Genomic DNA, 144,179 nt, shown 5'->3' with positions numbered 1-144,179 from the left:
ATATTCCCCAAATGAATGAGACTATATATTCTTTCTCCTTCTCTGATTGATTTACTTCACTCAGCATAATACCCTCCAGTTCAAGACAGAACAACAAATGTTGGAGAGTATGTGGAGAAAGGGGAACCCTCTTGCACTGTTGGTGGGAATATGAACTGGTACAGTCACTCTTGAAAACTGTGTGGAGGTTCCACAAAGAGTTAAAAATAGAACTGCCCTACGACCCAGCAATTGCACTGCTGGAGATTTACCCCAAAGTTGCAGACACAGTGAAATGGCAGGACACCTGCATCCCAATGTTTATAGCAGCAATGTCCACAATAGCAAAACTGTGGAAGAAGCCTCAGTGTCCATTGAAAGATGACTGGATAAAGAAGATGTGGTTTATGTATATAATGGAATATTACTCAGCCATTAGAAATGACAAATACCAATCATTTGCTTCACCGTGGATGGAACTATTTAGTCTTTTTTTATTAGGCAGTTCACCTAGTTAGGTGTAGTTCAAAGTCTTCGTAAGTATGTATGTTCAGCTTCCTATTGTCTCATCCCCACCACCACCACCACCAGCACCACCACCACATACACAAACCTTTCCAGCAATCTGGAGTGCTGAAACACTTTTTTTGTTGCGTTTGAGGGTAAAAGTGCAGCTTCCCCCTTAAGCCCATTGACACTTTCTTTGTAAAAGTAAGACATCAACTCACACCACTTTGTTGCCTCCAAGTGAGGATATGAGGTTAGTTCCCTATTGGACCTTGCTGAAAACTGAGGTAGAACTAGCCGAATCACACCCTTATTGTTTATTATCATTGATATACAGTGAGAGTGGATGTACAGCTGGGCACCTTGATACCAGGGGGTGTTTTACATGGGGATAGAGTGTAGAGAAATGGTGACTATACTTGCCTCATGCTGTCTTATTAAGCCTTATTGCTGAATGATGGGTGTAGAGGTTCAGCTTGCTGTTTAATTCCACTGACACTTCCTGGGGATGTATAGGATCACTGTGCTACCTGCTTCCCTCTGGCAAGTGTAATGTTCAGTTCCCCTTCAGTCCTCCTGACACTACCCTGGCAAAGGAATTGATATGTTCTGCATACATCCACCAGATGGATAATAGAAGATCAACATGGCAATACCAACCTTCCAGAGAATCAAAGTATCACACCTGTTCCATGGTGCAGGGAGCCCCGATGAAACTGAAAAGAAACAGAGGGGGTTCATAGTAGTTGTTTGGCTGGAAAAGGGTAGAGTTGACAAAGATATTCTGTTATTAGGTCCTTTGTTATTGAGGACAGAATTTGGGGAAGCTTTTTAAAAACATGTGTGCCTATTTGCAATTTGGGTTGGAGCTTGAAGCAACACTCTGTATAGGATATATGAGAAGCATTGAGGAAACTCAGAAGCCTCACTGCAACATAATTTCTCAAGTCTAAAGTTTCCTAAGTGGTCTACCTTCTTCATTCTACATTTGAAAACTGTTGGAGTTCTCCTGTGTTTACTTGCTATGTCCAGGGAATTTTAATTAAAGGGAGGAGTATCTGAGAGTAATGAGGATGTTCCTGATTCAGAAGCCACTCTTTTTTTTTTTTTTTTTTTTTTACTTTGCTGGCTTGAATTTTCTTTCCTTTCAAATATACCAATTCCTTGAACTCAAGAAGTCATGATCACATTCTACTGAAATGATTTATTATGATTTTAACTTTTTGGTTTTGAAATTTTATGTAAAAGCCAACTAGATATCAGTTTGGCCTTTTTTGTTTCTGCTGATCTCTCCGTTTTTCAAAATTTTATTTAAATTCTAGTTAGTTAACATATAGTGTAATACTGATTTTAGTAGTAGAATTTAGTGATTCATGACATATAATATCCAGTGCTCATTGTAACAAGTGCCTTCCTTAACATCCATCACCCATTTAGCCCATCTCCTAGACACCTCCCTTCATCAACCCTTTTTGTTTTCTATCATTAACAGTCTCTTATGTTTTGCTTCCCTTTATTTTTTCCCTTCCCCTATGTTCATCTGTTTGTTTCTTAAATTCCGCATGAGTGAAATCATATGGTATTTGTCTTTCTCTAACTTATTTCACTTAGCACAATACACTCCAGCTCCATCCATGTTGTTGCAAATGGCAATATTCAATTCTTTTTTGATATATGAGTAATATTCCATTGTATTTATATGCCACATTTTCTTTATCCATTCATCAGTTGATGGACACTTGGGCTCTTTTTATATTTTGGCTATTTTTGATAATTCTTCAATAAACATTGGGGTGGATGTACCCCTTCAAATCTGTATTTTTGTGTCCTTTAGGTAAATACTTAGTAGTGTAAATGCTGGATCATTGAGATAGTTCTATTTTTAATTTTTTGAAGAACCTCTATCCTGTTTTCTGCAGTGGCTGCACCAGTTTGCATTGCCACCAATAGTATAAGAGATTTCCCCTATCTCTGCATCCTTGTTAACATTTCTTGTTTCCTGTGTTGTTAACTTTAGTCATCCTGACAGGTGTCAGGTGGTATTTCATCATGTTTTTATTTTGTGTCTGTTTTTGTATTTTACTGATGATGAATGATGCTGAACATCTTCTTATGTGTCTGTTAGCTATCTGCATATATTCTTTGGAAAAATGTCTATTCATGTCTTCTCCTTTCTTAACTGGGTTATTTGTTTTATGGGTGTTGAATTTGGTAAGTTCTTTATAAGTTTTGGACACTAACCCTTTATCAGATATGTCATTTGTAATGTAAATATCTTCTCCCATTCCATAGGTTTCCTTCTAGTTTTGTTATTTCCTTTCCCGTGCATAAAATTTTTATCTTGATGATATCCCAGTAGTTCATTCTATTTTGTTTCCCTTGCCTCCTGAAGTGTGTCTAGTAAGAAAATGTGATGGCCAATGTCAAAGAGGTTTCTGCCTATGTTCTCCTCTAGAATTTTTATGGTTTCATGTCCCACATTCAGGTCTTTCATCAGTTTTGAATTTATTTTTTTGTATGGAGTAAGAGAGTAATCCAGTTTCATTCTTCTGCATGTGGCTGTCCAGGTTTCCCAACACCATTTGTTAAAGAGGCTTTTTTCCATTTTATATTCTTTCCTGCTTTGCTGAAGATTAGTTGAACATAGAGTTCAGGATCTATTTTTGAATTTTCTATTCTATTCCATTTATTTATGTGTATGTTTTTGTGCTAGTAACTACAGCTTTGTAATATATCTTCAAGTCCAGAATTGTGATGTCTCCAGCTTTAATTTTCTTTTTTAACATTACTTTGGACATTCAGGGTCTTTTGTGGTTCCATACAAATTTTACGTTTATTTATTCTAGCTGTGTGAAAAATGGTGGTGGTGTTTTGATAGGGATGGCACTAAATGTGTAGATTGCTTTGGGTAGTATGGACATTTTAACAATATTTGTTCTTCCAATCCATGAGTATGGAATGTTTTTTCACTTCTTTGTCTCCTCTTCAATCACTTTCATAAGTGTTCTATAGTTTTCAGAGTATAGATCTTTTAACTATTTCATTAGGTTTATTCCAAGGTGTGTTATGATTTTTGGTGCAATTCTAAATGGGATTGATTCACTGATTTCTCTTTCTGCTGCCTTATTATTGGTGTATAGTAATGCAACTTATTTCTGTTCATTGATTTTACATTCTACAAGTTTATTGAGTTTGTATATCAGTTCCCAGTAATTTTTGGTGGAGTCTTTTAGGTTTTCTAGAGTATCATGTTGTCAGCAAATAGTGAAAGTTTGACTTCTTCCTTGCGGATTTAGATGCCTTTTATTTCTTTTGTTGTCTGATTTCTGAGGCTAGGACTTTCAATTATATGTTAAGTTATAGTAGTGAGAGTGGACATCCCTGTTTTATTCCTAACTGTAGAGGAAAAGCTCTCAATTTTTCTCCATTGAGGATGATATTAGTTGTGGGTCTTTCATATATGACCTTTATAATGCTGCATGTTGTATGTTCCATCTACCCCTAGTTTGTTGAGGGTTTTTATAAAGAATGGGTATTCTATTTTGTCAAATGCTTTTTCTGCATCTACTGACAGGATCATATGGTTCTTTTTTTTAAGGGCTGTATAACTTGCTTTTATTTTTATTTTTTTAATAATAAATTTATTTTTTATTGGTGTTCAATTTGCCAACATACAGAATAACACCCAGTGCTCATCCCATCAAGTGCCCACCTCAGTGCCCGCCACCCAGTGACCCCCACCCCCCGCGATCATATGGTTCTTATCTTTTCTTTTATTTATTTATTTTTATTTTTTATAAAAAATTATGTATTTATTTATCCATGAGAGACACAGAGAAAGAGGCAGAGACACAGGTAGAGGGAGAAGCAGGCTCCATGCAGGGAACCCAATGTGGGACTCAATACCAGGGCTCCAGGATCACACCCTGGACCGAAGGCAAGTGCCCAACTGCTGAGCCACCCAGGGATCCCTTATACTTTCTTTTATTAATGTGCTGTATCACATTGATTGATTTTTGAATATTGAACAACTCTGAAGCCTATGCATCAATCCCACTTGATACTAGTGAATAATGTTTTATGTACTGTTGGATTTGATTTGCTAGTATCTTGTTGAGAATTTTTGCAGCCCATGTTCATCAGGGATGTTGGCCTATAATTCTCCTTTTTAGTGCGGTCTTTGTCTGGTTTTGGAATCAAGGTGATTCTGGCCTCATAGAAAGAGTTTGGAAGTTCTCTTTCCAGTTCAATTTTTTTTTTTTGAATAGTTGGAGAAGAATAGGTATTAACTCTTCTTTAAATGTGTGGTAGTATTCCCCTAGGAAGCCATCCAGTCCTGACTGTTATTAGTTGGGAGATTTTTGATTACTGATTTTATTACTTTGCTGGTTATCAATCTGATGAAATTTTCTATTTATTCCGTTTCAGTTTTGATAGTTTTTAGGTTTCTAGGAATTTGTCCATTTCTTCCAGATTGCTTAATTTGTTGGCATATAATTTTTCATAATAGTCTCTTATAATTGTATTTCTGTGGTGTTTGTTATGATCTCTCCTTTTTCATTCATGATTTTGTTAATTTGGGTCCTTTATCTTTCTTTTTGAGAAGTCTGGCTGGGAGATCATCTTTTTAAAAAAATTCTCTCAAAGAACGAGCTCTTAAGTTTTGTTGATCTGTTCAAATTTTGTTTATTTCTACAGCATCGATTTCTGCTCTAACCTTTATTATTTTCCTTCTACTTGCTTTAGACTTTATTTTATATTCCTTTTCTAGGTTCTTATGTGTAAATTCAGAGCATGTATTTGAGACTTTTCCTGCTTCTTGAAGTAGGCCTGTATTTCTATAGACTTCCCTCTTAGGACCACCATTGTTGCATCTCAAAGGGTTAGGACAGTCGTGTTTTCATTCATTTTCATTTGATTCCATGTATTTTTTTAAATTTCTTCTTTAATTTCTTGGTTAACCCTATTTATTCTGTAGTAGGATGTCCTTTAACCTCCATGTATTAAGGTCTTTTCAAATTTTCTCTTATGATTCAGTTTAAGTTGCAAAGTATTGTAGTCAGAAAAAAAATCTCGCTATAATCTCAATCTTTTTGTATTTGTTGAGGCTGATTTATGACCCAGTATGTGACCTATTCTGGAGAATTTACAGTGTGCCCTTGAAAACAAAGTGCATTCTGCTGCTTTAGGATGAAATGTTCTGAATATATCTGTGAAGTCCATCTGGTCCAGTGTGTTACTTAGAGACGTTATTTCCTTGCTGATTTTCACCTTAAATGATATTTCCATTGTTGGGTGTTGGGTGTTAAAGTTCCCTCCTATTGTATTATTATCAATGTATTTCTTTAAATTTGTTATTAATTGATTTATATATTTGGGTGCTCCCAAATTAGGGGCATAAATACTTACAATTTTTAGATCTTGTTGGACAGACCTCTTTATTATGATATAGTAACCTTCTTCACCTGTTGCTACAATATTTGGTTTAAAATCTAGTTTGGTATGACTCTTCTGCCTTTATTATTTTCATTAGAATGATAGATGCTACTCCATCCCCTCACTTTCAAACTGCAGGTGATGTTAGGTATAAAATGAGTCTCTTGTAAGCAGCATATAGATGGGTCTTGTTTTTATCCATAGAGTTTTGATACTCTATGTCTTTTGGTTGGAGCATTTGGTCTATTTACATTCAGTGTTAACTGATAGATATGAATTTAGTGTCATTGTATTACCTTTAAAATCAATGTTTCTGGAGACTTTCACTGTTCCTTTCTAGTTATTGTTTTTTTGGGTCTTTCTCTCCCATTCAAATGGTACCCTCTAATATTTCTTGCAGAGCTGGTTTAGTGGTCATGAAATCCTTTAGGTTTGTTTGCTTGTTTTTGTTTTTTAATTGAAGTTCTATTTGCCAACATATAGTATGACAACCAGTGCTCATTCTGTCAAGTGCACTCCCCAGTGCCCATCACCCAGTCATTCCATCCCCCCACCCGCCTCCTCTTCCACTACTCCTTGTTTGTTTCCAAGAGTTAGGAGTCTCTCATATTTTGTCACTCCTCTAATTTTTCCCACTCATTTTCCCTCCTTTCCCCTATAATCTCTTTCACTATTTCTTATATTCCCCGTATGAGTTAAACCATATAGTGATTGTCCTTCCCCAAATAACTTAATTCACTCGGCATGGTACCCTCCAGTTCCATCCATGTCAAAGCAAATGGTGGGTATTCGTCATTTCTGATGGCTATATTCCATTGTAGATATATACACATCTTCTTTATCCACTCATCTTTCAATGGACACGAAGGCTCCTTCCACAGTTTGGCTATTGTGGACATTGCTGATATACACATTGGAGTGCAAGACTCTCAACTTTTCACTGCATCTGTATCTTTGGGGTAAATCCCCAGTAGTGCAATTTCTGAGTTGTAGGGTAGCTCTATTTTTAACTCTTTGAGGAATCTTCACACAGTTTTCCAGAGTGTCTGCCCCAGTTCACATTTCCACCAATAGTGCAAGAGGGTTGTCCCTTTGTCTCCACCGTCTCTAACATTTGTTGTTTCCTATCTTGTGAATTTTCATCATTGTCACTGGTGTGAGGTGGTATCTCATTGTGGTTTTGATTCGTATTTCCCTGATGGCAAGTGATGCAGAGCATTTTCTCATGCGCTTGTTGGCCATGTCTATGTCTTCTTCTGTGAGATTTCTGTTCATGTCTCTTGACCATTTCATGACTGGATTGTTTGTTTCTTTGCTGTTGAGTTTAATAAGTTCTTTATAGATCTGGACACTAGCCATTTATTTGATATGCGATTTGCAAATATCTTCATCCATTCCCAGTAGGGAAGTATCTTCTCCCAGTTGGTTGTCTTTTAGTTTTGTTGACAGTTTCTTTTGCTTTTTCATCTTAAGTCCCAATAGTTCATTTTTGCTTTTGTTTCCCTTGCCTTCATGGATGTATTTTGCAAGATGTTGCTGTGGCCAAGTTCAACAAGGGGAAGTTCAACAAGTGTTACCTGTGTTTTTCTCTAGGATTTTGATGGATTCTCGTCTCACATGTAGATCTTTCATACATTTTGAGTTTATCTTTGTGTATGGTATAAGAGAATGGCATAGATTCATTCTTCTGCATGTGGCTGTCCAATTTTCCCAGCACCATTTATTGAAGAGACTATCCTTTTTCCAGTGGATAGTATTTCCTGCTTTGTCAAATATTAGCTAGCCATAGAGTCGAGGGACCATTTCTGGGTTCTCTATTCTGTTTCATTGATCTATGTGTCTGTTTTTGTGTCAGTACCACACTGTCTTGATAATCACAGCTTTGTAGTACAACTTGAAATCTGGCATTGTGATGCCCCCGGCGCTGGTTTCTTTTTCAATATTCCCCTGGATATTTGGGGTCTTTTCTGATTCCACACAAATCTTAAGATGATTTGTTCCAATTCTCTGAAGAAAGTCCATGGTATTTTGATAGGGATTGCATTGAACGTGTAAATTGCCCTGGGTAGCATTGACATTTTCACAATGTTAATTCTTCCAAACCATGAGCATGGAATATTTTTCCATCTCTTTGTGTCTTGCTCAATTTCTTCAGAAGTGCTCTGTAGTTTTTATGGCATAGATCCTTTACCTCTTTGGTTAGGTTTATTCCTAGGTATCTTATGCTTTCGGGTGCAGTTGTAAATGGGATTGATGCCTTAATTCTTCAGTCTCATTGTTAGTGTATAGAAATGCAACTGATTTCTGGGCACTGATTTTGTATCCTGCCATACTGCCAATTGCTGTATGAGTTCTAGCAATCTTGGGGTGGAATCTTTTGGGTTTTATATGAACAGTATCATGTCATCTTTTAAAGAGGGAGAATTTTACTTTTTCTTTGCCCATTTGAATACATTTTTTTTTCTTTTTTTTGTCTTGTTGTTGAGGCTAGGACCTCAAGTACTATGTTGAATAGCAGTGGCAAGAGTGGACATCCCTGTCGTGTTGCTGATCTTAGGGGAAAGGCTCTCAGTTTTTCCCCATTGAGAGTGACATTTGCTGTGGACTTTTCATAGATGGCTTTTTCCTCATACATACTGAGGAATGTTCCCTCTATCCCTACACTCTGAAGAGTTTTGATCAGGAATGGATGCTGTATTTTGTCAAATGCTTTCTTTGCATCTATTGAGAGGATCATATTGTTCTTGTTTTTTCTCTTGTTGATGTGATCAATCATGTTGATTGTTTCACGAGTGTTGAACCACTCTTACATCCTGGGGATAAATCTTGCTTGGTCATGGTGAATAATCTTCTTAATGTACTGTTGGATCCTATTGGCTAGTATCTTATTGAGAATTTTTGCATCTCTTTTCATCAGGGATATTAGTCTATAATTATCTTTTTTAGTGGGGTCTTTGTCTGGATTTGGAATCAAGGTGATGCTGGCCTCATAAAATGAGTTTGGAAGTATTCTATCCCTTTCTATCCTTCAGAACAGCTTTAGTAGAATAGGTATTATTTCTTCTTAAATGTTTGATAGAATTCCCCTGGGAAGCCATCTGGCCCTGAATTTATTTGTCTTGGAAGGTTTTTGATGATTGCTTTAACCACACTGGTTACTGGCCTGTTCAGGCTTTCTATTTCTCCCAGTTCCAGTTTTTGGTAATTTGTAGTTTTTCCAGAAATGCATTCATTTCTTCTAGATTCCCTAGTTTATTGCAATATATCTGTTCATAGTACACTTTTAAAATCATTTGTATTTCTTTGGTATTGGTTGTGATCTCCCTCTTTCATTCATGATTTTATTAAGTTGAGTCTTTTATCTTTTTAATAAAGCTGGCTAATGATTTATCTATCTTATTAATTCTTTCAAAGAGCCAACACCTGGTGGTGTTGATCTGTTCTATAGATCTTCTGGTCTCTATTTCATTGAGTTCTGCTGAATCTTATCATCTCTTTTCTTCTGCTTGGTGTAGGTTTTACTTACTGTTCTTTCTCCAGTTCTTTTAGGCACAAGGTTAGCTTGTGTATTTGAGTTTTTTCCAATTTTTTTTGAAGGATACTTGTAATGCGATGTATTTTCCTCTTAGGACTGCTTTTGCTGTATCCCAAAGATTTTGAATGGTTGTATCCTCATTATCATTAGTTCCCATGAATCTTTTTAATTCTTCTCTAATTTTCTGGTTGACCCATTCATCTTTTAGCAGGATAGTCTTTAACCTCCATGTGTTTGAGTTTCTTCCAAATTTCTTCTTGTGATTCAATTCAAGTTTCAAAGCACTGTGGTCTGAAAATATGCAGGGAACAATCCCAATCTTTTGGTATCAGTTGAGATCTGATTTGTGACCCAGTATGTGGTCTACTCTGGAGAAAGTTCCATGTGCACTTGAGAAGAATGTGTATTCAGTTGCATTTGGTTGGAAAGTTCTTATATATCTGTGAAACCCATCTGGTCTAGTGTATCATTCAAGGCCATTGTTTCTTTGGTGATGTTGTGCTTAGAATATCTGTCATTTGCAGAAAGCACCATGTTGAAGTCTCCCAGGATTAGTGTACTATTATCTAAGTATGTCTTTACTTTGGTTATTAATTTATTGATATACTTGGCAGCTCCCACATTAGGGGCATAAATATTCATGATTGTTAGGTCTTCTTGTTGTACAGACCAGTTAAGTATGATATAGTGGCCCTCTTCATCTCTTACTACAGTATTTGGGATTGAGGGTTCAATCCTCTGATATGAGGATTGCTACCCCTGCTTTCTTTTGAGGACCATTTGAATGGCAAATGGTTCTCCAACCTTTCACTTTCAGGCAGTTGGTGTCCTTAGGTCTAAAATGAGTCTCTTGTATATGGCAAATAGATGGGTCTTGCTTTTTTTTCCAGTCCAATACATTGCATCTTTTGATGGGACCATTTAGCCCATTCACGTTCAGAGTTACTATTGAAAGATATGAATTTAATGTCATTGTAATACCTATTCAGTCCCTGTTTTGTGGATTATTTCTTTGGGCTTCCTGTTTCCTTTACAGAGTCCCCCTTAATATTTCTTGCAGAGCTGGTTTGGTGGTCACATATTCTATCAGTTTCTGCCTATCTTGGAAGCTCTTTATCTCTCCTTTTATTTTGAATGACAGCCTTGCTGGATAAAATATTCTTGGATGCATATTCTTCTCATTTAGTACCCTGAACATATCATGGCCTTTTCTGGCTTGACAGGTTTCTGTGGATAGGTCTGCTCTTGATCTGATATTTCTCCCCGTATAAGTTAAGAATCTCTTGTCTCTTGCTGCTTTAAGGATTTTCTCTTTTTCTTTGGTGTTTGCAAGTTTCACTATTAAATATCAAGTTATTGAATGGTTTTCATTGATTTGGGGGGGAAGTTGTCTATCACCTGGATCTGAATGCCTGTTTCCCTCCCCAAATTCGGGAAGTTCTCAGGTATGATTTGTTCCAATATACTTTATGGCTCTCTCTCTCTTGCGCTCACTCTCTCTCTCTCCATCTTCTGGAACCCCAATTATATGTAGATTCTTCCTTCTCAAGCTATCATTTCTTTCCCTTAGCTTTCCTCATGGCCTCTTGTTTTTTTTTTTCTTTTTTCCTCAGCTTTCTTCCTTACCATCAATTTGTCTTCTATGTCACTTTCATCCACCCCATTACCCCCAGCCATTAGGACATCCAGTTTGGATTACATCTCAATTTATTTTTAATTTTGGCCTGATTAGACCTAATTCTGCAGTAACAATGTCTCTAGATTCCTTTATGCTCTTTTCCAGAGCCACCAGTAGCTTAATAATTGTGCATCTGAGTTGGGTTTCTGCCATCAAACTGTAATCCATATTCTGTAACTCTGTGTCAGAGAGTACTGTTTCTGATTCTTTCTTTTGTGGTGAATTCTTCCTTCTAATCATTTTGTTCAATGCAAAGTGGCTGTATGAGCAGGGTGAGTCAAGAATATCAGCCATGACCTAAGTAAATTTCACCCTAGACAATTCTGACAAGGTCAGAGTCCAGAAAATGAAAATGTAGATCAAAACAAAATACAACAAAAAGTCCATTAAAGTGAACAACAAATTTTAAAACAAAGTAATAAAAAAATAAAAGCCAAAAATCCCAAGGAAGAAGAAAAAAAAAGAAAAAGAAAAATAGAAGATTAAAAAAAAAGAGGAAAAAGAAAAAAAGGGGGGGGTTCTGGGAGATGGTGGTGGTGAGGAAGTTGTAGTGGACTGAGAATGTAATCAAATGAGGGGTCCCAGAAGGTGATACTCTTGGTTCTGAGTTTATTAAGTTCTGTATGTTAGAAGATGCTCAGTCTCAAATTTATATAAACCAGCCATTCTTGTAGAAAGCCCCAACATTGACCTCCAAAACATAAATGAGATAAAAGATTGGGGCAGAATGGGAATGAAGAGAGAATATAATCTCACAGAATGAACCAGCACGGTATTCCACTTGGTTCTAGGTGCATGATGGTCATGTTTTGGAAGGTATTAACTTCTGCCATTATACAACAAAACAAGGCAGAGAAAACAAAAAACACAAAACAAAAACCCATATCTTGTATATCTCCCAAAATTAAATTGACTATGTTGAAGGGAATCCAGAAGTGAAAAATATATCTAAGACATGTAATTATAGAAATATGAGTCAAAAAGGAAGAAACTTAAAAATGAAGAGGTGGTAAAATATTGTAGTAAAGGCGGGAAAATTGAAAAAAAACATTGGAAGATTTTAGTCTGATATAAAAATGAGTTGTAATGGAAAAAGGAAAAAATTTAAATATATAAATAAAGAAAATAAAGCAAAGTAAAGAAAAGAAAAGAGGGATATTCTCTAGTTCTATATACTATAAATCCCTCGACTTCCCCGGAAGCTTCCCAGTGCTGCTCAGCCAAGAAGTTGTTCTTCCCCTGTCCTTCCAGCTGGTCACTGGGAGAGAGGCCTGCTGTGCTGATTCCCAGGTGTGTGCACCTGGGGGAGCTGCCCTGCCCCCTGCCAGGTGCACGGCTCAGTGGGAGCTGTTTATCCTGAGGCACCTATTCCCTGGTGGCCCCACTCCATCCCAGGCACAAGGTGACACAGGGAGGAACAATCACACTGGTGGTGGCCAGCTCTCCAGCCCTGGAGTCAGCTCCCGCAGTAACTACCGCAGTCTCCCAGTCTGCACTGGCCTAGATGCTCCCAGGGCGGGGTGCTGACCTGCACAGCTTGGGCCACCCGGCAGCAGGAGAGTCTTTGCTGTCCTGTGCCCTCCCCGCCTCCACCTGTCCTGAGGGAGCACAGGACCATGGACTGTGTCCCCCTGAGCCCTGGGATCCAGGATCCCAGGGTGGATCACTCCTGGCCACAGCTCCTGGGATCCAGGATCCCTGGTGGATCACTCCTGGCCACAGCTCCTGAAGGCGGCAGGGTGCAGACCCCTCCATTCGGAGCCCCCGCCTGACCTCTGGGCTTCTCCCAGGGGCCCCACTGGATACGCCCCCAGCCCTTTACCGAGATCAGCCATAGTGTGCGGAGTGCTCTCTCCCAGGTGCATTTCCTTTATTAGTGACCTGGGGAGACCGGAGGAGTCCCCGCCCCTCCAGAAGTTCTGCCTGATTTCCCTGCTAAGCGCCTTTCCGTCCTGGAAGAATCTGGTGTGGATTTTTAAGGTTCCTGCTTCTCCAGGGCTAGGCTTTCCTGTCCTAGAGGCTCTCCCCACTAGCCCAGGTCCTCGCAGGACCCCTCCCCCACTTGATTCTTTTTTATTTTATTTTTCCCGCCTTCCTACCTTGTTAGAAGTGAAAACCCTTCTCTCTGTAGCATTCCAGCTGTTCTCTCTTTAATTAATCTCAGGTCAAATTTGTAGGTGTTCAGGATGGTTTGAAAGTTATCTAGGTAAGTTGGGGGGACCAGAGGAGGTGAGGACCCTACTTTTCCACCATCTTCCCTGATCCTTTAGTTTTTGTTTGTGTGGGAAGTTATCTTTCCCTTTATTCTGAATGACAGCTTTGCTGAATAAAGTATTCTTGGCTGTATATTTTTCACCTTTAGCATGTTGAATGTATCATGACATTTTCTTCTGGCCTAACAGATTTCTGTGGAGAGATGTTGTAAAGCTGCTTTGTCTTTCCTGTAGGTTAGGGGTTTCTTTGCCCTTGTGCTTATCTCTATATTTTAAAGTTTTTATTGTGACATGTGTTGGTGTTGACTGGCTTTTGTTGAATTTGATGGGGGCTCTCTAGGGCTCCTGGATTTCAATGCCTGTTTTCATCCCCAGATGAGGGGAAGCTTTTAGCTGTAATTTGCTCAAATAAACTTCTGCCCCTTTACCCCTCTCTTTTTCTTCTTGGACTCCTATGATATGAATGTTATTGTAATTTATGGAGTCACTGAGTTCCCTATGTCTATATTTGTGATCCAATACTTTTCTTTCCCTCTTCTTTCAGCTTCATTATTTTCCATAACCTTATCTTCTGTATCACTGATTTTTCTTCTGCTTCATACATTCTTGTGGTTATTACATTCTGTTCATCCTGTATCTCAATTGTAGCTTTTTAAATTTCAGCCTAATTTTTAATTCTTTTTTTTTTACCTTTTTAATTTTAATTCAATTTGCCATATAGTTTAACACCCAATACTCATCCCATCAGTGCCTGCCACCCAGTTACCCCATCCCCCCACCTACCTCCCCTTCTGCAATCCTTTGTTTGTTTCCCAGAGTTAGGAGACTCTTGTGGTTTGTCTCCCTCTCTAGTTTTTAGTTCTTGACAGGAGTACTGTTAAGTCTGCCAGAGACAACTCCAGCAATGGCACAAACTTCTTCAACTTCAGACTTTAAACTCCTCTGCTTGTAAAAACTTGTGATAATCAGCTCCTCTCCTTTTCCCAGTCTATGGTTTTGGGGAAGAGCTTTGCTTGTGCAATCCCCTCTGTTCTGCTTTCTCTATCTTTCTCTTGTTTCTCTGTGATCAGGGCTCCCTCCCCTCCACAGAAACTGTGACTCTTTTCTCTCCCAAATCCACTCTTCACAGCTGTTACCTTCCAAAGTGTGGCTATTTTTTCCCCTCTAGATGTGTAGTGTGTTCTCTCAGTCCTCAGATCTATTTCTTTGGTGTTCATAGTGATGTGATAATTATCTGTGTCAAGTCAAGACAAGCATAGGGTCCTCCTATTACTCTGCCATCTTAACTCTTCTGTAATTCTATATATTTTTATTCAAGAAATGCCAAACTGTTTTCCACAGTGGCTGCATCACTTTATATTTTCACCCATAATGGATAAAAGTTACAATTTCTCCACAACTTCACCAAAAACATTTATTTTCCATTTTTCAATTATAGCCATCTCATGGGTGTGTGATCTTGTGGTTTTGATTTTTTATTTATCCCTAATGAATAATGATGGTGAGCATCTATTCATGTGGTTGTTGGCCACTTGTATATCTTACTTGGGGGAGTCTATTTAAGTACTCTGCCCATTATCCAATTAAGTTGTCTTTATTATAGAATTGTTAAGAGTTATTTAGATATTCTGGATAGGCATTTTTATGTTTGTACATGTATTTACCCTTACCAGAATTTTTAAATCTTCATACAGCTGTGAATTACTGTACTGTGTCTTTTTAGTCCAACCTGACAGACTCCTTTTAGAAATTCTTGTAGGGCAAGTTTAGTGATAATGAAATACCTCAGCTTTTGTTTATTTGGGAATGTCTTAATTTCTCCTTTATTTCTGCTGGTTATAGAATTGTTAGTTGACAAATGTCTTTTCTTTTAGCCTTTTGTCATATCATCCCAGTGCCATCTAGCTACCAAGATGTTTGTTGAAAGAATTCTGCTTATAATCTTGTTGAAGAACACTTGTATATGATGTGTTGCTTCTCTCTTGCTTTCAAAATTCTGTCTTTGCCTTTTGACAGATTATAATGTGGCCTTGATGTAGGTGTCTTTCTTTGAATGTATCTTACTTAGAGTGTTGGGTTCTTAGATTTTATAGATTCATGTCTTTCAACACGTTTGGATAGTTTTCAGATGTTGTTGTTGTTTTTAAATGATATTCCCCTTTTTCAGATGTTGTTGTTTTTAAATGATATTTCCCTTCTCCCTGTGGGAACCCCATATTGCCTATATTGGTTTACATGATGATGGCTGGCAAGTCCTTTAAGCTCTGTTCACTTTCCATCAATCTTTTTATCTTACCTCCTTGGCTTGATCATTTAACTTGTCCTTTATAAAATTTTTCTATTTTTTTTCTTCTAACTGCTCAAATCTGCTGTTGAAATCCTTAGTAAAATTTTCAATTCAGTTATTGTATTTTTCAGATCCAGAATTTCTGTTTGGTCCCTCTTTATAAATTCTACCTTTGTTGATAATCTCATTTTGTTCATATATAATCTTCCTGATTTCTTTTATTTGCTTATTTTTTGTCAGTGTTTTCCTTGAACTATTTGAATATATTTAACAGAATCCTCTTAAAATATTTATCTAGTAAGTCTAATGTCTGTGCTTCTTCAGTGAGTTTTTGCCAAACTTGCTTTCTTCTTTTAAATTGTCAATGTTTTTATCATTTCTTTGTATGTATGCCTTGCAATTTTGTTGTTGAAAATCGGCAATTGTGAAAACAGCCAGCTTTCTCATTATTTGTGGACTGTTTCTGTGCCAAAGCAGTCCTCTGATTAGCTGGAGATGCTCTGAGTTTAGGGGTCAGCTGAGGTAAAGCTTTAGAGTTTTCCAGAGGGTGTCTCTTGACACTGCCTGTGTGTAACTTTTTCAATACCCCTGTATACATACACAGCTCTTTTTAAATGTCTTAATTTCACAAAATGTTTCATCTCACCTCAGCTTCTCCTCAAGGCTTTGCTTGGTCTATTGTATGTCTCCACCTATAAACTCTTTCCCTAGTTGTCTGCATATCTGTAGTACCACTGCAGCTTTCACCACTAATGGCTACTGTTTTCTCCTATCTGAGATCTGAATTAGATAAAACAGTTTCCCAGCAGGTTAGAGTGTTACAAATAAGGTCTTTTCTGCTGCCCCTGGCTCAAGGGAAGGTATTAGGAACTGAGTTTCACCTTCTCCAGACCATGACCACATTGTGCCAGGAAGGTAGTGGGGCAAGTGGGAGTAAAAAAAAAAAAACAAATTATAGAACTTCCTACCATTTGGAATTTTTTTTATTGGGCATTTTCTTGGTTACTATAGACTTTTGTCTGTTTTCTATAACTCCTAAAAAGTTGTTTTAGACAGTTTCTGGTTGTTTTCTGTTGTCTCCATGGGAAAACCACAATTTAGAGATTCCTAGTCCACCATGTTGCTGATGTCACTATTATTTATTTACCTTCCAATATATTTACACCTATTTTTATGGCCCCAAATATTACTTATCTCAAAAAACATATCATGTGCACTAAAAAAGTATATATACTCTGCTGCTGTTGTATGGAGTATTCTGCAAATGTCACTTAAGTCAAGGTGATTCATAGTGTTCAGTTTTTTATAACCTTGCTGATGTTATGTCCATTTATTCTATCAGTAACTAGCTTTAATTTTGGAATGGTATTTTCCTCACATTTCTGTCAATTTTGCTTCAAGTCTTTCAAAGGTCAGTTAGGTGAACAAACACTTCAGATTGTTGTGGCCATGCTAAATTGGTTCCTTTATAATTCTGAAGTAAATTTTATTATCTCTAAATCTCTAAATTTAATTATCTCTATAAGTTTATTATATTCTTTGCCCTGAAACATACTTTGTGGGTATTAATATAGTCATTCCAGATTTCTTTGAGTAGTGTTAGCATGGTATATCTATTTCCATCTTTTTTTTTGTATATGTTTTTTTTAATTGGAGTTCATTTTGCCAACATATAGCATAACACCCAGTGCTCATTCTGTCATGTTTCCATCCTTTTACCTTTAACCTATTTGTGTCTTTAGATTTGAAGTGCATTTCCTTAAGTCAATCGGAGAAGGACAAACATTATATGGTCTCATTCATTTGGGGAATATAAATAATAGTGAAAGGGAATAGAAGGGAAGGGAGAAGAAATGGATAGGAAATAACAGAAAGGGAGACAGAACATGAAGACTCCTAACTCTGAGAAACAAAGTAGGGGTGGTGGAAGGGGAGGAGGGCGGGGGGTGGGGGTAAATGGGTGTCAGGCACTGAGGGGGGCACTTGACAGGATGAGCACTGGGTGTTATTCTGTATGTTGGCAAATTGAACACCAATAAAAAATAAATTTATTATTTAAAATAATAATAATAATAATAAAATTACATTTCCTGTAGAATGCATATGGTTGGTGTTTTGTTTTTTCTAATACAATATGATATTCTCTGGCTTTCATTGGAGTTCTAATATGATTTATATTTGATATAATTATTGTTATGTCTAATACGAAGTCTATCATCCTATTTTTTGGCTTCTACTTGTCTCATCAGGTTATTTTTTCCCTTTTCTGCATCCTTTTGGCTTTTGTATTAGTTTCCTACAGCTTCTGTAACTAAATGCTGCAAATGGAATAGCTTAAAACAACAGAAATTCATTGTCTCACAGTTTTGGAGGCCAGTCATCTGAAATAAAAATGTCAGCAAAGTCATGCTCTCTCTGAAACTTATAGGAGAGAATCTTTCCTTGTCTCCTCCAGCTTCTAATGTTTTTCAGGAATCCATAGTATTCTTTATCTTTTAGATGTATTTCTCCAATCTCTGCCTTCATCATTATATGCCCATCTTCTCCATGTGTGTTTCTGTTTTCTTCTTCTAACAGGGATACCAGCCATATTGAATTCAGTCCCAACTTAATGATCTTACCTTAAGTTGATTATATCTGCAAAGATCTTATTTCCAAAAAGGGTCACATTCAGTTATCCAGGATTTGTTCTTCAACATATCCTTTTAGGGGACACAATTCAACTTATGATAAATGACATATATAAATTTATTTTATGTCTTTTGTTGACTTATTAGTTACAACTCTGTTAATTTAGCAATTGCTTTAGAGTTTATACTATACATCCTCATCACAGTCTACCTATATATAATATATATTATATATTATATATTATATATTATATATTATATATTATATCTATATAATGTCTGTATAGTTTATGAACTTTATAATACTATATTCCATTTCCTCTCTCTGGGCTTCAGTCTATAATTTGCATAATTTGATTTACACCTATGTTGTAAATCCTACAATATGTTATTTTTGCTTGAAAAGTCAGTTATCTTTTAAAGAAATTTAAATAAAAACATCTTATATGTTTACTCAGTATAAATATTACTTTCATATCCATATTCCCAACAGATACCTACTCATTCTGCCTGAAAGCTATGTATAAGATTTTTCTTTATCACTGTTTTTGAACCATTTCATTATTATGTGTTTTTGGTATTGTTTTTGTCTTTACTTGAAATTCAGTGACGTTTTTGATTCTGTGAATTTAGGGGCTTTAAAAATCAAATCTCGAAATCTTTGGCTGTTATATCTTAAAATATATTTTTTAAGTTTTCTCTTTGCCTTTGCTATTCTTAAGGAACTCTAATTTACATCTACCCATATTAGGGTGGTTGAAGTTATTCTACAACTTCTTTTTTCTGTTTCATTTTAGATAGTTCTACTGCTGCAATTTCAAATTTATTAATATTTTATTTTGTAATATCTGATATGTTGTTAACCACATTCGTTTCAAACATTGTTTCAATCTATAAAAGTTTTATTTGGATCCTTTTAAAAATCTTTTTCGTGTCTACTTCTGAATATCTAAAATACAGTTATAATAACTTTTTTTAATGTTCTTGTGTGCTAATTCTAACATCACTTCTTCATACCAACGAAAAATAGTACATAAAAGTACATAAAAAGATGTTTGACATTTTCTAAAAGGATTTTATTTATTTATTCATGAGAGATACAGAGAGAGAGACAGAGACACAGACATAGGGAGAAGCAGGCTCTTCACAGGGAGCCTCATGTGGGACTTGATCCCAGGACCCCAGGATCATGCTCTGACTGAAGGCAGATGCTCAACTGTTGAGCCACCCAGTCATCCCAAAAAGATGTTTGACATTATTAGGTATCAGATAAATTCAAATTGAAGCCATGAGCTACCACTTGACTCTTACTGTCATCAAAAAGGCAGATAGTAATAAGTGTTAATGAGGTCGTGGAGAAATCAGATATCTACCACTGATAGGAATCTAAAATGGTGCAGTAAGAGTTGAAGAGGGACACTATATCATACTTAAAGGATCTATCCAACAAGAAGACCTAACAATCATGAATATTTATACCCCTAATGTGGGAGCTGCCAAGTATATCAATCAATTAATAACCAAAGTAAAGACATGCTTAGATAATAATACACTAATACTGAGAGACTTCAACAAGTGCTTTCTGCAATCCATCAGTAGATTAAGAAGTTTATTTACCATGTGGGACCAAGTGGGATTTATCCCCGGGATGCAAGGCTGCTTCAACACTCATAAAGCAATCAATATGATAGATCATATAGACAAGAGAAAAAACAAGCACCATATGATCCTCTCAACAGTTGCAGAGAAAACATTTGAATAAATACAGCATCCATTCCTGATCAAAACTCTTCAGAGTGTAGGGATACAGGGAACATTCCTCAGCATCTTAAAAGGCACCTATGAAAAGCCCACAGCATATATCATTCTCAATGGGGAAACACTGGGAGCCTTTCCCCTAAGATCAGGAACACGACAGGGATGTCCACTCTCACCACTGCTATTCAACATAATACTAGAAGTCCTAGCTTCAGCAATCAGGCAACAAAAAGAAATAAAAGCATTCAAATTGGCAAAGAAGAAGTCAAACTCTCCCTCTTCGTAGATGATATGATACTGTACTTAGAAAACCCAAAAGACTCCACACCAAGATTGCTAGAACTCCTATAGCAATTTGGCAGTGTGGCAGGATACAAAATCAATGCCCAGAATTCAGTGGCATTTCTATACACTAACAATGAGCTTGAAGAAAGAGAAATTAAGGAGTCAACCCCATTTACAATTGCACCCAAAAGCATAAGATGCCTAGGATTAAACCTAGTCCGAGAGGTAAAGGATCTATACCCTAAAAATGACAGAACACATCTGAAAGAAATTGAGGAAGACACAAAAAGTTGGAAAAATATTCCATGCTCATGGATTTGAAGAAGTAACATTGTGAAAATGTCAATGCTACCCAAGGCAATTTACACGTTCAATGCAATCCCTATCAAAATACCATGGAGTTTCTTCAGAGAATTGGAACAAATCATCTTAAGATTTGTGTAGAATCAGAAAAGACCCCAAATATCCAGGGGAATATTGAAAAAGAAAACCAGAGTCAGGGCATCACAATGTCGGATTTCAAGTTGTACTACAAAGCTGTGGTCATCAAGACAGTCTGGTACTGGCACATAAACAGACACATAGATCAATGAAACAGAATAGAGAACCCAGAAATTGTCCCTCAACTCTATGGACAGATAATATTTGACAAAGCAGGAAATACTATCCACTGGAAAAAGGACAGTCTCTTCAATAAATGGTGCTGGGAAAATTGGACAGCCACTTGCAGAAGATTGAAACTAGGCCATTCTCTTACACCATACACAAAGATAAACTCAAAATGGATGAAAGATCTACATGTGAGACAAGAATCCATCAAAATCCTAGAGAAGAACACAGGCAACACCCTTGTTGAACTTGGCCACAGCAACTTCTTGTAAGATACATCTGTGAAGGCAAGGGAAAAAAAGCAAAAACGAATTATTGGAACTTAATCAAGATAAAAAAGCTTCTGCACAGCAAAAGAAACAGTCAACAAAACTAACAGACAAGCTACAGAATGGGAGAAGATATTTTCCAGTGAACTATCAGATAAAGGGCTAGTATCTAAGATCTATAAAGAACTTCTTAAACTCAACAGCAACGAAACAAACAATCCAATCATGAAATGGGCAAAAGACATGACCAGAAATCTTACAGAGGAAGACAAAGACATGGCCAACACGCACATGAGAAAATGCTTTGCATCACTTGCCATCAGGGAAATACAAATCAAAACCACAATGAGATACTCATTGGGGAATGAGATCTCACACCAGTGAGAAATGGGGAAAATTAACAAGGCAGGAAACCACAAATGTTGGAGAGGATGTGGAGAAAAGGGAACCCTCTTGCACTGTTGGTGGGAAAGTGAAATGGTGCACCCACTCTGGAAAACTGTGTGGAGGTTCCTCAAAGAGTTAAAAATAGACCTGCCCTACAACCCAGCAATTGCACTTCTGGGGATTTACCCCAAAGATACAGATGCAATGGAACCCCGAGACACCTGAACCCCGATGTTTCTAGCAGCAATGTCCACAATAGCCAAACAGTGGAAGGAGCCTCGGTGTCCATCGAAAGATGAATGGATAAAGAAGATGTGGTTTATGTATACAATGGAATATTACTCAGGCATTAGAAATGACAAATACCCACCATTTGCTTCAACGTGGATGGAACTGGAGGGTATTATGCTGAGTGAAATAAGTCAATCGGTGAAGGACAAACATTATATGGTCTCATTCATTTGAGGGAATATAAATAATAGTGAAAGGGAATAGAAGGGAAGGGAGAAGAAATTGGTAGGAAATATCAGAAAGGGAGACAGAACATAAAGACTCCTAACTCTGGGGAACGAACTAGGGGTGGTGGAAGGGGAGGAGGGCAGGGGGTGGGCTTGAATGGGTGACAGGCACTGAAGGGGGGCACTTGACGGGATGAGCACTGGGTGTTATTCTGTATGTTGGCAAATTAAACACCAATAAAAAATAAATTTATTATTAAAAACAAAGAAAGAACTTATTAATCTCAACAGCAAAGAAACAAACAAACAATCCAATCATGAAATGGGCAAAAGACATGAACAGAAATCTCACAGAGGACGACATAGATATGGCCAACAAGCACATGAGAAAATGCTCTGCATCACTTGCCATCAGGGAAATACAAATCAAAACCACAATGAGATACCACCTCACACCAGTGCGGATGGTGAAAACTCACAAGACAAGAAACAACAAATGTTGGAGCCTGTGGGGAGAAAGCAGAATCTTCTTGTACTGTTTTTGGGAATGTGAACTGGTGCAGCCACTCTGGAAAACTGTGTGGAGGTTCCTCAAAGAGTTAAAAATAGAACTGCCCTGCGACCTAGCAATTGCACTGCTGGGGATTTATTCCAAAGATACAGATGCAGTGAAATGGCAGGACACCTGCACCCCAATGTTTATAGCAGCAATGTCCACAATAGCTAATCTGTGGAAGGAGTCTCAGTGTCCATCGAAAGATGAATTGATAGAGAAGATGTGGTATATTTATACAATGGAATATTACTCAGCCATTAGAAATGACAAATACTCACCATTTGCTTCAAGGTGGATGTAACTGGAGGATATTATGCTGAGTAAAATAAGTCAATCAGAGAAGGACAAACATTATATGGTCTTATTCATTTGGGGAATATAAAAAATAGGGAAAGGGAATAAAGGGGAAAGGAAAAAAAATGAGTGGGAAATATCAGAAATGGAGACAGAACATGAGAGACTCCTAACTTTGGGAAATGAACAAGGGGTGGTGGAAAGGGAGGTGGGTGGGCGGTGGGGTTGACTGGGTGATGGGCATTGAGGGGGGCACAACGGGATGAGCACTGGGTGTTATGCTATATGTTGGCATATTGAACTCCAATAAAAAATATACAGAAAAAAGGTAATTTGAAATGGCGCAGCACTTTGGAAAACCGTTGGCAGTTCTGTGAAAGTTACCATATAGTTACCATATAAGATATATATATATATATATATACACATATACACATATATACATATATACATATATACATATAAGATACAATCCACTCCTAGGTATATATTCTAGGGAAATGAAGGCATATGTGCATCGAAAACATGAATGCTATCACAACAGCATTATTCATAATAGCAAAATGGTTGAAAACACCCAAATGTCCATCTACTGATGAATGAGAATGCAAGTTGTGGTATATCCATACAACAGAATATTATTCACTAATAAAAATAAGTGAAGAACTGACACATGCTACCTGAATAAACCTTGAAAACATCATGCTAAATGAAAGAAGCTAAAGAGTAAAGGCCACATATTATGATTCCATCTATATGAAATGTGCAGAATAAGAATATCCATGCACAGAAAAAATAGACCATTGATTGCCTAGGGCTGAAAGGATTAAACGCTAATGGAGAGAGACAGTTAATGGAAAGTGACAGCAAAACGGTACAGAGTTTCTTTATGCATTGATAAAAATGTTCTGAAATTGATGTGGCAGTGGATGTAAAACTGAACATACTAAAAACCACTGAATATTTTAAGTAAGGGAGTTGCATAGTATACTAATTATATCTTAAGAAAGCTGTTAAAAAGATACTAGAGCATAAAAAGCTTGAAATTATCTGTTTCTGTTGGCCTTATACCCCACATGTTGCTAGTATTCACCCAGAAACTTATCCCTACATAGTCAGCGGGCTGTATGTTCAATGACAATGCTCTACAAGAAGCAACTACAGATGCTTCAGTAATTTTATATCCAATGTACACCAGAAGCTTTAACAGTGACATGATAAATGTTAATAACGGTTTTTATTGGTAAAAGAAAAATGGTGCTTTGCTTATTAGTGTGATGCAAAAAATTGGCCTGCCTTGGTAAAATTAAGGGTATTCAAGATATCTATCCTAGCTAAAATACTTTAGAGACCCTCTCCACAGATAAGAAGTTATTTGCTTTTGACTGATGTTAGTGGTAAGGTGGCAAAGACTTTCTGAATCACTTACAAATGAGTCACATAAACACTTCATGTAAGTTGAAAGGTTGCAAATCTTGAATGCATTGAAATCTTACAAGTAACTCTTATGTGAACACTCCTATGTGTGCTTGCTAAGAAATGTGCCTTAATGTCTATGGTACAATTTGATTTGACACTGGCTTCTTTTTTTTAATAACCTCCTAACAAAGTGTTTTGGCATAGGTAACTCTTACCTGCTTTCCTTGCCTAATAGGAATCTACTGCTACCTACCGAAAGAACCTAAGAGCTGTACCTAGTCAATATGCCAGTTAGGTCAAAACGCATTGAAAGCAGAGTTTAGTGTGAGAATGTGTCTTTGAAATGGTTTTTAAAATAATCTTTGATTTGACTTGTGCTCTAAAGGTGATTTGAAATGAAGGGATTTCTGCTCCACTTGCCCAGCAAGAGAAGGGCTAGCAGGGGAGAAGCCTACTCTCCTCTAAAGGAAGCAGCATCTGTGTAGATGGTGAAAGGGAGAACAACATGCCCATTCAGTTTGAATGAAAGTGATATGGGAGCTGTAGACTCGCATTGGGAGGATAATGTTCTCTGCCTCTGTGCCCACAAAGAGCACACCTTAGTCTTGCACTTTGTTAGCTATCTCCCCAACAAAATTATAAGCAGAGGCCACAGGGTACTACTGGGTTCAACCCCTGGGTCTAGCTCTGTGTGAAAACTTGGCAAATTCCATATCCTCTTTGGCCTTAAGACCCCTCATCATTTGAGCTGTGTGACCCCTGGAAGCCTTTTTGTACTTTATATTCTGTAATATCAGAGGCTGAATTAACCCACAAGGAAGTTCTCAGCTTTTATTGTATCAGACAGAAGCAGCTATGGTATAAATGAGTGAGTCAGAGGATCCTAGTGGTTGATGCTATCAAGTATTATTGACTCCAGTTGCCAGTTCTTATAGGCATATACTCCTCGCATTGTTGGGCTATATCCATCACTGGTGGGAGTTGGTCCCCTTGGCCATTGGCATCTCCAGGGCTAGCCTTTTTCAGTATTTCTATAGTTATTTCTGAGGCTGGTCAATCCATTTCATTGATACAGGCCTTCACAGAAGGGTCAAGGTATTGTGTCAGATTATAGGCCTGGGAATCCTGCCTTGTTAAGGTAATCTTATTTCTGAATTTCCAAATTCCACAGGAAAGTGAAATATCAAGGGTGACTGCACTGTGGCACTCAGATCCTAGGTCTCAGAAGCAGGATAGAAGATATATTGAAGGGTCACAAAGGCTCCTTAGTCTATGTGAAGGATAACTGGAGTGATAGCCAAAGAGAAGAAATGATATTAAGACCAATAATTGAGATGATATATAAGACCAAGGGCACAACTAGATAGGAAGGGTCAGAAACAAAGAGGTGGAGATGTCTTTGAGAATCCCAACATAAGTAACATATTATTTAAGAAAGCATCAATATCAGATTAAGGTATAGTGTATAGTCACTGAACTAAATTTTAATTTAAAAGTGTTTATTTCACGGACCTCAAGGGTATGGTGACCTGATTATCTCAACTAATAGTCCTATGACTTTAGGAGAAAATCACATAGATTGGTGCTGTATCAATGGTAAGTGTAAATGTCACCAGTTAATCATAGTGGGACAGTGCTATTGGTTATTCATATAGAAATTGGTACTGTTCCACATTTTGGTGGTGCTAACCTCCACCAAGGACTTTTTGGGCCCTTCTTCTCTTTTACAACATCAGTAAATCATTGCATAGCTAATCCTCAAGTATTAAACTAACTGATCTCTAAGATCCCTTACAGTGGTAAAATTGTTCTATTATATGGACACATCTATAATTAAAGGCAGTGTTTCAGGTGCAGGTGTGTTTTCTGCTGCGATGGTTCTTTATAGCTAGCATCTATTCCAGTTGGTAGATGCTACATTGTCAAATTTTTGGAGATTATCCTTGATTGTTTTAAAGTCCTGGGCTGGAAGGGGAGGTGTGCGGGGGGGGGGGCGGTGGTTGGGGTAACTGGGCGACAGGCACTGAGGAAGGCACTTGATGGGATGAGCACTGGGTGCTATACTATATGTTGGCAAACCAAACTTCAATAAAAACAAATGAAAAAAAAATGTGGGGCTGGGCTCTGTTGCCTGTAAAACAAACTAGTATTTCTAACTCCACCTATAGGCTCAGACTAGGAGAAACCACCATGAGGAGGCAGGGAAAGATAGTCAACAAAGGTGTAACTGGGTAAATTCAGCCCCTTCACCAGTTGCAATAAGACAACTCAACCACCCAAGCCATTATGATGGTTATCCTGCTATTTAAGGCTGGTGAGGTCAAAGAGGGATCCTCCTGTACATCGTGCAGTAGATCAACATAATTTTTGCAAGACCACTCCTTTCCCCTTCAAAGGAATTCTGGTACTTTGTTAAGAAGTAAAATTTTCTTAAAAGCAGTTACAGGAGTTTATCAGTGAAGATACTGTTGGTTGAAGGCTTCTGGGATGATTGGATGATACAGCTCAACCATATGATTTAAAATTGGGTTTTGCCCTTCTACATAGCTATCCCTGGGTCAGCATTATCTCAAGGCTGGATGCCCTTGGTGATAGGAAGGTTGACAATAAAAAAAAAAAAAAAAAGGAAGGTTGACAATACAAACTGAAGCCAAGAACAACTAGAGAAATAAGTTTCCTTGTTTAGGTAGAGTGTTGCTTCCCAAAACTCACATAAGAGCAAGCATACTTAGAAGCGTCTGAGTGGCTCAGTCTGTTAAGTGTTCAACTATTGATTTTGACTCAGTTCATGATATTGAGATCCTGAGATGGAGCCCACTTTGGGCTCTGCACTCAGTGGGGAGTCTGCTTGAGATTTTCTCTCCCTAACCCTCTACCTCAATCACCTCTCTCTCTCTCAAATAAATACATCTAAAAAAAAAAGCATACTATTTCCAAGCCATAGTAAACATCCTGTCATATCTTACAGGTTCACAGTGGTTTGGGCCAGCCCAGACTCAAACCAGTCACTATGGCAAGGCAAGTTTAGCATTGCCTCGATTGGTTTAGAAAAATTTTCCTATCCCTATATTTTAGAAAAATATTCCTATTTTGGGGGCAAACCCTCCAAATTACATGTAGCCATTCAGAGGGAAAGTGTGGCCTGGATGTTTGGGGGCAATCTACATTTATGAAAACTCACCTAGATTTATATACTATTTTCTAATTAATAAGCCACTTTTATATATTTCATTTTACTAATATAAATACTATTTTTACTCTAAATGTAAAGCAAATGATAAGCAAAGGATAATAAGGTCTAGGTTTGGGAGGGAGCTATCAAAGCTTTGTGTTTTTATACAGTAGGGTTAGGCAAAGCAGTAACTGTTAAGAAAGGAGAACAAATACAGAGAGTCTAAGATTTCAAGAAGGTTTAATGGGCTAAAAGAAGACTCAGTGCTGTTTTAGGAATAAAATGTTTAAGTAAAAGAAGCCGGCATCTGCTTTCTTGAGAATTCAGAAGGTACTAGAAAGCAGTAGCAAGAGGGACTGGGGAAAATAAGGATGGGTACAGGTGATTTATATACTATATGGGCAACACTTAATGGGCCCTAAGGAAAATTATAGTTGTTTTAAAAACTTAGTAGTTAAAAAAAGAAGAAAGGGAGGAAGAGACAGAGGAAAGGAGGAAGGGAACCTTTACAGGTAATAGTCTTGAGCTGCAGTGGCTGGGTGACAATTATACTAAATTCCTGGTAGAACAAATGTAGCAGCTTGCTTGAAGGTACTTACATAAGTGGGATACAGATTGAGGGATAATAACTAGGGTTAAAAATTTAGAGATTCTGCAGGCTGGCACCAAAATATTTGGGGCTTCTGTCGCCTACCCTTCTGTTACCCTGTCTGAGGCTGTCTAGAGAAGGTCACATCCAGTTAGGGCCACATCTTCTGTGCTCAGCATCCAGGGCAGACTGTTAACAGTTGATGTGCCTTCAACAAGAGTATCCTCATTTATCTCTTCTCTTCTTCCTCCATCTCCAGCTCTCCCATACCCCCTACCCTCTTTTTGGCTTTTGGGAAGTCTCAACTTTGAATAAAGTTCTTATATATCACAATTAATGAAGAGGCCCAACTTCAACCAACTGACCAATTCTATCCTCGAGAGGTTCACAAAATAAAATTATATAAAGTAACTTTTCAACCACTTACATAAATGGGTTTTTTTTAATTGGATTATACTTCTAAATCTCCTATCTCTGTTAAAATCGTATTAAAACTTCTCTATCGATCCCTGAGTGGCTCAGCAGTTTAGTGCCTGCCTTCGGCCCAGGGCATGATCCTGGAGTCCCAGGATCAAGTTCCGCATCAGGCTTCCTGCATGGAGCCTGCTTCTCCCTCTGCCTGTGTCTCTGTCTCTCTCTTTGTCTCTCTCTCTCTTTCTCTGTCTCTGTCTGTCTCTGTCTCTCTGTCTCTCTCTGTGTGTCTCTCATGAATAAATAAATAAAATCTTAAAAAAAATAAAAAGTTCCCTATCATCACCTGCCAGGGAGATAGAAGGAACTAAATTCAAGAAATCTTTAACACCCATAAGTTAATAAAAAGTAAGCATATGGATTTTTCAGCCCTGCCCTTGCTAATTCAGTCCAGTCACACAGAGACAGGATATATATCCTCCAAGCCTCCTTCCCCTTGGAAAAGGAATAGTTGTCAAGTGGAAACTGGGCTACTGTAAACAGGCCAGTGAATATGTGTCCCAGGACCTCTGTTCTTGGGAGAAGCACTTGATCACCAGACTGTGTACCCCGATGACCCACAGAGTTCTTAAAAACAAACACTGAATCCTGGAATAGAACTCTTTGGTTATAGTGTCCACATGTCACTAAGCCTCCTCAGAGGTCTGCTGACAGAACACTAGCTGCCATGTCCCAGGTAGGCAGAGAAATGTCTGATCCCCAGATTCAGCTGGACATTTTAGGGAGAAACCACCAGCACAGCAACCGTCAGAACTTGTTGGACAGCATCAGCAATCCGGGAAACAGACACTATTCCACATTTGGAGAGAACAGAAAGCTTATGGAAACAGAGAAGTCCTACTCAATTCTGTCCCTCAACTGGAAAGAAGAGAACTTGCTGAAAAAGAAACTCAGTTTTCTGGAGTCCATGAAGAAATATGAAGCTAATGCCTGACTAATGGAACAAAAAGCCTTTTATAAACAATGCTACTTAAAGCTTCGAAGATCAGAGCTGGCACGTACCCAGTTGCTAGGAAACCAGGACCTGGTCAAAACACTCACCTCCAAGAACTTGTTGTCCAACTACACCTCCACCTCGGGGGATGAGAGTGAGGTAGCAGTGAAGGCGATAGTCCAGGATAGGAGAGGGTGGGAGAAGAACAAGATGATCTTCAGACTTAGCCTGGATAAAAACAGACTCTACCCACCCCCTCAGCAGTAGTCTGCTGAAAAAGGTAGAGGTCCAGTCAACTTCCAGGGCAACTTTAAAGGCAGACTCCAAAAAAGAGAACGTAAGGGCAACTGTAAAAACCAGCAGGTCTCCTTCCAGAGAAGAGGGCAAGCCAACTCTGGTTTTATCTTTAGAGTCTCTAGATAGGCCACAGCAGGAAGCAAAACAGAAAAAGCTTCCCATAGAAGGCAGGCTGTCACTGGAAGGGGAAGGAATCATGAGGGACTTCTCCAGTAAACCATCAAGTATTGTGCAGAGTTTTTTCCAAGATCCACCCATTGGCAGGAAATCAAAAGGCAAACTTCTTAAATACATAGTGTATGGAGACAGAAGTGTGGAACAACCCAAAAAGAAAATGCCAAGACCTAGGAATAACCCCCATGGCCTGGGAAGTGTGCAAATGGACACAGCATCCCTGACCCAGATCCAAGCCCTCCTAAGGCAAGAGTTTTTCATGAATGAAAGAGCTATGTATCTGGAGGACAGAATCCAAGGTCTGCTACAGCCCACACATCTTCTCTTTCAAGATTACTCTTCCAACAGTCCCTTGGAGAAAGGAAGTGAGGAAATACTGTATGCTCCAGTAATCAGAATGCACACTGTAGGAAGAGGACAGAAACTCATTCTTGAAGAGATCAGAAAACAAATTTGAAGTAATTCCATCACCAAGAACAAACTTTTCTTTTTAAGATACCTTTCTCCTTTCTACCCATTTATCATTCAGTAACAATTTCTTTATTCTTAACAAAGAAAAATATTACCCATGACCTCAAAGTGCTTCCGAACTCAGGGAGAAACTTTTTTTTTCCTCTTCTATAAAAACATGACAATCAAGGCAGGATTTAACAGTAAGAAAGTGGACTTGGGTCATGACTGGCTCTGCTGCCTGTGAATTTGAAGACAGAGAGACAAGCTGAGAGCACAGGCAACAAAGGAAGATCAGGCTGTCCTGGAACCAGGGCATCTTGAATTTTCCATACCAGGCTTCATCTCCACACCAAACAACACTTTTCAAGGAGTAATATCTAAGAGGAACATGATTCTGGGAAATTCTTTGCCAATATAACTTTTACTGTAAAAAGAGAGTTAAAGACAATAATTTGGGAAATGTTAGCAAATTTTCTTCTTCGGCAGCATGGAGAGGGAGTGGAAATGGGAACTTAACTCTAATTTCAACAAATGAAAACTAGTTGACTTGAAAACTAGGGGAAATCTTTCTCTCTTTTCCTCTCCCAACCCTTCTTCCCAGGTTGAGAGCCTTATAGGGAGCCTCCCTACATGTAGTTAAACAATATAGTGCTGACTGAAGCAAGTTGAAGTTAACTGGCATGATAATGTGAAAAGAGCATGGAGCAAGAGTCAGAAGCTCTGGTTTCTACCTTTATGTATTTAAACTTATATAAATGCAATGGCCAGAGTAATCTTGGGCAAAGTGCTTCACAGGTGCTTCACAGTGCTTCTACAGCCCACACATCTTCTCTTTCAAGATTACTCTTCCAACTCTTCCAACTTGTTTCCTCATCTATAAGGGTTATACAATATGATCTTTTAGGTTACTTTACCTGTAAACTTCTTCAGTCCAATATTTGACTTGTCACAAAAACAGATACTGGATGGCTGCCCTTGAGCAAAATAAAACATCTTCAGTCTTGTCCCTCCAGTGGCCTTATGATAAGGCCAGTAAGTTAATATTTCAGACTTTTTTCTTAAGTAACATAAGGCAGTTAAATTTTTTATTATCAATTAGATAGTAGTGAGATAAATATATGGTGGTGATTTTACACTTAAGTAATGTTAAGTCTCTCTTTAAATATTATTTCTGTGTATTTTCTAAATAAGTCCCATGATAAACAGCAAAAGAAACCTAAGAAAGTAGAATTCATGTTATTAAGCACATGGCTAATTAATCACAGGTTTAGTGTCACCTGTGAAATCAGATGGCTGAAATGAGGCAGAGCCTACTCCTGTCACACATTGCAGTGATCTGTGCTATCCCAAATGACCTACTTCATGTGGGTTCAGTGTGAATTTTATTGGCTTACTTGAGTAGAAGCATTGAAAACACACAGATGGTTATCAGGAGAAAAAAAAAAGCTATCTTTAAATAAATACTGTAATTACAAGAATGATTTTGGAATGGGGTAGATGAAAAATTGGAGTAGAGAGGAATAAAGCAGCTGTCTTTAAAGTCACTTGGGAAAAGATGATCTATTTACTCACCACCTTCATAACAACATATGGAAAATAAACTGTTTTCCTTTTATTGCTTTCCCAAGCCAGCTACATTTAGAAGGGTTGTGTTGTCTCTGAAAAATGGAAAGAAAGTGTGAGAAGCACCTGAACACCAGAAAAGCTGAAAATCCTTCTTCACATTCAGGAATAATTCTTACACTACCTTTTACTGGTAGTTTCTATAGAGATCTGGAAGTCCAGTTGACAAATCAGGCCCTTCAGGTTTGCAAATATAGTTTCATTCATACATCCCTTCAACAGTTATGTACTGGACATTGAGGCAAGGAAAACAGACATGTTCCTACTTTCCTGGAGATTACATTTAAGAAGGGAGTTAGGCAGTAAGGAAGCAAACAAAAGAATATATTGTGATAGGCACTATGGATGTTTTGGAGAACACAATTTAAATTTGAGAAAATATGTGAGTCCTATGAATATATATTGAAGGCAAATGGCATTTTCACTGGATTGGGTGCTGAATGCAACCACATTGTGGGCAATTTTGAAATGCATTTTTTTTTGATAACTTCCATATTTGACAGGCCCAACTATACACTGTCTAGTTGTGGTGAGCTGGGACTGTCTCAATCTCACCTTAAAGCACTTGAAGGTTATCTTCTTGCCCTTGGTGTTATCTCTGGAGCAAGCCTATCTTCTTATTCACCTCAAGCAACAGATTTGATATCACTACTGTCCCATTTAGGGCCTACTGAGAAGTGGATCAAACCCAGCAGTGTCAGGCAATGATAGGTGGACAATTGGTATAATTGATTTCGGAGTTTATCACATTTCAAAACTTTTGAAATATTTTCACTTAGCTGATTTATCTTCATGTGATGTACATATATATCCTTCTTAAAAGCTGCATGAAGAGCTGCAATTGAGGGTAGGGTGTCAGTCAGTCGTGTGCAAAGGTACAGCAAGGAGGATGGAAGGGATTTTCTGAGATACCCAGGTTGCTGCGTAGCTCCATAAATCATGTCTACATTCTGATGCTGGCACTGGGGACACAGCCGTGAACAAGACAAGATCTGTGCCTTCATTGGGCTTGGTTTCTAGTGGAGCACAGATAAAAACGAGCAAACACCACCACTGACAATTTTCCTTACTGAAAGTTCCATGTGTATGTCAAATGATACCATTTCCCAGGGATACTGACTGTGTTCTTCTTCCCTCCCTTTATTCCCTTTCCCTGGTTTCTACCTATGGGTTCAGCTATGACCCATATGATCTATAGGCTGAAGATCCAAAATTTTTATCTTCTGAGTATGCTTTTCTCTAGACCCACTATCTACCCAATTACCCAAACCAAAAATGTAGTTTTTAGGACTCCTCTCTGTCCCATGCAAGAATATCTAACCTGTCACCTGGCTCCAGTCCCTAACATGTCTTAGATTGTTCCCTCTCTTCTCTCCTCAGCTCTTAAATGTATTTATAGCATTATATCAATAGTCTCCTAACTACAAACAAAACAAAAAAAATGGCACTTATGCTCCTTCAATTTATACCATAAAATAGATATAGAATGAAAAACTGATTATCCTTGCTACTTAATGTCTGTAAAATAAAGTCCCAAGTGTTGGATATGGTCTGCCAGGCCCTCCATGATCTGATCTATCATAGTCTTTTCCAACTCCATCTTGACCCTTTTATGGCTCACACTCAGGCATATTGAACACCTTTCACTGCCTAGTATACACCTACCCATCTGTCAAGATAGAGCTAAACCTTAATTTCTCTTTCTTCAGTCTCATTGTTAGTATATGGAAATGCCACTGATTTCTGGCCATTGATTCTGTGTCCTGCCACATTGCTGAATTGCTATATGAGTTGTAGCAATCTTGGGGTGCAGTATTTTGGATTTTCTATGTACAGTATCATGTCATCTGTGAAGAGAGTTTGACTTAGCCAATTTGAATGCCTTTAATTTCTTTCTGTTGTCTGAGAGCTGAGGCTAGGACTTCTAGTACTATGTTGAATAACAGTGGTGAGAGTGGACATCCCTATCATGTTGCCGATCTTAGGGGAAAGGCTCTCAGTTTTTCCCCATTGAGAATGATTTTTGCTGTGGGCTTTTCACAGGTGCCTTTTAAGATGCTGAGGAATGTTCCCTCTATCACTACACTCTGAAGAGTTTTGATCAGGAATGGATGCTGCCTGTTGTCAAATGCTTTATCTGTATCTATTGAGAGGATCATATGGTTCTTCTTTTTTCTCTTGTTAATGTGATCTATCATGTTGATTGTTTTACGAGTGTTGAACCAACCTTGCATCCTGGGGATAAATCCCACTTGGTCATGGTGAATAATCTTAATGTATTGTTGGATCCTATTGGCTAATATCTTGCTGAGAATTTCTGCATCTGTGTTCATCAGGGATATTGGTGTATAATTCTCCTTTTCGTGAGGTCTTTGTCTGTATTTTGGCATCAAGGTGGTGCTGGCTTCATAGAATGAATTTGGAAGTATTCCATCCCTTTCTATCTTTCAGAACAATTTAGTAGGATAGTTATTATTTCTTCTTTAAACTATTGATAGAATTCCCCTGGGAAGCCATCTGGCCCTGGACTTTTCTGTCTTGAGAGGTTTGGATGACTGCTTCAATTTCCTCCCTGGTTATTGTCCTGTTCAGGTTTTCTATTTCTTCCTGTTCCAGTTTTGGTAATTTGTGGTTTTCCAGAAATGTGTCCATTTCTTCTAGATTGCCCAATTTACTACTGCACCCAAAAGCATAAGATACCTAGGAATAAACCTAACCAAAGAGGTAAAGGATTTATACCCTAAAAACTACAGAACACTTCTGAAGAAATTGAGCAAGACACAAAGAGTTTGTCGTTTCTATTTGCTTCAAAATGGATGGAACTGGAGGGTATTATGCTGAGTGAAGTAAGTCAATCAGAGAAGGACAAACATTATATGTTCTCATTCATTTGGGGAATATAAATAATAGTGAAAGGGAATATAAGGGAAGGGAGAAGAAATGTGTGGGAAATATCAGAAAGGGAGACAGAACATAAAGACTCCTAACTCTGGGAAACGAACTAGGGGTGGTGGAAGTGGAGGAGGGTGGGGGGTGGGGGTGAATGGGTGACGGGCACTGAGGGGGTCACTTGACAGGATGAGCACTGGGTGTTATTCTGTATTTTGGTAAATTGAACACCAATAAAAAATAAAATTAAAATAAATAAATAAATAAATAAAATCTTAAAAAAAAAAAAAGCAGGGGGGAAAAAAAAAAGACACAAAGAGTTGGAAAAATATTCCATGCTCATGGATTTGAAGAATTAACATTGTGAAAATGTCTATGCTACCCAGGGCAATTTACACGTTCAATGCAATCCCTATCAAAATACCACAGACTTTCTTCAGAGAATTGGAACAAATCATCTTAAGATTTGTGTGGAATCAGAAAAGATCCTGAATATCCAGGGGAATATTGAAAAAGAAAACCAGCGCCAGGAGCATCACAATGCCAGATTTCAAGTTTTACTACAAAGCTGTGATCATCAAGACAGTGTGGTACTGGCACAAAAACAGACACATAGATCAATGGCACAGAACAGAGAACCCAGAAATGGTCCCTCAACTCTATGGCCAGCTAATAATTTGACAAAGCAGGAAAGAATATCCACTCGAAAAAGGACAGTCTCTTCAATAAATGGTGCTGGGAAAATTGGACAGCCACGTGCAGAAGATTGAAACTAGGCCATTCTCTTGCACCATACACAAAGATAAACTCAAAATGGATGAAAGATATACATGTGAGACAAAAATCCATCAAAATCCTAGAGGAGAACACAGGCAGCACCCTTGTTGAACTTGGCCACAGCAACTTCTTGCAAGATACATCCATGAAGGCAAGGGAAACAAAAGCAAAAATGAACTATTGGGACTTAAGATGAAAAGCTTCTGCAGAGCCAAAGAAACAGTCAACAAAACTAAAAGACAACCTACAGAATGGGAGAAGATATTTGCTAATGACCTATCAGATAAAGAGCTAGCATCCAAGATCTATAAAGAATTTATTAAACTCAACACCCAAGAAACATACAATCCAATCATGAAATGGGCAAAAGACATGAACAGAAAATTCACTAAAGAAGACATAGACATGGCCACCAAGAACATGATAAAATGCTCCTCATCACCTACCATCAGGGAAATACAAATCAAAACCACAATGAGATACCACCTCACACCAGTGATAATGGTGAAAACTCACAAGACAAGAAACAAGAAATGTTGGAGAGGATGTGGAGAAAGTGGAACCCTCTTACACTGTTGGTGGGAATGTGAACTGGTACAGCCACCTTGGCTAACTGTGTGGAGGTTCCTCAAAGAGTTAAAAATAGAGCTACCCTACAACCCAGCAATTGCACTGCTGGGGATTTAACCCAAAGATACAGATACAGTGAAAAGCCAAGACACCTGCACCCCAATGTTTATAGGAGCAATATTCACAATAGCAAAACTGTGGAAGGAGCCTCAGTGTCCATCTAAAGATAAATGGATAAAGAAGATGTGGCATATGTATACAATGGAATATTACTCAACCATCAGAAGAGACAATACCCACAATTTGCTTTGATGTGGATGGAACTGGATGGTATTCTGAGTGAAGTAAGTCAATCAGAGAAGGACAATCATTATATGGGTTCACTCACTTGAGGAATATGAAAAATAGTGAAAGGGCATAAAGGGGAAAGGAGAGAAAATGAGTGGGAGAAATCAGAAATGGTGACAGAACATGAGAGACTCCTAACTCTGGGAAATAAGGGAATCTGAGGTGGGGAAGGGGATGAGGTGACTGGGTGATGGGTACTGAGGCAGGGGGGGCACTGGATGTTATACTATATGTTGGCAAATCGAACTCAGTAAAATATACAAATAAAAATAAAAAGATATGAACACAGAAAAAAAGAGCTAAACCTTTAAATCCTACCTGAAATTTTTTTTGGATCTTAATTCTCTGCCCAAATGGTACCTTGAGATACTTCTATTACCCTTAGTGGTTTGTACATGTCTGGTCGATTCGATTGTCTCCCCATAATAGACTTCTTGAATGACCAAAGCAGTTTTGAGTCAATTAAAAATTTCCAGCAAACCTGCAATGTGGCATTCAATTGGTATTTGTCTAGTAAATGTTAATGAAAGGAAAACATTTCACACTCCAGTTGGAAAAGGGTAAGAGGCAGGTTTTGAAATCTCTTATACAAATCTTTCCTTATCATATCATCATCGTCTTATGTGTCCTAAGTTCTTTCCATAGGTCTGATTTACTAAATAATGAGTACTGTAGGTGTATATGGGAAAGGGAATGTGGAGCAGCAAAAGACAACTTTCTTTTACCAAACTTTCTCTCTGGCTCTGAATTATTTTTACAGGGATGAAATAAATCTCAGGTAATGTGACATTTCTGGATATTAAGTCCACACTAACAAAATTGTCTTAACTGAAAACAACTCTCACTCATACCTTCCTCTAGATGGAAAGCCTGAAGATAGAAAAGGATTCCACCTTATCTGGTTTGTGCAGCTGTAATAGGGTATTGAACCTTCAGAGGTGGGGGTTAATAGCTTTCTTTCGTGAAATATGCCCTGCTGGGAACCCCAACTGAGAACCTCTAGTTTGGCTGGCAGCTTCCCATTTCCCACCCCTCACAGCTTCTATATTTGATGGTTCTCAGATGCTGGGTACCTGGCCACATGCAAGAAGCTCACATGTGTAGGGTAATTTTCAAGACAGATCATCTCTTACACCACATGTGGCACACAGGAAACATACAGCTCAGCCCCATTATTGGTGAATGTGTCCTTTATTCAGTCGTCACAGACTCCTTCAGTCAAACCTTACTCAAGGACCCTTTCCAGGAAGAGTCATGTACCATCCCTGTGTTCCCCCAAATCTAAAGATCACAGGATCAAGGTCTCCACGTAGTTCATTTTGAAACATACCTCACTGAGTTAAAGATGAAGGAAAACCTACAACTCATTCTATGAAAACAGTATTATTCTGGTATCAAAATCAGATAAGAAAACTACAGACCAATATTTCTTATCAACACAAATATTCTAATACTAAAACCAAATCCAGCAGCATCTAAAAAGGTTTGTGTACTATGGGCAAGTAGGATTAGCTCATGAATGCAAGGTTGGTTCAATCCATCAATGTAATAATATACTCTATTGGATGCAGAAGCATTTGACAAAATTCCAATATCCTTTCTTGTGAAAACACTCAACAAACTAGGAATAGAGGAAAATTTCCTCAACCTGAAGAATCTACGAAAAACAGCTAACATTACACATGATGGTGAAAGACTAAATGCTTTCCTCTTAAAATCAAGGACAAGAAGAGATGTCTGTTCCTGCCACTTCTATTCAATATTGTACTAGAAGAGCTAGCCAGGGCACTTAGGCAAGAAGAACAAGCAAAGAGAATCCAGAGTGGAAAGGAAGAAATAAAATCATTTCTCTTCACAAATGCATGGTGCTAGATGTAAAATCTCCTAAGGAATGAAAGAAAGAAAGAAAAAAGAAACAAGGGAGGAAGGAAGGAAGGAAGGAAGGACGGAAGGAGAGAAAGAAAGAAAGAAAGAAAGAAAGAAAGAAAGAAAGAAAGAAAGAAAGAAAGAAAGAAAGAAAGAAAGAAAGAGGAAAAGGAAAAGGAAAAGGAAAAGGAAAAGGAAAAGGAAAAGGAAAAGGAAAAGGAAAAGGAAAAGGAAAGGAAAGGAAAGGAAAGAAAGAAAAGAAAAGAAAAGAAAAGAAAAGAAGAGAAAGAAAAAGAGGGAGGGAAAGAAAAGAAAGCAAGCAGGATACAAGATTATCATATAAAAATTACTTATATTTTATATACTAGCAATGAGCAATCCAAAAATGAAATTTAGAAAACAATTCTGTTTATAGTAGCATGAAAAACAACAAATTAGGAAAATATCTAATCAAAGAAGTCAGGACTTGTACTCTGAAATCTATAAAACATCAATGAAAAAATAAAGACTGAACAAATGGGAGAGATATTCCATGTTCATGGATTGGAAACCTTTATGTTGTCAAAAATAGCAATATTCCCTCTAAACACAACACAATCCGTATCAAAATTCCACCTGTGTCTTTTGTTGATTGTGAAATTCAAATGGAACTGCAAGGGACCTCAAATAGACAAAAGGGCCTGCGAAAGGAACTTGGGGAGACTCACAAATCCCAAATTCAAATCTGACCTACAGTAATTAAACTATGATAATCAAGACAGTGTGGTACTGGCATTAGGACAGACATAAAAATCAATGGAATAAAATTGCAAGCCTAAAAATAAGTCTAATATTTATGATCAATTACTTCTCAATAATGGTGCCAAGACCATTCATAGGGAAACAAGTCTGTTGAACAACTATGCTTGGACAACTGGATATCTACAAGCCAAAGAATGAAGCTGGACTTCCACAGTGCACAGTATGCAAAAATGGATCAAAGACCTTACTATAAGACATTTAAAAGAAAACAGGTATGACTTGGATTAGGTAATTTTTTTTAAAAGATATAACAAAAGCACAAATCACAAAAGAAAAAAAAAGAAAATTTGGACATCACTATATTGAAAACTTTTGTGCTTCAAAGAGCACCATTAAGAAAGTGAAAATACTATCCAAAGAATGCGAGAAATATTTGCAAGTAATTAATTGGTAAAGAACTTGCACCCAGAATAAAGAACTCAGTAATAAAAAGAACCCGATTAAGATATGGGTAAAGGATGTGAATACACATTTGTCCAAAGATGAACAAATAGCCAAAAGGACATGAAAAGATGCTCAGCCTTATTAGTCATTAGGGAAATGCAAATAAAAACCATGTAATACTTCACTCTTACAAGGATGGCTAGAATAAAAATGTCAATAATAAGTGTTAGCCAGGATGTAGAGAAATTGGAACTCTCACTCACACACTGTTGGTGGAAATGCCAAAAAGTAGTCTGGAAAAGTTTGATAGTTCCTAGAAAGGAGTAAGCATATGACCCAACAATTTCACTCCTATGCACATAACCAAGAGAAATAAAAACATATTCACATAGAAACCTGTACACAAATGTTCATAGTAGTAGCATTTATAATAGCCAAAAAGCAGAAATAACACAAATATCCATCAAATGAACAAAAATATGGTATATCTATACAGTGAAATATTATTCAGCCATAAAAAGAAATGAAGTACTGATACATGCTACAACATAGATGCACCTTGAAAACATAGTTCTAAGTAAAAAGTCAGATACAAAAGGCCACATATTGCACGATTCCATTGATATGAAATGTCCCAAATAGGCCAATCTACAGACAGAAAGATTAGTGATTACCAGGGGTTTTGGTTTGTGTAGGAGAATTGGGGGGGGGGGGGGGTAGAATTACTGAGGGGAGAATAAAGTCACTCCTAATGGGCACAGAAATTTTTTTTTTTACAGTGATAAAAATGCTCTGTATGCAATGGTGATGGTTGTACAATTTCATGAATATTTTAAAAGCCACTAATTATACAACTTTAAAGTGGTGAATTTTGTTACATGAATTTTACCTGAATTAGAAAAAACAAAAAACAAAAAGATGAGGGAAGTACCCTTCCTCTACTTTGAGGTGGATGAGGGAGGGTCAACTCCTGCAAAAGAAATTCATTGTAATTATCTCCAACCTCTCAATGGATTCTTCCTTTAACTGGCAAATATTCAAAGTACCTATCTCAGTCTCTCTCAGGAGGTCTTGCACCAGGTTGTCTAGCATCTGTACCTCAACTTCACTGAATCCTGATAGCCAGCAATGAGATACGCTTGGATATAATATAAGCTGAGGGAAAGGCAGGGTCAGGACTGAAACCCAGTCATCTGACTCTGTAGACTGCATCAACAGCTGTGTATCATGTACCAGACACATGCTTATCCCATTTTCTAGTTTGCTAAAGACCAGATGATAGCTAGGATAACTACTCCAGGTCCTGTTCAAATGAATCCATGAATCCTGATTTGAGAATTGATTTGTAGTAATGGTAATGAGGTTCTGGATAAACAGGAATTCATCATGGTGCTTCATTTAGTGTAAAAGCATAGTGGTTGGCAGAGGATTGTTCTTTGACAGACATGAAGGGCTGGCAACAGTGAGATGGTGTAAGATGCTTGCCCGCATCTCCATGAGGAGTGCGGCCAGACAGCAGGACTGCTCAGAGGCTCCTGGTTCAAGAGCACATCCAAAAGGTAGGGCTGGGGAAGTCACACAATATTGCTCTCAAGGAAATCTGTCATTTATCTGTCATTCAGTCATTGATCCGGAGTCACTTCAAGAGGCAAGTCCTTTAGCTACATTCAATGCTTAATAGTAATAAAGAATTCAGGGTGTGTGTGCATGGGGGGGGGGGCTGTGGGGGAGGAGACAAGGAGACAGAGGCCATTTTTAGTGAAAAAAACAGGAAGCTTCACTGAACATTGTTGCATGCTGAGTCATTTTCAATCATTAGAGTAGTGACAAACTGGTGGGAAGATGACAAACATAACCTTTTCATGAATCTGTTCACATCCTAGGTAATGGTTATGGGGGAAAACCCCCTGGGGATTCCTTTGCTGTTTAAATAAGTAATGTGCTCCACCAAGCTGAGCTATTATGGGAAGTGTGAATTGCTGTGACAAGCACCTGGGGGAGAGGGGAGTCCATGTCAGGGATCAACAAAATCTTCATGGGTGAAGTGTTTTAAATTTTGGTTTTGAAGGGTCCTTGAGAAATATGAAATAATTAAGCACAAAATGAAGATGTTGGGTGAGCATGCAGGGAGAGAAGTGCCTGTAACAGATGGCAAAATTGGAAAACCATTTGGAGCCCAGTTTATGGAGAGCTTTGGCTGCCAAGCTTGAAGAATATTCAAAGGGGAACAAATTTTGAAGCAGGGGATATTGAAAAATTAACAAAACTGTTTTAGCAGAATGAAAAAGACTGGAAGAGGTTACAGTCAGGGTAGTTTTAGGAAACTATTAAAAGCAACCAGGCCCTGAAAGAATGATGAAGGACAACAACCAACTGGGAAGACTGGAGGGGAAAATAATTGATATAAGCTGTGACAACTGAGACATGAAGGATTTCAAGGACAGGGCTGAAAGTGATCCTTTTAAGGAAGAAACAAATTAACAGTAGGTAGCAATGCAAGATGAAGTTTTGGTATAAACTTTGAGGTACCAGAAAGATCTCCTGGGGCTAGAGTCTGAGCAAAAAATATGGATTTATACAAGAATCTCCAGGAGTGGTTGAGGTTGACCAGAGAGAACTGGACAAGTAAAGACAAAAAACTTTAAGTAGAATTATAGCATCCATCCAAGATGTGGATAGTATACATCCAACTGAAAAACAGAGTAGCAGCCAAATTAAGTTCAAGGTGCTGGCAAGGTTCATACTGGCAATTGGGGTGGTTTTGAATATTCTACAGAAGACCATTTTCAGTGGCACAGAAATGGGTTAAGCAGTTCTCACAGTGAGACATTGCATCAAAATCTTGCAGTGGTTAACAAATGCCAACTTACTGGATCTGAACAGAGAAGGGGGAAAAACTTGGGACTTTGCATATTGTTAACAGTCTTCCCCAGGAAATTATAGACTAATAACATTGAGTAGAAGGCAAAAGAGGGAGAAAACTGAAGTTTGTTTTTTAATTCTTTGGTGGCTCACAGAAAAGGTGGAAAGGGTACATGATCCTTAAGGAGCTAGTAGAAGTTAAAAAAAAATATGTATGGAAAGTGCATGAGCAGGTAAGGGAAATTAAGACTACAAATAAAGTAGCTTTGGGAAAACAATCCTTCTAACAGACTAAGAAATTCTTGAGAAAAACCCCAAAAGGGGTCTGAAATCTCAGCAGCTGTATAAGGAGAACAGAGTAATATTGCTAGGTCAAAATCATGAATGAATGAACAGCAGCAAATTCAGTTTGAAGCCTCATTTTTAAGGCTTTGTTTTTTGGATATTCATCTTCCTACACAGGTATGCACCCCAAAATAAAACTAGGGAAATTGTAGTTGTATTTTATCATAAAATTAACCACAACCTGGGATGGTGGTATATAGGGTGAGGAAATCCAACTCATTTGCTGAAGCTGTCAGGTTCCAGAAAAGTTTGGCAGCAGGTTGTATTTTTATGTTGCATGTTTGAAGTTTTCTAAAACAATAAAATGTAAGAGCAAGTTTCTATTTCATTTGGAAAGCTAATTATTTTAGTTTATGGTTCATGTTTTTGGCAGAGCTTCCTGCAGACTGTGGGCTGATTCACAGATAATCAAAATATGTAAGAGTATCCAGACAAAAAAAGTACTTTACTAGTAAGACTTTAGGGTAGAAGTAGTCATCATAGTCAAAATTTGTTTTCCTCTTCCTTGAGATATTGTTCAATGGCATTCTAGTAAACAGTCATGAATAGGAGGCAGTAATAAAAGAAGTGGTAACATGCCCAGGAAAATAACTATGCAAGTGAGAGCAGCTAGTATGGACAACCAATGACTTTTTCTCTTAAAATATTTTTAAGGGTAGGTTTATTTTGAACTGTTTGTTAAAAGTCTATTTGATGTGAATTCTATATCTGATAACCTATACTCAATTACCATTCACAAACTTCATACAGATATGTTAATACAATTATAGAACTTCAATACTGTGATAATAGAACTTGAGAACTGAAGAGCACACATTTCTTCACGAATTTATTATATAAAATGTCCCCAGAGTATTTGATTTCTCTCCTTTCATTATACACAAGCACATGGATGAGACACTCTTTAAGATGACTGTAGTATCATGAGAGTCCCTTGCATCAAGGTAGTGTACATACCTTAACAGTGTTTCTAAAGGCTGGCCCAGAAAAAACAACAACAAAAAAAGGTTACCTTATCACAAGATGGAAAGCACTGTTTTCTTTTTCCACTAAAATATGATGAAAAATGTCACTGTTTTATTTAGCATTATGGTACATAACAGATCTGTCTCAATTACTAAAATAATTAAAATAATCCTGAAAGACATCCATTTTCCCCTCCACTGATTTGAAAAGCTGTATTTTTCCTGCCAATTTCACACAAATCATCAGGCTGATCTATCGTAGTCTGTTAAAACAATCATCAAAGCACAAGCTCAGCTCATCAGCTGTATGTAGCTTGTAGTAAAAGGATATATCCATATGTCTCTCCTTAGTTAAAAATACATAATCCTTTTATTTTATATTGCAATAAAAGAAATTAACATCACAGACACAGAAGACTAGAAAGGGGAAACTACTTACTTACTTCTGAACGCCCAGTAATTTAAACCTATTTGTACTTTTCCATAGTACATGAAAGTAATATTTAACACTTACTTTTTGAAGTAAAACTTAATCTTTGGGGATATACAATGTAAGTAGGACTTAAGAATAATAGTTCCATTCACTTCCAGGTCTGTTTAATGTATGATTAAATAACAAGGCACAATAGCCATCCTTTCCATTATGTTGCAACACTGATCATGTGCCTTGATAAAATGGCTGATTAGACAAGATGATGGCAACATGAAGGGAAGACTTTGGATTGTCTATTTAAAATGCAGGTAATAATTAATAAAAAATTTATGTTAAGTGCACTTTCACATGCTTTGTGTTTATAATAAACAACAAACTTCCTAGCTTTCTTGCAACAGGCGTGATTACCATTTCTTTTGGCCAAATGCACTTTTCCCCAGTAAACTTAAAACAACAACAACAACAACAACAACAACAACAACAAAATAATCCCTGTCCTTTCATATACTAGAAAAAGGATTGGCTACTGGAACAGTTCATTGCAAGACACATGAAGACGACATACTGTGGCATGAGTTGTTTTTAATTTGTTGTGCTGTCACTAAAAGTAAAGTTCTGAGGGCTGCAGTTAAAACATTCCAAGTTCTCCCTTCCATCTTTATTGATTTCAAGATTTTGCACAGAAAACTCTTTGGGGACTAGAACAGCAGCAATTGCATCACACTGTTTTCAAGACTTCAAGTTTCAAAGCAAATTGTTTAAAAAAAAAAACAAAAAAGCAAAACAAAAAAACAAAACAAAACAAAAAAAACAAAACACAGTTCCTGATTGGAGTTAGATACAGGGATGAAAGTAGCACATACTTGAAGGTTACACAGTCTACAAATGGTGGCAATATTTTCCTTGGGAGAGTAGTTTTGTTGGTATAGATTTTTTAAATACTCAAAAAGGCTCAACTTCAAGCAGTAATAAACACAAGCAAAAGTGATTTAACCCTTAAAATAAATATTCAGAAAAACCTCTCTGTACATACAAGTGAAAGAATAAGTAACACTTTCACGCAAAAAAAAAAATAATAATAATAAAGGATTTGTTCATATAAGTAGCTGAAATCTGCTGTTCCAGCCCACATATCCCCAATAAAGAAGGGAGGCACAGACATAGGTGACTACTGTGGTTCACTATCTTACAGCCTGTTTGTACTGGGACACTATCACCACCAATTTTATCCCTCATTATATTTATTAAAATTTTAAATTTCTTTTTCCTTTTTTTCTTTTTCTTTTCTTTTCTTTTCCTTTTTTTTTTTTTTTTTTTTTTTTTTTTTTTTACAGCATGCCAAATCCTTTGGCGTAAGTGATGGCCTTCAACAATCTTTCTTTAAGTTTTTCTTTGCTTGAATATTCCGGCAGTAAAAGGACATTAAAGCAAGTATGAGATGTAGGTAACCTAAATAGGGAGAAGGGGGGGAAAATAGGAAAATAAATCATGGGGAACATGCTCATCATTAAAAAGTCCTACTTTTAGATCGTACCTGTAGTTGAGACGGTTTGCAATGCAGAGTACACGTTAACGCAACTCAAACTTTTTGCTTTTTGTGTACAGCTATCAAGTATCAGTTTGTCTTTATCTTATGTATTACTCAATACTGATGATAATGAAGATGGTGATGACTGATGATAACATATTGTATCCACTGAATTATGACAAACCAGACATTGTTTCAGGTATTTAACTGTTAGATCTCACTTAACTAAATCTAACAATAAACCTATCATTATTCCCACTACAGAGCTGACATCACTGAGAAGTAAATTTACTCTAAAGTGGAGAGAATACCCAAATTTGGTTTTTAAGATTTCAAAGTCTGTGTTCTTTAATGCCAGTTAGAAATATTCTTGGCAATATGTTATATAAATGACTTAATAACAAATATAAACAAATTTACATTAAAGTCATCAAATAATACATCAAATAATGTGGAATGCTAATAGAAATAAAGGGAGGCACAGACATTTCTATGTATTTCTATATATTTAAACCCTCAAATATGCTACTGTTCATGAATGATCCTTACTCAACAAAAACATTAACTTATATAATAGAGAACAAATTAAATGCCAAGATTATGAAATTGGATTCAAATGTTAAGATTACGAAACCTAGTGCTGAACAATTTTCCAAGCCTCAATTCAACCATTTTTAAGTAGAATACATAATAAGGTCTTGAATTTAAAAATTATGAACTAAAAATTGAATCATATCAATTTGCAAAACTTTAAATCAAGTGAGCTCTGTAACAGTTTTGAACTAGGCCAGTGTGTTAAAAATTTCCTCAAACAGTAATAGAAAAATACTCTCTGAACTAATATTTCATGTGATTTGGATAATTCTATGTAAAACTACAAAAAAATTAATAATTACCTTTCTGTGTCTGGGCCATTTTTGGCTATAATCATCTTTAATTTTCCTAGTCCGCCCACAGGTGCTCTGTCTGTGCCTGTTGTAAACTGCAAGAAGAGTCTTTTCTGCTCATCTGTAAATGAATGAACGATTTCCCAGAACTCTCTGAGAAAAGACAGAATACTGATTTTAGTTTGGCATTCATTTATAACTAGCACTAATAAGAGTTTATGATTTATTAAAACCATATTACAGAGATAACTTGGAAATTAATATCAGAAACCCTGAACATTCATTCCTGGTAATCAAGGATCTACAAATTACTTATACTAATTAATCTTACTGAAACACTTAAAAACATATAAGAGTAATCCACTGCTGCATTATTTAGAATGGTAAAAACTGATAAACCTAAGTGTCCAACAACAGGAAGTAATTATATAAACTACGGTATACTCATAATATATAATCAGCAGCAAACAAAAGACCAAATCCAAAACCCAAATCCTGCGAATTGAAAATACAAGATTTTGGCTGGAAAAGGTGATACAGATTAAGGACAAAATACAGAGAAACACACGTCTAATAGTACTAATCCAAAAGCATACTTTTAAAAAATAAACTAGAACACTTTTGATTTTGTGTACTGTAGAAGTGCGGGTGGGGGATAATTCTGATATTTCTGCTATATGCAATTATTTTAAGAGAATGATTTAGTCCCTGGCATTCCCAAAATCTATGTGATAAAAGTCATGTTGTTATAATGATGCTTGTTATACTCACACCAAAAACAAAATGCAGTACATTAAGAGCAATCTTGGCTTGCTTGTTTGAATAATGATGTATCCATAAATTTAACATATACACTAATTCTCAGCTAAAAAAATTTCAAGATTTCCGAAAAAAATTGACAATATTACTTAGTCAAAGGATAATTTTAATATTTATTTGAAAAGCTCTTTCCGGAATCTTAGCAGAGAATATATCACACTTCCTACATGTGTAATTATAATTCTAGTTTTTGATATTCTAGTATTCCAGTATACAATTTCTATTATTAAAATGCAGGCATTTTTGTTGGTACAATGCCAATTCTTCTGACATGAGCTAGCAGCTTTATTAGATTTCTCGGCTCTCTTCAATGTCTTTCTACTTCTTTTCCCTGACATTCTAACATCCTCCCCCACCCCTTAGTTCTGGCAAACCTCTCATTCACCTAGAGAAACAATAGAGAACTATATCATAATCACACGAAGTAAGACATGGAATATCCAGGTGCCTCTTTCAGGAGGACAAAATCATTCCATAGTCTAGATCACTCCTTTTGGGTGGCTGACAAGAAAAAATAAGTCTCCTGTATACCAGAGCTTCTGTCAGGGCCACAGAGCTGCCCTACAAATGAGTGGTAATCAGGTTTTCTCACACTGTAGGAGGGCTCTGAATCCTAACTGAATCAGACGCAGGCAGAGAGATAGGACCCTGACCAGTCTGTTTATATTCTTTATTTATTAGGAATGCAACTATTCAGAAAACTGAAAAAGAGGCTTCTGTATTTCTACCTAAGTCATATGTATGAATCACATTCCATCTACCTCTCTTAAAACTTATGCAGATTAAAAAGCAGCGAAAAATCCAATAAAAACACCCATAACTTAAGTTTAGATTAAAACTAGGAACAGAGTGGCAAACTCCCAACTGACACATAAGTTGAGAGTATGAATACCTGAGCCTGAACTAGCGGAGTCCTACAGGAGCAATATGGAAGAGGAGGGTGTGCATAATAATACCGGTTAGAGTTCACCCCAGAAGGGCAGACCACTACCCCAAGAGTGTGAACAACTAAGGACAGATAAGAGCCCTGGCAACAAGGTGGCTAAAAGGAAGGGCCTGGGCAAAGTACTAGGGTAGAAGTGACAGGTAGGCATTATGCCTCGAAGTGATGAGGAACACCTTGGGAGACAGGTGTCCCCTCAAAGCAGCTCTGGCTACAAAGGGATGAAAGGGATGGAAGTAGCTAATCAAAGAGGCCCTAAGTAAACAAGATGGAATTAAAGAATCAGAAGATGCTAGGCCAAATAACCATGTATTAAAGAAACTACTCTTACTGTAAGAGCAAAAGAGGGGACCATTCCATCAAGAGACCACTAAAGCCACTTAAACTTCTCTCCACTCTACCATGAGATCTACTAATACCAGGTCCAGAAAAACTAAATCAACAGAAACATAAATGGGAAAATCAAAATCCAAAATCCAAAAAAAGATATAATGAAACAAGTTCAGCAAATAAGCAGCTGTATTTTCTAGCAGAAAAAAATATACTTGAAAAATTTGATCATAAAGAATGGAAAACCTGTAATTCCCATATTCCAACTTGAAGAGAAAATGCAACAGCAGATAGTAAAGAAAACCATTAATCAGAAATACAAAACTCAAAAATGAACAAATCTGAAACAGAAATAAGAATACTCAAATATACTCAAGAAATATGCAAAATAAACTTGGAAACAGAAGGTTAATTTCTAAGGTGACCAAAAAAAAAAAAAAAAAAAAAAAAAGCAGTATGATCAAAATTTCTACTAGGGACAGAGATCAGAAACAGAACAAGAAAAAGATATATATATATGGAATAATCCATGTATGAGATAACTCATTGTGACATCTCATACCAAAACAGTAAAAATAAACATCATGTCCGTGGATATTAATAAGCTATACTGCTTCCACACAATGACAGTATTTAGCCATACAAAAGAACATGGAAGATATCTCTACACTGATATGGGGTGATTTCCAGGATATATTGAAAAAGTTGTTCCTCACACACTGTCCCCTGGAAAATGCACTAGTATTTAATAACAAAGGTCACACCTTGTACTCCAAACTGACTTTTAAAAATGACATTCCCCAATGATTTCTTATGAAAATGGTTTATTTCAGGCCTAGAGTTAAAAATGCTCAAAGTGAGCTCAAAATTTCAAAATGTAATGAGGTGATGTTAAGAGCATATCAAAACTAAGTAGTTTCAATATCATGAAGATTAATGATTGTGAAAAACATTCAATATATAAAAAATCTATGAGTTCATAACAGTATTCGGAAAAAGGCAAAAAAAAAAAAAAAAAAAAAAACTAACCAAAATCCAAACTCAATTGTCACTATTCAAACTATTACATTAACTCCTTAATCTAAAATTATTTAATTACATTTTATTGTGCCTTTTCAGTAAAACTATTTTACATAGTAATCAAATAGCAGCCACTGATGAGGAAAAAGAACAGCAGGTAGAATGAAAAAAAAAAAAGAAATTTTTTTCCAAATCACCATTTTGCAACCTCCAATGAAACAATGGATTCAGGTAAGGATACTAATAGATACAAAAAATCAGAAGAAAGATAAGAGGTTTTGGGACAATGATGGTGGCGATGACACAATTACTTTGTTTTTGCTTTTCTTTTCAATCTTCCTAATCTTTTGGATAAACCCAGAGCTAACTGGATGGGAAAATGGAAGACCTACAGATACACCTTCAAAACGAGGTGACAAGATATCGCCCCATAAATCCTTCCACGTAAATGAACAGAAAAACACCACTTGACACGGCTAGAATACCTGGTTGGTATCTCTGTCAGTGGGTGTAGAAGCAAAAAGAAGGCAACTGTGTTTCTTCCAGCTCAGGGAACAGGGAACCTCAAAACCATCATCAACCTGCTGGAAAGCCCAGGCCAATATGAGAAGGCAGCCAAAAGAGAGAGTTATCCAGTTTGTAGCTAAATGCAAGGGGAGCATGATACAGTAAAGAGTTCTGGGTCCTTAAAGCCCTGGAACACCAAAATTCCCTTCCAGAACTGAGGAGAACCTGCTGGAAATAAGGTCCAAATTGACCAAATCAAGAATAAAAAGGCCTAGGAAAATTCTAATAAAGGTGGGAGAGTAGAATAGGCAGTTTCAGAAAAGGCTTCATTAAAAAAAAAAAAAAAAAAGGCAGCCTCATATATGTACCTGTAAAAAAAAAAAACATTTTGCAAAAACAAAATGCACAGAGCCTTCTTTAAGCATGAAAAAGCTGCTCTGGCCTATCTCTTCCTCTTCTAAGCATGAGAAAACTCATCTGACTTTAAAAAAAGGAATAAAGAGAGCAACAGAAAAAGATCACACACAGAGTTACTAGAGAGGAATAGTGTGTGTGTGCATGCAAGAATCATGTCTTTATAGAGAATAAAAGTGCGCCAAAGATCTGCCAACAAAACACATGAAAACTGTAAACAGATTTCAAATTAAGGTAAAAAAAATTTTAAGTCACAGTAGAGGCTATGAAAGGACAATTAAGTCAGAAACATAACTAAAACTGAAGAAAAGATCTTGAAAGGTATGACAGGAGCAGGGGATAACTAGAAATACAAAGAAAAGAAATCATATCAGATGGAGGAAACTAAAACTGAACTAGAGGAACCACAGGATAAATGAAGCACAATGATAGTACCACAAAAACAGAAGATAAACTTAAATTGAACAAGAAGAAAAGAAGTCATACTTGAGACTTTCTTTCTCAACCCAGAGTCACAGCTGGGAGGGTTTTTCTGCCACAATTGGTCCTGGCCTGGTAAGTGCTCGTCTTTCTCGTAGGGACCCAGAATCCCTCCTAGCCGAGGGACCGTGAATGGCCGGCAACACGGGCCTAATTCATCTGCCACAAAAGGCACTGAGCGCAGCAAGAACTCTCCACCCATGGGAGGCTAAGATACCACACATGTCTGCATGGAGAAGCTGTTCATTTCATCTCCCTCAAGCAACACCATCATGGACCAGTGGGAGCCCTCATGGAATAAGATACATAAAGCAAAGCAGGATAGTGCCTGCAAAGGCTCTGAAAACTAAAATTGTCTCTGGAACCACAACCCACAAAAAGTATGCTAGGACTCGTGTGTTACACTTGAATAGGATGATTGCCTACTAAAGTAAAATAATGTAAACAGGACCCAGGATCTCCTAACAGACACAATGTCTAGGATGCAAGCCAAATTACAACATGAAAGAACAAGAAACAAGTGGTGTCAACATTGAGATGAACAGGATATGTTGGAATTATCTCACAAGGATTTTAATGCATTCATCATAAAAATGATTTTACAATTACAAGCTCTATTGTTTCAGAAATGAAACAAGAGAAAAATCTCAGAAAAGAAACAGCAGTTATTTTTAAAAAGGAGCCAAATGTGAATTATAGAACTGGAAAAACATAGAGAAAAATACTGGATAGGCTCAATAGTAAAGAAGACAGAGGATAAAAAAAAAAAAAACCGAACTAGAGAAAACTAGAAAACAAAAGAAAAAACAAACACCAAAAACCAAAATCAAACCAGTCTCAGGTGCATGTGTAATGATGATAAATGACTGAACACGGGTACTACTAGAAGCTCAGAAAGAAAGGAGAGACACTGGGGCTGAAAAAATATTTGAAGAAACAGTGCCCCCAAATTTTCCATGTTGGGCAAAAAAAAATAAACAAACAACCCACAAATCCAAGAAGCTGAACAAATCCCAATGGCATAAACAAAACTACTCTTCAGCAATAAAGACATCTCCAAACAAAGGAAAACTAAAAGAATCTGCCATTAGTAGACCTGTCTTTGAAGAATGACTAAGAGAATTCATAAAAGACTCTTAAAGCAAAAGGGAAGAATTGAAATAGCAGAAATACAGGTATACACAACAAAATTCTCATGAATTTTGTAAATCCTATGTGATGACTGACATAAAAATTATAACAGTATTAATATTCACAACAATATTTAAAAGTGGGGAAAGAAACCTAATTGAAAGCAAGGTTTCCATACTTCATTGGAAGAGAGGAGATGCTGATCCACTTTCACATGTGTACAATGTAATGTACCACAGCAAACAGGAAGAACACTATACTAAACCATACAACCCAAACAACACTAGAAGTAAATCAAGACGGAATCCTAAAAAAACGTTCAAGTAACAAGATAACCCATGGAAACAAAATGATAAAGGAGAAACAGCAAACATGAAATGGTAGACATAAGCCCTAATGTATCAATAATTACCTTAAATAGGAATTTTCTAACTATCAATTACAAGGCAGACAGAGTGGATGGAAAAAAAGGACTCAACTACATGCTATTTCTAAGAAACTCATTTCAAATTCAGCAACAGATAGGTTGAGAATAAAACATCAGAAAAAAGATATCATGCAAACATTTAAAAATAAACCAGGAATGGTTATATTCATATTAGATTTAGAGCAAAGAAAATCACAAATTAAAAAAAGGGACTTAAAAAAAAAAATAAAAATAAAAAAATAAAAAAAGGGACTTTATGTAATGATAAAAAGACCAATCCACCAATAAGACATAATGACTATAAATGGGTATGTACAAAAAAAATAAATGAAAGAAAGAAAGAATGCAAGATATGTACCAAATGACAGAGCCTCAAAATACATGAAGCAAAACGTGACAGAGATAAAAGGAGTAAGAGAAAAGTATCAGAACTCTCAAATTCAATAGTAAAAAACAATTAAGTGCATTCTTGGCATTTAGAGAAACGAAAATTTGTGTTTACCAAATAAATTACATGTGATTATTCATAGCAACTTTATTCATAACAGCTCCAAATGAGGAACAAACATGAAGTTTTTCAACAGGCAAATGGCTAAAAAACATTGGCAAATCCCAAAATGTGACATATTAGGTGTGATTCACTTATTTCACATTCTTGAAATGACAAAATTAAAGAAACAGACAACAGATTAGTTATTGTCAGGGATTAAGGACCAGAGAGGGCATAGTGAAAAGCTATAGATATATGGGTTTGACGGAATATAGAAAAGCAACAGGAGGAATTCTTGTGGTGATTGAACTTTTCTGAATTTTGACTGTATCCTACTTGTGATATTGTAACTAATGTTTTATAAAAATTTGCTACTAAGTGAAATATGATAAAGTGTACACAGGGTCTCTGTGTGATTTTTTTACAACTGCATACCAATCTAGAATTATCTCACAATAAGAAGTTTAATTTAAAAAAAATGGTAAGGGCAGCCCCTGTGGCGCAGCGGTTTAGCACCGCCTGCAGCCCAGGGTGTGATCCTGGCGACTCCTGGAGACCCTGGATGGAGTCCCACATCGGGCTCTGTGTATGATGCCTGCTTCTCCCTCTGCCTGTGTCTCTGCCTCTCTCTCTCTATGAATAAATAAATAAAATCTTTAAAAAAAATATTTAAAAAAAATGGTAAAAGAAGATTAATAGATCAGACAAATATAGATTCTGGAGGAAAGAAAATCAGTAGACGGAGAACCACACCACATAATGATAAATGATCAATCTATCAAAAAGACATACTGAGGCTCAAGGTTTATGCACCAATCAAAAGATCTTCAAAATACATAAAGTCAAAACTGATAGACCTGAAAGGAGGAATGGACACACCCACCAGTATGGAGCTTTCAACACCCCTCTCTCTGAGTGACTGATAGAACTACTGGTCACAAAATCTACAAAATCATCAATGAACAAAATCTAAATTAACAATCACCAAACATTCCACCCACCAACAGAGAATATACAAATTCAAAAGTATTGACAGTCATGCAAGAATAAGTTCTCTGACTATAAAAGAATCAAACTAGAAATCAATAAATGAGAAGAAAGAAGAAAATATCCAAAAACCCTGGAAATTAAACATAATTTTAACAAAGAAAAAGTCTCAAAATACATTTTAAAAAATACAGATATGAAAAAAAAGAAAAACACAACATATCAAAACATATGGGATATAGCTAAAGCAATAATGAGAATAAAATTTAAAGCACTAAATGCTTACATTAGAAAAGAGGAAAGGTCTCAAACCAATCACTGTTTCTCTCCTCAGTAAGCTAGAATGAGAAGAGCAAAATAAACCAAAACAAAGGAAGAAACTAATAAAGAGCAGAAATCAATGAAATTGAAAATAAGAACAGAGAAATAAAAAGCTAGCTTTTCAATATAATCAATAATTTCAAATCTCTCAACAAAGACTAACAAGTTAAAAAAAAAACCATAATTACCACTATGAGGAATAAAAAAGGGTATGATCAGTTCAGACCTGCAGACATCAAAAGGATAAGAAGGGAATATTATGAACTCTTCACACATAAATTTGACTACTTAAATAAAATAGATCAACTCCTTGAATAACACAAACTACCATAACCCACCCAGTATGAAAGAATATCTTAATCGTATTATAAACACTGAAGAAACTGAATTTCAAATTCTCCCAAAAAGAAAGGAAATTTCCAGGCCCAAATGATTTCGTTGGAGAATTCCACAAAACATTTAAGAAACAATTAGTACCACCTTAACACAAACTCTCCTACAAATAGAACACTTCCCAACTTTTTACGAGGCCAGAATTAATCCTAATGTTTAAACCAGACCAAGACAACATAAAAAAAGGACAAAAACTATAGGCCAGTATATCTCATGAACTCAAGACACAAAAATAATCAACCACCATTACTACATCAAATGTGACAATGAACTAAATGGAAATGACTGAGATATGGAACATTGGTTCAATAATGGAAAATCCATTAATGCAATGTGCTGTATCAAATAGCGAATAAAGAAAACCATGCTTCTAGCAACAGATGTGGAAAAAACATCTGACAAAAAGCCAAAAGCCTGTTCACAGCAAAGCTCAACAAACAAAGTATAGGGGGGCTTCCCTGGGTGGCTCAGTGGTTTAGCGCCTGCCTTCTGCCCAGGGCATAATCCTGGAGTCCTGGGATCGAGTTCCACATTAGGCTCTCTGCATGGAGCCTGCTTCTCCCTCTGCCTATGTCTCTGCCTCGCTCTCTGTGTCTCTCCTAAATAAATAAATGAAATCTTAAGAAACAAAAGACAATAAAACAAAACAAGCAGACAAAAAAAAGAAAAAAAAAACAAACCCACAAGGTACAGAGGTTGGAACCTCTGGAATTTGTAGAGCACCAACTACACTAATATGAAGCTTAAGAGATAAAGATAAATGCTTTCTCCTAAATTCAGGAACAATTCAAGGCTTTTGCTTTAACTACTCTTATTTAGCACAGTGCTAAAAGTTTTAGCATAAATAAGGCAGGAAGAAAATAATAAAAGGCATACAAACTTAAAAATAAGCAAAACTATCCCTATTTACAGATGACATGACTGTCTACAAAGAAAACCCCAAGAGGTCTCAAAAAAAAAAAAAAAAAAAACCTAAAAAACCTTCTAAAATAAGTGAAGATCAAAGTCCAAAATAGAAGATCAACATGTAAAAAAAAAAAAAAATCAATCATATTCCTGTATACTAACAACATGTGGGAACCAAAATTAAAAATACAATGCCATTTTAATAAAAGGACCTAAATAAATGACGAATTATACTGTATTCATAGGTTGGACAGTGAACTTAGTAAAAATGTCTGTTCTCCCCAATTTGATCTTAATGTAATTCCTATCAAAATTTCATCAAGGTTTTTTTTTTAAGCATAGTCAAAGTGAATATAAAATTTGTATGTTAAAGCAAAGAGTAGCTAAAATATGGAAAAGACAAGAAATCTTTCATTCGCACTCTTATCTGATGTTAATGTTTACCATTTACCTATAGTAATACAGACAGTGCAGTATTGGCAGAGGGATGGATAGAAACACAGATCAAGGGAATAGCATAGGGAATTGAGAAAAAGATTTATATAAACATTATACACTGATTTTTGACAAAGATGCAAAAACAAATCAGTAAAGGAAGGATAGCCTTTTCAATAAATTATATGGGAACATATGGACATCCATAGGCCAAAAGTGAATCTTGACTTAAATCTCAAATGTTATATAAAAATTAACTCAAAATGGACACACTTCAATATAAAATGTAAAACTGTAAAAAATTTTAGGAAAAAAAAATCTTTAGGACCTAAGGCTGGCCAAGAATCTTAGATTTGACTTTACCAAAAACATGATCCATAAAAGAAAAATCAAGGTTAATCAAAATGAAAACCTTCTGCTATGCAAAGATTCTGTTAAGATGAAAAGATTAGCTACAGGAGTAGGAGAATGTACTTGCAAGGCACATACCTCAAAAAGGACTAAAAATTATGAAGAACTCAAAATTCAACAATAAAAAACCCCAGACATTTCACCAAAAATAATATATAGATGGCAAATAAGTACATGAAAAAATATTCCACATTATAGCCATCAAGGGTAGTTCAAATTATAGCACAATGAGGTATCATCACAACCTATCTAGGAGAAAGGATAAAGTTAACAATTTTGACACCAACAAATGCTAGCAATAATATGGAGAAACTGGATCATTCATATACCCCAGGGAAATGAAAAATGGTACAGGGACTCTGGAAAATAATTTAGCAGTTTCTTAGAAATCTAAACATGTACTTATCATATGACCCAGGATTGCACTCCTGGGCATTTATATCAGAGAAATGAAAACTTATGTTCACACAAAAATCTGTGCTTAAATGTTTAGTAGCTTTATTCCTAATAGCCAAATCTGACAATAACCCGTGTCCTTTAGCAGTTGAATGGTTAAACCAAATCTGGTACATGTATGCCATGCAATACTACACACAGCAATAAAAGGGAATGACTAGCTGATTCATGTGACAATTTTGATGGATCTCAAGGTAATCATGCTGGGGTGCAAAGTATGCCTAGAAAGGGAGAGCAACACAGACCCTTCTGGTGATGAAAAAGTTGTACACTAAGATGAGGACAGTGGTTATCTGAATCTATACAATGTGATCCAAGTACACGAACTGAACGTACATAGAAATAAGGGCCTAACCACTGATGAAATCTGAATATGATCTACAGGATGAACCAATATCAACTTCCTGAATTTGAAACTGTGCTATAGTTATGCAAAATGTTACCACTGTGGGAAAGTAGAAAGGCTATTACAGGACCAACCTATACTTTAAAAGAAAATTCCAATAATCTACAGTTATTTCCAAATAAAATTTTTAAAAACTCCAAAGAACAAAACTTTCAACAAAGAAATGTCCAGGCCCAGATAGTCTCCTCTGGTAAATTTGAACAAATATTTAAGAGGAAAAAAATACCAATCTTATGCAAGTATTTCTGAAAATAAGGAACAGTTTTCTTTTACAACTCACTACAAGGGTAGCAAAAGCCTGATGTGTATAAAAAAGGTAATTATAGGTCAATATTCCTCATGAATACAGACCTTAAAATGTTAGTAAAATAAAAGAGCAACACATTTATAAACTAATAGACCACACGGCTAAGTAAGGTTTATCTAGAAATAAAAGGCTGATATAATATGGAAAAATTCAATGAAATGAATCACATTAACTGTGGGGAGAAGATAATTAAATCTGAATTTGATAAAGTCTTAATTTTTTTTTAAATTTTTAAATAAGATTTTATTTATTTGACACAGAGAGAGAGAGAGAGAGAGAGAGAGCACAAGCAGGTGGAGCAGCAGGCAAGAGTGAGAGAGAGGAGGAGGCTCGGAGCCCGATGTGAGGGTTGATCCAGGACTCTGGGACATGACCTGAGCTGAAGGCAGATGCATAACTGACTGAGCCACCCAGGTGTTGCTTGATCAAGCCTTTTAAATAGAAAGTCAGTATCAACTACAAAGAAACTGCAGTAGTCCTTGACTCTCACCCCAAAACACTAAGGAGGGCCATTTAAAAAGATACCTCTAAGTCTCTTAGTAAATGAAATCAGGGAGAGCTTTATCAGCAACTAGAAAACATATACACAAAAACTTCCTTGAGAGTCAACATTTAACGCTTTATTTTTATTAATGCTAGACTCTTAAATGTTCATGTTTTACATTTAGTTGTTTTTGAAAAATTTATTTTCATTAACTTTATCAGTGGTAACAATTGTAATAGAATTATATTTTTAACAATAAAAACTAAAATACCTTTATTGGTTTTTTTCTATTACATCAAGTGTTAAGCTACTAATTTTTAGCTTAAATGTATTAAACAGTTTCAAAATGTTTTATTCATTTCAATTCAATAACGTCTGAACACTTAAAATGAAATAAATATCAACCAAGATAACAATATCGCCAATTTTTTCCTGGTATTATAATAACTATTCTAAGTCTTCAACTTTCTAGTAGTTGTAGATTCTATTTAATCAATGAATATTTTCTTATATATGTTGACAAAATAAGAAGTTTGAATTTTGTTTAAAAAGGTTTTAAGAATACCGTTAATGGTGAGAATGATTTGGAAGCTACTACACCCATCTTTTCATTTGCCTTTCAAATCACACATTAACATATGATCTTAAGTATCAAGTAGGAATTATGTTATAAGCTAGAAATAAAAACTTTAAAAAATAATTTCTCTATAAAGAACACACAAAATATTTCCAACTATTCTCAAAGAAAAACTAAGAGGCTACAAACCTATCTGTGATTAACATCACTAACATATACTACTGTGAAGTCCTTGGGACTCACAGTGAGGTTTTATCTTGTCCTCAACCTTTTCATGTGTCAATCTGAAACTTCAGGTAAGTAGCGTATTAGCAGTTGCTTAGTTATATAATTGCTACTAGAAATGACTTCAGGTGTACTAAAAAAGAAGAAATACAAGTATCCTCCTACATAGCAGGAAGAATAAAATAACAGAAAAATAATGTAATATAAAATGTTATTCATCTCTAGATACAGCTGATACTCAATTCTGGTGTTCACATACTGTAGTCTTAGAGCAATTACCTTCAGAAACAATCTCCAGAAGTCATGTTTGCATTCCTCAACTTATCCCACTAGTAGGCAACAAAAAAGCACCTTTGTCCCCGTTTACCAATCTCCACAAGGGAGGAAGAAATCTGTCTTTTAAGATTGAATAGTATAGTACAGAAAAGGAGATAGTATGGTATTGAACAGCATCTGTTTGGAAGCACTTAAGATTGGGAATCTCTACATTTTTCTGTGAAAATCTGGGGCTCAGTTACTTCAGGTGTAAAACAAATGCTAATATGTACCTTGGCATCTGATTATAAAGATTAAATAAAAGAATGTAAATTTCACACAAAGGGTACTTCAAATAGGGTCAAGAATAACAGCTCACTAACACAGGGTTCAAAAGAAAAGAGAAACTTTCAGAGATGATTTTCATCATTTTCGAACCAGCAGTAAGCGTAAGCACATGCTAATCAGAATCACTAGGAATGTTAGGTCATTTATACCCCAAATGCAGAATAAAACATGTGACTTACATAAAACACTTCATTCAAGAAATGAATAATAATAAAAATTGGTGATATTATAAATACACTTCTAATATAGATTAAGAATTTGTGAGTTTGCTTATGTGCTAAGTAATACCTAGAGATGAAGGTCTAAAGCATGAAGTACACACCCCTTTGATGAATTTCATCTTCCTTTTAAGAATTAAGTACCTCACCTAATCAGAACAGAGTCCCTGGTATAGCCACCGTCATATTCTGTAGTTTCTTCTAGTGCTTGGAAATCTAGATTCTGCAAATTCAAGAAAATATGTCTTAACATATATATCACACCATTACAAACAACAGGGTGTTTTTCAGACACTTTGTTTTCTTACCCGGCTTCCACATATAAGCAATTCAATTTCCTCTGGTCTGAATAAATACTTTAAAGGAGATTCGTTGGTCACCATATGAAAACCTCTCCGAAAAGCTTTGAACTGTTTTTCTACTGATTTATTGAGAATGTAGTCAGAATAGAGATTGACAAATTCCTGCAGAAAACATTAACCACAAGAACTTCTTATAACATACTATACAAGTAAAACACAACAAGATACTGGGCTGCATAGCTTGTTTTTATTTTCCCAGAGAAGGAATAAACATTCATGAATATTTTTAAAGATTCATATTTTACACATAGAAAAGAAAATACAGGCATACCTCAGAGATACTGTGAGGCTGGTTTCAGTTCATTACAATAAAGTGAATACTGCAATAAAGCGAGTCAAATGAAGTTTTTGGTTTCTCAGTGCATAGAAAAGTTATGTTTACACTACACTGTAACTGATGTTTATAATAATAGTATGTCTCAAAAAATGTATGTACCTTAATTTTTAAAATATTGCTAAAAATTGCTAACCATCATTTTGAGTTTTCAATGAGTCAGAGTCATTGAGCATAGATCATAATAAATACAATAATGATGAAAAAGTTTGAAAAATGTGAATTAACCAAGTGTGACAAAGAGACACAGAGTGAGCAAATGCTGTTAGAAAATGGTGCTGACAGATTTGCTCAATACAGGGTTGCCATAAAACTTTAATGTATAAAAAAATGCAACATCTGCAAAGTGCAGTAAAGTACAATAAAACAAGGTATGTCTGTACCTTTAACAATTTCACAGCTCTCTGCAATAGCAAATATCGAACTCTAAAAGGCCATGTACATAAACTAATTATATGTGTTTCAATTTTGATTTTATATTTAGTAAGACTGAATACAAAAGCAGGCATCAATACAATTTTGAGTCCGTCAACCAGGTGTGTGAACACAGAGCCATTTAAATCATGTATATATCTATTTGCAAAACGAACAACTGCAATGTACTAGATCGGAGCAAACCAGGACGCCTCATATTGTTTATGCTAGAATATTTGGGAAGTTGCCTACTGTTATTCAGTTCAGCCAAAATGTTGGTGTTTTACTTGATAAAGATGTTGGTACCAAATCATAAACGCTAAATGCATTTTGTATCCTAACTTAGAGATTATAATATTTTATCAAAAATTATATTATAAAACTATGTTTTTTAAAGGTTTACTATATAGTTTATCTTAAGTTTCCTGTCACGTTCTGGGTTATTCCCCTCTGTTTCCAGATGCTTACAGAAAACATGTATCTAACTTAAAAAACACTTTTCACTAGTATTTTTAAGTCACATATGTATATATATATATATACACACATATATATATATATACATATATATATACACATTAAAGGCAATGATAATTTGTTGGGTGATAAGGATCCTAATCATGAGGTCCTTGTTTCTCTCCCCTGTACAGTTCAGTATCATAAATACATTGTTTCTGCTTTTTATTACAGCCACATTGTGTCACTATCTCCTACTCCTGTCCTTTTTCTTAAAAATAAAAAGGGCAAGTTTAAGCCCAACTACAGACTCATACCAGCTTACACCAAAGATTTAGAAAACTGTGGCTTTCACTTATAAGAATTTGATTACCTAATTTCTTGATTTTCTGTATGAACTAGTTTAGATACTCCTTTAAAAATTACAAGCATATATGCTTTAAAACTGTTAATAAAGAAACAATGATGATATTAAACACTTATTACCTTCCTATTTTCATTTGTAATTGGAATTTTATCACCATTTTCCTTTAAATCATACATCATGGGATTACCAAAGAGGTCTGTCTGAGATATCTGGAAAGTGATCATCATGTCATCTTCCACATTCCCTTCATATTCCAATAAATCTTTTAAACTCTGATAGAGGACCTAACAACCAGAAATGAAAAATTAGGCTACCACAAAACTATAAAATACAAGTTTCCCTCTTCTTAGGAAGAAAAAAAAAGACAATAAGAACTAAAGCACAGACAACAAACAACAACAAAAAAGAAAAAACAAAAACCCTGAAGCACAGAAAGTATCTCTTCTGTCCCTCAAATAGTTTACAATACAGAAAGATTGACATTGACAGTCACTGATCTGTCCAATTCTCTGCTAAGAAAACCACAGCATTGATTTAGCAATGGATTTTACACTGTGCTCCTATGAGAGAACCTCAGAGGTGTCTAACAGTAATGGAGGGGTTGGAGACAGAAACAGACATACTAACTGTAGCCACCAAGCCCCTTATCCAGAGTAGCTCTGATTTCACCTGGCGATCTCATGTGGTTTCATTTAGAAAAGAAAAAAAAAAAAAAAATCCCACACCGAAAACCAAAAAACCAAAACAACATGTTTAAAAGCCCTTTTCTACAGTATCAATACTACAAAATCTGCTTGCTGATAGTTACAATAAATTTCTCCTTTGAGTTTTTAGTGTCCATGGTACTTCAACAAATTACAACAACTGTATCTTACTAGGTATAATATTAACAAATGAAAATAATTCCAAATGAAAACTTTTTTACATAAACCATAGTTTTACGTTTAAATAAAATCTACAACATCAAATAAAAAAATAGCAGACTTACAGGGTGAGAGTCTCCTAGGTCACGAAAAGTTCCTTTTTTCCCCATTAGCTTCCTGTAGACAACCATGGGAAAATGTACATCCAGTATACAGTTATTGTAAATAGCCAGACCCAGCACTATGCCAATCAGAGTGAACTGACCCTCAGTTTCAAAAGAGGATGGATTAAACCAAAATAATTTTGTAGATTCATCATATGTGAACATACCTATAAAAAATGATTTAAAAAATACAGTAATATTAAAGACTGATAAACGATACAAATATAAATATAAAATAATTACACAAACTTGTATGTAGTGGCAATAAAGCAATTTCGGTTGCATTTTCCAAGAAGTTAGGGAAAATGTTCACTAAATTCAAGTTCTCTTATCTCCTACTAATACAAATGATAAATTAATTTGTATTCATACAAATGATATGATAGAAAAATAAATGTAAAATTGAAGGGAAAAAAGCTTTATAAAAACTTATTAACACAGATTTAATCTATATGTGCTGTTTTCAAAAAACAATTTTTAATTTCAAGGAAGTTTTTGTTTTTTCAAAACTGTACAATGATCCCATGAAGTTTTTCTAGCACCTTTCTAACAAAGTCAGATAAAGCCAAGCATGTAAGCCTATGTAAATTTGGTCAAGTCAGATTATATCTAAAACACAAAACTATTTAATACACACATTAATTATGAGCCCGTATGTAAAACAAAAGTAGTCTGTATCTGTAGTCTTCTTTCAATTTCACATGGCCTTCGCTATTTAAAACCTGAGCTTGGAGATCTTTTTTGTATCATTCATTTTAAAAAGTAGGAATGTTTGGTTTTACCTATCTGAATACCATTACTAAGGCAGAATTACCTTCTTCCCTTTAGGTGAACAGAATATCTAAGGAAAAGGTTATATGTTATTTTATGAATTTCTGACTTTTCTCAATTTACTAAAATGTTTTTCAGTTGCTACTGGGTAACTGAATGAAAATATTTTAAAAATTAGGTCTGGGAAGCCTGGGTGGCTCAGTGGTTGAGCATCTGCTGATGCCCTGATCTTGGGAGTCCTGGGATTGAGTCCCACATGGGGGTTGCCACAGGGAGCCTCTTTCTCCCTCTGCCTATGTCTCTGCATCACCACATCTCATGAATAAATAAATAATCTTAAAAAATTTTTTTAAAAATTAGGTCTGAAAAAACGGGCAGTTTCCAATAGAACTTTAGAAATCAACAGGACACATAAGTACATCAATTTATATGATTTTTGAAAGCTTTAAAAATGTTTATTTTCACATTTAGATTAAGTTAAATACAAAAGGAAGTGTAAAATATCCCCTGGATCATAACAGTATAAAGTAAACTAGAATTTTCTCGTGAAAGTTAAATGTTCATGAAATGAAGTTTGAAAATTATACAACTGTTCCCTGAATTTCACAGTTAAGAGCTAAACTTTTTTTTATAGGCCCAAGTTACAAGATTCACTGAAGTGCTAAAAACTTCACTTAGTTATAAAGTTGTTATTAACAGAGTTAAGAACAGTCAAAAATAATTACAATTAATTAATACATTTGATGAAATCACACAGATGTCTTTGGTCTCAAGAGCAATACACTACAAATTAATTAGAATATAAATTACACAGGTCATTACCCTCATCTCTGTATATCAAAGATAGTAACTTTAAGGTTCAAAGTGATTCCATCTTGGGCATATTTTTGCCAGTCCCTGGAAGAAATGCACTGTAAAGGATGACTCTTCTAAGATATTCCTTTTGATAGTTTTAACTGCTATCATTTCAATTACCTTACTATCAAGTGGAACTGTTTAATGAATGTTTTTCTCTTGTAAGTATTTCTGCATATAACGTAAGCATGCTTTACAGCTAATGTTTAATGTGTCGAGATACAAAAGAACCTAGATCTAAGGTCTACCAAAACTATGAAGCTCACAAATTAATTTTCTCAAAAAAGGCATGATTTTAGATGTCTGTAGGTTTACTCTGAACAAATTTCATAGCCTTCTGATTAATAAATGCTAGCTAAAATATATAGCCTTAACTATATTTATATTATGAACTCAACATGTCTACTTCTGTTTACATATATGCATATATATGACCACCTAATAACAGAAAAGTCAATCCAATGTACACACTGAGAATCCACAGGTTAATGGAAATGACATATGCATTATTCTACGTGCCATTCTTCACAATTCTGACGGTACCTTTCATGGAATCCTTTTCCTATTAATTGCCATACATTCAGTTTTAAAAATTAGCAAACCTAGTAACCAAGTTAGTGGTTATATTTTAGGAACCCAATCAATCAGTTCAGATTGACCCAGTTAAGAACACTATCCAAGAAGTTGCAGTCTTATACCCATTCTACTTTGTCCATCGATAAAACTCAAATCCATCACTTTCAGACTGGTATATGTACATTAGTGTTTTCCAGAACTGTTCATCAAAAACATTTCTGGGAGCAAATGTTATTAGACGTGGGGTGGAAAAAGGGTTCTGGAGTTCAAAAAGTTTGTAAAAATGTTATAATATTAAGATCCAAGAAATCCTGCAGCAAATAAAAACTTAATTTGATACCAGGCAAGATTTCCAAACTTTGAGCATGATACACTTGTGAGACATTGAACATTCTTAAGACCACTATTGTATGAAACTCGTTTCAGAAATGGTAGGAGTGTGACAAAATGTTTTAGAGTAAAAAGAGCAAAGAAATCTTTCAATTGTTCTAATATACCATTTTAAAGTGTTTTCAGTTTCATTTACCTAAGAGATAGTTTCCTGTAGTAAAATATTTGACTAAGTAATCTAAATGAGAACTTGAATAAACGAGTAATGCAAATCAGTCCCCCAAACCCACACATTCAGTCATTATCTGTGACTCCAAGAAATACATACCAAAACCTATTATTGCTCTTTGTAACTGAGAATACCTATAAACCCTGGTAAATCTTAATTCGAAAAGATATGACATCATGATCATATCACTAAAATATTTACCAATATCTGGATTGAAGATTTCCTCCACAACCAGCTGAAAAAATTCTTTGGAAACACCTCCCTCATCAACTCCTTGTTCTCCTTCAAATTCCACATACAACTGTTTCTTCAAGTCTGCAGGATTTTCCATAGCGATCATCTCTAGCTAGTGGTGAAAAGATAAAGTGAAAAGAAGATGACTGCCAGTTTAAAGATGAAAGCAAAATAAAACTAAGGAGAAGCAAAAAATAAAAATAAGGAGTAGGGCTATGGAGCAAATAAAAGATACTGACTTGATTTGTTTTAAATGGAAACAGGAAGCAAACTGGTAAAAAGCCAGTAAAGGCAAAGATTCAGTCTCACAGATAATGGAAAAATAAGACAGAAAATAAGCCAGCATAGAATTATTAAAAGGTTACTTTCTAACTACTGATTTGTCATGAAGTTAACATACAGTAGAAAATTAAAATTAGATATTTTGTTACTTCTGTATAACAAACCTGGGCTGTAAGTTTAGGACAGGGAAAGAAGTCATGACAGCCAAACACATAAGTGACTACTCAATCTAAATCACTTCAACAAAAAATAATGGAGTATAGAAGTATAACTTCTAATTTGTTCACTAGTAATTCTTTATGTTTAATAGAACAGAAACTAAGGAATTAAGTCCTATTATCCAATCAGCCATAAATAAAATAACCTCAATTAAGAGAAAAAACCACAATAAATAGGGAAACAATTTGTGGTCTCTTACAAGTGCTTAGTATAAATTGCCACTTAATGGATCACACAACACATCTCATATACACTTTTTTTTGAAAGCAGATGAGACATACGCTTGCTCATATCCTTACTTTTAATTTCTTACTAACAGTTATCAAAAACCCTAGTATTGAGCATTTTTCAACTACAAATCTCTACCAAATATTTGTGTCTACAGAAATAATAAGATACATAATAACTGATCTCAGTCACTAAGAGATCAGAAAAATCCACACTAAATTCTAATGTGAAATATTTATACTGCCCCCCCCCCTTTTTAATGTATCTGAAATTTACTAACAGCATTCCCTCACTATCACCCACGTTATTTCCTACATACATTGACTTTAAATGCCATTTGGCTGTTAAAAAACTTTAACTTTGAAGGAACAGAATATTTAAGGGTGTTCAATTACTGCAACTAATGATTACAACTAGGATTTTAAAAATGGATTTGAGCAATGCAAACATCATTGAAATAACTATACTACAGTCCTAAAGTAGTGACTTTAGGTAAAGTTTGGATATTCTTGGAGGTCTATAAAAACTAAAATAAAAATCTCATGAATTCATGAATCAAGTCAGTTGTCCTAGATCAATGTTTTTCAAACTGCCATCTGCAACTTGTTAGGGGGTAGCCCAATTCATTTAGTGGTTTCAAACCAACTATCAGGGGAGAAAGTCAGAAAGTATTCCACATAGTAATGGCACCTAATTATATGTACTGACAGATACGCATATATGTATCTATGCTATGCAAAATACCTTACTTGGTACTGCAGTCAAAAAGGTTTTAAGAACAAAGGCTGAAATGATCTTAGGTATCTTCAACTTCTGGGTTCTATAATACTGTGAATTTAAAATCTTTAGCTTTAAAAAATATCCCGTACAACAGTGGTCTCTGATGTTTACAAAATCCTTTTTATGCCAAGTTGTATTAGGATAACTTATTTTTGTGACAGACTGTTGTGAAGACTGAGACAGAACATTCTGCTAGTTCCAACTATCACTTAACTTTTAAACTTAAAATTTTAGCAAGCAACTCTAGTAAGCCTGTTTCCTCATCTGCAAAGAAAAAAAAGGGATAGTATTCTTCATACTGAAAAGATGTGAAGGCTTAATAAAAATATGTAACAGTTCTAGAGTGGGCAATATTATTAAGATAACACATTATGTTGCAACCTTTTAAAACAACTTTGATCTCTGAACAAAAGATTCACTATCTGGTTTTACAGCCTGTCCCAAGTTTTGAAAATAAACTTGGGGAAAAATAGTTCCAGTTGGAAACCTGTTTCAAGCCACAGAAAATAAAGAATGCTGAGAACTAAAATAGAATTGTCAGCTCCAATGTGGTTTACCCATCACGCCAACATCCCATATTGCCATGGAACGCATTCCTAGTTTCCTTCGTCCAGTTCCCACCTGCCTAGGTGTTAAAGGAATATAAGTCAATATTTATGTATGCCCTTATAATACAAAGACAAACCTGCTTATATCAAAAGTATAATGCATTCCAAGGTGAAAAAAAATTATCTGGTATTTAATTATGCATCCTATAGTTCTTCCTCATTCATATTCACAAATGAGAGCAGACTCCATTATCAATGTGATTATATCTTTTAAAGGATTTGGCGTCATTTCTACAGGATTCAGAGACCATGTGTTATAGTCTTAGCTACACCTAAGACACTTTGTATGATACTGAAACAATTTTATCTTCATTATTAATAAAATATTACGTCTATCCATCTCCACCAATCTCCACTCTGCTCCCACCCAAGTGCCAAAATAATTTACTGCAATGTTCTATAATTAATCATAATCATGTAGCTTTATCTTTCTAATTTCATCTATAAAATGAGAATGATATATTAAGCAAAAATTAATACATGCGAAGCACTTAGATGAATTCCCTGTACAATAACACTATATACCTACTAGCTTTTGTTGTTATTGTTACTTTTATTTGTACTAAAATTTTTTTCAAGCTTGCCTGAAAACCAAACAACCCAGGCAGTATAGAACAAAAATATTTCAATAACAACAACACAAAAATAATATATAGCACTTATGTGCCAGGGCACTCTTCTAAGCACTTTACATTTACCAATTCACTTCATTTGCACAACAGTCTTATATGGCCAGTAATATTATCACTCCCATTTTACAGATGAAGATCCCAAAATAATGAGAGATTCAATACTTGTTTTCAATATGAGTAAATAGTAGACAGAGATTCTAATCCAGGCAACAAGCTCTTAACTACTATACTAGGCCTTCCTGCTCTCAACAATTAGCAAAAATCTTTTTTGAGATTACAAGTGACTTATTTTCTTCTTTACGCTTTTCTACATATTATTTTTTACAATAAATGTAATTTAGAATCAGGATGTCAAATGCAACATGAAAGAATGATTTGAAAAATAGGTATTTGAAGCAAATGAACTCTACAATTAAAAATGTCCCGTTATTATCTGTTAGATTATTATTCTCGAGTATCTATTAAGTGGTTCTATAATATTTTATCATTTACATATAATATACAAGGGTAGCCTACCTTTAAAAAACAACTTTTACTTTTAATTTTAACATTAAAATTTACCAGTCATCATTTTGACAAAGGCTATTGATATTAAGGAACTTAAGGAACTGCACTTATTTTTATTTTTCTTAAAACAACCACTTCTGGCTCAATGTTCAACTGGAGAATGATTTAAGAACAGTAAAGGTGTATAACTCTCTGTAATACATATATACCTTTAAAACAGAATTTTGAAAATCAAAAGCTGCCTTGAATGCAGAATATTTGGAAACTTAAAGACTATGTTAGTGAACATTGTGAAAATGAGAATCTGTATGCATCCTTGAATTGAAATCATTTATAGTACATAGAGCTGTATTTTTATATACAGATTTTCTTACAGTAGAATATATTTTATATTAATTTAATAAGGAGACTGGAAAAAGACAGATTGCTGGGGGAAAATAAACAAAAGTAGACTGGATGTAATGAAATCTACCTCTTCCTTATATGACTTCCTCTTCTTACTAAGACTCTTGATTTCATCAATTGTTGGACAAAACGATTTTCAATTTCTGAACTTTTAATTGGCCATGATGATGAAATCCTAGAGAGATCATTTTTTAAAAAATTGATCTGGTATCAAAGCATTCCCAGAATACCTAGGTAGGATGACATCTTATTATAAAAATATCATACTTGCCAGATTTACAAGAGTCAAAAGAAAAACCCCATCCTTTAAAATCTTACAGTATTCTGGGCTACTATTACTTATGATAAAGTCATCTTTATCCATAACTGAAAAAAATTCCTTAATAGTACAGATATTTAAGTAGAAGTAGTAGTCACATAAAATAGACCTCTCTAATACTTAAGAATACCTAAGATCTCGAAGAATGTTTGGCTTAAGCAACTTCAACTTATTAGACTCTAGGGTTAAACACTTAGTTTACACTTTCAAGCTACTGACTAGAACAAGATCTTTAGATTATCCAGATACATTTGTTCATTTTCATTTCTCTATAAACAGTTGAAGATTTTTATATCTTACATATAAAATTTAGATGTTTGAGTAACAGCCATATCATATAATCACATCTGCTTGTGAGACCAGGAACGCAGAGTTCTATTTCCAATTCTGCCATTAATTTCTATAGGCCAGAATCTGAGTTTTATTCGTCTCACACATAAAACTAATAAGTTTGACAAGTTTCATTTTCTTAGATTATTCTATGATGCTGAGAATCTATGCAGATCTACTTCATTCTTTTTATTTCTTTTGAGGACATAAATCAGGTATGAAGTTCTTCATTTCATTTAGAATAAATCATAAAAAACAATAATGGTCATTGCATTAAGCACAATATACTGAATGTACAAGATAAAATCAATCATACTCAGAGCAGCACAGGATATTATTCTTAAAGTAATCAATTGTGAAGAAGAAAAGAATCAAGTTTTATTTAAATTATAACTAAGGGTGTTTGCCAAGGAAAATGCTGGGGCCTCGGTTACATAGCCCTGTCACAGCTCAGAAAAAAAATGAATGGAACTGAGGGAGCCAGTTGATAGTAGGGTTATTCATTTGTGCCTATCACCTTGATCAGCTCTAGTTCGTATTTTTGGACTTTCCTACTCAGTTTACATTTCAGCCATTCCTTTCAGTCTTTAGATCCCAATCCAGAATTCTAGGACCAGCCTGCCTAATATGAACAAGTCGCATACCATTGTCAATCCTTATTCTAAACCTGCTCTCAAAGATTGCTAGTTTCCTAAATATGTACTTGTATATAGAAGTGGCCTCAACCTGGGTGGCGCAGTGGTTGGGCATCTGCCTTCAGCCGAGGGCATGATCCTGGAGATGCGGGATTGAGTTCCACATTGGATTTCCGGCATGGAGCCTGCTTCTCCCTCTGCCTATGTCTCTGCCTCTCTCTCTTTATTTCTCATGAATAAATAAAATCTTAAAAAAAAAAAACTGTTAAAAATGGCCTCAATAAATATGTATATATAAACTGTACCAACAGCCATCTTCCCAAATATCGATTTGTAGTCTGGCTTTATCAGAATATCTGGGAGCACTACCAGAAATAGAATTCCTAGGTTCTAATATCAGAGCTCCTAATCTGAATCTCTAGAAGGTAGAAGCTTCGATTTTTTTTTTTTTAAACATGCAGATGTGAAGACAGTTTTAGGGTACATGACAGGTGGTCATACTGTCTTTCATGATATTCATATTCTCCTAACATAATCTCCTAAAATAAAAAGTAAAATAAAATCTCATACCCCTTTCCCCTGGGAATGCTAAGAAAAATGACAAATCATCTACTTTTAAAAGAATACACAAATAGGTAAATGTTATTAGTAAAACATTGTAAAAACCTTATGAGTTTGGAATGTTTTAATTCAAGTGAGCTCATGAGTATCACTGTACGATTTTCTAAGAAACAACAAGAACTAATCAAAGTCACAGGGAGAAATACTCCAGTAACTTAGAGGTGTGGGTAGTTCTTAAATGATTCTGAGATGCCTACTTGTGACCAGACAACTTATATTTTACCATTATTTTATTGGTTCTAAAATTCCTTTTTCACATTTTAACATCTCTGAAATCAGGATATACCATAAAATTGGTGGCATCTCACAACTAATTGGCAGCTTTTATTTTTTCCTCTTTAGTACTAAGAAAATAATAGTGTGTCCTCCAATCAATAATATCTAAGGTTCAATAAAATACTGTAAACAGTATTCTTTAGCTGCCTTCAGAAACAGCTCCTCTGGAGCGCTTGGGTGGCTCAGTTGGTTAAGGGCCCAACTGCTGGTTTCAGCTCAGGTCCTCATCTCAAGGTTGTGATCTCGAGCCCTGCACTGGGCTCTGTGCTGAGCCTGCTTGAGATTCACTTTCCCACTTCTTCTGCGCCACCCCCCTCTCATGCTCTCTCTCAAATAAATAAATAAATAAATAAATAAATCTTTAAAACAAACAAAACCCAGTTACTCTAAAAACCCTACGTAGGACATAATTTGCTAGTCTTTGAATTACATGGTACACAAAAGTGAAGGAACATATTTTTCTTAAAAAAAAAAAAAAAAAAGCAAAACTGTAATTATTAACTGAAGGTACTCCTCCACTCCTCCTCTTTTCTACCATGCGAGTCAGCCTTACAATTCATAACTAAAAAATAAGAACTAACACAGAAACATACCCTAGAGTGCCATATATGTAGTCACTATTTTCTGGGCCTCATTTGTAAACTAATGAGTAGATGAACTACAAGGCTCCTTTTAGCTTTTAAAGTATATGATCCTGGGGCAGCCCTGGTGGCGCAGCGGTTTAGCGCAGCCTGCAGCCAAGGGTGTGATTCAGGAGACCTGGGATCGAGTCCCACATAGGGCTCCCTGCATGGAGCCTACTTCTCCCTCTGCCTGGGTCTCTGCCTCTCTCTCTCTCTCTCTGTGTCTCTCATGAATAAATAAATAAAATCTTAAAAAAAAAAAAGTATATGATCCTATAACCTTAATTACTTATTAACACTGAACTCACCACAATTCTCATTTCTTTTTCTCTTCCCAACCTCTAGTTCCAATTAGCAGGTCATAAGAAAGTGGTCAATAGCTTTATTTTGTCAAACTGATACAGGAGGAAGAATAAGGCTTTAAAAAAAAAAGTAAAGTAGATCCTTGAAGAGTAAGATATTAAAAATCCATCAGTACTTTTGAGAGTTCAGCTAAGAGGACGACCTTAAACTACTTTTTGTTGTGAACGTACTCTTTGTCCTAAAATACTAGGACTTTATCATAACCATACCAGCTATGAATGTTTTTTAAAATAGAATCAATTTGACTGTCTCACAAGGCCTATTTTTGATGTTTTTCTCCTAACCTTTTCTCACTGTCATTAAAAAAAAGAAAAAAGGGAAGAATAAATTTGCTTAACATGAGTATTTTAGTCCCTAAGAAGCTTCTTAGTATCATAATTCATTTTTATATCTCTACTGCTTAGCAAAGTGCCTCATACATAAGATTTCTGAAGTGAACTTTCATGGACTGGTAACAGTTAAGTACATTTATTATTTAGTGAATACTGGTTTAAAATTGGTCAAATATAATATTCTGGCTTCACATAATTAAGCAGAACTCACTAAAAAACCTCACTGTTAGCATAATTAAAAAGTTCAGTTTTACCCGAAAAACCTGCTTTTAAAAAGGCCTTATAAACAAAAATGACTGTTTCCTCAAAATTCTAGATGACAAAATAAGTATACAACAAGTACTTAAACTTTTATTGGTTCTTAGCCTTGCTTTACTAAGAGGAGGTGGTGGTGGGAAACGAGGGGAAGGAAAATAAAGTTGGGTAGATTTCTTAGCTGAAGGCGGATTAGGAAGGTGGACAATTATTATTATTTTTTTTTTAATTTCTAACTCTGGATTGAATCTTATGGAGAATAACTTCACTGCTTTTTAAAGGCTAGGCATAGTTTTTATTGGAGATAGATGAAAGGATCCTAACCCAAGAAGCCAACCATAAAGTGTATAGTCTTAGGATATGCAATTCTACTCTAACAACTGAAATTTACAAGATTTTCAACACATTTTTCACAACACATCACTCATGTCATACAGATACTCTACACCATTCTGCTAAACTATGGAAAATAAGTTGCTGGTATGTGATTGGCAATTGGTTTCTGTCTTCTGGCCAGGCCTCCGTTCTTAAATGGGGGCACTAAAATTTTTAATTTTTGTAGAAGCAAGGAATGAACAAAAGGCAGCAAATCTGGAAAAACAGGAAGTTAGAAGTGGGTACTTGTGTTCCCAATATTCTCCCAGCTCAAGCTCCCTGGACTGGGTTGATGACAAAGCACCATTAATTTAGATTCCTGGAATGGCTGATGTTTTCCCAGTAGTTCCAACCAACTCCAAAATATTTAAGTGGTAATAAAATACCACAGTCAGGTAGTGCTATACAGGGGCTCCTGTAAATGATCCAGAATGAACAGAACACTTACTAGAGCAGCACACCAAACTGCCCAGATCATTTCAACTTCACACTAACTCTAAATTTTAAGTCACGGAATTTTTTTGGATACTACTTATTACTTTACGGTATGATTTTATTATACCACTTTTCCCAGTTAAGATTTGACATTCATACTTATTGGTATGTCCACATTCCCCCGTGTTCCTAAGCTCAGGTCTTTTTCCAACATCCATTTGTCTTCTGAACAGAGAAGAAACTTTTAGAGTTAGTTGTTGATACTTAGGAAATCTGTTTGTTTGTTTGTTTTTCCCAAAGAGAGAGTGATCATTATTCAAGACAACCAATACTTTGTGGAACACATTTATAAATTTGGACAGGAACAACAAACGTATAATATTTACACTTATAATACAAAATGCCCAAATGTTTCTATACCACGTAATGCCATGTAATTTTTTAAAGCAGTCTACTTATAAAATGAATTCACTGAACTGTATTACAATCTCCCCAGCATTAGGTATTTATTCTAATACTAGTTTTTAAGCATTAGCCCAACTTACCCGGACAAGTGCATCATCTATGATATGGTCACGTCTGACTTTGAGTCTCAAATATGGATTCAACTGCTGTCCTTGAACTAAGCTGTAGAGAACAGTGATTCTTCGTTCACTGTACATGCGAATTCTATTGTCATAATATAATCCCAAATTCTTTGTGACAGCATTCAATATAAAGGGACATGTCATGAAAGAGAATTTGTTCTCTGTTTCTACTTTGAAAAAAGTATAATCTTTATCCATTTCTAGAACATCATTCAGTGGTTCATTAATAAACTCTTCAAAAGGGATAAGTGGTTTTCGACAATCCAGAGTTTTAACACCAAGTTCAGTTTCCAATGGGTCCACTCGAGGACCTTTCTTATTTCTTCTTTCCTCTCCCAAAAGCTCCTGAAGTGTCAATTCACTGGATTCAGGGATGGGCTCTTCATCATCTTCTTCATTGTGATTTGTGTCCACTTCCCCACCCACTACATTTGCATAGTAAACCATTTTCAAGCACTTTGAAGCAGCAACAATAGCATCATCATCATTCACTAGATTCCGACTGTTAAATTCATTGCTTATGACTTTGTAAGTAATAAGTTGCTGAAATGTTTCCATCATTCTACGAATTTGGTCTGCACTGTATTTAGACCACAGTCTAACCAATTTTCCTTGGGCTGCAAGGGGTAGCTTACTCATTGCTTTGCAAAACAATGGCAAAGCCATTTCCAGATATTCAGGACTGTGTAGATTTCTATTCTCCATTACAATAATGAATAAATTCAGATAATTAGGATCTCGAGAGTATACATTGTGATACGTCAAGTCACATTCCACATTAGGTGACAAATACACAAGTGCATTGAGAAAAGCAGTTTCTATTTTTTCATTAGAGAGTAATCTGGTATAGACCCTTCTAATGGCCTCAATATCCACAGACACATCATCAGGGCCTAATTTTTGTAAGTTGTTATCTCCTTGTGAACTATCACTTATCCTTGAAGAAGATGCTTCTGAATCTTCTTCCATAGCAGCAGAACATGCAGCTTTTTCCTTTTCATCTTCATCCTTGTCTTCATCCTTTCCTTGAAGAGATTTCAGTTCTTCCTTGGTGTGTTGTTTGACTTTCCGAAAGCTCTGTACCAATGCCTCAGCACTAGAAAAAACTCTTCCAATAACACGGATTAAAGGGGAATAATCCTCTCTCTCTCTACATAATTCAAGAATTTCATACACCGTCTCTTCTGTTAGGTAAGTCACATCTAGAAAATTAAGAGAAAAAAGGAGAACATTTATTTTTAGAAGTATGTTTATTTTGTCTTAAGTTCTAGTGAAAAGTAAAACAGCCCTTTTGTACTCAATACCAGTTGAATTACAACTCCTTTAAAAACATATCTAATATTTAGATTCAACAAACAAAATATATTTTCCTATTTTTTCAATGAACTACTACTAATAGCAACAATCTCATCTTTTTTTTAACAATCTCATCTTTTATATTCCTTCATAATATATAGCTTTTAATGAGCTTGAACTCTTTTCGAAATCACAGTAGAAATTAACATGTAGCTTTAATTTATAAATATGAACCAAGATAACCATGTGCTGATTTAATTCATAACGATACACTTCTTACAACCTCACTTCAGAGCAGAAACTACTGTTCTTCTGAGAGGTTTCTTTTTTTTTTTTTTTAATTTTATTTATTTATGATAGGCACACAGTGAGAGAGAGAGAGAGGCAGAGACATAGGCAGAGGGAGAAGCAGGCTCCATGCACCGGGAGCCCGACGTGGGATTCGATCCCGGGTCTCCAGGATCGCGCCCTGGGCCAAAGGCAGGCACCAAACCGCTGCGCCACCCAGGGATCCCCCTTCTGAGAGGTTTCTTATCTCACTACTCTTCTCAAAAGACTGAGAAGGCAACAGAGGTTCCTTCAGCATCCTCTTTGGGAAATAGCCCTTGTCTTATTTTTATACATCTTAAAATCCAACTGCTTCCTTTGAATCCTCCTTTTTAGTTTTTTTCCAGGGTAGTCAGATTAGAAGAAACTTTATAGAGTAACAGGATATTGTTACAGAGTAATAAAAAATACAGTGGGGTAAGAACGGATATAAAAGCAGACAAGTAAAACAGATTACTATGTAGTCACCAAAATCTTTTTCCTCTCCTTTCTGGGCAGATTTGGACTCCATCTCCCAGCTTTCCCTGGTTTTTGAGGTTAAGGGCCAAGGCTTTTCCTTCTGGCTAATGGGATGATGCTCCCAGGATGCTCTGGAAGCCATGTGTTGAAGATAACAATGCCACTACAGAAGCATTTCTGAAAGACTATGTGAAGTAGAACTTTGCCAACCTAGAATATGATGGCTGTTAGATAAGCTAGAAATAAATTTCCACTTTGTTTATAAGCTAATGCTCTTTTTGGTATGTACTCAATATTGCAGTTTAGTTGATCCTTGCTAACGTAGAAAGAAGCTTTTCACCTTTCCCTATCTTGCCTTCAAAGCCTTTAGAATGCCAGGAGACTGTTTAATTATGTTTAATCCTTCTTGGTACTTCTCTTGTAATATAAATCTTATAAGTAAGAGTATCTGATTGTTTTTGCAATCTGTATTATTTAAATCCAAGGGAGTTTTACTATGTTTTTCTATCACATCCATTCTCCTCCATAAAGAAATAACTTCATAAGAGGCAAAAATGACAGGAGGCAATGAAAGACCAAATATCAATTTATTATACATTTTCAGAGTTATAGTAATGTTAACAAGTTGAAATCCGAATGAATTCACAGAAGAAACAAAAAAGAAAACATTTCAAGAATTTTTGAGATAAAAATCTCTGGAGTCAGGGACTACTAATGTGGGGGTGAAAGAGTCTGTCGCAGTTTGCTGGCATGCATCTTCCTTTCCTCTCACATCTGTCTAAACAGTAGCTTAGACCTCCATTATCACCTTTTAAAAATTTTCTGTATTTGCTATTATGCTCCTTCAGACAAAAACATACGGCTCTCATTCTCTTCACCAACAAAATTTAAATCTATACATATATCCCCTTGAGAGGAATGAAGAGTAAATTTGGAGGTTATGGAATGCATAAGCATTCCACTCCCAAAATGGAATGCCACTAGATGAAACACATTAGAACAAAGAAAAACTCTGTGTTCTCCTCCTAACAATTTGCTTACTCACCACCTCCAACAGAAAAGAATTTTACATGCTGCTTTCTAAAACTCCAGGTTGTCATCTTCTACTCAAATATTAATTTATTTCATGCAATTTAATCTGACCTTTCATAACATTTGACTTTTTCATTAGAAAGCACGGAGTACAGTGACTGAAAAGGAAAACCCTGTAAAAACATTCCAACCAAGGAGCTCCTGGGTGGCTTAGTGGTTGAGCATCTCTGCCTTTGGCTCAGGTTGTGATCCCTGATCCGGGGGTCCTAGGATGGAGTCCTGCATCAGGCTTCCCACAGAGAGCCTGCTTCTCCCTCTGCGTTTGTCTCTGCCTCTCTCTCATGAATAAATAAATAAGATCTTAAAAAAAAGAAAATTCCAACTCAAAGAGTAGTAAATCTCCATGGCTGGAGACATCACACAATTGACAACTCATAGATTCAACACCTCAAATAATGAACTCCCTGGTACTTAGCATGAATCCAACTTAAAAAAAAAGGAAAAAAAAAAACATTTTAAAATTAAAAATAGCTTAGCTCTAATGTACTCACTCTCATGATCTACTCTAAAAGAAAAACAAAAAAACACATCCTTCATTTATAATCTAAGGTAAAAATAATCGCAAAATTTCACCTTACTGAAACTGAGAAACATACCTGAACACTTATTTTTTCTCTTATGACTTGCATGAATATCAGGTAACTGGGGATATAATAAATTGTTTTAACAAGAACATAAATGGCTGTATTTCAAATGAAAACACAGAAATAAAAATATTCCGACTTGACAGCCAAACAACTTCATTAAATAAATGACGTGAAAATATCCTTTAAACATTAGATAATCAACTTTCACTTTACAAACCAACTATATTACCTGTTCTAATAGCTAAGGGAAGAACGAATGATCTGGGGAAAGATAATTTAAAAACCATGAAAGCTCTATATCTCAACGGATACAAAGATGTCTACATTCACTACTGGACAGTACCCCAAAGGTTTTGTGTCCTGAATTATACTAGTTTGGTTCATGTGAATACATCAACTTAAATTTTCTACTGAGATTATTTCTAACTCCAAATTAGAATTATCAATCATTCTGTGTCTAAAAGGGGATCTTATGAAAACTCTGGTCTTCCCTCCAACTCTCTACAGTGTCATCTGGATAGACACTGTAGGCTGGCTAACTCCAAATCTATTCACCACTTCTTCTCTGACACGCCATCATAATAGAAACTATAAAAACTAAACACCAGTATTCCAATCCTCATTTATACCTGGGTGATGGCATATAGCACAGGTTGGCCAGTTACCTAAGTGGAAGTCCACTGATGAATTTCTAAGTGTTTATTTTCCTGATAAATAGGGGCAAAATTGATTAACTCATATTGTAGTACAACAAAAGAATCTGCTAATCAGCAGATATGTGAAAAAAGATAGTATCTTCAAATTATCTAAGCAAAAGCATGCCTATCTCTAGAAATTACAAAATATTGTCTTTCAAATTAAAAAATATAAAACAGTATTTACTAATATTTCAAAACCATTTTTCCATAAGGTAGTACTATATAGGTCAATAAAAACACTATCAAATTGTGTAAGAAATAAAAGTGGAGCACCCCAAATAGTTTCTAGGTTTTGAATAAACTATTTGGATATGTTACTTTACAGGAAAGAGAACAAATGATATATTTTGTCTATTAATTTTATGGAGATTATATTGGTCAAATATGATATAATACTGACAAAGATCTTAATCTATCCCTTTAATAAAGGAAGCAGCAGACCGACATGTCAACAAATAAATTAGGCAGAGGATAATTTAGACACATGTAGGTAATTCAATCTTCATTGTGACAAATGGACTCATATACATGTACTGTACAACATATAAAATTTCTTACAATTTCTACCTCTTTGTATATTTGTTCCACAGTAAAAGACAGTATTACATTCAAGTGATCATAAAATGAACAGCTGTAAAAGTTCAACCAGAAAAATACCAAATTTTACCACACAATGTGAATCTGATCTTTGGCCCCTACTATCAGACTGTCAATACCTAGTTTCTTTTATGGGTTTTAACTCTTTAATAAAGAGTTAATCTTTTTAGGTTTGTTCTATTAAATATATAGGTATACCACCTTGCTTTTTGACAGTTCCCATGAGGCTACTTCACTTATACTAAGAAAGTTAAAAAGCAAAAAAACATTTAGTATTTGTTATACAGCAAGCCATTACAGAGGCAGCATATACCCTGAGGAGCAAGAGTGGCATTGCCGAGCTCCTTCCCCAGGAATTACACTCAATATCTCAGCTTTAAGTCACCACAACTTTCAACTATGTAGGCATCTGTGTTTATCTCAATTTTGTACATCCATTAGCAAGATGTGTCCTAAGGTATCAGAACAGCCTGAGAGGATATTTTTTAGATAAGGGAACCTCTAAATTGTTTTCACAGAAATTAATGGTAATTGCTTTTTCACTTTATTTGCCATCCTGGCTCACGAAAGTTTCATTGGAATGCTCTACTTTCAGATAGTGGGGGAAGTCATATAGGCATCTTCTGCTAAACATCAGTAATCTCTTTCTGAAAGTGTGAAACTGCTAACTGGGAGCTTATTTCCCATTATTTTAATTGGAAAAAATTATAACACCTTCTTACAAAACAACAAAAAACCCCTTGTTCCCTAAAATGTAACCAAAATAGAATATATACCTACTATAAGTAACTAAAGGACATAACACATTATGGATGTCTGGGTGGCTCAGTCGGTTAAGCATCTGCCTTCGGCTCAGATCATGATCTTAGGGTCCTGGGACTGAGTCCCATATCAGAGCCTGCTTCTTCCTCTGCCCCTCCCCGTGCTTGTGCTCTTTCTCTCAAATCAATAAAAAATCTTTTTAAAAAATTTTTTAAAAAGATTTTTAAAAAAACATAAAACACTCTGCTTCCTAAATCATCAAATCATAAACTTATTAACAAAGCGGTTTTTTTTTTTAATGCAGTAATATGACCTATCTCAAAGGACAGCAACATCCAGATACCCGTTGTTGATGCACTGTTCAGAATGCCTTCAAGTGTTTCTGACATTCTACTAATTCTATATAGAATGTGCCCGTACTTTTCCTATTTGGTGTTTCACTTAAAATGTTGAACAGACATAAATTACTTTAAAAACCATTATAATAAGAGACATAAACATTCACAATGTTTAGATGTTCTACTGAAAAAATGCTGAATGAAGAAACATTTCTGTATGGTCTATCTGTATATTTTACAATGTATACATGCTCCTGAAAATACACTCAGTCTATAAAATTTTATACTTAAGAAAATTTTTATGCAAAAACAGAGTTTGGGGTAGGCTACTTAATACATATAGAACTTTGTAATCAGAATTAACAAATATAATTAACAATCAAAAGTACAAGTGTACTTAATGCATTTGTTAATTCCTAATAGGAAAAATACTATAGTAAGTAGAAAGTTGTAGGAAAAAGGGAGTAGGAGGACACAGTAGCATATTCGAAGAAAGTATAAGGAGCTGCTAAATTACACAGACTTGAGCAAAAACAGGAAGCAAAGATTAGTGATAACTACTCAATAAGCACCTATGATGAAGCACAGAGACAAAAACATGTGTCCATCTACCCTGTACTTTAATTCCCCATAGGTGGCTGCATTCAATTGCACCAGCACATTCTACATTTATTAACTGTTAACTCTGTGGTACACACTTGCTGGAAAATGTGTATAATGGAGTCAACTGTAACTTCCCTATTATACATAATGACAAACATCCACAGACTTATCCAGTGTGAGATTAAATCATATAACAGAATCATACATTTTGAAACAGTATAAAGTTTATCAAGTTATGAAAACACCTTTACTGTGAAATTAGAGTGAAAGATATAACAGAATTCCATATAACCAATTAAACCTACATTCAAATCATACTACTGAAAACTTTAGAGGTGTTCTCCAACTTATACATGCCTTAAACAAAAAGCTTCCTCTTTTAAAGTACAATTACCTCTGATGGGCTGAGCCCGGTCAGTTATTTAGAAATTCAATTACCTTGTTACTAACAATGATTATCTTCACTTAAGGAAAAGAAACCTTGGATTTGAAGATCTAAAAATATATATATTTTTAAAACAATTTTGAAATACAGGATCATTTAGAAAACAAGTGTTTGGGTGAAGACTGCCATTGGTAGGTGATGATTCTTGGCAGTATGAGTGAGCCAAATGCCTAGAAGAAGCTGAGCATAATATGGGACGAATATTGAAAAGAAAACTGAATTATTTCTCAAGTGACGGCTACAAAATTATGCTTTGCTCTTGGAAATGGAAAGGACTGCCACCATTTTTTTCTGCTTCTTTCACCCTCATAGTGCTGGGGTTTCACAACTCATTCTACATATTCAGCCCAGTTATTTGATAATTTAGTTAGATTTTGTGGTCTAATTTCGGGGATTACCACTTAATACACATTCTTCTTAGTGGAAAATGTTCAAAAGTTCCAATCCATTAACAAAGCAACTTTTGGAATATAATCTGCTTCTAATTAGAGACCATCAGAACAATAAGATACCATAAGATACCATTAAGTTATTAGTTCCATTATAAGTTCTGTCCTTTACCACAATAAATAAATATAATGGTAATAAACACCACTATACTATCTTGTCCTAATGTCACACAATTAGACAAAACAAACAAAAACCTCATACATTTTATTTAAATTTACAATCAGATTCAATCCAAAATTCTCAGTTAAAAATAGAACATCTTAAAAAAAAAATAGAACATCTTACCTCTAAAATCATCTCTTGCTCCTTGTCCTTCCTTCTTGTTCATTTTTATGTCAGAGCAGGAGTTGTTAGGGGCACCTTTCGAGTTTTCAAGGTAAGCTGAACTTGCTCCTTTCTTGGAGGGATGAGGATCACAGAGTTTTGCATTAATCTTATAAAGCTCGAGGGCTTTAATAGCTGCTGCATTGTTATCCATACGAAGAAAAGTTGGACAGGAAGCACAAAACTCATTCGTGCAGGCCTCATTTCCACAGCCCTCAGTTAACTGGTGGTAGTAGCGTTCTATTAGATGCTTTGCAGCTGCTCGCTTCCTGTAGCATTCAAACAATAAGCACAGTGATTAAGATTAGTACAGCTCTCACATAAAAAGCTCAACAGATCATGAGGCAAGGCAAATTAGTCAAGCACTAAAGTAATAAACTTGGATATTAAGATGAAGTGCAGAAAATGGAGATTCACTGTGTATATAAAACTTTTAGCTACTGAAATGTTTGATAAATACTGCCCAACATACTATGATAAGGAACAGCACCACGTATCAAAATCATTGTTTAAAAATATGCTTTTCTTTGGTTTAAAAAAAAAAAAAGAGGAGGAAAAAACTTGTTCAATGTTATACGTGCTTAAATTTTTTAGCACAGAGCGCCTGGGTTGCTCAGTGGTTGAGCATTTGCCTTTGGCTCAGGTCCTGATCCTGGGATCCTGGGATCCTGGAATCCAGTCCCTGAATCAGGCTGCCCACAGGGAGTCTGCTTCTCCCTCTGCCTCTCTCTGTGTCTCATGAATGAATAAATACAATCTTTAAAAAAAATTATTTAGCACAACAGATGAAAATCAAAGGTTTATGGCCAAGAGTTTTAGTATTTTAGCATTAAAAAAATAACATTTTTAAAAAATATTTTATTTATTGATTCATGAGCGAGAGAGGGAGGGAGGCAGAGAGGCAGAGATACAAGCCAAGGGAGAAGCAGGCTCCATGCAGGGAGCCTGATGTGGGACTCGATCCGGGTCTCCAGGATCACACCCTGGGCTGAAGGCGGCGCTAAACCGCTGTGCCACCAGGGCTGCCCTAAAAAAAATAACATTAAGAAAATGAAAGTCTAGTTAAAGTATCATCCCAGCTTCCTTTTATGTAATTACAATTTTAATAGTTTATAAATACTTGATTTATAGTTAACACAGAACTTATATCTGGAACAGAGAAAGATTTTTCTCCAATTATCTACCATACAAGGGATTTAAAAATAAACTTATAAATGAAATATCCAAAGCTGTGTTATACTACAAGAAAATGATTCTGAACATACATCTTGAACTTAAAACATGTCACTGAACTTGCTTATCAATCCCATGTCGTAAGAACATGGAATATTTTAAGTTCTCTTAGGGCAAAATCTTATGTTTCACTTACTTTGTGAACCTAAAATATGTAGATTCACATTCCTAATTGGCCGTTCCAGCAGAGGTTCCAAAGATACTGAAGAAGAGATGGTTTCATCAAGCAAGAAGCTGGACTACAATATCTATCTCTATGGTTTATTCAACTCTTAAGATCTATGCTTCTACTATCTGATGATGCGAGATTACATAATTTAAGGGAAGTGGTCTACTGAATCCAAAAAACCATAATTCACAGCTATTCCTAAGGAACAGAATCAAAACTATTAAAAAAATTTACCTAACTCTCAAAATGTTAGTACAATTATCTTACTAACGTGTAAATGGCAAATGGCAATAGAGTTCACATTTTGTTAACCGTGAGAGGTATCTTGTTAATCATGAGAAACTGAACAAGAAGGCAAATGAGTAGTAGATAAGGGACATACTAATTAAGTCTAATTTTGTCTCTAAACTATCAAGGTAAGTGACAAAGATTAGCTAGCACAATTAACCCTTGAACAATGTTGGCATTAGAGGTGCCACCCCCTTGCATCACTGAAAATCTACATATAACTTTAGAGTAACCTACAGCTTAACTACAAATAGCTTACCATTGACCAGAAGATTTACCAATAACATAAAGAGGTGATTAACACGTTTCATGTTTATGTATTTTATATTATATTCTTACATTAACGTAAGCTAGAAAAAATATTTAAAAAATCTTAAGACAAAATACATTTACAGTACTGTACTGGTATTTATTAGTACCCAAGTTTATATATCTATTTAAAAAAAAAAAAAAAAAGACATTTAAGTGGACCTGCACAGTTCAAACCTATGTTGTTCAAGGGTCAACTGTAATTCAAAACATTCAATTCATTCTGATGCTTCTATTTTTAAAATGTTCCATGCAAATACATGCATGCAAAATAGAGGGAGAAAAAAAAACTTACAAAAACACACTTAAAAATTGCATGGGAATCACTTAATAGTTACTATATTACATATAGCTACAAACAACCCAACTTTTTGAAAATTAAAGATTACTATTCCAGATTTATCATTACATAAAACTTTTAAGTGACAACATGTAAAGAGAATAAGAATTTAGAACATTTATACTGTATGTTGCTATCCTCTAGAAAAGAATGAAATATTAATACCATCCTCTCCCAAAATACAGTAGCTTTCCCTAGAGAAAATGTTAACGGATATGTATTTCTACTCTGGAGGAAAATTATGAACACATATCAAAAGTTTTAAAAATGAACAGAGAATAAATCATACAATCAGAGATCAAATTAAAATAATTGGGACAATTTTGCAAAAATGGATTGTTTCTATGAAATCTGCAAAAAATGATATGCCCAACAATAGGGGATTACGTAAATGAACTGATATGCATTCATGCAGAAATTAGATGACCTGCATTAAATGTCAGAATGGAATAAATGAAAATTACCAAGATCTAAATTTGGCAAGGAATAGCCTTCCTCATTCATCAGTATTTGAATGGGTTTTTTAAAATTCTTCTATGTTTTTGCTTCTAATTCATTTTTTCTATAATAAACATGCTACTTGCATATATAGAGAAAATGTTAGTTTTATAATTTCATATACATGATTGAATAGCCTTGAGGCTAAATTGTCCATATGACTCTTTAATGATTAATTATCAAAATCCAAAATACCAAACACTAATTATTTTCTTAATAAGAATGTCAGGTTTTGTCCTAAGGAAAATACCCCCAAGCCCAATCATATTACATAATGCCTCTGTATGTAATGTATAAAGGAGTATGAACAGTAAAAACAAGACTGAGAAATTAGATGAACTGCATTAAATGACAGCTCCTTCTGCCTCTAATAACCTGTGCAACCCTCAACAAGTAATGGTCTGAGCCTCAGTTTTCCCATCTTTCAGTTCTAAGGTTTAGGTTATTCTATGTAATAGGTAGGCGAACAAGGTACTAGTGTTTGAGGAATGTCTGATAACATACTAGATAGACATACTGTGCCTGGGCACTCTGGCATAGTTATCTCTCATTTGAATCCCATGACTTTGAAGATATCTTCAGTTCACAGCTAAAAGAGACAGAACTGAAAGAGTAAAATCATATATCCAAGATCACACAAAGGAAAATGCACAATCAGGATAAGAAAAGGAATCATGGGTTTTTTTTTTTGCTCTGGAGTCTAAGTCATTTCCACTATACTGTCTCACAGAAAGTGATTCATTTCAAAATAATTCTTAACAATAGTAGTACTAAAAAGTCCTACCAAAAAAAATTCCACAAATACTATGTAATTGAAAAAAGAGAAAAACACCTGAAAAATCAAAATCTGAATCTTACATTTATGGATATCTGCTATCTCACAAGTATACCAACTTTTCTGAGAGGAAACGTGCCACAAAATTCTATAAACTTAATGTATCTGTAATTTCTTGAGAACCTACATGCTACAGATGTTCCCACTTTGGAAGGCTGTAAACCCTACCAGCTAAGAGCTTGCACTCTGAAGCCAGACTGCCCAAATTCACATGTTGGCTCTACCACTTATTAACTACTGGACCTTGGGCAGCCCAGGTGGCTCAGTGGTTTGGCACCGCCTTCAGCCCAGGGCCTGATCCTGGAGACCTGGGATCGAGTCCCATGTCAGGCTCCCTGCATGGAGCCTGCTTCTCCCTCTGCTTGTGTCTCTGCCTCTCTCTCTCTACGTGTGTATGTCATAAATAAATAAAATCTTAAAACAAAACAAAACTATGGGACTTTGAATGAGTTCCTTAACATTTCTGTGTCTCAGATCCCTCATCATTAAAGTGATGGTATACATGACAATTACCATGGCTGTGAGAGAATTAAATGAATTAATATACATAGTTATAACACTGTCTGGCACCTAGTTATTACTAAGATACTCATAAGTCTATGAATTAGCTATATAAACCATCATTCTACTGATGCTCAGAGCTGTTACATAACAAGTCACACATCTCATAAGAGATTTGAGCCCAAGACAGACTCAAAACTTGGGTTTTTAACACCACGAAGGGGAGATTTAATACCAAAGGAAATTAGATCCTACTATTCAGTCTGCTTCTCTGCCCAAGACCTAGAAAAAACAGTCACACAGATGAGAAAGGACTGAAAGGAGGCCATGCCAGAACCTCCATGTTATCCGTGCAATCAACCAATATGGTTAATATATATGTTTAATATAAACATTTTTCTTCTTCCTCACACCAGTGACACCTTGAATTATCTCTGTACAATTCTGTATCCCCATCTAATTTAGAGCATATAAAAGGCCTCCATGTTGGGAATGCATACACTAAAAATAACATTTTTATAAATAAGTTGTGCAAAGTTATTGCTATACAGTAGCAGTCACCAAATCTAGGCTCATGAGCCAAATCTAGCCAGACACTTGGTTTTTATAGCCCCCAAAATGGTTCTATTTTAAATGGTTGACAAAGTCAAAAAAGAAATTATTTTGTGCAAAAATTATATGAAATTCAAGTTCCGGTGACTAAAAGTCTTATTAAAACATAACCAAGCTCATTAATTTAATTATTGTCTATGGCTGTTTTCGCACTACAACAGCAGAGTTGAGTACTTTTAAGAGACTGTACAGCTTGCAAATCCTAAAATAAATACCACCTGGCCCTTCACAGGAAAAATTTCCCAACTCTCAATTTAGAGTCTGTGTTCCTTGCTCTCCAATGACATTTCCATCTAAGCACAAGGCCTGCTCACTCTCCTCAGCAAATCAATGCAGCAAAATGTGCACTTTATCCCAATTATGATTAAATTAAAGGAGAGAGAAAGAAAAAGTAGTAAAGAGATAAAAAGAAAAAGAACAAAAAGATATAGGAAAGATATAGAAAAAAGGAAGTAAATGAAGACAGACTCCTTTCCTAATCAGATCCCTTTAGGGACAACCTTATCTGCCACTCAATCAAAACTACAAGAGGACAACTACGGCTTACTTTCTTTTTCTAAAAGTTTTTATTTAAATTCCAATTAGTTAACATACAGTCTAATATACAATATAGGGATTCAACACTTCCACACAATACTCAGTGCTCATCAAATGTATATTCCTTAATTCCCGTCACCTATTTAACCCATCCCTTCCCCCGCCCATCTCCCTACTGGTAACCATCAGTTTGTTCTCTATAGTTAAGAGTTTGTTTCTTGGTTTTCCACACTCCCCCCCCTGCCCAGCCCCCCCACGTTCATTGGTTTTGTTTCTTAAATTCCACTTATGAGCGAAACTATATAGTATTTGTCTTTCTCTGATATCTATAGTTAAGAGTTTATCTCGGGATCCCTGGGTGGCGCAGCGGTTTGGCGCCTGCCTTTGGCCCGGGGCGCGATCCTGGAGACCCGGGATCGAATCCCACGTCGGGCTCCCGGTGCATGGAGCCTGCTTCTCCCTCTGCCTGTGTCTCTGCCTCTCTCTCTATCTCTCTGTGACTATCATAAATAAATAAAAATTAAAAAAAAAAAAAAAAAAAGAGTTTATCTCTTGGTTTTCCAGAGTTTGCCCCTTATGTTCATTAGTTTTGTTTCTTAAATTTCACGAGTGAAATTAGGCGGTATTTGTCTTTCTCTGACTTAATTTCACTTAGTGTAATACTCTCTAGCTCCATTCACGACGTTGCAAATGGCAAGATTTTATTGTTTTTATGGCTAATATTCCATTGTGTGTATATACCACATCTTCCTTATCCACTCATCAGCTGGATACTTGGGCTGTTTCATATCTACTGTAGATAATGCTACTATAAATACCGAGGTGCATGTATCTCTCTGAATTAGTATTTTTTTAATCTTTGGGTAAATACTTGGTAGTGCAACCAAAACTACTGACATTGGCCATACCAACTTCTTTCTAGATATGTCTCCTGAGGAAAGAGAAACAAGAGCAAAAATAAACTACTAGGACTTCATCAAGATAAAAAGCTTCTGCACAGCAAAGCAAACAATCAACAAAACTAAAAGGCAACTTACAGAATAGGAGAAAATATTTGCAAACAACATATCTAATAAAAGGTTAGTATTCAAAATATACAAAGAACTTATAAAACACCCAAAAAACCAATAATCCAATTTAAAAATGAGAAGACGAAGAGGTATTTTTTCAAAGAAATACAGATGGCCAGCAGACACATGAAAAGATGCTCCATACCACCCATGATAAGGGCAATAAACCAAAACTACAAGGAGATAGCAATTCACACATGTCAGAATGGCTAAAATCAACAAAACAAGGAATAACAGCTGTTGGTGAGGATGTGGAGAAAGGCAAATCCCTCTTGCACTGTTGGTAGGAATGCAAACTGGTACAGCCACCCTAGAAAACAATATGGCAGTTCCTCAAAAAATTAAAAATATAGCTTACTTTTTATAATTCCTCACATATCACAGACTTTTCTTACTGAGTCAATAATGTAGGAGGGCAAGTGAAAGCTCTCAAAGTCAAAGTAGACACCTGAAAGTATGCATTTAAAACAGGTAATATTATCTACTTATTTTATTTCTAAGGCTCGGTTAAGTGAGACAGTTCTACAAATGAATTACATGTGGTAGGCCAAAGTTACTCTAGAAAAGTTGACAGAAATATTTTAAAAAATAGTTTCACCTAGGGGGAAGGGCACTGAAGTCAGCAATTTGAAATGCATGAAAAATAAAAGATGGAATCATGGGCAAAATGATATGTGATAAAACAAGGTAAATATTATTAGTAAAATCTAGATAGACATATTGAGTCAATTGCAAAAATCTTTCAACTTTGCTACATGTATAGAAGTTTTCAAAATAAAACACTACAAGAAAATACTGTCACCATACTATAACTTTTTAGAACAGTCAATCAACTGGCAGAAGAAATGGTTTCAGTCATCAGTAGCTGAAAAAGGAAAACCAAGGTGTCATCAATGGCACTAATACCATGTTTTCTGACTTCAAATCTAGTTTTTGAATCAATCCAGTATTCAACAGAACAAAACAAAACAAAACAAAACAAAATGCCTGTACTAATGATAAAAGTTATAAGCTAACCATAACTATGTATAGCAGCTTAATTTACCTATCAAGGAGATAAATACTAGGAAAGTATGTTTAATATTCCTATACCAATGGCAAGCCATTAGGATTAGAAGACTGAGATGGCCCAACAACACAGATGATTAAAGTTGAAAAAAGATCTTGGGACACATAGGTGGCTCAGCAGTTGAGCATCTGCCTTCAGCTCAGGGCATGATCTCCAGATCTGGAGATCAAATCCTACATCCAGCTCCCTGTGAGGAACCTGCTTCGCCCTCTACCTATGTCTCTACCTCTCTCTCTGTGTCTTTCATGAATAAATAAAATCTTAAAAAGAGAGAGAGAAAAAAATCTTAAACATAACAAGTAGTTGGAAAATAAGTAATGAATATAGGAATGAAGATAAGGAAGCCACAACAATTGATACCATCAGAAAGTGAAAATGTGTTAGTGAACAACACATTTGGAATTAGTGGAATTAGAATTAAAAACAATGATATAAGAAATAGTAACTATGACATGCAAAACTAATGGTAGATAAAGAATAAAGGAGATAAAAAGGCAAAGATCAAAAAGCATCAATGTGAGTGACTTTAACTGAAGATCAAGTTAAATGAAGATGTGAGGAATTAAGAAGCCAGAAATAAAAGACTTATTACATAATGTCTATAAAGCCATCACCATTTACTTAGTGGTTTCTCAAAGTAAGGACATCTTTTTGTTCCTTCTGGGATGTTACCTCTGTAAACACTCCACTCCCTCCCCCAAAGTTACATTAAACATAAAAATTTTGGAAGAGTGAACAACGGTATCCTAGATCGTACAACTTATATAAATGGATGACATAAGACGTCTGTGACATGGTTATGGTAGGTTTAAGGTTGGATCTGTTGTTTACAGAGGAATTGCAGGAAATATTATATTATTTCAAGATTGACACTATGATTAGAAAGTCATTATTACCATATTTAACCAATAAGCCATTAACTATAAAATAAGATACATTTTTCAGGGGAAAAAACTAATTATAAGTCAGTATTTTTACTAATAAAAAATATGTTTACCATAATAATCTCTAAGCATTATTTTATTGAGGTTTATAATCTGCCCAAAGTACCTCTTATACATTAAACATGAATTAAAATTGTAAAACTGATAAAATTATTCAACTTTAACCTGTTTTCTTTAAAAGTGTCACATTTTACAGTGAGGTTATAATGAACTAAACACAAATTATATCCATCTGCTTCCTCCAATTAAGATCCTAAAAGGATAGAAACACAAAAGAGTTGTTGCCATTAGTGTAGTGCATCTATCAATTCTCTGTGATAATCATGAAATAGTCTTTCATTTCTTTCTGATTCACATATAATCAAGACAAAATGTATTCCTTGGTTAATTTACACTTGAGTGTCTACCACTGACCAGGCAATGTTATAAATTCTGTGATAAAAGAAGGTCTGGTTAACTGATTATTTTGCATTACAAATATCTGGATCACTCTTAAAAAATCATCGTTTTTAGGGGTTTAGAGAGCTGAGTAAACTTTGGAAACATAAGAGCTTTTATAGATACTGCTGAGAAACAAGTAGAGTTCTTCCAGTGTTATGAGAAAACCCTTAAAAGAGATCTTTGAACTTATACTAAGGATTAGTTACTATTCATTAAAGTTAGCTCTGTATAGGGGATAAATGACTCTTCTAGCATTTTCTCCTACCAAGTGAACTGGAGATACACTAAATTTATCTGAACAAAGATAAAAAGCTAACCAAGGAATGACGTCAGCAACAGAGGAAAATAAGGCCCCAGAATTTATTCCCTCACAAAAACACTAACTTACACATGGTTTGAAAACCCTTTATGAGACCTCTAGAAACCAGTTAGAAAGTTACAGCAACCCACATAAGCTCAAAGCCAAAAACATGTACAGAAAGCTGTGTTATTTCAATTCCTTTAATACCTCCCCAAACTGGCACAGTTTGTAATCATGATGAAAAGCCCAACCTGCAGCTTCACCCATTGTAATTATGTCCAACATTCCTGTTTTTTGGGGGTAAAGGGAGCTACTGAAGCAACTAGTTTCTATCTCACCTGACTTGGAGCATGGCTGGAACCAGCATACACTAGATGCCTAGAGGCTATAGAAAACAAGACAGTTCACTGGCTTCTTGCAGCACCAGAGAACCTGAAGTACTACAGAAAGACCTAAGAGGCTAAAAGACTATATGTAAGCTCTTGGAAAAGAAATCAACAAACCTCTTCATTTGGGAAACTATAAGCATTAAGCCCAAGGAGATACACTCTAATAAAAGGTTCTAGAAGTACCAAGAATCTAATGAAGCCAGTTCATAGAGACTGGTATGGCTGTTTTTTCAAAAATGAAATCCACACAAAAAAATTAAGGCGTATGAAAAATAAAAACAGGGAATCACAGTCTAATTCCAATCAAAGGAACAAAATGAAGCTCTAGAAATGACCTTAACCTTAAAGAAGAGATCTGGCACACCTGGATGGCTTAGTCAGTTAAGCTTCTGCCTTCAGATCAGGTCATGGTCCCAGGCTCCCTGCTCAAAAGGGAGTTGGCTTCTCCCTCTGCCCCTCTCTTGGCTCCTGCTCTCACACACACTCTCTCTCCCCCTCTCTCAAAAAAAAACAAAAACAAAACAAAACAAAAACAGCAGAGATCTATGAATTAACCTGACAAAAATGCAATATAATTGCCTAAGGAAAACCAATTTGCTACAAGAGAACATAGGAGACAACTAGATGAAATCACCACTCATAAGCAAGATCAGAGTATCAACAAAAAGAAAATATAGAACAGAACCAAACAAAAATTCTAGAGGTAAATAATACAATAAGTGGATTGAAAATTCATGAGAGAGGATCCACAGAAGACTTAAACCAAACAGAAGAAAGAAAATAAAATCAAAGGCAGGCCCCACTTGAAATTACTGAGTCAGAGGGAAATTTTAAAAAATAAAGTGAGGAAAGCCTAACACATTTTTAGGATACCACTAAGTTGACCAATAGATGAACTAGAGGAACCCTAGAAGAGAGGATGTGGCAGACAGCTTACCTGAAAAAACAATGGTCAAACACTTCCCAAATATGAGGAAGGAAATGGACATCTAATTTTAAAAGGTTTGAAGGACTCTCAACTATAATGAACCCAGAGGCAGATACTAAAATGCACTATAATCACTGTCAAAAGTCAAAGACAGAATCTTGAAAGCAGCAAAAGGAAAATGATTAGTCTTGTACAAGGCAGAAGTCTCCAAGAAAGACCAGAAAGTGGGACAATCTATGCAAGGTACTGAAAAAAATAACTACAAACCAAAAATACCATATATAGAAAAACTGACCCTCAAAAATGGAGAATAAAGACCTCCAAGGATAAACAAAAGCTGACACTTCATCACTACTAGACCTGCCTTACAAAAAATACAAAAATTCTTTCAACAACAATAACAATAAAAAAGGACTGTAAACAATATAAAATCATGCAAAAATATAAAGATATTTGGTAAAGTTAAATATATAGGCAAATACAGAATCTTCTAATACTGTAATAGTGGTGAGTAAATCAATTCAGGCAGATCTGAAAGATGAAAACATTTTTTAGAATTGTAAATATATGCTAGATGTTATAAAACATAAAAAGACATAATTGGTGTCAATAATAACAAAAAGGGGAGAGATGTGAAGGAGCTGTTTTTGTATGCAATTGAAATTGCTATCAGTTTGAAACAGATTACAACTATAAGATGGCTTATGTAATCTCCATGGTAACCAGAAAGAAAATGCTTATAGAAGATACACAAAAGAGAGACAGGAATCCAAATATGTCACTAAATATGACAAAAAAATACCAACGAAACACAAAGGAAGACCCCACAGACAAGGAAAAATTAATTTAAAAACATACAAAAAACAAAAAATGGCAATAATTTTTCCCATTAGTAATAACTTTAAATATAAGTGGATTAAACTCCTCAATCAAAAGACACAGAGTGGCTGAATGGATTTAAAAAAAAAAGAAACAGCTATATGCTACCTATAAGGGACTCACATTAGATATAGGGATATACTCAGTGTGAAAGGATTGAAAAAGAGATCATATGCAAATAACCAAAAAAGAGAGGGACTAGTCTCATACATATATATTAAATATGTATATGATAGACATATACACATACACCAGAAAAAAAACCTTCAAGTTAAAAACTATAGTAAGAAACAACACATCAAATAATTAAAGGGTTAATTCACAAGAAATATACTACAATTATAAATATATGTACACCTAACAGAAGAGCACCCGGATATTTTAAACACCAAAAAAGAACTAAAGAGAGACAAATAGTAACACAATAATAGTAGGACATTTCCATACTCCACTTTCAATAATGGGGAATATCAACATTGATGCCACAAGAATAAAAAGGATCGTAAGAGACTGTTGTTGACAATATATGCCAACAAACTGAATAATCTAGAAGACATGAATACACTTGTAAAACATATAATCTAACAGAACAGAATCATAAGTAAATAAAAAATCTGAAGCAACCTAAGTAAAGATATCGAATCAGTAATCCAAAACCTACCAACAAAGAAAAACACAGGACCAGACAGTTTCAGTGGAGAATTCCACCAATGATTTAAAAAGGGATTAATAAGAATCCATCTCTAATTTCTCCAAAAAACTGAAAACACTTCCAAACTCATCCCATGAAGCCAGCATTACCCGGATACCAAAATGAGACAAAGAAAAGAAAAATACAGACCAATATCCCTGATTAGTGATGTAAAAATCCTCAATAAAATACTAGTCAAGTAGAATTCAATTAACATATCAGAAGAGTTTTATCATTACCAAGTGGGATTTATTCCTAGAATGTTAGAATGCTTCACAATACAAAAATCAATCAAACACACTCAACCAAAACAAAGGACAAAAATAACATGATCACCTCAACTGATGCAGAGAAAACATCTGACAAAAATTAACATCTTTTCATAATAAAAACACTCAAGAAACAACACAAAGAAAATTACCTCAACATAATGAAAGCCATATACGAAAAGCTAAGATTATACCTAATGGTATAAAGCTGAAAGCTTTCCCTCTAAAATCAGGAACTATGCAAGGATGCCTGCTCTTACCATTTCTTTTTAGAACAGTACTGGAAATCCTAGTTAGAGCAATCAGGCAAGAGAAATAAATACAGGCATCCAGACTTGAAAGGAAGAAACAAAATTACCTGTTTGCGGATGACAGGATCTCATATGTAGAAAACCCCAAAGGCTCCACAAATAAAAAAATATATATATTGAAACTAATAAACAAAATTTAACAAAGTTGCAGGGTACAAAAGTCAGCCAATGCAAAAACAAGTTGTGTTTCTATGAACGATGAACAAAAGGAAAATTTAAAAATACTCCTATTAATATTACTCAGCCATTAGAAACGACAAATACCCACCCATTTGCTTCGACGTGGACGGAACTGGAGGGTATTATGCTGAGTGAAATAAGTCAATCGGAGAAGGACAAACATTGTATTGTCTCATTCATTTGGGGAATATAAAAAATAGTGAAAGGGAATAAAGGGGAAAGGAGAAAAAATGAGTGGGAAATATCAGAAAGGGAGACAGAACATGAGAGACTCCTAACTCTGGGAAACAAACAAGGGGTGGTAGAAAGGGAGGTGGGGGGGGGTGACTGGGTGACAGGCACTGAGGGGGGCACTTGATGGGATGAGCACTGGGTGTTATTCTAGATGTTGGCAAATTGAACACCAATAAAAATAAATAAATAAAAATTAAAAAATTAAAATAAAATTAGTGAACTTTTCACTTCAAAAAAAAATACTCCTATTTACAATAGCATCAAAGGGAATAAAATACTTTACTAATAAACTTAATTGAGGAGGTGGAAGACTTGTATCCAAACAGTGCTCCTTGTCCATGCAGGATACATTCCAAAGCCCCTTCCTAATGGAAGCCTGAAACCATAATAGTACCAAACCCTATATATAATGTTTTTTTCCTATACATACATACTTATGATAAAATTGAATTTATAAATTAAGCATAGTTAAGAGACAAATAATAATGAAACAAAACAATTACAACAATATATTACAAAAAAAGTTATGTGAATATGGTCTCTCAAAATATCTTATATACTCACCCTTATGATGATGTGAGATGATAAAATGCCTATATTATGAAATCAAGTGAGGTGAATGACATAGGCATTGTGATGTAATGCTAGACTACTAGTGATCAAATTCTAACAATATATAAAATTTATAAGCATTACCTGCTTCCAGATCACATTTCACTATGGTTAATTGAAACCACTAAAAGCAAAACCACAGATAAGGAAAAACTACTGTATGATGAAAATTACAAAACACTGTTGAAAGAAACCAATGTAAAGATCCTGTGTTCATGGATTATAAGACAATAATGTTAAAATGTCCATAATACCCAAAGCAATCTATATATTCAATTCAATCCGTACTGAAATCTCAATGGCATTTTTTAGTTGAAATCCAAAAAACAAAATTCCTGGATATGGGATCTCAATGGAACCCAAACAGCAAAAACCATCTTGAAAAAGAAAAACAAAGCCAGTCTCACACTTCCTGATTTCAAAACATCTTACAAAGCTAAAGAAATCAGAACAGTACGTCAGATAAGCCACAGACCAATGGAACACATCAGAGAAGCCAGAAATAAACCTTCACATATACGGTCAAATGAGCTTTAGCACAGGTGGCAAGGAGAGTCTCTTCCACAAATGGTACTGGGAAAACTGGATATCCATATGCAAAAGAATGAGGTTAGACCCTTATATATTTTTTTTAATAGACATGCTGCAGTTGATTTTTTTAAATTTATTTATTTGACAGAGAGAGAGCACACAAGAGTGCAAGCAGGGGGAGCAGCAGCAGGAGAGGGAGCAGGCTCCCCACTGAGTAGAGAGCCTGATGTGGGGCTATGTCCTAGTACCCAGAATCATGACCTAAGCTGAAGGCAGATGTTTAACAGACTGAGCCACCCAGGTGCCCCTGACCTCTACATCTTATGTTACATTACAAAAAAAAAAAAAAAAAAAAAAAGTTAAAATGGATTAAAGACATATACATAAAATCTGACATTAAAAAAACTCCCAAAATAAACACAGGGAAATAGCTTCAGGACATTGGACTTGGCAATGCATCTTCAATATAACACCAAAAGCACATAAAACAAATGGGACTACAGTGAACTTAACTTGTGTACAGCAAAGAAAACAATCAATTGAGTGAAAAGACTACAGAATATGATCTATTCAATCTTCTGGATCTGAACACTAAATGTCAGGAAATAGAGAAACTAGAGGGCTGAGACTGGAAGACAATTACAGGGGCAACAGGACACCTCTCAAAGACAAGTAAAAACATGAGATGAGAGAAAGCAAGTAAGAAAGCAAAGACTACAACCTGTGGTGAGTGTTTTAATTAACATTAAACAATAAACATTAGCATGCCCAAGGGAATGGGAAGACACAGCAAAGCAGAGGTGAAGACTATCAAAGATAAAATGGTTAGGGAATTGTGATGCTAGGGAGTTGGAAGTTAAGCATATAAACAAAGACATCACAGATCTGGGGTAGAGTGGAAGAGTATGAATTCTTCAAAGACTGAGAAGTGACTGAGAGATCACTAAACAAGAAAGACAGAGGATGACATACTGAGAATGCACAGCTTCAAAAGAGCAGCATACTGAGAGAATAATCCAGAAGCATCAACTGAGAACAAGAATAACAGTGTGTGGGAAAGGAACAGGTCAAGGCTTACTGCACCTTATAACCTAGCTTCAGTATCTAGTGATGTAGAAAATAATCTCGCCAAGTCATCATTTTTCACTTCTTATTTGGTTTAACCTTGCTGAGAAATGTAGACCTTCTGGAAATTTACTGTGGGCTTTCAGGACACCATTTTCTGATTTCCTCCTTTCTCTCTGGTTGTTCTTCAGAGTTCCCTTCTTAATCTAGAAATGTTTATACTCTCCAGGGGCCAGCCATTAGACACTTTCTCTTTTAAATTCTCTTTGGACAGTTTCCTTCTTCCTTCAAAGCAATACCTGATGACTTCCAAATGTCTCCTTCAGCATAGTTCAAATTCTGCTTGAAAATCTAGTCCTATTCTAGCTCCTCTGTTTTCATATGGGCTCTTTTCTTCAAGAAACTTACTATTGTTTCTAAAGATTTTATTTATTCATTCATAAGAGACAGAGAGAGAGACAGAGAGAGAGACAGAGAGAGAGAGAGGCAGAGACACAGGCAGAGGGTGAAGCAGGCTCCACGCAGGGAGCCCGACGTGGGACTTGATCCAGGGGGCCTCCAGGATCACACCCTGGGCCGAAGGCGGCGCTAAACCACTGAGGCACCAGGGCTGTCCGAAACTTACTGTTTAAAGGAGCTTTTGAAAGCCAGAGGATTTTAATATCATAGGAAATAAAGAGTTACGGCAATATAAAGAAAGGCAACCTAGGACAAGGTAAGAAGGAAATGAGTGAGTAAAGGCACAGGAGCCTGAGAACATCTTATGACAACTTAAGTTCAATAGTATAAAGTTTAAAAAAGGACTCGAAAATATGAAGTGGCAGGAAGGAGCCAGATTATGAGACTTTATAAAAAATAAGAATTCTGATTTTAGTCAGCAGAGGAGTAATCTAATAAAAGTGACTGATTTTCTCCCCATAAAAATGCACATGTACTCCAATCTTACAAAAAATTTCCGAAGATTTATATACCATTCATAAACCACAACATAAGAATATCTGCAATACAAATCACAAAAGAATTTAAGCAAGTAAGTGACTAAGTCAAATCTGCCTTTATGATTAATTCCATTTTGTAAACTGGGATCAAAGCTGGCAAAATCTAGGTAATGAGTATTGTAAAAGACCAGGGAAAGAAAGTAATAATAGCAGGAATGAATAAAAGGAAACTAATGCAAGAAATGTTTAAAAGATGTAGTTTGTAGGTGCCTAAGTTTCTGTCATGGGCAACTGGGTAGAAGGTAGTGCTACAAAGTGAAATGATAACAAAAACAATGAGCATTCATTAACCTACAGTGAACAAACACAGTTTATTGTGCCTCTAATACAATTATTCTAGAAAGGAGAATGGAGAAGCCAATAAAGGACCTAGTAAATCAGAAAATCCTGCTTTTAAATAACTTAGGGAGAACAGCATCCTTTTTATTTTCACTGACCTCTTTTAGCTTTGAATCCCATTTACAGCTAACAAATTCTATCTAATAAAGTACACCATTTCCATTAATATTTCTTAAAACCTTTTTAGGGACACATAAGATAAAATGAATAAAACGTGTAATTAATTGACATTGATTCTAAAAACCCTCTTATTAGAGTACCTCAACAAAAATAGCTAGATTCTGCTCATTCTTCTCTCATAGACTCAACCAGAGGCAGCTCATCTTCTCCTCCATCTCCACCATAAACAAGAAGAGTGATACTTTCTACTTAAAATAGAATGTATAGGGCTCCTGGGTGGCTCAGTCGGTTAAGTGTCTGACTCTGGATCTCAGCTCAGGTCATGATCTCAGGGTTGTGAGATCCAGCCTGAGGCTCTGTACTGGGCACAAAGCCTGCTTAAGATTCTCCCTCTCCCTTCTGCCACTTGCCCCTCTCAAAAAAAAAAAAAAAGATAGAAGAGAATTTTATAGAAGTTTATATGATGCTTCATTTGTTTTTGTTTTTTTTTAAAAAAGGAGGTAGACTATGACTCAGGCCAGTTCTATGCCTAACACTTTCATTACTTCCTATGTCTATCAGGAGAAAACCCAGGACTTTTCAGTAGTGTCATGGCCTTTCACTATCTATGAAGGCTTCCTACTTCCCGCCACATTTTTTTAGCACATTTCCTCCCACCACCCAAATCTACATTCAATCAATATTGAACTTCCTAGAGTTCAAAGAGTTTGTTTTGCTCTCTTCTTTGGCTCCAAGTCTATAGAAAAGTTTTCTTCTAGGCTAGAATACAATGATCCCTTTTTATACTGAGTCATCCTCAAAGACTCAGCTTACATACCATTTCCAAGATGATTTCATATTCCATCTTTGCTCCCACAGCAACCTGTACCTACTCTCAGTACATCTTATAACTATTATTTAAATGATAAGCTCCCTAAGAGACACGACTAAATAGCTTCCTTACAATTATGTTCTCAGAACCTAGCAAATTATGAAATGTTAATAAAGATCCTTCAATTTCTGATAGTAACTATATAACAGTGTCAATTAATCCTACCTTTTTCCAGTATTTAACCATAAAGGGAAATAACTGTCAGAACACTTCCCAGTTTCAGAAAAAGGAATTCTCATCATGCACTGTTGGTTGAAATGCAAACTGTGCAACCACTTATAGAATACAGTATGGAGGTTCCTCAAAAAGTTTAAAATAGAATTACCCTATGATCCCATAATTCCACTACTGGGTATTTACCAAAGAATATGAAAACATTAATTCAAAAAGATATTCTCATTTTATGTTTACTGCAGCACTATTTATAATAGCGAAGATATGGAAGCAATCCCAGTGTCCATTAACAAACAGATAAAGAAGATGTGGTGTGTGTGTGTGTACATGTACATATACATATACAGAGTATTACTCAGCCATTAAAAAAAAGAAATCTTGCCATTTGCAACAACATAGATGGATCTAAAGGGTATAATGCTAAGTGCAATTAGTCAAAGAGAAACAAATACTATATGACTTCACTCATATGCAGAATTTAAGAACCAAACAAAGAAAAAAAAGACACAAACCAAAAAACAGACTCATAACTACAGAGAACTGATGGATACCAGAGGGGATAATAACCACAGGTAAAGAGATAGGTGAAATACGCAAAGGGCATTACTAGTATCCTTACTGTGATGAGCACTGAGTAACACAAAGAACTGTTGAATCACTATACTCACACCTGAAACTAACATAACTAACGTAACAGTTAATTATACTGGAATTTAAAATAAAATGGAACAAAAAATAAAAATCACTGTTTTCTGAAAAAACTTCCCAGTTTCATAGGTATATCAGAGGTATAAAAAGAATATGCAAAGAACATGATATCAGAACCTATAGCAGAGGATCTTGAAAAGAGATCTCCATCTGATTAAAGGGATTTATATATTTTACGTAAAATATACTTCAAGATGTTATTTAATCCACAAATGCAATTATACACACTAAGTACACCTAAATTCAAGTCATACCGAAATACTGACTCCCATTCCATATAGAAAATAAAAGCATCCAATCTATGCTATATCTCAATTTCTGATTTCTAGTTCCACATGGAAGAGCTAGGAAGCTGCTACTCTAATCTAAAAACAAGTAAAAAGCTGAACAGACTAAAAAATGAACAACTTTTCTTGGATTACTGAGAGAAGAATATAGAACAAACTGCTGCCCAAAAGACTGGAGAGAGAGGCAAATACAGGGAGCCATGGCTTACTGAAGCAGAGAGCAGGCTATTGCCAAAGGAACCTATAACAGGACAGGGAAACCTAAACTATCATGGACAAATTCCTGGAAGGTCAGCACGTAGAAGTCTAACCATTAAAAACTCCAGGGGGACCTAGTCCCACCAGAGTGTCCACAATTTTGTGATATTTAAGTCAAGAAGCTCAACCAGGTTCTCATAGCCCATGTTGGAGAAAAATCCCCTCATATTCAAGCAGGAGAGTGAAAAAGGAACTATAATGAAATATACCAGAGCACTTTATTCTTAACAAGGCTTGGCCTCAGAAGAAACTAGTTAACCCAAGCCTAATCTGCCAGGTATTCTCAGAGCCTAACTGACCTGTGTAAGATATATCCAACTCCAGCCCACTCTAGTCATCCTGTTCCACTTAAGAGGGAAATAAAAAAAGGAGAAATATTTGTGAAGTTCACAATCCAGAGGCACAGGCAGGCTCACTAGAAGACTGAGACCTATACACAGGAATATAAAATGTTTCCCTTCCTCCCTACACCTCACTACCATATTACCAAAGGCCTATATATAGCAATTCCTTTTAGCTAGAAAATCATACCCAGTTATCAAGAAAAATTACAAGGCATACCAAAGGGAAAAAATACTGAAAAGACAGCAAACAAAAGAACTAAATACAGCAGGGATGTTAGAATTAGCACACCAGAAATTTAAAACAACTATGATTAAAATGCTAAGGGTTCTAATGGATAAAGTAGACAGCATGAAAGAACAGTTGAACAACGTAAGCAGAAAAAAACCAAAGACCCAAACAAAAAAAGCCCAAGTTCAAAAGCACCATAACAAAAATGTAAAATGTCTTTAATGAGCTTAACAGTGAACTGGAAACTGAAGAAAGAAACTGAACTTGAAGACAGATCAAAAGAAACTGTGACAACTGAAAAACAAAGAGAAAAAAATACAAAACAGAATATGCAAGCACTGTGGAAAAACTACAGAAGTATAACATGTAATGGGACTATCAGAAGAACTTGAAGACAGAATCAGAAGATATATCTGAAAATAAAGATTGAGAGTACCCCCTTTTTAATTAATATTAGACACCAAACCACAGATCCAGGAAACTCAAAAAACATCAAGAAGGATAAATGTCAAAAATAAAATAAACAAAAACCCACCAAAAAAAGCACACCAAACCAAAAAACTATGCCTAGGAATATCATTTTCAAACTACAGAAAACCAAGGATAAAGAAAAATTTTTGAAAGAAGCCAGGAGAAAAACACCTACAGAAGAACAAAAATAAATATTACATCTGACTTTTCAGAAACCGTGCATACAAGAATAGAATGAATTAGCTAAAGTATCAAAATTTAAAGAAAAAAAAAAAACCTCATCAAACTAAGAATTCTGTACCTTGTGAAATTATTCTTTAAGAGAAGAGAAAGACTCTTAGACAAATAAAAAATTGAGGGCAATCTGTTGTGAGGGCAGTCTATTGTCAGTGAACGTAACTTGCAAGAAATATTAAAAGAACTTCTTTAGAAAGAAAATTATATAGATCAGAAACTCAAACCTATATAATGACAAACTACTGAGGAAGGAATGAGTAAAAATAAAATAGCTTATTTTTCTTAATAATCACTGATCTAAAAGATAAGTTTGTTCAAAATAATAACACAATGTATTTAGTTATGAAATACTTATGTGTGTATAATTTTAAATATGTATATGCACTTATATATACATACGTGAAACAACAGCAGTGATACAAGGACAGAAGCAAGAAATTAGGATTATTTTGTTGTTATAAAGTACTCATATTCCCTGTGATATGATACAATGTTATTTAAAAGTAGACAAGGTTAAGATATAAAAACTCTAAGGGCAGCTGGGTAGCTCAGTCAGTTAAGCAGCCAACTCTTGATTTTGGCTCAAGCCAAGCTCTAAGGGTGGTGAGATCGAGCCCAGTCAGGCTCAGCACTCAAAGGAAGAAAGAACAGAAGACAGAAACAGGGAAAAGAACAAGGGCAACAAATAGAAAATAGTAACAAAACTGTTAGATATTAATCTAACTATATCAATAATCACTTTAAACATTAGTGGTCTAAATTGAAAGCACAGATTACCAGAGTGGGTCAAAAAATAAGATCCAACCACATATTATTTACATTTAAATATAAAGATACAGATGAAAAATAAAGAGGAAAAATGTATCATGCTAACAATAATCAAAAGCAAGCTAGAGTAGCTATTAATTTCAGACAGCCAACTTCAAAGCAAGGTAAATCATCAGAGTTAAAGAGTGGCACAATGTAATGATCAATACATCAATTCTCCAAGACATAACAATCCTCAAAACATAACAGTGTCAAACTCGACAAGGCAAAAACTGAAAGAACTACAAAAAAAAAAAAAAAAAAAAAAAAAAAAATTCACGAACATAATTGCAGACTTCAATACCCCTCTATCAGAACTGGACAGAACCAACAGGCAGAAAATCAGTAAAGACACAGTTGAAAAAAAAAAAAAAAGACACAGTTGAACTCAACAGCACCATCAATCAACTAGATAGAATCAACATCAATAGAATACTTCATCCAACAACAGATTACACATTCTACTCAAGTTAACATGGAACATGCATCAAGATATATGACATGCTGGGCCATAAAATACACCATAACAAATGTAAAAGAATAGAAATCATACAATGTCTACTCTCAGATTACAACAGAATTAAACCAGAATCAGAACACCTGGGTGGCTCAGTAGATGAGTGTCTCACTTTGGTTCAGGTCATGACTCTGGGGTCCTAGGATCAAGTCCCACATCAGGTGTCCCATAGAGAGGCTACTTCTCCCTCTGCCTATGTCTCTGCCTCTTTCTCTCTGTCGATCATGAATAAATAAATAAAATCTTAAAAAAAAAATCAGTAACAGAAAGATAACTGGAAAATCTCAAAATACATGGAGATTAAACAAAGCAAGTCAATAAAAAAAATCACAAGAGAAACTAAAAACCTTTTGAACTAAGTAAAAATGAAAACAATTTATCAAAATTTGCAGGATGCAGCAAAAACAGTGCTCAGAGGAAAATTTATACTTTGAATGCATAAACAAAGATAAAAAATTAATCATCTACATTCCCACTTTAATAATCCAGAAAACGAAATTAAATCCAAAGTAAGGAAAAGAAAAGAAATATGCTAACAGAAGTCCATGAATTGAAAAACAGAAACCAACAGAGAAAAATTAACGTCCAAAGCTGGTTCTTTGAAAAGATTAATAAAATCAGTACTCTTCTAGCCAGGCTAAGGGAAAAAAAAGACATAAATTACTCCTATCGCAAATGAAGTAAAGGGACATCACAACAGATCCCATGAACATTAAAAGGGTAAAAAAGATATACTATGAATAACTCTATGCCCACAAGTTTGATAACTTAGATGCAATGAACTAATTCCTTGAAAGACACAATACGCCAAAACTCACAAGAAGAAAGACAATCTGATATGAAAACTGAATAAATAACCTTCTAAAACAGAAAGTGCCAGAACCAGATTAGGTTCACTGGGGAATTCTGTCAAAAATTTAAGAAATTGCACCAGTTCTCTACAGTCTCAAAGGATCCAAGCTGTGTGTCTATAGTCTAATCTGATTAAAAGGCCCAGCTTTAAAAGCAGTAAGATCTTTCCACTTAAGACAATGCTGATAGATCTAGAAGGCACTATGCTAAGTGAGATAAGACAGAGGAAGACAAAGACCATATGATTTAACTTACATCTATAATCTTAAAAAAAAAAAAAAAAAAAACACATAAATCAGGCAAAAAGCAGAAACAGATTCATAAATACAGAGAACTGATGGCTGCTGAGGGGGAGGGAGTGGGGGCAGGATAGTAGGAGGGGCAAAATGAGTATAGGGGAGTGGGAGGTACAGGATTCCAGTTATGGAATGAAGAAGTCACAGGGATGAAAGGTACACACAGGGAATATATTCAGTGGTACTGTAATAACATTGTATGGTGACAGATGGTAGCTACACTTGTGGTGAGCATGGCATAATGTAGAAAGTTGTGAATGACTATGCTGTATACCTGAATCTAATGTAACACTATGTGCCAGCTAGATGTCAAAAAACGTATAAAATGCAAATTCAAGAAATTAAACTTTATATACCTAAAGAAATAAATATTTTCATTATTGTTTGTTTTTTAAAAAGGCTCACCTTTCCTATCAAATGATAGAATGCATGTAGAGTACGGAGCATAGTGGCTTGTCCTATGGTAAGTGTTCAAGATGTTAGGCGCTAAATAACTACACAAGGTCTATGGGCTGTGTACATATTTATCATTTATTTACACATACACTGATGCTAGAAAATTCTTCCTACACTTCTGCAAAGGAATTAAAAGGGTTGAAACAAACATTTTACATTAATTTAGTAATTTCACTCTTTCATATATAAGTATTTACTACCTATTATAGACCAGGCACTCTCATTAGGTTTCCACTCTAGTATTAAATGAACAAGACAACAAAAAAATCAAAGTGAAACAAGTCAACTGACATTAAATCCTATGATGATAAATCTAACAGGGTAATCGAGAACACAACACATGACCATTCTTTGATGAACTTGGTCAAGGAAGGCCTCTCTGATAAGGCATCACTGAGGTAACTAAAAGGAAGCCATGTGGATATTAGAGAAGGGTCACAAACAGTAGACACGAGTGTTAAGAACATTGAAACATAAGTGCAAGACCATAAAGCCAGTGTAAAGACAAGCAAGAGAAATGGAAAGGCCACACAAGTGCAAGGGAGCTCATACAGGTCCTGGCAGATCCTCAGATTTTGCTCTTAGATGGAACGCCCTTGAAAGTTCTGAGCATAAATAACATGGTTTAACTTTGATTTTAAAAAGATCACTCTGAAGGAACCTGCCTGGGTGGTATAGTTGGTTAAGCATCTGCCTCTTGGTTTTGGCTCAGGTTGTGATCTCAACTGTTGTGGGATCCAGCCCTGTCAGGCTCCTGTGCTTAGCATGAAGTCTGCTCCAGATTCTCTCTCACTCTGCCCCTCTCACTCATGCTCTCTCTTTCTCTAAAATAAATAAATCTTAGGAAAGATCAATCTGGCTGCTACATAGAAAATATACTGAAAGGCCCAAGAATGGAAGCAGCAAAACTACTGAGGAACAATTTCATTCTCTTGGCAAATGATGATGGCTTTAATTAGAGTGATAGAGGTAGAAATGGTGTAAAAGGACAAGTGGTTGAATTACGGTATTTTAAAGGTGGAGTCAACATGATTTGCTGATAACTTAAGTGAGAAACAGAAATCAAAGATGCTTCCAAAGTTTTAAAGTGGAAGAAAAAAAAAAGAGCTGCTACCAACTGAGATGGCAAAAAGATACAAGACAAGTAGATTTAAGAGGATGAAAATCAAGAGCTACTTTGGACATGTTAAGAGAATCAATCAGACATTCAATTATTGGATATATGAAGTCTACAACTTAGAGGGTAAGTTAGAGTTGGAGACAGAAATATGAGAACTATCTAGAGATAAGAGATAATGATGGGCCTGAGACCTGAGTGCTAGCTCATACCAACATGTAGAGAAAACTAAGTACTTAACAGAAATAGCCTTGATATGCACTGAACCATAAATCACTTAATACGTTTACCCATGTTCCACTTATTGTCTTGGTTATACACCTGAAAACATATCCTAAGCATTAAAGATAGGGGTGGAGAGTAAAGACCAAAGGAGGAGAAATTGAAGTTATTAGAAACTGCTTTGAAATCATTAAAAAAAAAAAAAAGTCTAAATTAGTATGTGCAAAAAGATTCTAATAATATATAAGCTTACAAAAAAATAATAATATATAAGCTTACACAAAAATACCGAGACAATATCCATACAATTGGATAAAAAGATCTGGGTTATTGTGTTAGTTCTATTTCTAGGCTCAACTACAGAATGATATGCAAATGTTAGAAATTTGTACTGTTTTTATGCACCATGGAGAATAGAAAACACTAAGAATACCTAAAAACAAATGGGTAACTTCTTTACTTTTATATAATCGCCATTTAAAATGCACCCTCCTCCCTAGTTAAAGGATGTCAAATGCAAATGTGTCTCCAAGTGCCCCCAAAAAATCATACTTCAATAAATGTAAGATGCTGCCATTAATCAAAGACCCTAGTTAATTCTTAGGTAAAGCCAAGAATCCTTCATTATCTATTTTGTAAATCCAGACTCAGAAAATTATAGAACCTGGACCTATTTACCTTACTAAACTACTGCCTGATTATGGTTTCCACAGGTATAGGAATTTGAGAAATGGGGGCAGAAATGAAGACTCAGAACTACATTCCAGCGATTATGTGTGGAACCTTACATACCGTTATCAAGACATCATAATTTCCTGCTAGTCCATGTTAACATGGCCAAGTTAAACAGTTTAACAGTTCACTGAACTCAACCAGAACTCCAGAGTTTGATCTGGAATCTTGTGAGAAATATCCTATTATGCCTCGCATTTTTGTCATCCTTGATTCTTACTACATAGTGCCAAACTTCACCTACCCTTTTCTATTCTTTACTATTATTACTTCATCCCACTAATCTACTCTACTACAATCTCTAGAAAAAAACATTTATAATACAGGTTGTCCTTAATCTGCAACTGCTTTATATAATGGTCCTGGTCCCTCCACCTCTTAGCTTTCACTAAAGCCTGGCATACCCCAAAAGGCACTGCCTATCTTTTACCTTTTCTGTGAACTGACAACTAAAACACATTATTCTTCTAATTCCTTATATTTAAAGCAATATCCATTAAAACAAAATATAACACAAACAGAACTTGTACTTTGAAAGTCATGTTATCTATGTGAATACCTTTCCTCTCTCTTCTGGTAAATTATACCCATTATACTAACAGCTTCATTTTGCACCCAGGTGACTGAGTCACCTGGATGCCGACTTCGATGCCGGTGTTCACAATCTATCCCAACACTTTAGCTCCCTCTTATCCAAAATACTTGACTTTCTTCAAAAAGGTTCACCTCCTCTGTCAGCCAACCATGACTGCAGGCATATTAAACACCCATCCCATGATCATCACCATCCACCATTCTAAAAATTTTATTTACACTGAACTATCTCTATGACCTATCAGGCTTTTTGTAACCAACCCAACTCTTGTGCCTGGCCCCACAACCTATCCAATCATGGTATGCACCAATGACATATAAATTCAACTCCTTCAGTGTTAACAACCTATGCACATGCCATTAGCATACTGCCCCATCTGCTCTGCTAACACCCAACCTTGAAATACCATGCCACTTTTCTGGCTAGTAAAGGGTCTTTAAACTCCAACTATGATAAGTTTCCTAACTTCAACCAGCTGCTCAGTAGCACAAGACTCAATATTTGGTCTATTTCTTCATTCATTCCCCCTAGTCACTTTCAAAGTTTTCATAGTCTCCTCAGTTCCCTAATCAAACCCTGTTTCCCAAACAATATTAAAACATTTTTCTTAAAAAGTTACATGATCACAAAGTTACAGTTTTTAAAAATCACTTAATTAGGATGGTTAACTATCAAAAACAGATAATTACAAGTACTGATGAGAATGTGGAAAAATTATAACCCTTGGTTGGAATGTAAAATGGTACAATCCCTATGAAAAACAGTACGAAGTTTCTTCAAAAAATTAAAGAATTACCATATGATCCAGCAATTCTACTTGTGGGTATCTATCCAAGGAAATGAAGTAGAGTCTCAGAGCAATTTAGACACCCATGTTCATGACAGATTAACAATAGCAAAAACGGGACGCCTGGATGGCTCAGCAGTTGGGCGTCTGCCTTTGATTCAGGGCGTGATCCCAATCCAGGGATTGGATCCCACGTCGGGCTCCCTATGGGCAGCCTGCTTCTCCCTCTGTCTTTGTCTCTGTCTCTATCTGTGTCTCTCAGGAATAAATAAATAAAATCTTTAAAAAAAAAAAAAAATCGCAAAAACATGAAAGTAATCCAACTGTCCATTGATGGGTGAAAGGATGAATAAAATGCCAAACATACACACACACACACACGAATATTATTTGGCCTTAAAAAGGAAGAAAATTCTGACACATGTCACGGTGTGGATGAACCTCGAGGACATTACACTAAATGAAATAAAGCCATCACAAAAAGACAAATATATATGATTCCCTTTGTATGAGGCAGAATTTAATAGTCTAATCAGTGTGAAAATCAGACACATAAAATAGAATGATGGTTGCTGGCAGATGGGGAGAAGGGGGAATTGGGAGTTATTGTTTAAAAGATAGTTTCAGTATTGCAAGACGAAGAGAACTGTAGAGATGATGGTGGCAAATGGTTGCATGCATCATTGAACTGCACAGTTAAAAATAATAAAGATGATAAATTATGTGTATTTTACCACAAAATTTTTTTTTTGCCAAATGAAAAAAAAAAGGTTACATGGACACATAAATTTGAGAAATACATCTTACAGTCCCTTCTTGGAGATTCACAATGTATAACACCACTTTAAAGTATATTTCCACCATTTTCAGTAAAGAAACCTGTTTAACTTTGCAGTTTCCAAACTTACTCAACAATTGAACCTCCTTTTCAAGAAATGTGTCATATCATCTCAAAGGAGACAAACAGTGGTACAGCAGATCTAAACGAATTTACTGAGAAAATTCTTTGAGAATGACTTGACTTCCTCATTCACACCTACAAACATAGTTAACATCACATATCCATCTTTAGCTCCTTCTAGTAGTTTCGGAAGATAGGGGCCTTCGCTCTTATTCAAAAGCGATCCCTATACCTATTTCTTCTTTCCAACCCTTACTACCTTAAAAACCTTGCTTCAGTAATTACCATTTTCCTATTAACTTAAACTTCTTAAATTCCTACAACCAATCACTGAAGTCTTAACTATTTCACTTTCCAAATATTTTTCTTACATCCAGGGAATGTTATCCTGAATTCCTATCACTGTCCTTCTTACGGCTTTCATGGACTGAACTATTGAAGCCCTGATCACCCTACCACCACACACTTCTCTTGACCATAAACACTTCTCTTCAATTGTGTTTCTCTGCTGCCAATACTATTAAAATTTTATGTCTAACAAGATTACTACACTCTCCTTAGCAAATTCTTTTTTGACCCCCAAATACCTATGAAACAGGCCTAGGCCCTTCACATAGCATGCAAGGCTTTAACCCTATCAAGTCTTATCTCCTTTCAATTTCCTGTCTTTCAATCAGTTTATGATTTAAAAATCCTCAACTACCTACTGTTCCCTAAGCTCACTGTGCCGATTTATAACTTTACCCAAACTTCTGCCTAGAACAACCCTGCCAATGCTTTCTGCTACTTAACTCCCAATTACACTTCAAGATTTAATTTGGCCGTCCCTGGCCACCCCTACTTCCCTGCATTAGGCTCCTACTATATACCTAGGTAACTCAATACTCCTTTATGTTCCTGTTGCATCCTAAGTATCCTTCTACTATGATGATTGATGATTTGCTTTCCTGTCCTTCACAGTGATTAGACTATTCTGTGGGCTAGGAACTTATTATGAAGCAACTTTGGTTTGTTTTTTGGATTTTTAAAAAAGATTTTATTTATTCATTCACGAGAGACACAGAGAGGGAGAAAGGCAGAGACTCAGGCAGAGGGAGAAGCAGGCTCCATGCATGAAGCCTGATGTGGGACTCAGTCCCAGGACCCCAGGATCACATCCTGGGCCGAAGGCAGGCACTAAACTGCTGAGCTACCCAGGAATACCCCATGAAGCATCTTTGTATCCACAACACATCACCAGCTGCCTTATATATAGTAAATATTTAATAAGTGATTATTAACCTGAATTCTTTCCCCTATTTTTCCACAACTGCTAGGTAACCAAAAAGACATTAGAATCCAGGAGTATACAACTACCTACCTAAAAGTAGAAATCTAATGATATGGTACCAAAGTTTAAAGGAATTTTTTTGGTAGGAAAAATATAAGAAAGTTCCTCTCTCGCAATTGGTTTTTTTAAATTGTATTACTCTTATATTTGGAAATTATTTTCAAATAATATAACACCTTTAAAGCAATCTAGGGTAACTTAAAAGACACCACAGCTACAACCAAGATACACTTACATTCGGCTAGCTTCGATGTCGTCAGACTGAGGTTCTCCTGGCGATCTGTAAAATGCAATTGAGGAAAATTAAGCAAAATATTCCATATTCCAAAAAGGGGCAGACATATTATATTAGAAGACAAATTTGAAAACAAGATTTAACTGTTAACAATTTTAAAAGTAACTAAAGATTTTAACAGAAGAAAAAGTTATCAAATGAGATTGCCATTCAACACGTTTATTATAAAAGCTGGACTAATATAAAAGTCAGTGCATTTTTTTAAGGTAACTGTAAACACTGTATTTAGATACCAACATACAAAGCAGTATAATGTATAATAAATCACAGTTATTCACAAAGTCAAATATTTATAATAAAAACATACAACTATGAAACTTTCTACAGTCAAATACTGGTTATCCAAAATATTCCAAGTATTCATTTACTGGTATTCACAGTCCCAAACTGTACTTAGATCAGGGGTCAGCAAACTATTTCCTGGACAACAAAGTAGGGCCTGGGTCAGTCACCTATTTTTGTTGTATTATTAGAATACAGCTATGCCCCACAAAGTATTTGTGGACCATTAAGTATTCATTATCTGGACCATTAAGAAAAAGTTTGCCAACTTATGCTCTAAGTAATTCAAATTTAAATCTAATAGCCTTAATGAATTTTGAGACACTTTAAGTGAGATTTATCATTCTAATCATTATTATCTTGGTTCAACAATGAAATTAACTTTCCCTGAAAATATCCTGGGGCAAGATGCACTACATATCAAAAGTATACCAAGCTGGGGTATTAAAATTTTACTATGGATAATTATGAACTGATTTGTTATTAATAGTTGCCAGTTGTTTTCTATTATTTTTTAAATATACTATCTTGCATAGAAATATTCAAAACTCTTAGGCACTAAAAAGTCTGTTATTTTTATTTTGGGGTATGAATCAATTTTGCCTATTTCTACTATGGTGTTAAAAAAATAAACTCCTGTTACCCTATTCAGTTTTATAAACAGCATCAGTATATTAAATCAATAGAATACTGATTGCTAACACTCAAATTCTCAATTTTTTTAAGAGATCAAAAGCTAAATGACATTTACAATAACCTGATTTCTAAATCTATCACTGACTTGAGACTAATCTTGAACAATTTTAACTAAAGAATCTTAAAATCAGAGCCACATCAAAAAAAAAAAAAAGGTAACAAAAACTGTTTTCCACATTTCTTAGCTGTTAAAAATCTGATTTATTAGACTATGAAAATTACCCCTCATTGCAGTTCATTCAGAGTCCAAGGCCAAGAATGCAAAAAAAAAAAAAAGAAAAAAAAAAAAGAGACTCCAGCAGCTCAAATATTTTAGAACCTCTTTGCAGTATATTTATTTTCAATTTTGCATAGTTATATTAGAACTAAAAACTGGGGCATGCTGGAGGTGGCAGGTGACTTGGCACTGACACAAATGCAAAAATTTCACTCCACCCTCTCCCCCAGGGAGCAAGCAAATCACCTTTGTGACACACCTGGTCTCCACCAGCCTTGTGGGTAAGTACCCCAAGATTGCTTCCAAACTTGTTTGTATGTCTCAGACAGAAGAGCTAAAAACTGATGATACCCCCATGTACCAGCTGACTCATTTTTGAAAGTGCGACCCTCCAGCATCAGATGTCATACTGTAAAGGAGGCAGAGCAGGCTTGCAAAACAAAAAATAAACCTGCTGGCACTAAGGGAAGAAAGGCAGATTAGAAGCTTTCAAACACGCAGGCGGCAAAACTTTCAAAATTAATAGGGAAAGAGAGAGAGGGAAAAAAATGAGGACACAATGACAGGAAAATTAAAATACTACTGCAAAAAGGTAAGACATAAGCAAGAAGGAAAACAAATTGGGAGTCTTAAAAGCACAATATACACTACAAAGTTTTAAGAAATGGGATTGAAATTAAATACATCATCAAATGGTAGTTTTCCAATTTCTGTTCCCTAAACAAAAGAGTATGTAAACATTAGCATCAAACTGTCACCAAATTATTGTAAATATATAAGTGGATTATCATTTAATATTAACATATATTCAAGTGAGCTTCAAAAAACCATTTATATGTCAAACCAAGTAATTTAAACAAATTCAGTCTAACAGAAGGATAGAATATGAAAGAATTGAAAGAGATATTACCCTAAAAGAGGTCTATCCTGGGCCTCTTAAACATTGTTATTAGCGCAAGTTGTTTTCTACTCAAAATGGAAATTATTTTTAATTAAGAGAAAAGTGAATATACAAATAACTAAGAGAAACACTTTTCTTACAGTAATATGCTAAAGTACACAGTTGAATAAATTTCTAGTCATTCTGCTTATATTTCTGTAATATTATGAATAGCTTACCTAAACATATCTTAGTTACCATTCAGATTCCCAAAACTATTAAATTAACATCTAGCAATAGTTTCCAAGCTTCACTTTGGCCCCACTATAGAGTCTCTTTATTCGTTACTGTCCAGTTTTTGGAAGTAAGGGTCTAGTACATGTTCATTGTTTTACCAAATTCAGGATATAATCAAAGGGGAAAAAAAACTCAAAAGTACAGATTTAGGTTAACCTAAAGTTTGTCACAGTAACAAACCAGAAAAGGAATTTTAAAACAAACAATAAGTAACATTAAAAAATAAAAATAAATCTTAGAAGAGTCTCTATTTTAGGTCTTGATTTGGATTACAGAAAAGTAATCACAAAATACTTCCTACTCTACTGCAGTATGAGCCAGAACATTCAAATGGAGGCTCACTTCCAATAATAACAGGTGTAGCTTATCCAGCATGCAAGCCACTCCTTTTACCTCCACTGTAACGCTCTACAAGAGTAAATTACATCAGTTTTATTAAACCTGTAAAAATTTCTAAAGCAGCATTTGAGTTAAAACTCTCACCACATTAAATGCACATTGAGCATTTTTTCATAGCTTTTATAATGTTCAGAATGATATTTTTTATTTAAAAGCCTGACATTCTTGAAAAATACTTTCCTGTTTACTTATACAGATAGATCCGGGGGGGGGGGGCATAAAATATTTCAGGAAGGATATTAAATGGAGAAGCACATCAACACTTAGGTATACTACTTATTCCTGCCAACTATACATTTTCTTCATTTTGTACAGTATGTATTTTACTTTACAGTAACAGCCTTTTAAAGGCTGTAAAATAACATTCAAAATTACCTTTTACAAGCTGTGGCCATTCGGTGACATCAGGGTGATCACAGCTTTGAGTCACTGATTAAAAACAGGTTGTCACACCAGTTTAGCTGCTAACTTGATCTGATCGTAGGTTTAATAACTCTAATAAATTAAACAAACCTTTAGTTAGAACACTTTAATATATAAACCCAATCCATTGTTCAAAACATAATCTTCAAAGCTTTAAATTAGGTGTCAATGCAACATTCTTCAGAAGAGTAATTATTATAGAAATGCTTTTAAAGACTGTTTTCCAGCATTATTTTTTTCCCCCTTAAATGATCTCTTGAGAAAATGTGGTGATAATCTCTTATACTTTTATGGAGTGCTACAGTTTACAAAAGCACTTTGGTGAAGAGTTATCCTGCTTGAGTCTCATGACAACTTTGGCTCTACCTGATCACGAAAGATACTAGAATAAGAATTTAAGAAAAACAAAAAAACAAATTAAGCAGACTGAGAGTGATTAATGGACTCACTCAAGATTTTAGAATTAGTGTTGAACCTTGGATTAAAACTCAGATCTACTGACCTGCTATCCAGGGTTGGAATTTTTTGGTTTTAGTTTTTACTATACAGAGTTTCATTAAGTATATGTATGTAACTGAGCAAATATTTAGAATATGGACTGAGATCCCACTTTTTGGCAATTGTTTAAATGAGACTAACAGTCATAGGGTTTTCCAGGTAGCTAAATGCTTAACGGATAATTTATATATACACACACACACACACACACACACACACACACATTCAAGTCTAGTCCCACTTATTCTATATTTAGTAGGGTAATCAAACATTAGCCCAAACCTCTTGGGGTACTTCATGAAAATGTGTTCTATTCTTTCTCAACCATAAACCCACTAATACTCAATTCCATGAAAGAGATTGGCAAAATATAAAAATACGTCCTCCTCCCTCAATCTAGTTATCTTTTGATCCCTTTACTTGGCCTTATCTGAACTTTCTTGATTGTCATGGTTCAAACTTACCAAGCATCCTAATCCTATATATAGTTCTGGCAAAGATCTGAAATAACCCAGGATCGAGAACTCTTTGTGCAAGTAGTTCTTCCCCTTGATTATTTCCCTATCAAACTGTATAGCCAAGGCCAAATCTGAAAAGTGAATTGAGGAAAAATGAGAAAAAAATACCCTTGATAATTAACACTTTCAAAGTGACAAGAGACAATCATAGAAGGTGGTTACTGGCATGGACCCAAAACCCAATATAAAATAGTAAAGTATCTGAAAATACCAAGAGAAGAGTCAAAATGTTCAGTGTTGCAGCAGCCTAAAAACTTGGCTTCAAATTCAGATAAGGGTGAAGACTGGCCTTAGTCTCTTTAGTCTATATAAATAACTTTAGGAGACTACAGTAAGTAAGACTTATTACCCCTGAAAGAAATAATTTCCCAATCAGAGCTACCAGTCTCCTAATGAGAGCCTAAGACATTCCTGAAGTCAAATAAGGAAGAGGCATTGGCATCCCTGAAATGAACAATGTCCTCTCTTGGGTTCTCTCTCATAAGACTAGACTAAATGTGTATGTAGATTTAAAAGATTCAAAGAAGTCTAACTTTCTAACATGTCACCATAAAAATAATAAAGTTAAAATCTCTTGACTAATCAATTGAGGTAAATTAATTCATTAAAGACCAACATGTATTTTGAAAATTATTGAGTCAAGTTCTAGGCTCCTCTTTTATGAGGTCCAGTATTCCAACAGAGCACAAACAAGCTCAAGCTCCAGAGCCAACCTGGATTCAAGTTCCTGTTTGGTTATTTCCTAGATGGCAATTCTTGGCCAAGTTCCTTAACCATTCTGAGCCTCACTGCATTCATAGGGAAAACTAAGATGAGAGTAGTGTCTTTTTCAGAGGGCTGTCCTGAAGATGAACAAACCAACACATAATTTGCTCAGAACAGTACCTGGCACATAGTAAGAGCTCAACAAATTGAAGCTACTATTAACTCATATCGTCTAACAGCCAAACCTGCCCCCTTCAATCTTCTCATACGTAAGATTTCACTTCTTATAACACACTAACCTCTTCTGATTTCTTTCAGGATCCCACTTATGTCCCTCATAGTCTACCTGGTAGCACAGTGACTTAACACCTAGCACAATGCTTTAAAAATGGTAGGCACCCAAATTTGCTGAAAATGTTTGTCACTATTCTAACCATGACATTAAGATATACATGCAGTTTTGAATTCCAAAATATAAAAATAGCAACATACCATATTTCGCCAAACTTCTGAGGAGCTGGTGAATTCTAAAATCAGGTTCTTACAGATTTTTAACCTAAAATATAAAACACCTCACTCAATTCTTTTCACAAAAACTGGATAAACTAAAAAAAAAAAAAAAAAAAAAAAAATCCCCAAAAAATCCATTGAAAGGAAATTCATTTTTTGTAATATTTATGAATATCCAAAACCATACAAGTGTCCCTAATGCTGTTGCCAGGACACATGCAAGGGTGGTTAGACAGGTTCTGTTGCCTTGGTGCTTTCAGCTGGCAGAGCCATATTTTCCATATTCATCCACAGAGCTGACAGCATACCATTTCTTTATTCTTTCCTCCCTCCAAAAGGGCTGAGAATATATAAAAACTGTTTGACTATATGCCTCTAATTCCTTTAGACACCTATAACCATTTAGCTTTTATTTAAATTCTCTATGCTGAGCATCTGTTATGTTAGGTACATTATACAGGCATGTGCCCCCTGCCTCCTAGATTAGAAACCTTGGGCAAGTCCTTTTGTCTTTTGAGTCAGTCTCAGGCCTCAGGTTGTTGTGAATTTTAGAGAAAATGTTTTCAAAGTATGTAGGACAATGCTTACTGGTACTTAAAAGAAGCTCAATACACAGCAATGATTATTTCTTTAAATCAAATATTTAACATGTCTATCAAAACTTGATTAAAAAACCAAATTCTGAGCTTAAAGCATGTGTCCAAACAATCACTATAAATTCTTAACTCATTTGTTAATGATCAGAGCATTTCTCAGTGGAATAAGAACTACAATCTTTTAATCCATCTCCTTTAATCAAGAAGAAACCAACTCCCAAAGACTAAGAAAATCACTCAGTGGCCTAAAGATTGATGGTAGAAAATGAATGCACAGCATATAAACACATCTTTTTTCAATTACCCAAGTTTTAAGACCTTAGAGGACCAAGTCTCAATCTATTCAGGAATAGAATCAGCTGGGGAAATCTGTAAAAAGTGGATACTTGATCTTTACTTTCAGAGACGGATTCAGTAGACAAAGTAGAATTGTAGAAAGCATGAATTGTATTTTTAACATATATTTCAGGCAATACACAGATCTCAATTTGAAAAACCTTGCCTTAGAAGATTAAGAACACAAAATCACAGGGAAATATACCAAATCTAGAATGATACAGGATAAATAAGACAAACTGTAAGAACCAGAAATGTTAGTCTCTTTGCAAACCATTAGCACCCTAACGACTTTATTGTTGTATCTGTGTCCCTCTTCAACAGATGGCTCAGTCTAATAATTAATAATCTAAGAAATCCAACCTAATTAAGAAATGCCTTTACTGGTATACATTCATCTGCCCCTCTAATATTTTCATTATTCTTACAATGGTCCATCTGCCTACTCTCACACTATATATGCACAACACAAATATACATATGTCTCTATATTATTATTACTACATCTGGTATGTGCTTCAACTCCTCTCCAACAGCCTATTTCCTTCACCTCCTTCTAAGCCTAGGTGAAAACTTAATTTCAAGGACTACCTTTTCTATTACTTTTTTGTTGTGTTCCCTCAGCACTTCTCTTCTCCTTTGCACCATGGTTATGTCTTAAATTTATAGGTAAAGCTACTTGTAGCTTTGTAGATTTATAAATATCACAACTCACCGAAGACTGCTCTCATCCATTCTGTAAACTAAAATGTTTAAATACTCCTTTCATATATAATCCCCACACAATACCCTCAACTTCATTAACCCCTGTTGAGTTGTGAATCAACACAACCCCTCCGAAAGACCTGAAAACCATGAGCTCAGCTGCTAACATACAAAACCTTTCACCTAACATTTCTTATAGAAGTCATCATCATTCCTGTGTATTCTAAATCCGGTGGCCCCAATCCTACTTTATTTCTATAGCATTTCACACCACTAATCACTCCTCATCTGCCTCTCACTTCCATAATGCTGTACACCCCCCCCCCCCCGGCCCCATATTCTTCTACCTGTCACAGCAACTAGGTCTTCTGCTAGTTCATCTTCCTACCTTTCATTCTTGGTCACCCAAGTTTCTTGCACTAGCCCCTTTTCTTAACCTAAATTAATTATCTGTGCAATGTCATCTATTTCTATAACTCCCCTATACTTAGTACCCTTAACTCTACATCTTTATGCCTTTATCTCTTGAGTTATAACTATAAGTCTGCTACTCTCAATTACCAATCGTACACAGATATTCGGATATATTATTAGCATTAAAATCAAACTCAGTTATTTCCCAAAAAACTCACTCCACCCTAAATGTGCCTGATCTTGCTGTTCTTCTAGTTACAAACTAAAATTGTTGCCACTCTTTATTTTTTCCCTCTCATTTTTATTTAGCCTTTATATTTATTTAGCCTAACCATCAGTTGATAATTTAACCTTCAAATTCTTAATCATTCATTCAAAAAAATGTCCACTAGTGGAAACTAATACAATGTTATACATCAAGTATATCTCAATTTTAAAAAGTGTAAGAGATTTTGAGTGCCTATGAAGTGGATAAAAACAGTGAAAGAAACTAGACATAATCTCTTATCCTCATGTAATGGGCAAACTGGGCACTATTAATAAAAACCACAATAAATTATGCAACTGCAATGGATAATGCTGTTCTGAGGGAGAAACATAGGATATGATAAGTGTATACAGAGTTCTCACTTAATTTGGGAGGACAGGAAAGGTATTCTTCATGAGGTGACATATAAACTAAGCTGTAAGACATTTATCACACATATTAAGAAAAACCCAGTGAGATGATAATGGCTCTGCCAGTCCAGTCACCCTAATTGGAAAATTTTGAGTCATACTCTAAAGGCCCCTTTCCCAGTATAGTAAATTGCTCACCCAATGCTACCAATTCTACCTCAGAAATCCCCTATATTTCAACACTTTCAAAATAAAGCCAAATCTCCCAAACATTTCAGACCAAACTATACACAATTTGGCCCAAACTTGTCAGTCCAGACTAGACCATTCATTGTTACACTTCTAATGCTTGAAGATGCTCACAGAATAAACATCTTACAAAAGAGGAGTTTTCTCTTTGGTGATTTGCTTTAGGTCATTTAACTAGTAAATATAAGGTTATGATTCAAACCCAAGTTGTCTTAGCCATACTCCTTCCCTTGTACCACCCTTCTAATTTAAAATCAAACCCTATAAATTTTATCTTTGAAATCACTCTTCCTTTTTTTTCTCCATGCACACCAAAACAGTACAGACCCTCATTACTTCATCTGGTTTCCTATTTGCCTTTATCCTTTACTCCCTCTATTGGAATTATCTTCCAGACTTAGGCCATATCGCTGTAAAGCTCAAAATATTCTATGCTTCCCCAATACCTAGAAGATAAATTTCAAACTCCACATATCATATGAAATCCTTGCCACTGACCCCGACCCATTCATATAAGTCTTACTGACTTATAGTGATTATAGGTGATTAAAAAAGAAACAATGACTGGCACTTCAAATTTGATAAAACTATAAATGTACAGATCAAAAAAACACATGCAAAAAGAAAAACTGAGCAAATCCTAAGCAGGATAGTCACAAATGAAATCAGTGATAAAGAGAAAATCTTAAAAGGGGGAGGGAGGGGAAGAAAAGACTTCAAATACAGGGAAAGAAGGTAAGCATAACCACAGACTTCTCATCAGAAACAAAGGCTAACATGGAGCACCTAGGTTGCTAAGTTGGTTAAGTGTCTGACTTGGTTTCTGGCTCAGGTCGTGATCTTGGGGACACAGGATCAAGCCCTGCACTGGGCTCCAGGCTCACTCACTGTGAAGTCAGCTTGAGATTCTTTCCCCCTCTCTCTTCCTCCTCCACTGCCCTCCCCCAGCTTATGCACACATGCTCTAAAATAAATAAATAAATAAAATCTTTAAAAATGTATATAAATTTTTTTTTAAAAAAAGAAACAAAGACTGAAAAAAAGGTCAATCTAGAATTATGTATCAAGTGAAACTGCCCTCCAAAATAATGAAGAGAAACTACTATACAACTACTAGAATGGCTATATCAAAACAACTAAATGTTAACAACATTAGGCAACAGGAAATCTCATTGATTGTTAGTAGGAGTATAAAACAAAACAAATGAATTTGGGGAAAAGATCTGGCATTATAATTACCCTATAACCCAAAAATTACATTCCTAGGCATTTACCCAAGAGAAAAGATATTATATTCACACAAACTTTAAAGAATTATTCATTTTAGCTTTATTCATAACAGCTAAGAACTGAAAACAGTATAAGAATGAAGGTACAAACAACTTATACATGCAGTAACACGGATGAATCTCAAAAATACTATGCTGAGTAAAATAATTTGTATGAATTAATATACCATTCATATGAAATTCTAATGCAAGCTAAACTAATCTAAGATGAAAGTTATCAGAACAATGGTTGATTTGGAGGAAAAAACTGACTAGAAATGGGTATAGGTTGGATTGCAAAGGTGTACACGTTTGTCAAAACTCTCATGGAATGCTATGTATATTTGGCAGATTTTATTTTCCAAATATGGTCAGCACACAATATAATCCATAACACATGCTATTCTTACAAGCTTAACACTGACATTCTCCCATCAGGTGGTGGGGTCTATGTCCCTTCTTCTTGAATATGAGTGGCCTCTGCGATCTTTGAATCAAGAGTATGGTGCTGTGTGACTTAATGCTAGGTTATAAAAATGCCATGTACTTCCGCCTTGCTCTTTTAAGATACTCTTAGAATTTAGTCACCATATATTGAATAAGTCAGCCACCTGGTAAGGAAGCCAAGCAACCACATATAAAGGCAACATTTAAGTGTTCTAGATCTGAACTCTAGCTGAAGTCCTAAGAGCCAGCATCAATCTCCAGATTTGTGAACCATCCTTCAGATAATTCTAGCCTCCAGTTATCAAGTTACACCAGTTATCAAGCCACTGTGACATACTTGAAGCCAAGACAAAGCTGTACCTTCCAGTACGCACAAAGCACAGACTCATAAGCAAACTAAATGCTGATGTTTAAGGGTGATTTATTACACAGAAATAAATAACTGGAATAATATACTAAAATCAGTTAAATTCAATATACTAAAGTTATCTAATAATAAATTACTAAGCTTTAGTTAACAACATACATGCTGAAGTTAAGGATGAGGAAAAATAACTGCAACTTACTTTGAAAAGCCTCTAAGAATTAAAACAAATAATGGACAGATACAACACAAAGAAAAATGTTAATTGTGGAATTATATTCTACAATTATTTCACACTTGAGTTGGAGTATTTTCCTAATAAAATAATAAAGAAATTAAGGCATTTTCATGCTAATAAAACCTGAAAGTTTTCTGGCTCATGTATTTGCACTTCAAAAAATTTTAAATTCTTCAAGTAGAAGAGAAATAACACAAGATAGAAAACAGCATCTACATAAGGAAATCTACACAAAGGAAAATAAAAATGGCAAAGATGAGCATAAATACCAAAAAAAAGTTGATAAATCTGGTTTAATAACCTGGTTTTTTTTTTAATTTTTAATGTTTAAATTTCTTTACAAAACAACTGGCCATTTAAAAGAACTAATTAAAAAAAATAAAAAATAAAAGAAATGATTACAGGGATGCCTGGGTGGCTCAGTGGTTGAGCTTCTGCCTTTGGCTCAGGGTGTGATCCTAGGGTTCTGGGATCAAGTATCGCATCAGGCTCCCTTTGCAGAGCCTGCTTTTCCCTCTGCCTATGTCTCTGCCTCTCTGTCTGGGTCCTTCATGAATAAATAAATAAAATTTTTAAAAATAAATAATTACAAGTAAGATTGTGGAATTTATAACTTACATAGAAGTAAAATATAAGACAACAATACCCAAAGGATGACAGAGGAGGGTAAACAAATTTATACTCTATTAGAATTCTCACAATATACTCTAAGAAGTATATTTCTGAAAATAGATTGATATCAATTAAGGGATATACTGTAAATACTAGTACAAACTCTGGGGGCAGAGAAGGTATAAGCTAATAGCAAAGATCAAACAGACTTCCATAAAAATGCTCAATCCAAAAGAAAACAGGAAAGAGGAGAAAAAAGAACGTAGATGGAATAGAAATGAATAGTAACTTGGTAGTCTTAAACCCAATCATGTAGTCAAGTATAATAAATGTAAATTGACTAAACACTCAGAAAGCAAGAAATTGTAAAAATCAAAAAGATGAAACTATACACAGTCTAAAAGAAAGACACTATACAGAGAAGTTGGAAAAGATGTAATATGTAAACATGAATCATCACAAGGAAGAGTGGTTATACTAATACCAGATGAAGTAAACCTTAGGACAATGAACATTAATAGAGGACCACAGAGATATTTCATAACAATAAAGAATCAATTCAAAGGTATGTAACAGTCCTAAATATGAATGCACATGACAGCCGGAGCTTCAAAATACATGAGACCAAATGGACAGTCCTGAAAGAAAAGACAGCAAGTTCACAATTATGGTTGAAGGTTTCAATATTCTTAGTAATTAATAAAATAATTGACCAAAAAAAAAATCAGTAATGACACAGAAGAAATACATGTATCTAATAAAGCATTTGTATCCCGAAAAGAATGAGCAAAGTATTTGGGTACTCGCAAAAGGTAATACACAGATGGCCAATAAACACATGACAACTTCTCAACAACATTCTTCATCAGGGAAATGTAAAAACCATGATACTTCACGCCCTTTAGTATGAAAATTATTTTTAAAAAATAACAAAATAACAAGTGTTAGCAAGGATGTGGAGAAACTGGAATCTTTTTCTGATTGCTGGTAGGAATGTAAAATGGGTACAGCTTTCATGGAAAATGATACACTGATTTCCCCCAAAAATTAAACAGAATTACCATATGACCAAGCAATATCATTCCTAGGTATATACCCAAGAGCTAAACATACAAGAAGAGCAATCCAAGTGTCCAGTGAATGAATGGCTAAACAAAATGTGGTATTTTTACATACAAGGAAATAACATTCAGCCTTAAAAGGAAGGAGGAGCTCCTGGGTGGCAGAGTGATTTGACCACCTGACTTGATTTCAGCTCAGGTCATGATCTCAGAGCCATGAGATAGATGGAGCCCAGCTCTGTGCTGGGAGTCTGCTTTGCACCTTCCTCTCCCCTCTCCTCCAGCATTCATGCTCCCTCCCTCAAAAATAAATCAAACTTAAAAGAAAAATAGAAATTCTGATACATGCTGTAACATAAGTGAGCCTTGAGAATATCACAGTAAGTGAAACAAGCCAGAAGCAAAAGGACAAATATTATATGATCACACTTATGTAAGTAGCTAGAACAGTCTAATTTTTAGAGACAGAAAGTAGAACAGTGGTCACCAGAGGCTGGAGAGAGGGAAAAGACAAGGAGGCGAGGGAGTGTTACTATTTGAATTTGGGATGATGAGAAAGTTCCAGACATAAGTAAGAGTGATGGCTGCAAAACAGCATGCATGTATTTTATGCCACTGAACTGTACACATAAAAATGGTGTAAAATGGTGGATTTTATGTTATGGGTATTTTACAGTTAAAGAAAAAAAAACTGCAATGGGATTACACAACCATCAGAATGTCTGCCATTTGAGAATATCAAATGCTGACAAGGATTTGAAAGAACAGTGCTGGTGGGAATGCAAAATAGCATACCTATTTGGAAAATAATTCCTTATAAATTCAAACATAAACTTATTATATGATCTAGTAATTCCAGTTTAAGTTGTTTACCCTGATAAATCAAAGTATGTTCACACAAAGACACATGTAAACAGTACCTTTTCTCACAACAGCCTAGTGGTGGAAAAAATCTAAATGTTCACCAAATAAATAAGTAAACTGTGGCACAGCCACACTATATTTGAAAAAAAAAAAAAAAAAGACTGATAAACACAAAATGGAGGAATCTCAAATATGTATTGAAGGAACAAAGCCAAACAAACAAAAAAAGAGTACATAACTTACCATATTATTTATATGCAATTCTAGAAAAGGGAAAACTAGCAAGCAGATCAATGGTTGCCCGGAGCCAAAAGGGAAGAATGAAAAAAAAAAAAAATTTAAAAAAAAAAGGGAAGAATGACTACCAAAGTAACATTTTTGGGGAGTAACTCAAATGTTCTGTATCTTAACTGTGGTAGTTGTTACAGTATATACATGCATCAAAATACATAAAACTGTATACTTAAAAAATGTATACATTATAGGATACAAATTATACTTCGTTTTTTTAGTTTATAAAAAACGTGGCATTTTGGAGTTCCTGGGTGGTTGAGTTGGTTAAGCATACAACTCTTGGTTTTAGTTTAGGTCATGATTTCAGGGTCGTGGAATTGGGCCCCAAACTGGGCTACATGCTCAACAGAGTCTGCTTGAAATTCCTCTCCCTCTTCCTATGCTCCTCCACTACTCTAAAATAAATAATCTTAAAAAAAAAAAAAAAAGAATAAAATAAAAAGGCAGCATTTTAAATCAATGAGCAAAGGATCCCTCAAGTGGTCTAAAAAATTGGCTACCCAAGTGGAAAAAAATGAAAGATAGGTATTTGTATACCATATCCAAAAACATCCCAAATGCATTCCAGTTCTAAACTTATCATACCATATCCAAAAATTCACTTAGAACAGGTGACAGACCTAAATGTAGAACTAAAACTAAAAAGTCTTAGAGAAAACAGACATAAACCTTTATGACCTCAGATTAGGCAATGATTTCTTAACACCAAAGACAACAAAAGAAAAATATGTAAGTTGGACTTCATCAAAAATTAAAACTTGGGTGCTTCAAGGAAACAATCATGAAAGTGAAAAGACAGCCTATAGCATGAGGAGAAATAGTTGGAAATCATCTATCTGATAAGGGACTTGCATCTGAACATATAAAAAATGCTTAAAGCCCAGTAAAAAGAAAAAATGACCCAATTAAAAGACAGGAAAGGATTTGAGTAGATCTTCTCCAAAGAGGGCCAATCAGCACATGAAATGTTATCATTAATCATTAAGCAAATGCAAATCAAAACCACAAAGAGAAACCTTCACACACAAAAATTACTAAAATAGAGACAATCATCTTTGGCATGGAAGTAGAGCTATCAGAAAGAACCTCCATACATTACTGATGCAACTGTAAAATGATGCAGTCATTTTGGAGGATTTTGGTAGCTCTTCAAAATATTAAACATAGATATCTCATGACCCAGCAGTATCTCTAGATACATATACCAAAGAGAGCTGAACACATATGTTCACACAAAAGTTTGTATATGAATGTTTATAGCAATGTGATTCATACGAAAAAAGACACAAACCAAATATATTTATCAACTGATGGCTGAACAGTTCGTATATTCATAGTATAATACTATTCAGCCATTAAAAAAAGTTAAAAATACTATGTAAAAAGAAACCATACACAAAAGGGCTCGTATTTCATGATTTCTTGTATATGAAATGTCTAGAACAGGCAAATTCATAGAAAGCATGCAGATTAGTGTTTGTAAGAGGCTGGAGAACAAGGGAATAGGGAATGACTACTAACAGGTACAGGGTTTCTTTTGGGGATCATGAGAAAATGTTCTATTAGTGGCAGTGAATATACTAAAACCCAAATATACTGAATATACTACAACCCAAATATACTAAAACTGAAATGTATGCTTTAAAAGGGTGAATCTGGGATGCCTGGGTGGCTCAGCTGTTGAGTGTTTGCCTTTGGCTCAGGGTGTGGTCCTGGGGTCCCGGGATCAAGTCCCATGTCAGGCTCCCTGCACTGAGCCTGCTTCTCCCTCTGCCTGTATCTCTGCCTCTGTCTCTCATGAATAAATAAAATCTGTATAAAAAATAAAGGGTGAATCTTATGATTATGTGAATTATATCTCAATAAAGTTAGAAACTGTAAAAACTACAGTGTTGTTTTATCTTTTTTTTTTTTTTTTTTTTTTTTAATTTCTCAAGAAAGGATAAAAGCTGCATGTACCTGTAGTTACGGATATACTTGTTTGGTATTTGCCAGGCAATTTTATGTTTTTCCACACTTACATTGAACAACTGTTATGTTTTAGAATTAGCTAAGAAAGGGAGAGGAAACGTTCATTTATTTTTGTACTTAAAAATATACAGCTATCTACCTGTATTTCCTCAGTCGAAAATAATTCTACACACCAATATGGGGGGAGGGGGACAACCAACCAGGAAATAAAGGAGGCTCTCTGGAAATATGAAAATGTTGGAATTTTTGGTTTTATGATTTATAGGAATAATCTAATACTTAAAATTGAGAGTGTGCTGCAAATCTACGTTGTACAATCAGTTATACGTAGGAGAACTCTGGGATCACAATCACTGTGCACTGGAAAAGAAATGAACTCTCTAAAAGAACAACTGGTCTGCCCTCCCTCTGGGTTCTGTGAACATTTTAGAAATTAATTAAATTATGCTTATTTACCTATCTGAATAACTATAGAAAGGAGACTCATGATTGGTCAATAATAAAATGTTATTTTCCCCCAATAAGGTTATCTTTACACACTTATTTTATCACATGACTTACCAGCAGTGAGCATATCTTATCTAAGTGTAGATCAAGTGTCATCTACAGAGATCCTTTAGAAATTCTAAGTCACCAGAATTATTTCAATTTCCTAGTTTTAATGATAAAATCACTCATTCTGGTCAACTATTCTATGAAATGAAAATAGAAGCAAATGTGCCACGTAGTCCCAAGGGCTTGCTACTATGAAATTTTCCCCTGGGTTCTTTTTGCACTATAGTTCATTTGAGTTCAATCTTATATAGCGCCTAACCTAAAATTAAACCCAGAATTATGCTAGCTTTTAGCCTGTGTTATACATGCACGCACGCGCGCACACACACACACACAAAGATGCATAGTACAAGATACTAAAATAACTAAAGGTAGGTGGGTTTTCCTTGAAATAATCATGAACACGTACTTGCAGGTTTATTTTATTTCACCTGTGTATCAAACTCATAAAATCTGACTTAAGGATAACAAAAGACCACTGGCTTCTAATTTAACTTCAAACTGCTTTGAAGAAAACTTACCACATATAATTTTAAGTGAACTAGACTGCTTCTATTAAAAACAGAAAATTGTTGTTCTAAAGACCATCCATACTTGAAGGACATAAATAGTAAAAATTGAGGGCATTTAATTTTCTATTAATATGCAGTAAAATACCTCAAAGTAGCTTCATTCTTTTGATTAGCTACCAACTGGAGTAATATTTCTAGAACCAGTACATTCATTCATTCACCCAACACTCACAAATGCTTGAAATTGCACATTAAAAAAAAAGAGGGAACAACTCGCTGGCTCAGTAACGTGGAACACCGACTCTTGATCTTGGGGTTGTGGGAGCCCCATATTTGGTTTAAAGATTACTGTTAAAAAATCATTTAAATAGAGAACCACTTTTCTCATACAATCAACTCAATAGTAAAGAAATTACATAATTGCAGTTGAAATTATTATGTACTTAGAAAAAGCAGGATTCAATAACAGCATAATACAAGGAAGCACTAAAATCAGTGAGTACAAGAGGATTCTTCAGAGAAGGCTTCCCTGAGTAATACTTTGGAATATTTAGCAGTATTCCCTGAGACCTAAAGGATGGGTGAAATTTGTTGCCCAAATGTGCAGTGGCAAAGGGTTTGGCAAAGAAACAGGTTGGACAGCTCAAAACACTGAAAAGGTCAGTACTGTTGGATGGTTCTGTTCAATAAGGAGTGTGGAGAAAGGTAAGGCTGAAGAAATAGAAAATCTAGATCACGTGGGACTTTGTTAACTAATAATGGTTTTTGAATTTTACTCTAAAAGCAATGGAAAGTCAAAGAAAAATTTTAAATAGAAAGTAACAAGGTTAGAATTATATTTTTAAAAGATCACTTGAAAAGACAGAATTGTAATTTGTTCACAATAATCCAAAAGAATTACAAACTATTAGAAATGATGGAGTTCATCCAAATTGATGGATACAAAATCAATACCAGCAACAACCAAATGTCATTAAAAGATGCTAAATGTAAAAACATTAATCAAATATCTAAGAACAAACATAAGATATGTGTAAAAGGCACTTATGTAGAAAAATGCAAAATACAGAAGAATCAAATAAATAACAAGATAAACCACATCAATTCTCAATATATATTCAATGCAATTCCAAATAATATCTCCAAAGGAATCTGATAAACCAGTTTTAAATGATTATGAAAGAATGAAAGTCTAAGAGCCAGGATAGTTCTGAAAATTAATAAAAGAGAGGCCTATATTCTCAGATTTCAAAGCTTAATATAAACCTATTTGAAATGAAACAATGTAGTACTGGTGTTTTATTTTTTTTTTTTTTTTTTTTTTTTTTTTTATTTATATCCATTTATGATAGTCACAGAGAGAGAGAGAGAGAGAGAGAGAGGCAGAGACACAGGCAGAGGGAGAAGCAGGCTCCATGCACCGGGAGCCCGACGTGGGACCCGATCCCGGGTCTCCAGGATCATGCCCTGGGCCAAAGGCAGGCGCCAAACCGCTGCGCCACCCAGGGATCCCCAGTACTGGTGTTTTAAATAGAAAGACCAAAAAATTTTTAAAAAGCAAAAAAAAAAAAAAAAAAAAAAGAAAGAAACTAAAACCCAAGTACATGGCAGGTGATACAGACCAAAAAAAAAAAAAAAAGGAGGGAAGAATTCAATATTTAATGTTGGAACAACTAGCTTATCATATGAAAAAAAAAATCTGATTTCTGACTCCCTCCCACATGGACCTATATGAAAAAAAGAAAAAAAAAAACTCACAAGAACACAAAATCCCGGGCAGTCCCGGTGGCACAGCGGTTTAGTGCCGCCTGCAGCCCAGGGCGTGATCCTGGAGACCCGGGATCAAGTCCCATGTCAGGTTCCCTGCGTGGAGCCTGCTTCTCCCTCTGCCTCTGTCTCTGCCTGTCTCTCTTTGTCTCTATGAATAAATAAAATATCTTAAAAAAGAAAAAACCCACAAAATCCCAAATAACATGAACCTCTCAACCCCTAGCAGACAATATAAAAGAGGATTTTAACAAAAAATACAAATCATAAAGGAAAAGACTCATGATTTCAACAGTGAAACCTGAGATTCTATATCCCAAAAGAGAATACCATAATGGGCAAAAAGCAATATTTTATTCTGATAATTTCCATGGCTGCACTGCAAAATAAGAAGGTTGTATGAGATGATCCTCAAGGTCCCTTACAACAAATATACTGTATGAAAATGGCTCATTCTTTTAAAACAATTCTTTAATTTACAAAACTTAAAAGATACCAAAAATAATAAAATTAATATCCATTTACCCACAATTTTCACCATTCAATGCAAATTAAAGTGAGGTAGAAAAAAAAAGGTATCATTTCACAGCCATCAAATTTGCAAAAAAAAATTTTTTTTTTTAATTTGCAAAAATTTTAAAATCGGACAATCCCAAGTATGGGCTAGGATGGTGGAAAACAAAATACACATATATTGGTAGTAAAGGATACACTGGCGTATTGATTTTATTGAAGAATTTAAAAATATCTAATAAAGTAAAAGTTGTTCACAACCTATTCCCAGGCAATTTCACTTTAATGAGTCTGCCCAGTATCTCAACCAAATAAATGTGTAAACGCAATCACTGCAGCATTCTTTATAACAAAACGGGAAATAACTCAAAATATCCATCAATAGTGAAATACATTTTATATAGCCATACGATGGAGTACCATATGGCAAACTGAATAAACTAGACATACATCCACCAATATATGTATCTCAAAAAAAAAATTTTTTTTAAAGAATCTGATGAAAGATTCTGTACAATACAGTACCATTTGTAAAAATTTAAAACAGAACATCTATCACTTATGGATACTCGTACAGGGGTACAGTAAAAGTATAAACAATATGATGTATACTCAACCTCAGGATTGTTATTATCTAAGTAGAAAGAGGGTAATAGGACTGGGAAAGATTAGGACGATGTTGCTGTAAGTGAATACGTAAGACTGCATTTACTTCTCAAAGAATCGAAAGTCGAAGAATTCAGTTCTGAATGGAATGAATATTTCCTATATTATTTACTGTATGTGTTAAGTATAATAATTAAAACATATATTCAAAGAGAAAAAATGAATATATATAGTATCTAAACTGAAAGTTACCTTTGAGATCATCTAACCCAATCTACTCTTATTAAAGGAAGATATCGAGATAAGAACATAAAATAAATACTATTGTACTCATGGCAGTTTTAAACACATGCTACATGTCTAAAATAGCACTTAGAGGAATTAAATCTTGATCACTTAAGAGAAACTTGTAAGGTAGGGATAAGCCTCAATTTCTCAAAGTCTGATGTCAGCTAGAATTATGGAAAACACAAACATACCCTTCCTACTAGGAAAACCTTGTCAAATTCAGTACAGGCAGAGTACATGTAAAGTGGGGCCATACATAGATAGGTCTTTGGCCCATTATCTAGGCTGACCCCTAGTCCTGTATCTACTTAAAATTAATTAAAGTTCTGAAGCCTAGAGGATTTTGTTCCTGACCATTCTTTCTTAGTTCATCAACCCACAGTAGATATCTAAAAGTAGTCCTGAACTCATCAAGCACCTACAAATATATAAAACTATACATGAAAAGAAAAAAATGAGACAGGCAGCAAATGTTTATTGTTCTCATAGAATCTTCAATCCAAGAGGAAAGAAAAGATTTAATTTCAGTTGAGATAAGTGACTTACCTATTTTCCAGTTGAGATCCAACTATTTTTAAGTTCACCCCTCCTTGCCTTTCATCTAGCCCACAAGTTGTAAGAAGAATTTTAGGAGTGAACTGACTCCCTTCTAAAGTTAAATGAGACCAGTTAGACTTTTTCATGTTGATAATTTGAAATACAGTACTCTGGGCAGTAAAGAAATATACAATAATATCTGAAATGCAGAAATCTAGTTTTATGTACTTAAAACTAAAGTTAGCTTGGTTTTTCTAATATATTTCCTTAAGCATTCACATTTCAATACTATCCTCCACTTTTTAAGCATTTCCATTCTGTCAAGCAGAATGTATCCCTACCTTACCTTACCTACCAAACTTTATCCATTTAATTTCCTACTTTCCCTCTCTGTTTTTTTAAATATATTTAATGTGTCCTGGTCCATTTCAGGCTGCTAAAACAAAATACCACAGGCTGAGTGGCTTATAAACAAACTTCTTTCTCAAATTCCTAGGGCCTAAGAAACTGGCAAATTCAGTATCTGACAAGAACCACCTTCCTGGTTTACAGACAGCTAGCTGTCCGTCTGCTGGCTGGGTCCTCATATGGCGGAAGAGGGAACTCTGAAATCTTTTATAAGGCACTAACCCATTCAAGAAGACTCTACTCTCATGATCTCACTTCTATAAGGCCTCACCACCTAACACCATTTAAATGGGCGTTACAATACCAACATATTAAATTTTGTAAGGACATAATCTTTCAGTCTATAGTAATATGTCACAGATATAGAAAAATGTGTAAGAAATTGAATATGAATGAAACAGCTTAATTAGGGAAACTTTCATTTCTTAGAAGTTTTAAATTTAGAATATCTTAAACAGCATAGTTTCTATCATCAACATGGAATATAATGCAATTTCAGCTCACTTCAGAAAACTGCAAGAGGGGATGCCTGGGTGGCTCAGTGGCTGAGCATCTGCCTTCTGCTCAGGGCATGATCCCAGAGTCCTGGGATCGAGTCCCATCAGGCTCCCTGCATGGAGCCTGCTTCTCCTCCCTCTTCCTATGTCTCTGTCTCTCTCTGTGTATCTTGTGAATAAATAAATAAAATCTAAAAAAAAAAAAAAAACTGTAAAAGAAAAATGTTACCCAATTACTCTTTGTGTGAAATAGATCAGTATATATATCACATACAACAGGTGCTCAAAAGATTATATTTTTCCCCAAAAACTTTATTTAACAAGGGTAAATAATCAACATCCTCATTTACGGCACATTATAAGGTAATCAATATTGGCACATATACACACACAGAAGCACAATAAATAGAATCCATAAGAAAAAATACTAAAATAATTAATAAGCTGGAAATACTCATGTTTCTCCCTATGACCCATTACCTTTATAGAGAAAACATTGGTGGGCATTTCATTCTTTCCCTTCCAAGGAAAAGGATTATGTTTTACATCTGACAAGAGAAAGGAAGTATTTGTTGGCAGTACGAAGAAAATTCCCATAGTGGTATCTACAGTGCTAGAAGTTTCATCTCAGAAGAAAATGAATAACACCAGTTTTAAAGATGGAGCTAAAGAGTACAAGAGACAAAATGTGACATTTATCCATATTGAATGGTAGATACATGATTGTTACATTATTCTCTGTACTGTTTGCATATTTAATTCAGAGGAAAAATTCAGAATTTATTCTGAATTACAAAGAATATAAAAGTAAATATATTAGGATAGTAGTTACAGGCCACAAAAACAATTCTAAAACTATCCTCTCACATCCAAGAATAGAAGTCTATTATATTAGAAGCTTGAAATGGATAAGATATCCCTCTTGATACAAGAAGTCATCGCATTAGCAACAAAGAGTTACAAGCCTGCATACTGCAGAGACAGGTCAATTTTTTTTGTTGTTTTATTTCTGTAATATAAAAGGATCTGTGCTTGACTAACCTCAACTAATCTGGAAGAGTATAGAAAGTCAACTTCTGTAACACACTTAACGGTTAAGATCTTAGTCACATTAAGCTCCATACTGGCCAAGGAGTTTCATTTAAGGAACATTTTATCCTATTTGTATAATAAGTGTCAAGGGATCAAATGCAACTTCCATGCTTTTATTTGTGGCACAGATGCTGACTTTAATAAAGTCTTATATAGGATTTTTTTCTATGATCCAATGTGATCCAATTCATCTTGTAGATTCCAGCAGACTTCCTAGGTTTGACTTCAGGAATAATCTTACCAAGTAAGAATCCATGTCAACCTTATGATTCACCTGCCATTTATCAAATTAACAAGAGGTCAAGAAGTAAAGGTAATCACAGAAGGAATCTAAGGATTAATGATACCAAATAGTGCATCAGCAATTTTTTTTTAAAGATTTTATTTATTTATTCATGAGAGACATAGAGAGAGGCAGAGACACAGGCAGAGGGAGAAGCAGGCTCCATGCGGGGAGCCTGACGTGGGACTCGACCCCGGGTCTCCAGGATCACGCCCCAGGCTGACGGCGCACTAAACCACTGAGCCACCCGGGCTGCCCCCGCATCGCTAATTATTAAGATCTATTGTTTATTTCAAATGTAGTTAACAAATTTAAAATAAATTCATGCACTAAATATTTCCCAAAATAATACTTCTAGAAGTATGAAAAGTTTAAAAATGTTTACAGAGAAAAGCATGTAAATATACCAAGGTTCCAATCATGTGTTTACCACTAACCAACTTGGTTTTCTTGGGCAAGTCACTAAACCATGTATAAGGTCACTTTATACAGTATTATCCCAATGTTTGAGAATGACCACATCTGAAAAACAATCCTTTGAAACAGACAAAGCAAGTATCGCCCTATTTAACAGAAGTTAACAGAACATAGGCTTTGAAAGATAAATGACCTGCTAGGGACCAGATAGGAAGCTAGATGGGAAGGATGAACCCATGATCTTCTGACACCAAAGTAAGTGCTTCTTCCTCCACATCAGTGGTTCTTGGTGGCTTTTGTTCACTGAACCTGTTGAGACTCTGAAACTTAAAATTTATATATAATTTAGGGAGTTCACAGTCATGAAGCTTAGAATCAAACAATAACAACTGTCAGCTTAATCTCATTTGCAAACAGCAATATTACAAAAAAAAAAGTATTAGTTTTATTTCATTCTCAGATTGGCCTTAAACTTAAAAAAAACTTCAACTTATTATCCATAATGGTGTTTACTTATTAAAAATAACTTAGATAAAAGCACACTATAGGTAACATTTCTGAGAGTAAATGAAAATGAAAGCTGATATAAACATTTATTATTTATAAATATGTATTTATGTATTTAAGTTATGACATTATATAGCACTTTTAAATATTTTAAACACCTGTTCCATACACAAGACATGTTTGTACATTAACATCATTTCTATTTACTGTAGTTTTAATTGACTTCCTTTATTAGAAGAAAAAGCCCCATTTCCTGCACTGTTATGCTCAGAGAAGGCCCAAAGATGGCATCTTATGAAGTCTGTCTTCCTATAATAGTGTAGAAAACACTCAAATAGAAGCAAACTATTCCCATTAGGTAGGAGAGAACATGTGCCACTGTGTACAAAGAGTCCTGAACTCTAGTCCAGAGACTCAGACTGTGGTTCTAGCTCTGCTACCCAGGTGGCCTTGAAAAATCATTTTAAAGCTTTGCAGTTCAAATTCTTCAGGTGTAAAATGGAGTGCCTGGCCTCAAGAACAGTCCTACTCACCTTTGAAACTTCTATAAATCTAGAACCAGAAGACAATCACCCCAGAAAAATATCAAAGTCTTTATAGACAACTACCAAAGTAAATTTCATACACACACACACACGCATACACACACATACTGTGCCCGATTTTGGGTTATGGAGTAGGACCAAGGTATAAAGACATATAAAGTATATCACATGTGCCAAATAGTTGTATAAAAGCGTAAAACAATATTCTTTAGAATAGCAGCTGCAGGCAGGAAGTGTTGGGTCTACAGAACTGCCCTATGACCGAAAGCACAGATGAGGCTCCCTTGTGTGATAGACTTCACAAAACATGGTGTTAAGTGGAGAAAGTCCTCTAGACTATAAGCCTCCAAAGACACACAGTTTCCTGTCTTTGTAGCTCCTACACCTAACCCTCACAGCAGTCACAGTAGGTACCCAGTAACATTAGCTATTTACTGGTAACTAATTCATCCATACTCTGGCAACACACTTTCTAGTAAACACTAGAAGTCCCTGCCCTTAAAGTGAATTCATAGGTAGTGAGAATGAAAATAATGTAAAAGATAACATGGTAAGAGTTCACTGTGTGTAAGGTGAGAATAATATTAAGAACAATAAAAAAAAACGGCGTTTCAGGAAGACTTCAAATGATAATACTTATTGAGGGCTGAAGTGTCAGACATTTTACGAACTCTAATCCTTGAAACTGAGTTAGTTTCACCACCCCATTTTACAGATGACAAAACTGCAGTTCACCAAGACTAAGTAACTTTCTAAGATCAAACAAGTAAGGTTGAGCCCAGAACTAAAAATGGAATCTAATTCCAAAGCTATCTTCCCTGTATACACTATAATGTCTGAATTTATCTTTTCATTTGCAGTGGGGGCAGAGCGGGAATGTCAAAAATCAGCCAAAACTCTGTTATCCCGAATTATCCTAAAAAGAGAAAATTTGTCTTCGCTCATAAAAAAACAAAAAACTAATTTCTTAACAGATACCTATGTACTTAATGTAATGTCCCTGTTTTGACCGATACTAGTTTAGATATAAACAAAAACGTGCAACATGACAAGAACATAACCAATAATCATTTAAGAAAATAAACATCTGTAAATATTTCAAGTGTTTGGGTTGAAAAATTTAGATATGATGCATAGTTTTGGATTATTCCACTGACTGCTTATTTGAAATGGCAAATCATTTCAGATGTGTGAGGTGATTTTTTTTTTTTCTTTTTTGGAGGGGAGAGAGGAATACCACTTTAAAAATGATCTAAAGTTTAAGAAATACAACTGATTAAATGTTAAAATCCAATTTTAAATACCCAATAAACCTATTACATGAGCTGGGCAAGTGGGATGAGAATGTGTCTTCCTCACACTTCTATTAAGCATACTTAAGAAGGTATTTTTTAAGCCATGAAAAAAATGTACAATTTCAGAGAAGTAAAACAAAAACAGCTTACAAAACCCCTGAAAAGGAACCAAAACATTGTAATATTGTAATTTACTCTGTAAAGTCCTCAAGAACTAGGCAATGTCCAGACAACAGTGTACATAATACTTAACATACTAGGTAATATATATTGATACAAGACTTCCTTAGTTTCCAATCCCATTCTTGTAAGGAGAAGGTCATTATTTCTTGAATTTATTTCTTGCTTTTGTTGTCATGATTATTAGTTTCTTTAAATGGCTTCAGGTTCATTCTTTGGTCTTATCAGCATCATCGTGAATATTGTATTCATTTTATTACAAACGTGATAACCCGATTTATAAGCACTATCTACCTCAAATTATTTCTATATACATCATGACAAAATTATATTTTTATCTTTCTAAATTCTAAATTTTTACATGGCTTACACAATAATCTGAGTACTTATTAGTCAGAGATTATGAATAAACACTTCTTATCCTTTTTGTCTCATTCACTCAAGATATTTATTGGGTATCCACACAGTGACTCTGACAGGTAACTTTTTAACAGTTATACTTCCAAACTCTAGGTCCTTTCCATTTCAGGCCCTTTTCTTCCCCCCAGAATATTCTGGAATAATTTCCTGCTTCTTTCAATATTGCAGGCAGTGGAATCCTCCAAAATTATGGGTTATATCCATATTCCCCTCATATTTACGGAAGGTAACTATGGACTGTAAATCCCATATTACTATTCTTTCACATTTCAACAGCACCCTAGCCACTTAATAAATAGAATCCCAGACAGATTTAGTAATGTTTCTATTTTAGTATGCCCATTGGTCGTTTTTAAAAATTCAGAGACTAAATTATCTTTGAAGGAGTCTAAGTCTACATTAAAATCATTTCTAACAATTTTATTGACTAAAGCATTTGCCACGTTCAATTCTCACTTTACCAACAAAACCTCCACGCCATGACGAAGAGTCCTTTTCATTTTCTCAACTGAAAAGGGAAAGTAAAAAATGCCAACTGTTTGCAGGTTTGCATTTTAGGGAATTTCTGGCAAACCCGGTAACTCACGTTTAACATGAAAACGCGGAAAATCTGTGGACGCGACCCGGGGCTTGATTTCCCACTTCATCCACCCTCCCCCCCCCAACCCCACCCCCGCCACTGTCCACCCCCAAATCCCAACCCACCGCAGCGCCAGGCTCAGCATTTTTCACCCACGGGGCCGAGCCCTCAAGAAAAACTCTCCCCTCGGGAGGAAAGGGCCGGCCCTACCAGCCCGGGTCCGGCCTGCTCCGCGAGCCCTTCCACCGAGGCCAACTCTCGACGCCCTGCACGCCCCGCCCCGGGCCCGCTCGCGTCCCCTCCGGCCACACCACCCTCCCTCCGGCCCTCGGCCAGGACTGACAGTTACGGAGGCAGCCGCCGCCGCCGCCGCCGCCGCCGCCGCCGCCGCCACCAGAGGCCTAGTCCTGGCAGCAGCCGCCCCCCCCCACGCCCCTACCGCCGCGCGGTCCGGGAGCCTCCCACCCTCCCTCCCAAGCCCCGGAAGGCGGCTCGGCGACACAGACGACGTCGGGAACGGCCCCCGGCCACACTGACCTGCGGTCGCCCCCGCGCCCGGGCCGTGGCCCTCGCAGCCGCGGCTGCCTCACTGGTCGCAGTAGCCTTCGCTCGCCGCCTCCGCCCGCCACCGCCTCGTTCCCTGTCGCTGCCGCCACCGCCGGGGCTCATGCGGGACCCGCGCTTCCTTCTCCGGAGACGGAGGCCGGGAAAGGGGGCGCCGGGGCCGCAAGAGACCCCGAGGCTCGCCGCCAGCCGCCGCCTGTCCGCGCTGGGGAGCTGCGGGGCCCGCCGAGCCGGGGCTGGGCTGCGGACTGCTCCGAGCGCGACCCCGAGACGCGCCGAGGGAGGCGCCGCCGCCCGCTGCCCGAAGCGTTGGGTCCGCAAAGATGAAGCCCAAGTCCGAGGCGGCGGCGGAAGGCGAGCGCGCAGGCCGGCGGATGGCTAAGTGGCAGCGGGGTGCGTGAGCGGGAGGAAGGCGGTGTGTCGAGGTTCCAGCGAAGGGGATTCAGGCTCTGTCGTCTACTGCCAGTCACCCCGAACCCAGCGCCACCATCTTGGAAAAAAACGCGGATCTCGCGGCCGCAGCGCAAGCCGGGAGGACTGGCTGGGCGGGCCGAGTATCCCAGCAGGCAGCGCGCGCCGCCCGGCCGGGCGAGAGCTCCGAGCCGGGACGCAGCGACGTGAGGCGGGGCTGGGGTGCGCGCGGGCGGGCGCAGCGCTGTGCCCCGCCCTCTCACGCCGGCTCTGCCCCCTGCCTTCTGGCCGTCGTCGCCCGCGCAGGGCCTGCTGGGAAGGGGAAGTGGCTCGGGGCTCCCTGGAGTCCTACCAGGGCTGGTCGCCATCTTGGGACGAGGCAGAGGAGTTCGCGTTTCCATGGAGCCACCTCTGTCTGTGGTGGCTCTACCCCCGCGGAAAGAAGAGGGTAACGCCGGGAGCCCCCTGGAGCCCCTGGGAGGGCTGGACGGCCCCCTGGTATACCCAAGTCCGGGGACGTGCTAGGACATAAACGCACCCGATGTTAGCCGGGATGGGTCCGCCGGGGGGCGGGGGCTGTGATGGCTTCCAGCCCCGCATAGCGGGGCCGACGCCTCCGGACACCGGGCCTTCGATCTCAGCCCCTTCCCGTCAGGCGGCCTGTGTAGGTCCTGCAGAGGTACCCCGAGAGCGTGAGCCACCTTCAGGGGACAAGGTCATCTGCTTGGGCCTCCCGCCGACACAATGTCATCACTGTAGTAGAAGGTGAAAGCCCATCCCTTGGCAGGTTGTTAGGAGATGGTGGCCTCGTGGTCCACACCAGCCGGGGGGGATGCTGATTCCATCCCCGTGACAATTGAAGCCACTTAAAGCCATGCGTCTTCATACTATCAAGGTCACCTTTTTATTTAAAAGGGCTTATTTTATGGCTCTGCGACACTTAGCAAAGCTGTAGTGGGATCACTAACAAACAATATTCCTAATGGCTTGCGACTTCGCTAAGCCCCGAAATACTATATAGATCCCATTCATCTGATATTCAATTTTTTTTTAAATCAACAGTCTTACATAGCACCGTATTTAACTGCCATTCTTAGAACATTATAAGTCAGATATATGTATACGGCTTCCCAATTATAACCTGTAAAAAAAAAAACAAAAAAACGTAAAAAATAAGCTAGTGGAATTTAAATTATTCCAGAACAATTAATGATAAATGACAGTATTAAATCATGTCCGATTTTTAACTCGGTTCCTCACTCTTTTTTTCATTTTCTCCCATTAACAGATCCTCATTTGAAAACAATTTGCAGTTGTATTTAATGGGATAGTTAAAATCGTAATCTTTTAAGGAGTTTCTTTGCCTATAAAATAAGCAAATAAGATGAAAATCTTTAAAGATTTTTGTTAGAATAATCAAAGCAAAATGTTCCTGCAGTACCTGGCATGTGAAGATACTTCTAACTATTCTTAAGTAGAAATTGCCCGAATAAATGAAATGTGATTTTATATAACCTGGTGCATCAAAATGGAACAAATTCCTGAGTCTCAAAAAGTTAAAAACTGAAGAGAAATAAATCTGCTCTTAAAAAAAAAAAAAAAAAAAATCTGCTCTTAAACTTCGGAATGACTATCTAGGTCTTTAAAATAAAGGATCTCAAGTCATCCTTTGAATATGGAGAAATTGCACATAGGCCTTTTTAGTTCATGAATTGGTATTTTGTGTGACATTAGTGTCAGACCTGATTCAAGAACCCACTGTGGGGACGTCTCGGTGGCTCAGTGGTTAAACACATTTTTTTTTAATTGTTATTTATTTATTTATTTATTTATTTATTTATTTATTTTAAATATTTTATTTATTTATGATAGACAGAGAGAGAGAGGCAGAGACACAGGCAGAGGGAGAGACAGGCTCCATGCCGGGAGCCCGACGTGGGACTCGATCCCTGGTCTCTCTCTTTTTTTTTTAAAGGTATTTTTTATTTATTTATGATAGTCACACAGAGAGAGAGAGGCAGAGACATAGGCAGAGGGAGAGGGAGAAGCAGGCTCCATGCACCGGGAGCCCGACGTGGGACTCAATCCCGGGTCTCCAGGCTCGGGCCCTGGGCCAACGGCAGGCGCCAAACCGCTGCGCCACCCAGGGATCCCCTCAGTGGTTAAGCGCCTGCCTTTGGCTGAGGGCGTGATCCCGGGTCCAGGAATAGAGTCCCTTATCCAGCGCCCTGTGAGGAGCCTGTTTCTCCCTCTGCCTGTGTCAAATTGACTGACATGAGAGATGCTTAGTAAATGTTAGGGCTTAGTAATAATAGTATTATCAATACCGTTGATTAGAATTACACACTTCATGAACTCCACACCTTCACCCTGATTCCTGCAGATTTACCTAATTTGCACTCACCCTGATCTCCTGTCTTTTTTTTTAATAATAAATTTATTTTTATTGGTGTTCAATTTACCAACATACAGAATAACACCCAGTGCTCATCCCGTCAAGTGCCCCCCTCAGTGCCCGTCACCCATTCACCCGTACCCCCCCCCCCCGCCCTCCTCCCCTTCCACCACCCCTAGTTCGTTTCCCAGAGTTAGGAGTCTTTATGTTGTCTTATGCGTTAAAGTGTGAGCCATCCTTTTTTCTACAGCCTTTTTTTCCCCCTTTGGTAGGAGGTGGGAAAGAATCTCAAGACTCTTAATCCCTTAGTTGTTCCCTCTCTTCTTCATAAATTCTCCCTCTACTAATTCTGTTCCTTCTATTTGGAAGAGCTCTCTCTACTTGTCATTTCTAAGTCCCTCTTTACATTAGCATCTGCCCCCATTTTACTGTATACACTGCTTGTGTTAATGTCTGTAATAGCACAATGGCCAAATCTGAAAGTTGCTTCTCAGTGTTCATGGTATCTGACCTTGTTGCAGGCTCACACACTGGTTCCATCACCCCACATTCTCCAGCCTCTTTCCCTGTGTCTTGGGCCGTCTTCTTGAAGTCTTCTTTGCAGAATGTTCTTCCTTTCCATCCTTGCTTCTTTTTGCCATCTGTATTATGCAGTCTCCGACAGTTCCGTATACATATACTCTTCCTCTTAATTTACTTCAGTCAGGGATCAAGTCTGAATCTTGAATATTGATCTCACTCAGACATATCTTCAACCCCTTATTGGAAATCTACACTGGATGTTCTATAGCACCTCAAAACTCGGCATGTCTAAAATCAAACTACTCATTTGTTCCATTTTCCACCACTAACTAGAACGGGAATAATTTTGGAGAAGAGCAGATTTTGGAAGAACAAGCAGGAATTGGGTTTTGCAAATGTTAAGTTAGAGATGCCTCTATCCTTGTAGTGGATATCTGTAATAGAGATTGACTGCTAGTTGACCCCTAATATACATTCTCCTATTCATTCATGATAATGGATTTATCTAGCCAGACACATGGTTGCCTATAATAAACTCTCTAAATGTGGCCATGTCAGTAGGTTCTGGCCATTGAAACGATGTGAGCAATTTCTAGATGATACTCTAAAATAAATGGGATGCCTCTTTTCCCTTTGTCCCTTTCTTTATTTTTTTTTTAATTTTTATTTATTTATGATGGGCACACAGTGAGAGAGAGAGAGAGAGGCAGAGACACAGGCAGAGGGAGAAGCAGGCTCCATGCACCGGGAGCCCGACGTGGGATTCGATCCCGGGTCTCCAGGATCGCGCCCTGGGCCAAAGGCAGGCGCCAAACCGCTGCACCACCCAGGGATCCCGCTTTGTCCCTTTCTGATGATGGGAATGTGAGCTATTTTGTAGGTACAAGGTGGATCCCTGAAGACTTCGTGAGTCACAGAGCTTTAGTGTGAGACAGCTAACTTCTATAATCTGCATGGTTATTCTAGATACCTTTTACTGAAGCTGAACTCGTATCCTAATATCCAAATGAAGAAATCAAGGAGGCGTTTGGATGTGGATATCTGGAGTTAAGGGAGAATGAAACCAACTCATCCTACATTTCCTGACTTGATGACTCTCATCTGTGGCAGTCCTCAATCACAATAATGTTAGTAATCCAGGATTTCTTCCTCTTCCTCACTCTCCTGGCAAATTAGGATGGAAAGTCACATACTCCTTAAAGCACCAGTTTTAAAAATAGGTAGCATAGCAAAATGTTTAAGAGCACAGGCTCCAAATTTATTAGCAAATGCAAAAATGCCAGGCAAAATCATAAATCCCTCCCTGGATTTATTTTTCTCATCTGAAAATGGGGTTATTGTGAGGATTAAGTGTTAATATATGTAAAGGTTTTAGAATAGTGCTGGGTGCATAATTAAAGTGCCCAGCACTTAATTTTTTTATCTGATGCAAATCCCAGTTCTGACAATTACTAGATACAGAACCTTCAGTTAAATAAACCTCCAATTAATGTCTTTGTTTCCTCACCAATGAAGTGGGTAAAATAATAGTACTAATCTCATAGGGCCACTGTAAGTCTTCATGCATCCTTTTAATATATGTTTATCAGACAGATACAATGACCAGCACTGTTCTAGGTGTCAATAATACAGCAGTAAACAAAGCCTGTCCTCATGGGATTTAGGATCTAGTAGAGAAAAACAACAAATCTGGTATATCAGAAGTGATAAATGCTAAGGAGAACTGTAGAACAAGGTGAGGACGACAGAGAATGCCACAGGATGGCCAGAGTGGTGTCATTGAAAAGGTGACATTTAAGCTTGACAGAAGTGACAGAATGAGATGTAGGGTATAAGGGAAAGAGCATTCCAGGCAGAGAGGGCCCTGAAGCAGAAAGGTGCCTACAGCAGCCTAGGACTCCCTAGAAAATTTGTATATTCCTCCACATACACACATACACA

The 144,179-nt window shown here is 35.9% G+C and overlaps 1 protein-coding gene across 10 annotated transcripts; it reads right to left on the bottom strand.

The window, feature by feature from the left end:
• Nucleotides 1-43,671: 43,671 nt before the first annotated feature.
• UBE3A (ubiquitin protein ligase E3A) lies at nt 43,672-139,014 on the bottom strand. Of its 10 annotated transcripts, none has more exons than XM_041751408.1 (14): nt 138,884-139,014; nt 117,290-117,353; nt 115,029-115,148; nt 113,324-113,537; nt 111,823-111,867; nt 82,665-82,972; nt 74,684-75,927; nt 65,881-66,025; nt 62,880-63,085; nt 62,011-62,175; nt 60,267-60,422; nt 60,108-60,181; nt 46,678-46,821; nt 43,672-45,702 (listed from the first exon to the last, which is right to left on the bottom strand). In XM_041751408.1, exons 4-14 carry the CDS (start codon nt 113,473-113,475, stop codon nt 45,582-45,584), a joined length of 2,760 nt encoding a protein of 919 aa, XP_041607342.1. In that variant the 5' UTR covers nt 113,476-113,537; nt 115,029-115,148; nt 117,290-117,353; nt 138,884-139,014; the 3' UTR covers nt 43,672-45,581. The 10 variants fall into 10 exon arrangements, with proteins under 10 accessions (XP_041607342.1, XP_041607343.1, XP_041607344.1 ...); XM_041751409.1 differs by having other exon boundaries at nt 113,324-113,486; XM_041751410.1 differs by lacking the exon at nt 138,884-139,014 and adding an exon at nt 138,472-138,669.
• Nucleotides 139,015-144,179: the final 5,165 nt, after the last annotated feature.

Source organism: Vulpes lagopus, chromosome 4, assembly GCF_018345385.1.
Source record: "Vulpes lagopus strain Blue_001 chromosome 4, ASM1834538v1, whole genome shotgun sequence".
In the NCBI taxonomy this organism is placed as follows: domain Eukaryota; kingdom Metazoa; phylum Chordata; class Mammalia; order Carnivora; family Canidae; genus Vulpes; species Vulpes lagopus.
Note: the sequence above shows the minus strand (reverse complement) of the source record. Positions and strands in the feature narration are given on the sequence as shown.

What these genes read in the sequence shown, in the direction of transcription:
- UBE3A (XM_041751408.1), bottom strand. Translation starts at nt 113,475, where the DNA reads ATGCTGGAGGGTCGCACTTTCAAAAATGAGTCAGCTGGTACATGGGGG. An exon ending in GACATCGAAGCTAGCCGAAT is followed by an intron (nt 82,973 to 111,822) that starts GTAAGTGTATCT and finishes TGAATGCTACAG; the next exon opens with GAAGCGAGCAGCTGCAAAGC. An exon ending in AGGGACTCTGTTCTGATTAG is followed by an intron (nt 46,822 to 60,107) that starts GTGAGGTACTTA and finishes GTCTTTTCTCAG; the next exon opens with AGAGTTCTGGGAAATCGTTC.